Raw genomic sequence first — 143,613 nt, 5'->3', positions numbered from 1 at the left:
GTCCAGTATTTGGTTAATCCGATCTGCACCTTACGAGTCAATCATTTTCTAATGCTTACTTGCCCCGTATATCAGCGAGTACTCGATTATAAAATATCCACCGACTGAGTAAGCTTTTGTTACCAAAGATTCATCCCCTTTCTCAGTGGAATATTCTGCTATTTATAGAGGACAATTTGGAGGAAAGGACAGAGGGCAGCGGGCAATGTGTCAGAGGTCACGTCCACTACTGTTCAGTTGTCAGGTCCTTGGACAGGACCTCGGTTGTAGTTGATCATAACACTGCCCCGAGGTGACAGCAGGATGGCAGAGACACCTCGGTCATCAAGATGCCGGGTAAGGCCGAGGTGGTCACGACGGATGGGACCAATGTTCCGGAGTAGGATGCGGCCTCGGTTCATCCGAGTCGGAATGACCATCCTCATATCCCTTTCCCTATACCTGTCGTGTTGTGTAGTGTCAAGAAAAAAATAAGATACATTTTTTTAGCCGAGATTAGTCCAAATCGATGTCATTAAAAATTTAGAAGGTTTTATTTTTCCTGTACGGACCCACATCATGTTACTTGCTTCAGCAGTCAATGAGAAATGAATATTCGGGACGAAGACGGAATTGAATACTACGAAGACGGGACGAAGACGGAAATGGACAAATACCTGTAAACGTCAAGCTCCTTTACTGATCAAAGAAAAGACGAAGCATTTTCAGTCCATTCCCGCACGATAATCGATGAAATACGACCCATTAGCGAAATAGTTTTTTTCTCCCCTTACAGTAACAATAGACTTTTTTTTTCCTAAATAATCACTGTAAATTTAAGTAATTAAAAATAAAAAAACAGAGGATCATTGCCTGTAGCTGTCATCAGCTTTGTATTGGAGAGAGTTACCCGGAGAAGAGTAAAGCTGCTTCTTTCCGTCTCTCATATATCCAAAAAAGGGTCTAAATTTGTATAGGAATAGGCGCGGGTCGGGTACCCGTTTCGTCCATTATTTGGTTAATCCGATCTGCACCTTACGAGTCAATCATTTTCTAATGCTTACTTGCCACGTATATCAGCGAGTACTCGATTATAAAATATCCACCGAATGAGCAAGCTTTTGTTACCAAAGATTCATCCCCTTTCTCAGTGAAATATTCTGCTATTTATAGAGGACAATTTGTAGGAAATGACAGAGGGCAGCGGACAATGTGTCAGAGGTCACGTCCACTACTGTTCGGTTGTCAGGTCCTTGGACAGGACCTCGGTTGTAGTTGATCATAACACTGCGCCGAGGTGACAGCAGGATGGCAGAGACACCTCGGTCATCAAGATGCCGGGTAAGGCCGAGGTGGTCACGACGGATGGGACCAATGTTCCGGAGTAGGATGCGGCCTCGGTTCATCCGAGTCGGAATGACCATCCTCATATCCCTTTCCCTATACCTGTCGTGTTGTGTAGTGTCAAGAAAAAAAATAAGATACATTTTTTTAGCCGAGATTAGTCCAAATCGATGTCATTAAAAATTTAGAAGGTTTTATTTTTCCTGTACGGACCCACATCATGTTACTTGCTTCAGCAGTCAATGAGAAATGAATATTCGGGACGAAGACGGAATTGAATACTACGAAGACGGGACGAAGACGGAAATGGACAAATACCTGTAAACGTCAAGCTCCTTTACTGATCAAAGAAAAGACGAAGCATTTTCAGTCCATTCCCGCACGATAATCGATGAAATACGACCCATTAGCGAAATAGTTTTTTTCTCCCCTTACAGTAACAATAGACTTTTTTTTTCCTAAATAATCACTGTAAATTTAAGTAATTAAAAATAAAAAACATAGGATCATTGCCTGTAGCTGTCATCAGCTTTGTATTGGAGAGGGTTACCCGGAGAAGAGTAAAGCTGCTTCTTTCCGTCTCTCATATATCCAAAAAAGGGTCTAAATCTGTATAGGAATAGGCGCGGGTTGGGTACCCGTTTCGTCCAGTATTTGGTTAATCCGATCTGCACCTTACGAGTCAATCATTTTCTAATGCTTACTTGCCACGTATATCAGCGAGTACTCGATTATAAAATATCCACCGAATGAGCAAGCTTTTGTTACCAAAGATTCATCCCCTTTCTCAGTGAAATATTCTGCTATTTATAGAGGACAATTTGTAGGGAATGACAGAGGGCAGCGGACAATGTGTCAGAGGTCACGTCCACTACTGTTCGGTTGTCAGGTCCTTGGACAGGACCTCGGTTGTAGTTGATCATAACACTGCCCCGAGGTGACCGCAGGATGGCAGAGACACCTCGGTCATCAAGATTCCGGGTAAGGTCGAGGTGGTCACGACGGATGGGACCAATGTTCCGGAGTAGGATGCAGCTTCGGTTCATCCGAGCCGGAATGACCATCCTCATATCCCTTTCCCTATACCCGTCGTGTTGTGTAGTGTCAAGAAAAAAATAAGATACATTTTTTTAGCCGAAATTAGTCCAAATCGATGTCATTAAAAATTTAGAGGGTTTTATTTTTCCTGTACGGACCCACATCATGTTACTTGCTTCAACAGTCAATGAGAAATGAATATTCGGGACGAAAACGGAATTGAATACTACGAAGACGGGACGAAGACGGAAATGGACAAGTACCTGTAAACGTCAAGCTCCTTTACTGATCAAAGAAAAGACGAAGCATTTTCAGTCCATTCCCGCACGATAATCGATGAAACACGACCCATTAGCGAAATAGTTTTTTTCTCCCCTTACAGTAACAATAGACTTTTTTTTTCCTAAATAATCACTGTAAATTTAAGTAATTAAAAATAAAAAAATAGAGGATCATTGCCTGTAGCTGTCATCAGCTTTGTATTGGAGAGAGTTACCCGAAGAAGAGTAAAGCTGCTTCTTTCCGTCTCTCATATATCCAAAAAAGGGTCTAAATCTGTATAGGAATAGGCGCGGGTCGGGTACCCGTTTCGTCCATTGTTTGGTTTATCCGATCTGCACCTCACGAGTCAATCATTTTCTAATGCTTACTTGCCACGTATATCAGCGAGTACTCGATTATAAAATATCCACCGAATGAGCAAGCTTTTGTTACCAAAGATTCATCCCCTTTCTCAGTGAAATATTCTGCTATTTATAGAGGACAATTTGTAGGGAATGACAGAGGGCAGCGGACAATGTGTCAGAGGTCACGTCCACTACTGTTCGGTTGTCAGGTCCTTGGACAGGACCTCGGTTGTAGTTGATCATAACACTGCCCCGAGGTGACAGCAGGATGGCAGAGACACCTCGGTCATCAAGATGCCGGGTAAGGCCGAGGTGGTCACGACGGATGGGACCAATGTTCCGGAGTAGGATGCGGCCTCGGTTCATCCGAATCGGAATGACCATCCTCATCTCCCTTTCCCTATACCTGTCGTGTTGTGTAGTGTCAAGAAAAAAAATAATATACATTTTTTTAGCCGAAATTAGTCCAAATCGATGTCATTAAAAATTTAGAGGGTTTTATTTTTCCTGTACGGACCCACATCATGTTACTTGCTTCAGCAGTCAATGAGAAATGAATATTCGGGACGAAGACGGAATTGAATACTACGAAGACGGGACGAAGACGGAATTGGACAAATACCTGTAAACGTCAAGCTCCTTTACTGATCAAAGAAAAGACGGAGCATTTTATGTCCATTCCCGCACGATAATCGATGAAATACGACCCATTAGCGAAATAGTTTTTTTCTCCCCTTACAGTAACAATAGACTTTTTTTTTCCTAAATAATCACTGTAAATTTAAGTAATTAAAAATAAAAAAACAGAGGATCATTGCCTGTAGCTGTCATCAGCTTTGTATTGGAGAGGATTACCCGGAGAAGAGTAAAGCTGCTTCTTTCCGTCTCTCATATATCCAAAAAAGGGTCTAAATCTATATAGGAATAGGAGCGGGTCGGGTACCCGTTTCGTCCATTATTTGGTTAATCCGATCTGCACCTTACGAGTCAATCATTTTCTAATGCTTACTTGCCCTGTATATCAGCGAGTACTCGATTATAAAATATCCGCCGAATGAGCAAGCTTTTGTTACCAAAGATTCATCCCCTTTCTCAGTGGAATATTCTGCTATTTATAGAGAAAAATTTGGAGGGAAGGACAGAGGGCAGCGGACAATGTGTCAGAGGTCACGTCCACTACTGTTCAGTTGTCAGGTCCTTGGACAGGACCTCGATTGTAGTTGATCATAACACTGCCCCGAGGTGACCGCAGGATGGCAGAGACACCTCGGTCATCAAGATGCCGGGTAAGGTCGAGGTGGTCACGACGGATGGGACCAATGTTCCGGAGTAGGATGCAGCCTCGGTTCATCCGAGCCGGAATGACCATCCTCATATCCCTTTCCCTATACCCGTCGTGTTGTGTAGTGTCAAGAAAAAAATAAGATACATTTTTTTAGCCGAAATTAGTCCAAATCGATGTCATTAAAAATTTAGAGGGTTTTATTTTTCCTGTACGGACCCACATCATGTTACTTGCTTCAACAGTCAATGAGAAATGAATATTCGGGACGAAAACGGAATTGAATACTACGAAGACGGGACGAAGACGGAAATGGACAAGTACCTGTAAACGTCAAGCTCCTTTACTGATCAAAGAAAAGACGAAACATTTTCAGTCCATTCCCGCACGATAATCGATGAAACACGACCCATTAGCGAAATAGTTTTTTTCTCCCCTTACAGTAACAATAGACTTTTTTTTTCCTAAATAATCACTGTAAATTTAAGTAATTAAAAATAAAAAAATAGAGGATCATTGCCTGTAGCTGTCATCAGCTTTGTATTGGAGAGAGTTACCCGAAGAAGAGTAAAGCTGCTTCTTTCCGTCTCTCATATATCCAAAAAAGGGTCTAAATCTGTATAGGAATAGGCGCGGGTCGGGTACCCGTTTCGTCCATTATTTGGTTTATCCGATCTGCACCTTACGAGTCAATCATTTTCTAATGCTTACTTGCCACGTATATCAGCGAGTACTCGATTATAAAATATCCACCGAATGAGCAAGCTTTTGTTACCAAAGATTCATCCCCTTTCTCAGTGAAATATTCTGCTATTTATAGAGGACAATTTATAGGGAATGACAGAGGGCAGCGGACAATGTGTCAGAGGTCACGTCCACTACTGTTCGGTTGTCAGGTCCTTGGACAGGACCTCGGTTGTAGTTGATCATAACACTGCGCCGAGGTGACAGCAGGATGGCAGAGACACCTCGGTCATCAAGATGCCGGGTAAGGCCGAGGTGGTCACGACGGATGGGACCAATGTTCCGGAGTAGGATGCGGCCTCGGTTCATCCGAGTCGGAATGACCATCCTCATATCCCTTTCCCTATACCTGTCGTGTTGTGTAGTGTCAAGAAAAAAATAAGATACATTTTTTTAGCCGAGATTAGTCCAAATCGATGTCATTAAAAATTTAGAAGGTTTTATTTTTCCTGTACGGACCCACATCATGTTACTTGCTTCAGCAGTCAATGAGAAATGAATATTCGGGACGAAGACGGAATTGAATACTACGAAGACGGGACGAAGACGGAAATGGACAAATACCTGTAAACGTCAAGCTCCTTTACTGATCAAAGAAAAGACGAAGCATTTTCAGTCCATTCCCGCACGATAATCGATGAAATACGACCCATTAGCGAAATAGTTTTTTTCTCCCCTTACAGTAACAATAGACTTTTTTTTTCCTAAATAATCACTGTAAATTTAAGTAATTAAAAATAAAAAAACAGAGGATCATTGCCTGTAGCTGTCATCAGCTTTGTATTGGAGAGAGTTACCCGGAGAAGAGTAAAGCTGCTTCTTTCCGTCTCTCATATATCCAAAAAAGGGTCTAAATCTGTATAGGAATAGGCGCGGGTCGGGTACCCGTTTCGTCCATTATTTGGTTAATCCGATCTGCACCTTACGAGTCAATCATTTTCTAATGCTTACTTGCCACGTATATCAGCGAGTACTCGATTATAAAATATCCACCGAATGAGCAAGCTTTTGTTACCAAAGATTCATCCCCTTTCTCAGTGAAATATTCTGCTATTTATAGAGGACAATTTGTAGGAAATGACAGAGGGCAGCGGACAATGTGTCAGAGGTCACGTCCACTACTGTTCGGTTGTCAGGTCCTTGGACAGGACCTCGGTTGTAGTTGATCATAACACTGCGCCGAGGTGACAGCAGGGTGGCAGAGACACCTCGGTCATCAAGATGCCGGGTAAGGCCGAGGTGGTCACGACGGATGGGACCAATGTTCCGGAGTAGGATGCGGCCTCGGTTCATCCGAGTCGGAATGACCATCCTCATATCCCTTTCCCTATACCTGTCGTGTTGTGTAGTGTCAAGAAAAAAAATAAGATACATTTTTTTAGCCGAGATTAGTCCAAATCGATGTCATTAAAAATTTAGAAGGTTTTATTTTTCCTGTACGGACCCACATCATGTTACTTGCTTCAGCAGTCAATGAGAAATGAATATTCGGGACGAAGACGGAATTGAATACTACGAAGACGGGACGAAGACGGAAATGGACAAATACCTGTAAACGTCAAGCTCCTTTACTGATCAAAGAAAAGACGAAGCATTTTCAGTCCATTCCCGCACGATAATCGATGAAATACGACCCATTAGCGAAATAGTTTTTTTCTCCCCTTACAGTAACAATAGACTTTTTTTTTCCTAAATAATCACTGTAAATTTAAGTAATTAAAAATAAAAAACATAGGATCATTGCCTGTAGCTGTCATCAGCTTTGTATTGGAGAGGGTTACCAGGAGAAGAGTAAAGCTGCTTCTTTCCGTCTCTCATATATCCAAAAAAGGGTCTAAATCTGTATAGGAATAGGCGCGGGTTGGGTACCCGTTTCGTCCAGTATTTGGTTAATCCGATCTGCACCTTACGAGTCAATCATTTTCTAATGCTTACTTGCCACGTATATCAGCGAGTACTCGATTATAAAATATCCACCGAATGAGCAAGCTTTTGTTACCAAAGATTCATCCCCTTTCTCAGTGAAATATTCTGCTATTTATAGAGGACAATTTGTAGGGAATGACAGAGGGCAGCGGACAATGTGTCAGAGGTCACGTCCACTACTGTTCGGTTGTCAGGTCCTTGGACAGGACCTCGGTTGTAGTTGATCATAACACTGCCCCGAGGTGACCGCAGGATGGCAGAGACACCTCGGTCATCAAGATTCCGGGTAAGGTCGAGGTGGTCACGACGGATGGGACCAATGTTCCGGAGTAGGATGCAGCTTCGGTTCATCCGAGCCGGAATGACCATCCTCATATCCCTTTCCCTATACCCGTCGTGTTGTGTAGTGTCAAGAAAAAAATAAGATACATTTTTTTAGCCGAAATTAGTCCAAATCGATGTCATTAAAAATTTAGAGGGTTTTATTTTTCCTGTACGGACCCACATCATGTTACTTGCTTCAACAGTCAATGAGAAATGAATATTCGGGACGAAAACGGAATTGAATACTACGAAGACGGGACGAAGACGGAAATGGACAAGTACCTGTAAACGTCAAGCTCCTTTACTGATCAAAGAAAAGACGAAGCATTTTCAGTCCATTCCCGCACGATAATCGATGAAACACGACCCATTAGCGAAATAGTTTTTTTCTCCCCTTACAGTAACAATAGACTTTTTTTTTCCTAAATAATCACTGTAAATTTAAGTAATTAAAAATAAAAAAATAGAGGATCATTGCCTGTAGCTGTCATCAGCTTTGTATTGGAGAGAGTTACCCGAAGAAGAGTAAAGCTGCTTCTTTCCGTCTCTCATATATCCAAAAAAGGGTCTAAATCTGTATAGGAATAGGCGCGGGTCGGGTACCCGTTTCGTCCATTATTTGGTTTATCCGATCTGCACCTCACGAGTCAATCATTTTCTAATGCTTACTTGCCACGTATATCAGCGAGTACTCGATTATAAAATATCCACCGAATGAGCAAGCTTTTGTTACCAAAGATTCATCCCCTTTCTCAGTGAAAAATTCTGCTATTTATAGAGGACAATTTGTAGGGAATGACAGAGGGCAGCGGACAATGTGTCAGAGGTCACGTCCACTACTGTTCGGTTGTCAGGTCCTTGGACAGGACCTCGGTTGTAGTTGATCATAACACTGCGCCGAGGTGACAGCAGGATGGCAGAGACACCTCGGTCATCAAGATGCCGGGTAAGGCCGAGGTGGTCACGACGGATGGGACCAATGTTCCGGAGTAGGATGCGGCCTCGGTTCATCCGAGTCGGAATGACCATCCTCATATCCCTTTCCCTATACCTGTCGTGTTGTGTAGTGTCAAGAAAAAAAATAAGATACATTTTTTTAGCCGAGATTAGTCCAAATCGATGTCATTAAAAATTTAGAAGGTTTTATTTTTCCTGTACGGACCCACATCATGTTACTTGCTTCAGCAGTCAATGAGAAATGAATATTCGGGACGAAAACGGAATTGAATACTACGAAGACGGGACGAACACGGAAATGGACAAGTACTTGTAAACGTCAAGCTCCTTTACTGATCAAAGAAAAGACGAAGCATTTTCAGTCCATTCCCGCACGATAATCGATTAAATACGACCCATTAGCGAAATAGTTTTTTTCTCCCCTTACAGTAACAATAGACTTTTTTTTTCCTAAATAATCACTGTAAATTTAAGTAATTAAAAATAAAAAAACAGAGGATCATTGCCTGTAGCTGTCATCAGCTTTGTATTGGAGAGGATTACCCGGAGAAGAGTAAAGCTGCTTCTTTCCGTCTCTCATATATCCAAAAAAGGGTCTAAATCTATATAGGAATAGGAGCGGGTCGGGTACCCGTTTCGTCCATTATTTGGTTAATCCGATCTGCACCTTACGAGTCAATCATTTTCTAATGCTTACTTGCCCTGTATATCAGCGAGTACTCGATTATAAAATATCCGCCGAATGAGCAAGCTTTTGTTACCAAAGATTCATCCCCTTTCTCAGTGGAATATTCTGCTATTTATAGAGGACAATTTGTAGGGAATGACAGAGGGCAGCGGACAATGTGTCAGAGGTCACGTCCACTACTGTTCGGTTGTCAGGTCCTTGGACAGGACCTCGGTTGTAGTTGATCATAACACTGCCCCGAGGTGACAGCAGGATGGCAGAGACACCTCGGTCATCAAGATGCCGGGTAAGGCCGAGGTGGTCACGACGGATGGGACCAATGTTCCGGAGTAGGATGCGGCCTCGGTTCATCCGAGTCGGAATGACCATCCTCATATCCCTTTCCCTATACCTGTCGTGTTGTGTAGTGTCAAGAAAAAAAATAAGATACATTTTTTTAGCCGAGATTAGTCCAAATCGATGTCATTAAAAATTTAGAAGGTTTTATTTTTCCTGTACGGACCCACATCATGTTACTTGCTTCAGCAGTCAATGAGAAATGAATATTCGGGACGAAAACGGAATTGAATACTACGAAGACGGGACGAACACGGAAATGGACAAGTACTTGTAAACGTCAAGCTCCTTTACTGATCAAAGAAAAGACGAAGCATTTTCAGTCCATTCCCGCACGATAATCGATTAAATACGACCCATTAGCGAAATAGTTTTTTTCTCCCCTTACAGTAACAATAGACTTTTTTTTCCTAAATAATCACTGTAAATTTAAGTAATTAAAAATAAAAAACATAGGATCATTGCCTGTAGCTGTCTTCAGCTTTGTATTGGAGAGGGTTACCCGGAGAAGAGTAAAGCTGCTTCTTTCCGTCTCTCATATATCCAAAAAAGGGTCTAAATCTGTATAGGAATAGGCGCGGGTTGGGTACCCGTTTCGTCCAGTATTTGGTTAATCCGATCTGCACCTTACGAGTCAATCATTTTCTAATGCTTACTTGCCCCGTATATCAGCGAGTACTCGATTATAAAATATCCACCGAATGAGTAAGCTTTTGTTACCAAAGATTCATCCCCTTTCTCAGTGGAATATTCTGCTATTTATAGAGGACAATTTGGAGGAAAGGACAGAGGGCAGCGGACAATGTGTCAGAGGTCACGTCCACTACTGTTCAGTTGTCAGGTCCTTGGACAGGACCTCGGTTGTAGTTGATCATAACACTGCGCCGAGGTGACAGCAGGATGGCAGAGACACCTCGGTCATCAAGATGCCGGGTAAGGCCGAGGTGGTCACGACGGATGGGACCAATGTTCCGGAGTAGGATGCGGCCTCGGTTCATCCGAGTCGGAATGACCATCCTCATATCCCTTTCCCTATACCTGTCGTGTTGTGTAGTGTCAAGAAAAAAATAAGATACATTTTTTTAGCCGAGATTAGTCCAAATCGATGTCATTAAAAATTTAGAAGGTTTTATTTTTCCTGTACGGACTCACATCATGTTACTTGCTTCAGCAGTCAATGAGAAATGAATATTCGGGACGAAGACGGAATTGAATACTACGAAGACGGGACGAAGACGGAAATGGACAAATACCTGTAAACGTCAAGCTCCTTTACTGATCAAAGAAAAGACGAAACATTTTCAGTCCATTCCCGCACGATAATCGATGAAATACGACCCATTAGCGAAATAGTTTTTTTCTCCCCTTACAGTAACAATAGACTTTTTTTTTCCTAAATAATCACTGTAAATTTAAGTAATTAAAAATAAAAAAACAGAGGATCATTGCCTGTAGCTGTCATCAGCTTTGTATTGGAGAGAGTTACCCGGAGAAGAGTAAAGCTGCTTCTTTCCGTCTCTCATATATCCAAAAAAGGGTCTAAATCTGTATAGGAATAGGCGCGGGTCGGGTACCCGTTTCGTCCATTATTTGGTTAATCCGATCTGCACCTTACGAGTCAATCATTTTCTAATGCTTACTTGCCACGTATATCAGCGAGTACTCGATTATAAAATATCCACCGAATGAGCAAGCTTTTGTTACCAAAGATTCATCCCCTTTCTCAGTGAAATATTCTGCTATTTATAGAGGACAATTTGTAGGGAATGACAGAGGGCAGCGGACAATGTGTCAGAGGTCACGTCCACTACTGTTCGGTTGTCAGGTCCTTGGACAGGACCTCGGTTGTAGTTGATCATAACACTGCCCCGAGGTGACAGCAGGATGGCAGAGACACCTCGGTCATCAAGATGCCGGGTAAGGCCGAGGTGGTCACGACGGATGGGACCAATGTTCCGGAGTAGGATGCGGCCTCGGTTCATCCGAGTCGGAATGACCATCCTCATATCCCTTTCCCTATACCTGTCGTGTTGTGTAGTGTCAAGAAAAAAAATAAGATACATTTTTTTAGCCGAGATTAGTCCAAATCGATGTCATTAAAAATTTAGAAGGTTTTATTTTTCCTGTACGGACCCACATCATGTTACTTGCTTCAGCAGTCAATGAGAAATGAATATTCGGGACGAAGACGGAATTGAATACTACGAAGACGGGACGAAGACGGAAATGGACAAATACCTGTAAACGTCAAGCTCCTTTACTGATCAAAGAAAAGACGAAGCATTTTCAGTCCATTCCCGCACGATAATCGATGAAATACGACCCATTAGCGAAATAGTTTTTTTCTCCCCTTACAGTAACAATAGACTTTTTTTTTCCTAAATAATCACTGTAAATTTAAGTAATTAAAAATAAAAAACATAGAATCATTGCCTGTAGCTGTCATCAGCTTTGTATTGGAGAGGGTTACCCGGAGAAGAGTAAAGCTGCTTCTTTCCGTATCTCATATATCCAAAAAAGGGTCTAAATCTGTATAGGAATAGGCGCGGGTCGGGTACCCGTTTCGTCCATTATTTGGTTAATCTGATCTGCACCTTACGGGTCAATCATTTTCTAATGCTTACTTGCCACGTATATCAGCGAGTACTCGATTATAAAATATCCACCGAATGAGCAAGCTTTTGTTACCAAAGATTCATCCCCTTTTTCAGTGAAATATTCTGCTATTTATAGAGGACAATTTGTAGGGAATGACAGAGGGCAGCGGACAATGTGTCAGAGGTCACGTCCACTACTGTTCGGTTGTCAGGTCCTTGGACAGGACCTCGGTTGTAGTTGATCATAACACTGCGCCGAGGTGACAGCAGGATGGCAGAGACACCTCGGTCATCAAGATGCCGGGTAAGGCCGAGGTGGTCACGACGGATGGGACCAATGTTCCGGAGTAGGATGCGGCCTCGGTTCATCCGAGTCGGAATGACCATCCTCATATCCCTTTCCCTATACCTGTCGTGTTGTGTAGTGTCAAGAAAAAAAATAAGATACATTTTTTTAGCCGAGATTAGTCCAAATCGATGTCATTAAAAATTTAGAAGGTTTTATTTTTCCTGTACGGACCCACATCATGTTACTTGCTTCAGCAGTCAATGAGAAATGAATATTCGGGACGAAGACGGAATTGAATACTACGAAGACGGGACGAAGACGAAAATGGACAAATACCTGTAAACGTCAAGCTCCTTTACTGATCAAAGAAAAGACGAAGCATTTTCAGTCCATTCCCGCACGATAATCGATGAAATACGACCCATTAGCGAAATAGTTTTTTTCTCCCCTTACAGTAACAATAGACTTTTTTTTTCCTAAATAATCACTGTAAATTTAAGTAATTAAAAATAAAAAACATAGGATCATTGCCTGTAGCTGTCATCAGCTTTGTATTGGAGAGGGTTACCCGGAGAAGAGTAAAGCTGCTTCTTTCCGTCTCTCATATATCCAAAAAAGGGTCTAAATCTGTATAGGAATAGGCGCGGCTCGGGTACCCGTTTCGTCCATTATTTGGTTAATCTGATCTGCACCTTACGAGTCAATCATTTTCTAATGCTTACTTGCCACGTATATCAGCGAGTACTCGATTATAAAATATCCACCGAATGAGCAAGCTTTTGTTACCAAAGATTCATCCCCTTTCTCAGTGAAATATTCTGCTATTTATAGAGGACAATTTGTAGGGAATGACAGAGGGCAGCGGACAATGTGTCAGAGGTCACGTCCACTACTGTTCGGTTGTCAGTTCCTTGGACAGGACCTCGGTTGTAGTTGATCATAACACTGCCCCGAGGTGACCGCAGGATGGCAGAGACACCTCGGTCATCAAGATGCCGGGTAAGGTCGAGGTGGTCACGACGGATGGGACCAATGTTCCGGAGTAGGATGCAGCCTCGGTTCATCCGAGCCGGAATGACCATCCTCATATCCCTTTCCCTATACCCGTCGTGTTGTGTAGTGTCAAGAAAAAAATAAGATACATTTTTTTAGCCGAAATTAGTCCAAATCGATGTCATTAAAAATTTAGAGGGTTTTATTTTTCCTGTACGGACCCACATCATGTTACTTGCTTCAACAGTCAATGAGAAATGAATATTCGGGACGAAAACGGAATTGAATACTACGAAGACGGGACGAAGACGGAAATGGACAAGTACCTGTAAACGTCAAGCTCCTTTACTGATCAAAGAAAAGACGAAGCATTTTCAGTCCATTCCCGCACGATAATCGATGAAACACGACCCATTAGCGAAATAGTTTTTTTCTCCCCTTACAGTAACAATAGACTTTTTTTTTCCTAAATAATCACTGTAAATTTAAGTAATTAAAAATAAAAAAATAGAGGATCATTGCCTGTAGCTGTCATCAGCTTTGTATTGGAGAGAGTTACCCGAAGAAGAGTAAAGCTGCTTCTTTCCGTCTCTCATATATCCAAAAAAGGGTCTAAATCTGTATAGGAATAGGCGCGGGTCGGGTACCCGTTTCGTCCATTATTTGGTTTATCCGATCTGCACCTTACGAGTCAATCATTTTCTAATGCTTACTTGCCACGTATATCAGCGAGTACTCGATTATAAAATATCCACCGAATGAGCAAGCTTTTGTTACCAAAGATTCATCCCCTTTCTCAGTGAAATATTCTGCTATTTATAGAGGACAATTTGTAGGGAATGACAGAGGGCAGCGGACAATGTGTCAGAGCTCACGTCCACTACTGTTCGGTTGTCAGGTCCTTGGACAGGACCTCGGTTGTAGTTGATCATAACACTGCGCCGAGGTGACAGCAGGATGGCAGAGACACCTCGGTCATCAAGATGCCGGGTAAGGCCGAGGTGGTCACGACGGATGAGACCAATGTTCCGGAGTAGGATGCGGCCTCGGTTCATCCGAGTCGGAATGACCATCCTCATATCCCTTTCCCTATACCTGTCGTGTTGTGTAGTGTCAAGAAAAAAATAAGATACATTTTTTTAGCCGAGATTAGTCCAAATCGATGTCATTAAAAATTTAGAAGGTTTTATTTTTCCTGTACGGACCCACATCATGTTACTTGCTTCAGCAGTCAATGAGAAATGAATATTCGGGACGAAGACGGAATTGAATACTACGAAGACGGGACGAAGACGGAAATGGACAAATACCTGTAAACGTCAAGCTCCTTTACTGATCAAAGAAAAGACGAAGCATTTTCAGTCCATTCCCGCACGATAATCGATGAAATACGACCCATTAGCGAAATAGTTTTTTTCTCCCCTTACAGTAACAATAGACTTTTTTTTTCCTAAATAATCACTGTAAATTTAAGTAATTAAAAATAAAAAACATAGGATCATTGCCTGTAGCTGTCATCAGCTTTGTATTGGAGAGGGTTACCCGGAGAAGAGTAAAGCTGCTTCTTTCCGTCTCTCATATATCCAAAAAAGGGTCTAAATCTGTATAGGAATAGGCGCGGCTCGGGTACCCGTTTCGTCCATTATTTGGTTAATCTGATCTGCACCTTACGAGTCAATCATTTTCTAATGCTTACTTGCCACGTATATCAGCGAGTACTCGATTATAAAATATCCACCGAATGAGCAAGCTTTTGTTACCAAAGATTCATCCCCTTTCTCAGTGAAATATTCTGCTATTTATAGAGAAAAATTTGGAGGGAAGGACAGAGGGCAGCGGACAATGTGTCAGAGGTCACGTCCACTACTGTTCAGTTGTCCGGTCCTTGGACAGGACCTCGATTGTAGTTGATCATAACACTGCCCCGAGGTGACCGCAGGATGGCAGAGACACCTCGGTCATCAAGATGCCGGGTAAGGTCGAGGTGGTCACGACGGATGGGACCAATGTTCCGGAGTAGGATGCAGCCTCGGTTCATCCGAGCCGGAATGACCATCCTCATATCCCTTTCCCTATACCCGTCGTGTTGTGTAGTGTCAAGAAAAAAATAAGATACATTTTTTTAGCCGAAATTAGTCCAAATCGATGTCATTAAAAATTTAGAGGGTTTTATTTTTCCTGTACGGACCCACATCATGTTACTTGCTTCAACAGTCAATGAGAAATGAATATTCGGGATGAAAACGGAATTGAATACTACGAAGACGGGACGAAGACGGAAATGGACAAGTACCTGTAAACGTCAAGCTCCTTTACTGATCAAAGAAAAGACGAAACATTTTCAGTCCATTCCCGCACGATAATCGATGAAACACGACCCATTAGCGAAATAGTTTTTTTCTCCCCTTACAGTAACAATAGACTTTTTTTTTCCTAAATAATTACTGTAAATTTAAGTAATTAAAAATAAAAAAATAGAGGATCATTGCCTGTAGCTGTCATCAGCTTTGTATTGGAGAGAGTTACCCGAAGAAGAGTAAAGCTGCTTCTTTCCGTCTCTCATATATCCAAAAAAGGGTCTAAATCTGTATAGGAATAGGCGCGGGTCGGGTACCCGTTTCGTCCATTATTTGGTTTATCCGATCTGCACCTTACGAGTCAATCATTTTCTAATGCTTACTTGCCACGTATATCAGCGAGTACTCGATTATAAAATATCCACCGAATGAGCAAGCTTTTGTTACCAAAGATTCATCCCCTTTCTTAGTGAAATATTCTGCTATTTATAGAGGACAATTTATAGGGAATGACAGAGGGCAGCGGACAATGTGTCAGAGGTCACGTCCACTACTGTTCGGTTGTCAGGTCCTTGGACAGGACCTCGGTTGTAGTTGATCATAACACTGCGCCGAGGTGACAGCAGGATGGCAGAGACACCTCGGTCATCAAGATGCCGGGTAAGGCCGAGGTGGTCACGACGGATGGGACCAATGTTCCGGAGTAGGATGCGGCCTCGGTTCATCCGAGTCGGAATGACCATCCTCATATCCCTTTCCCTATACCTGTCGTGTTGTGTAGTGTCAAGAAAAAAATAAGATACATTTTTTTAGCCGAGATTAGTCCAAATCGATGTCATTAAAAATTTAGAAGGTTTTATTTTTCCTGTACGGACCCACATCATGTTACTTGCTTCAGCAGTCAATGAGAAATGAATATTCGGGACGAAGACGGAATTGAATACTACGAAGACGGGACGAAGACGGAAATGGACAAATACCTGTAAACGTCAAGCTCCTTTACTGATCAAAGAAAAGACGAAGCATTTTCAGTCCATTCCCGCACGATAATCGATGAAATACGACCCATTAGCGAAATAGTTTTTTTCTCCCCTTACAGTAACAATAGACTTTTTTTTTCCTAAATAATCACTGTAAATTTAAGTAATTAAAAATAAAAAAACAGAGGATCATTGCCTGTAGCTGTCATCAGCTTTGTATTGGAGAGAGTTACCCGGAGAAGAGTAAAGCTGCTTCTTTCCGTCTCTCATATATCCAAAAAAGGGTCTAAATCTGTATAGGAATAGGCGCGGGTCGGGTACCCGTTTCGTCCATTATTTGGTTAATCCGATCTGCACCTTACGAGTCAATCATTTTCTAATGCTTACTTGCCACGTATATCAGCGAGTACTCGATTATAAAATATCCACCGAATGAGCAAGTTTTTGTTACCAAAGATTCATCCCCTTTCTCAGTGAAATATTCTGCTATTTATAGAGGACAATTTGTAGGGAATGACAGAGGGCAGCGGACAATGTGTCAGAGGTCACGTCCACTACTGTTCGGTTGTCAGGTCCTTGGACAGGACCTCGGTTGTAGTTGATCATAACACTGCCCCGAGGTGACAGCAGGATGGCAGAGACACCTCGGTCATCAAGATGCCGGGTAAGGCCGAGGTGGTCACGACGGATGGGACCAATGTTCCGGAGTAGGATGCGGCCTCGGTTCATCCGAGTCGGAATGACCATCCTCATATCCCTTTCCCTATACCGGTCGTGTTGTGTAGTGTTAAGAAAAAAATAAGATACATTTTTTTAGCCGAGATTAGTCCAAATCGATGTCATTAAAAATTTAGAAGGTTTTATTTTTCCTGTACGGACCCACATCATGTTACTTGCTTCAGCAGTCAATGAGAAATGAATATTCGGGACGAAGACGGAATTGAATACTACGAAGACGGGACGAAGACGGAAATGGACAAGAACCTGTAAACGTCAAGCTCCTTTACTGATCAAAGAAAAGACGAAGCATTTTCAGTCCATTCCCGCACGATAATCGATGAAATACGACCCGTTAGCGAAATAGTTTTTTTCTCCCCTTACAGTAACAATAGACTTTTTTTTCCTAAATAATCACTGTAAATTTAAGTAATTAAAAATAAAAAACATAGGATCATTGCCTGTAGCTGTCATCAGACTTGTATTGGAGAGGGTTACCCGGAGAAGAGTAAAGCTGCTTCTTTCCGTCTCTCATATATCCAAAAAAGGGTCTAAATCTGTATAGGAATAGGCGCGGCTTGGGTACCCGTTTCGTCCAGTATTTGGTTAATCCGATCTGCACCTTACGAGTCAATCATTTTCTAATGCTTACTTGCCCCGTATATCAGCGAGTACTCTGTTATAAAATATCCACCGAATGAGTAAGCTTTTGTTACCAAAGATTCATCCCCTTTCTCAGTGGAATATTCTGCTATTTATAGAGGACAATTTGGAGGAAAGGACAGAGGGCAGCGGACAATGTGTCAGAGGTCACGTCCACTACTGTTCAGTTGTCAGGTCCTTGGACAGGACCTCGGTTGTAGTTGATCATAACACTGCCCCGAGGTGACCGCAGGATGGCAGAGACACATCGGTCATCAAGATGCCGGGTAAGGTCGAGGTGGTCACGACGGATGGGACCAATGTTCCGGAGTAGGATGCAGCCTCGGTTCATCCGAGCCGGAATGACCATCCTCATATCCCTTTCCCTATACCTGTCGTGTTGTGTAGTGTCAAGAAAAAAATAAGATACATTTTTTTAGCCGAGATTAGTCCAAATCGATGTCATTAAAAATTTAGAAGGTTTTATTTTTCCTGTACGGACCCACATCATGTTACTTGCTTCAGCAGTCAATGAGAAATGAATATTCGGGACGAAGACGGAATTGAATACTACGAAGACGGGACGAAGACGGAAAAGGACAAGTACCTGTAAACGTCAAGCTCCTTTACTGATCAAAGAAAAGACGAAGCATTTTCAGTCCATTCCCGCACGATAATCGATGAAACACGACCCATTAGCGAAATAGTTTTTTTCTCCCCTTACAGTAACAATAGACTTTTTTTTTCCTAAATAATCACTGTAAATTTAAGTAATTAAAAATAAAAAAACAGAGGATCATTGCCTGTAGCTGTCATCAGTTTTGTATTGGAGAGAGTTACCCGGAGAAGAGTAAAGCTGCTTCTTTCCGTCTCTCATATATCCAAAAAAGGGTCTAAATCTGTATAGGAATAGGCGCGGGTCGGGTACCCGTTTCGTCCATTATTTGGTTAATCCGATCTGCACCTTACGAGTCAATCATTTTCTAATGCTTACTTGCCACGTATATCAGCGAGTACTCGATTATAAAATATCCACCGAATGAGCAAGCTTTTGTTACCAAAGATTCATCCCCTTTTTCAGTGAAATATTCTGCTATTTATAGAGGACAATTTGTAGGGAATGACAGAGGGCAGCGGACAATGTGTCAGAGGTCACGTCCACTACTGTTCGGTTGTCAGGTCCTTGGACAGGACCTCGGTTGTAGTTGATCATAACACTGCGCCGAGGTGACAGCAGGATGGCAGAGACACCTCGGTCATCAAGATGCCGGGTAAGGCCGAGGTGGTCACGACGGATGGGACCAATGTTTCGGAGTAGGATGCGGCCTCGGTTCATCCGAGTCGGAATGACCATCCTCATATCCCTTTCCCTATACCTGTCGTGTTGTGTAGTGTCAAGAAAAAAATAAGATACATTTTTTTAGCCGAGATTAGTCCAAATCGATGTCATTAAAAATTTAGAAGGTTTTATTTTTCCTGTACGGACCCACATCATGTTACTTGCTTCAGCAGTCAATGAGAAATGAATATTCGGGACGAAGACGGAATTGAATACTACGAAGACGGGACGAAGACGGAAAAGGACAAGTACCTGTAAACGTCAAGCTCCTTTACTGATCAAAGAAAAGACGAAGCATTTTCAGTCCATTCCCGCACGATAATCGATGAAACACGACCCATTAGCGAAATAGTTTTTTTCTCCCCTTACAGTAACAATAGACTTTTTTTTCCTAAATAATCACTGTAAATTTAAGTAATTAAAAATAAAAAAACAGAGGATCATTGCCTGTAGCTGTCATCAGCTTTGTATTGGAGAGAGTTACCCGAAGAAGAGTAAAGCTGCTTCTTTCCGTCTCTCATATATCCAAAAAAGGGTCTAAATCTGTATAGGAATAGGCGCGGGTCGGGTACCCGTTTCGTCCGTTATTTGGTTTATCCGATCTGCACCTTACGAGTCAATCATATTCTAATGCTTACTTGCCACGTATATCAGCGAGCACTCGATTATAAAATATCCACCGAATGAGCAAGCTTTTGTTACCAAAGATTCATCCCCTTTCTCAGTGAAATATTCTGCTATTTATAGAGGACAATTTGTAGGGAATGACAGAGGGCAGCGGACAATGTGTCAGAGGTCACGTCCACTACTGTTCGGTTGTCAGGTCCTTGGACAGGACCTCGGTTGTAGTTGATCATAACACTGCGCCGAGGTGACAGCAGGATGGCAGAGACACCTCGGTCATCAAGATGCCGGGTAAGGCCGAGGTGGTCACGACGGATGAGACCAATGTTCCGGAGTAGGATGCGGCCTCGGTTCATCCGAGTCGGAATGACCATCCTCATATCCCTTTCCCTATACCTGTCGTGTTGTGTAGTGTCAAGAAAAAAATAAGATACATTTTTTTAGCCGAGATTAGTCCAAATCGATGTCATTAAAAATTTAGAAGGTTTTATTTTTCCTGTACGGACCCACATCATGTTACTTGCTTCAGCAGTCAATGAGAAATGAATATTCGGGACGAAGACGGAATTGAATACTACGAAGACGGGACGAAGACGGAAATGGACAAATACCTGTAAACGTCAAGCTCCTTTACTGATCAAAGAAAAGACGAAGCATTTTCAGTCCATTCCCGCACGATAATCGATGAAATACGACCCATTAGCGAAATAGTTTTTTTCTCCCCTTACAGTAACAATAGACTTTTTTTTTCCTAAATAATCACTGTAAATTTAAGTAATTAAAAATAAAAAAACAGAGGATCATTGCCTGTAGCTGTCATCAGCTTTGTATTGGAGAGAGTTACCCGAAGAAGAGTAAAGCTGCTTCTTTCCGTCTCTCATATATCCAAAAAAGGGTCTAAATCTGTATAGGAATAGGCGCGGGTCGGGTACCCGTTTCGTCCATTATTTGGTTTATCCGATCTGCACCTTACGAGTCAATCATTTTCTAATGCTTACTTGCCACGTATATCAGCGAGTACTCGATTATAAAATATCCACCGAATGAGCAAGCTTTTGTTACCAAAGATTCATCCCCTTTCTCAGTGGAATATTCTGCTATTTATAGAGGACAATTTGGAGGAAATGACAGAGGGCAGCGGACAATGTGTCAGAGGTCACGTCCACTACTGTTCGGTTGTCACGTCCTTGGACAGGACCTCGGTTGTAGTTGATCATAACACTGCGCCGAGGTGACCGCAGGATGGCAGAGACACATCGGTCATCAAGATGCCGGGTAAGGCCGAGGTGGTCACGACGGATGGGACCAATGTTCCGGAGTAGGATGCGGCCTCGGTTCATCCGAGTCGGAATGACCATCCTCATATCCCTTTCCCTATACCTGTCGTGTTGTGTAGTGTCAAGAAAAAAATAAGATACATTTTTTTAGCCGAGATTAGTCCAAATCGATGTCATTAAAAATTTAGAAGGTTTTATTTTTCCTGTACGGACCCACATCATGTTACTTGCTTCAGCAGTCAATGAGAAATGAATATTCGGGACGAAGACGGAAATTGACAAATACCTGTAAACGTCAAGCTCCTTTACTGATCAAGGAAAAGACGAAGTATTTTCAGTCCATTCCCGCACGATAATCGATGAAATACGACCCATTAGCGAAATAGTTTTTTTCTCCCCTTACAGTAACAATAGACTTTTTTTTTCCTAAATAATCACTGTAAATTTAAGTAATTAAAAATAAAAAAACAGAGGATCATTGCCTGTAGCTGTCATCAGCTTTGTATTGGAGAGAGTTACCCGAAGAAGAGTAAAGCTGCTTCTTTCCGTCTCTCATATATCCAAAAAAGGGTCTAAATCTGTATAGGAATAGGCGCGGGTCGGGTACCCGTTTCGTCCATTATTTGGTTAATCCGATCTGCACCTTACGAGTCAATCATTTTCTAATGCTTACTTGCCACGTACATCAGCGAGTACTCGATTATAAAATATCCACCGAATGAGCAAGCTTTTGTTACCAAATATTCATCCCCTTTCTCAGTGAAATATTCTGCTATTTATAGAGGACAATTTGTAGGGAATGACAGAGGGCAGCGGACAATGTGTCAGAGGTCACGTCCACTACTGTTCGGTTGTCAGGTCCTTGGACAGGACCTCGGTTGTAGTTGATCATAACACTGCCCCGAGGTGACAGCAGGATGGCAGAGACATCTCGGTCATCAAGATGCCGGGTAAGGCCGAGGTGGTCACGACGGATGGGACCAATGTTCCGGAGTAGGATGCGGCCTCGGTTCATCCGAGTCGGAATGACCATCCTCATATCTCTTTCCCTATGCCTGTCGTATTGTGTAGTGTCAAGAAAAAAAATAAGATACATTTTTTTAGCCGAGATTAGTCCAAATCGATGTCATTAAAAATTTAGAAGGTTTTATTTTACCTGTACGGACCCACATCATGTTACTTGCTTCAGCAGTCAATGAGAAATGAATATTCGGGACGAAGACGGAATTGAATACTACGAAGACGGGACGAAGACGGAAATGGACAAGAACCTGTAAACGTCAAGCTCCTTTACTGATCAAACAAAAGACGAAGCATTTTCAGTCCATTCCCGCACGATAATCGATGAAATACGACCCGTTAGCGAAATAGTTTTTTTCTCCCCTTACAGTAACAATAGACTTTTTTTTCCTAAATAATCACTGTAAATTTAAGTAATTAAAAATAAAAAACATAGGATCATTGCCTGTAGCTGTCATCAGACTTGTATTGGAGAGGGTTACCCGGAGAAGAGTAAAGCTGCTTCTTTCCGTCTCTCATATATCCAAAAAAGGGTCTAAATCTGTATAGGAATAGGCGCGGCTTGGGTACCCGTTTCGTCCAGTATTTGGTTAATCCGATCTGCACCTTACGAGTCAATCATTTTCTAATGCTTACTTGCCCCGTATATCAGCGAGTACTCTGTTATAAAATATCCACCGAATGAGTAAGCTTTTGTTACCAAAGATTCATCCCCTTTCTCAGTGGAATATTCTGCTATTTATAGAGGACAATTTGGAGGAAAGGACAGAGGGCAGCGGACAATGTGTCAGAGGTCACGTCCACTACTGTTCAGTTGTCAGGTCCTTGGACAGGACCTCGGTTGTAGTTGATCATAACACTGCCCCGAGGTGACCGCAGGATGGCAGAGACACATCGGTCATCAAGATGCCGGGTAAGGTCGAGGTGGTCACGACGGATGGGACCAATGTTCCGGAGTAGGATGCAGCCTCGGTTCATCCGAGCCGGAATGACCATCCTCATATCCCTTTCCCTATACCTGTCGTGTTGTGTAGTGTCAAGAAAAAAATAAGATACATTTTTTTAGCCGAGATTAGTCCAAATCGATGTCATTAAAAATTTAGAAGGTTTTATTTTTCCTGTACGGACCCACATCATGTTACTTGCTTCAGCAGTCAATGAGAAATGAATATTCGGGACGAAGACGGAATTGAATACTACGAAGACGGGACGAAGACGGAAAAGGACAAGTACCTGTAAACGTCAAGCTCCTTTACTGATCAAAGAAAAGACGAAGCATTTTCAGTCCATTCCCGCACGATAATCGATGAAACACGACCCATTAGCGAAATAGTTTTTTTCTCCCCTTACAGTAACAATAGACTTTTTTTTTCCTAAATAATCACTGTAAATTTAAGTAATTAAAAATAAAAAAACAGAGGATCATTGCCTGTAGCTGTCATCAGCTTTGTATTGGAGAGAGTTACCCGGAGAAGAGTAAAGCTGCTTCTTTCCGTCTCTCATATATCCAAAAAAGGGTCTAAATCTGTATAGGAATAGGCGCGGGTCGGGTACCCGTTTCGTCCATTATTTGGTTAATCCGATCTGCACCTTACGAGTCAATCATTTTCTAATGCTTACTTGCCACGTATATCAGCGAGTACTCGATTATAAAATATCCACCGAATGAGCAAGCTTTTGTTACCAAAGATTCATCCCCTTTTTCAGTGAAATATTCTGCTATTTATAGAGGACAATTTGTAGGGAATGACAGAGGGCAGCGGACAATGTGTCAGAGGTCACGTCCACTACTGTTCGGTTGTCAGGTCCTTGGACAGGACCTCGGTTGTAGTTGATCATAACACTGCGCCGAGGTGACAGCAGGATGGCAGAGACACCTCGGTCATCAAGATGCCGGGTAAGGCCGAGGTGGTCACGACGGATGGGACCAATGTTTCGGAGTAGGATGCGGCCTCGGTTCATCCGAGTCGGAATGACCATCCTCATATCCCTTTCCCTATACCTGTCGTGTTGTGTAGTGTCAAGAAAAAAATAAGATACATTTTTTTAGCCGAGATTAGTCCAAATCGATGTCATTAAAAATTTAGAAGGTTTTATTTTTCCTGTACGGACCCACATCATGTTACTTGCTTCAGCAGTCAATGAGAAATGAATATTCGGGACGAAGACGGAATTGAATACTACGAAGACGGGACGAAGACGGAAAAGGACAAGTACCTGTAAACGTCAAGCTCCTTTACTGATCAAAGAAAAGACGAAGCATTTTCAGTCCATTCCCGCACGATAATCGATGAAACACGACCCATTAGCGAAATAGTTTTTTTCTCCCCTTACAGTAACAATAGACTTTTTTTTCCTAAATAATCACTGTAAATTTAAGTAATTAAAAATAAAAAAACAGAGGATCATTGCCTGTAGCTGTCATCAGCTTTGTATTGGAGAGAGTTACCCGAAGAAGAGTAAAGCTGCTTCTTTCCGTCTCTCATATATCCAAAAAAGGGTCTAAATCTGTATAGGAATAGGCGCGGGTCGGGTACCCGTTTCGTCCGTTATTTGGTTTATCCGATCTGCACCTTACGAGTCAATCATATTCTAATGCTTACTTGCCACGTATATCAGCGAGCACTCGATTATAAAATATCCACCGAATGAGCAAGCTTTTGTTACCAAAGATTCATCCCCTTTCTCAGTGAAATATTCTGCTATTTATAGAGGACAATTTGTAGGGAATGACAGAGGGCAGCGGACAATGTGTCAGAGGTCACGTCCACTACTGTTCGGTTGTCAGGTCCTTGGACAGGACCTCGGTTGTAGTTGATCATAACACTGCGCCGAGGTGACAGCAGGATGGCAGAGACACCTCGGTCATCAAGATGCCGGGTAAGGCCGAGGTGGTCACGACGGATGAGACCAATGTTCCGGAGTAGGATGCGGCCTCGGTTCATCCGAGTCGGAATGACCATCCTCATATCCCTTTCCCTATACCTGTCGTGTTGTGTAGTGTCAAGAAAAAAATAAGATACATTTTTTTAGCCGAGATTAGTCCAAATCGATGTCATTAAAAATTTAGAAGGTTTTATTTTTCCTGTACGGACCCACATCATGTTACTTGCTTCAGCAGTCAATGAGAAATGAATATTCGGGACGAAGCCGGAATTGAATACTACGAAGACGGGACGAAGACGGAAATGGACAAATACCTGTAAACGTCAAGCTCCTTTACTGATCAAAGAAAAGACGAAGCATTTTCAGTCCATTCCCGCACGATAATCGATGAAATACGACCCATTAGCGAAATAGTTTTTTTCTCCCCTTACAGTAACAATAGACTTTTTTTTTCCTAAATAATCACTGTAAATTTAAGTAATTAAAAATAAAAAAACAGAGGATCATTGCCTGTAGCTGTCATCAGCTTTGTATTGGAGAGAGTTACCCGAAGAAGAGTAAAGCTGCTTCTTTCCGTCTCTCATATATCCAAAAAAGGGTCTAAATCTGTATAGGAATAGGCGCGGGTCGGGTACCCGTTTCGTCCATTATTTGGTTTATCCGATCTGCACCTTACGAGTCAATCATTTTCTAATGCTTACTTGCCACGTATATCAGCGAGTACTCGATTATAAAATATCCACCGAATGAGCAAGCTTTTGTTACCAAAGATTCATCCCCTTTCTCAGTGGAATATTCTGCTATTTATAGAGGACAATTTGGAGGAAATGACAGAGGGCAGCGGACAATGTGTCAGAGGTCACGTCCACTACTGTTCGGTTGTCACGTCCTTGGACAGGACCTCGGTTGTAGTTGATCATAACACTGCGCCGAGGTGACCGCAGGATGGCAGAGACACATCGGTCATCAAGATGCCGGGTAAGGCCGAGGTGGTCACGACGGATGGGACCAATGTTCCGGAGTAGGATGCGGCCTCGGTTCATCCGAGTCGGAATGACCATCCTCATATCCCTTTCCCTATACCTGTCGTGTTGTGTAGTGTCAAGAAAAAAATAAGATACATTTTTTTAGCCGAGATTAGTCCAAATCGATGTCATTAAAAATTTAGAAGGTTTTATTTTTCCTGTACGGACCCACATCATGTTACTTTCTTCAGCAGTCAATGAGAAATGAATATTCGGGACGAAGACGGAAATTGACAAATACCTGTAAACGTCAAGCTCCTTTACTGATCAAGGAAAAGACGAAGTATTTTCAGTCCATTCCCGCACGATAATCGATGAAATACGACCCATTAGCGAAATAGTTTTTTTCTCCCCTTACAGTAACAATAGACTTTTTTTTTCCTAAATAATCACTGTAAATTTAAGTAATTAAAAATAAAAAAACAGAGGATCATTGCCTGTAGCTGTCATCAGCTTTGTATTGGAGAGAGTTACCCGAAGAAGAGTAAAGCTGCTTCTTTCCGTCTCTCATATATCCAAAAAAGGGTCTAAATCTGTATAGGAATAGGCGCGGGTCGGGTACCCGTTTCGTCCATTATTTGGTTAATCCGATCTGCACCTTACGAGTCAATCATTTTCTAATGCTTACTTGCCACGTACATCAGCGAGTACTCGATTATAAAATATCCACCGAATGAGCAAGCTTTTGTTACCAAATATTCATCCCCTTTCTCAGTGAAATATTCTGCTATTTATAGAGGACAATTTGTAGGGAATGACAGAGGGCAGCGGACAATGTGTCAGAGGTCACGTCCACTACTGTTCGGTTGTCAGGTCCTTGGACAGGACCTCGGTTGTAGTTGATCATAACACTGCCCCGAGGTGACAGTAGGATGGCAGAGACATCTCGGTCATCAAGATGCCGGGTAAGGCCGAGGTGGTCACGACGGATGGGACCAATGTTCCGGAGTAGGATGCGGCCTCGGTTCATCCGAGTCGGAATGACCATCCTCATATCTCTTTCCCTATGCCTGTCGTATTGTGTAGTGTCAAGAAAAAAAATAAGATACATTTTTTTAGCCGAGATTAGTCCAAATCGATGTCATTAAAAATTTAGAAGGTTTTATTTTTCCTGTACGGACCCACATCATGTTACTTGCTTCAGCAGTCAATGAGAAATGAATATTCGGGACGAAGACGGAATTGAATACTACGAAGACGGGACGAAGACGGAAATGGACAAATACCTGTAAACGTCAAGCTCCTTTACTGATCAAAGAAAAGACGAAGCATTTTCAGTCCATTCCCGCACGATAATCGATGAAATACGACCCATTAGCGAAATAGTTTTTTTCTCCCCTTACAGTAACAATAGACTTTTTTTTCCTAAATAATCACTGTAAATTTAAGTAATTAAAAATAAAAAACATAGGATCATTGCCTGTAGCTGTCATCAGCTTTGTATTGGAGAGGGTTACCCGGAGAAGAGTAAAGCTGCTTCTTTCCGTCTCTCATATATCCAAAAAAGGGTCTAAATCTGTATAGGAATAGGCGCGGCTTGGGTACCCGTTTCGTCCAGTATTTGGTTAATCCGATCTGCACCTTACGAGTCAATCATTTTCTAATGCTTACTTGCCCCGTATATCAGCGAGTACTCTATTATAAAATATCCACCGAATGAGTAAGCTTTTGTTACCAAAGATTCATCCCCTTTCTCAGTGGAATATTCTGCTATTTATAGAGGACAATTTGGAGGAAAGGACAGAGGGCAGCGGACAATGTGTCAGAGGTCACGTCCACTACTGTTCAGTTGTCAGGTCCTTGGACAGGACCTCGGTTGTAGTTCATCATAACACTGCCCCGAGGTGACCGCAGGATGGCAGAGACACATCGGTCATCAAGATGCCGGGTAAGGCCGAGGTGGTCACGACGGATGGGACCAATGTTCCGGAGTAGGATGCGGCCTCGTTTCATCCGAGTCGGAATTACCATCCTCATATCCCTTTCCCTATACCTGTCGTGTTGTGTAGTGTCAAGAAAAAAATAAGATACATTTTTTTAGCCGAAATTAGTCCAAATCGATGTCATTAAAAATTTAAAGGGTTTTATTTTTCCTGTACGGACCCACATCATGTTACTTGCTTCAGCAGTCAATGAGAAATGAATATTCGGGACGAAAACGGAATTGAATATTATGAAGACGGGACGAAGACGAAAAAGGACAAGTACCTGTAAACGTAAAGCTCCTTTACTGATCAAAGAAAAGACGAAACATTTTCAGTCCATTCCCGCGATAATCGATGAAATTGGACCTATTAGCGAAAGAGTTTTTTTCCCCCCTTAAAGTAACAATAGGATTTTTTTTCCTAAATAATCACTGTAAATTTAAGTAATTAAAAATAAAAAAACAGAGGATCATTGCCTGTAGCTGTCATCAGCTTTGTATTGGAGAGAGTTACCCGGAGAAGAGTAAAGCTGCTTCTTTCCCTCTCTCATATATCCAAAAAAGGGTCTAAATCTGTATAGGAATGGGTGCGGGTCGGATACCCATTTCATCCATTATTTGGTTAATCCGATCTGCACCTTACGAGTCAATCATTTTCTAATGCTTACTTGCCCCGTATATCAGCGAGTACTCTATTATAAAATATCCACCGAATGAGTAAGCATTTGTTACCAAAGATTCATCCCCTTTCTCAGTGGAATATTCTGCTATTTATAGAGGACAATTTGGAGGAAAGGACAGAGGGCAGCGGACAATGTGTCAGAGGTCACGTCCACTACTATTCAGTTGTCAGGTCCTTGGACAGGACCTCGGTTGTAGTTGATCATAACACTGCCCCGAGGTGACCGCAGGATGGCAGAGACACCTCGGTCATCAAGATGCCGGGTAAGGTCGAGGTGGTCACGACGGATGGGACCAATGTTCCGGAGTAGGATGCGGCCTCGGTTCATCCGAGTCGGAATGACCATCCTCATATCCCTTTCCCTATACCTGTCGTGTTGTGTAGTGTCAAGAAAAAAATAAGATACATTTTTTTAGCCGAGATTAGTCCAAATCGATGTTATTAAAAATTTAGAAGGTTTTATTTTTCCTGTACGGACCCACATCATGTTACTTGCTTCAGCAGTCAATGAGAAATGAATATTCGGGACGAAGACGGAATTGAATACTACGAAGACGGGACGAAGACGGAAATGGACAAATACCTGTAAACGTCAAGCTCCTTTACTGATCAAAGAAAAGACGAAGCATTTTCAGTCCATTCCCGCACGATAATCGATGAAATACGACCCATTAGCGAAATAGTTTTTTTCTCCCCTTACAGTAACAATAGACTTTTTTTTTCCTAAATAATCACTGTAAATTTAAGTAATTAAAAATAAAAAAACAGAGGATCATTGCCTGTAGCTGTCATCAGCTTTGTATTGGAGAGAGTTACCCGAAGAAGAGTAAAGCTGCTTCTTTCCGTCTCTCATATATCCAAAAAAGGGTCTAAATCTGTATAGGAATAGGCGCGGGTCGGGTACCCGTTTCGTCCATTATTTGGTTTATCCGATCTGCACCTTACGAGTCAATCATTTTCTAATGCTTACTTGCCACGTATATCAGCGAGTACTCGATTATAAAATATCCACCGAATGAGCAAGCTTTTGTTACCAAAGATTCATCCCCTTTCTCAGTGGAATATTCTGCTATTTATAGAGGACAATTTGGAGGAAATGACAGAGGGCAGCGGACAATGTGTCAGAGGTCACGTCCACTACTGTTCGGTTGTCACGTCCTTGGACAGGACCTCGGTTGTAGTTGATCATAACACTGCGCCGAGGTGACCGCAGGATGGCAGAGACACATCGGTCATCAAGATGCCGGGTAAGGCCGAGGTGGTCACGACGGATGGGACCAATGTTCCGGAGTAGGATGCGGCCTCGGTTCATCCGAGTCGGAATGACCATCCTCATATCCCTTTCCCTATACCTGTCGTGTTGTGTAGTGTCAAGAAAAAAATAAGATACATTTTTTTAGCCGAGATTAGTCCAAATCGATGTCATTAAAAATTTAGAAGGTTTTATTTTTCCTGTACGGACCCACATCATGTTACTTGCTTCAGCAGTCAATGAGAAATGAATATTCGGGACGAAGACGGAAATTGACAAATACCTGTAAACGTCAAGCTCCTTTACTGATCAAGGAAAAGACGAAGTATTTTCAGTCCATTCCCGCACGATAATCGATGAAATACGACCCATTAGCGAAATAGTTTTTTTCTCCCCTTACAGTAACAATAGACTTTTTTTTTCCTAAATAATCACTGTAAATTTAAGTAATTAAAAATAAAAAAACAGAGGATCATTGCCTGTAGCTGTCATCAGCTTTGTATTGGAGAGAGTTACCCGAAGAAGAGTAAAGCTGCTTCTTTCCGTCTCTCATATATCCAAAAAAGGGTCTAAATCTGTATAGGAATAGGCGCGGGTCGGGTACCCGTTTCGTCCATTATTTGGTTAATCCGATCTGCACCTTACGAGTCAATCATTTTCTAATGCTTACTTGCCACGTACATCAGCGAGTACTCGATTATAAAATATCCACCGAATGAGCAAGCTTTTGTTACCAAATATTCATCCCCTTTCTCAGTGAAATATTCTGCTATTTATAGAGGACAATTTGTAGGGAATGACAGAGGGCAGCGGACAATGTGTCAGAGGTCACGTCCACTACTGTTCGGTTGTCAGGTCCTTGGACAGGACCTCGGTTGTAGTTGATCATAACACTGCCCCGAGGTGACAGCAGGATGGCAGAGACATCTCGGTCATCAAGATGCCGGGTAAGGCCGAGGTGGTCACGACGGATGGGACCAATGTTCCGGAGTAGGATGCGGCCTCGGTTCATCCGAGTCGGAATGACCATCCTCATATCTCTTTCCCTATGCCTGTCGTATTGTGTAGTGTCAAGAAAAAAAATAAGATACATTTTTTTAGCCGAGATTAGTCCAAATCGATGTCATTAAAAATTTAGAAGGTTTTATTTTTCCTGTACGGACCCACATCATGTTACTTGCTTCAGCAGTCAATGAGAAATGAATATTCGGGACGAAGACGGAATTGAATACTACGAAGACGGGACGAAGACGGAAATGGACAAATACCTGTAAACGTCAAGCTCCTTTACTGATCAAAGAAAAGACGAAGCATTTTCAGTCCATTCCCGCACGATAATCGATGAAATACGACCCATTAGCGAAATAGTTTTTTTCTCCCCTTACAGTAACAATAGACTTTTTTTTCCTAAATAATCACTGTAAATTTAAGTAATTAAAAATAAAAAACATAGGATCATTGCCTGTAGCTGTCATCAGCTTTGTATTGGAGAGGGTTACCTGGAGAAGAGTAAAGCTGCTTCTTTCCGTCTCTCATATATCCAAAAAAGGGTCTAAATCTGTATAGGAATAGGCGCGGCTTGGGTACCCGTTTCGTCCAGTATTTGGTTAATCCGATCTGCACCTTACGAGTCAATCATTTTCTAATGCTTACTTGCCCCGTATATCAGCGAGTACTCTATTATAAAATATCCACCGAATGAGTAAGCTTTTGTTACCAAAGATTCATCCCCTTTCTCAGTGGAATATTCTGCTATTTATAGAGGACAATTTGGAGGAAAGGACAGAGGGCAGCGGACAATGTGTCAGAGGTCACGTCCACTACTGTTCAGTTGTCAGGTCCTTGGACAGGACCTCGGTTGTAGTTCATCATAACACTGCCCCGAGGTGACCGCAGGATGGCAGAGACACATCGGTCATCAAGATGCCGGGTAAGGCCGAGGTGGTCACGACGGATGGGACCAATGTTCCGGAGTAGGATGCGGCCTCGTTTCATCCGAGTCGGAATTACCATCCTCATATCCCTTTCCCTATACCTGTCGTGTTGTGTAGTGTCAAGAAAAAAATAAGATACATTTTTTTAGCCGAAATTAGTCCAAATCGATGTCATTAAAAATTTAAAGGGTTTTATTTTTCCTGTACGGACCCACATCATGTTACTTGCTTCAGCAGTCAATGAGAAATGAATATTCGGGACGAAAACGGAATTGAATATTATGAAGACGGGACGAAGACGAAAAAGGACAAGTACCTGTAAACGTAAAGCTCCTTTACTGATCAAAGAAAAGACGAAACATTTTCAGTCCATTCCCGCGATAATCGATGAAATTGGACCTATTAGCGAAAGAGTTTTTTTCCCCCCTTAAAGTAACAATAGGATTTTTTTTCCTAAATAATCACTGTAAATTTAAGTAATTAAAAATAAAAAAACAGAGGATCATTGCATGTAGCTGTCATCAGCTTTGTATTGGAGAGAGTTACCCGGAGAAGAGTAAAGCTGCTTCTTTCCCTCTCTCATATATCCAAAAAAGGGTCTAAATCTGTATAGGAATGGGTGCGGGTCGGATACCCATTTCATCCATTATTTGGTTAATCCGATCTGCACCTTACGAGTCAATCATTTTCTAATGCTTACTTGCCCCGTATATCAGCGAGTACTCTATTATAAAATATCCACCGAATGAGTAAGCATTTGTTACCAAAGATTCATCCCCTTTCTCAGTGGAATATTCTGCTATTTATAGAGGACAATTTGGAGGAAAGGACAGAGGGCAGCGGACAATGTGTCAGAGGTCACGTCCACTACTATTCAGTTGTCAGGTCCTTGGACAGGACCTCGGTTGTAGTTGATCATAACACTGCCCCGAGGTGACCGCAGGATGGCAGAGACACCTCGGTCATCAAGATGCCGGGTAAGGTCGAGGTGGTCACGACGGATGGGACCAATGTTCCGGAGTAGGATGCGGCCTCGGTTCATCCGAGTCGGAATGACCATCCTCATATCCCTTTCCCTATACCTGTCGTGTTGTGTAGTGTCAAGAAAAAAATAAGATACATTTTTTTAGCCGAGATTAGTCCAAATCGATGTTATTAAAAATTTAGAAGGTTTTATTTTTCCTGTACGGACCCACATCATGTTACTTGCTTCAGCAGTCAATGAGAAATGAATATTCGGGACGAAGACGGAATTGAATACTACGAAGACGGGACGAAGACGGAAATGGACAAATACCTGTAAACGTCAAGCTCCTTTACTGATCAAAGAAAAGACGAAGCATTTTCAGTCCATTCCCGCACGATAATCGATGAAATACGACCCATTAGCGAAATAGTTTTTTTCTCCCCTTACAGTAACAATAGACTTTTTTTTTCCTAAATAATCACTGTAAATTTAAGTAATTAAAAATAAAAAAACAGAGGATCATTGCCTGTAGCTGTCATCAGCTTTGTATTGGAGAGAGTTACCCGAAGAAGAGTAAAGCTGCTTCTTTCCGTCTCTCATATATCCAAAAAAGGGTCTAAATCTGTATAGGAATAGGCGCGGGTCGGGTACCCGTTTCGTCCATTATTTGGTTTATCCGATCTGCACCTTACGAGTCAATCATTTTCTAATGCTTACTTGCCACGTATATCAGCGAGTACTCGATTATAAAATATCCACCGAATGAGCAAGCTTTTGTTACCAAAGATTCATCCCCTTTCTCAGTGGAATATTCTGCTATTTATAGAGGACAATTTGGAGGAAATGACAGAGGGCAGCGGACAATGTGTCAGAGGTCACGTCCACTACTGTTCGGTTGTCACGTCCTTGGACAGGACCTCGGTTGTAGTTGATCATAACACTGCGCCGAGGTGACCGCAGGATGGCAGAGACACATCGGTCATCAAGATGCCGGGTAAGGCCGAGGTGGTCACGACGGATGGGACCAATGTTCCGGAGTAGGATGCGGCCTCGGTTCATCCGAGTCGGAATGACCATCCTCATATCCCTTTCCCTATACCTGTCGTGTTGTGTAGTGTCAAGAAAAAAATAAGATACATTTTTTTAGCCGAGATTAGTCCAAATCGATGTCATTAAAAATTTAGAAGGTTTTATTTTTCCTGTACGGACCCACATCATGTTACTTGCTTCAGCAGTCAATGAGAAATGAATATTCGGGACGAAGACGGAAATTGACAAATACCTGTAAACGTCAAGCTCCTTTACTGATCAAGGAAAAGACGAAGTATTTTCAGTCCATTCCCGCACGATAATCGATGAAATACGACCCATTAGCGAAATAGTTTTTTTCTCCCCTTACAGTAACAATAGACTTTTTTTTTCCTAAATAATCACTGTAAATTTAAGTAATTAAAAATAAAAAAACAGAGGATCATTGCCTGTAGCTGTCATCAGCTTTGTATTGGAGAGAGTTACCCGAAGAAGAGTAAAGCTGCTTCTTTCCGTCTCTCATATATCCAAAAAAGGGTCTAAATCTGTATAGGAATAGGCGCGGGTCGGGTACCCGTTTCGTCCATTATTTGGTTAATCCGATCTGCACCTTACGAGTCAATCATTTTCTAATGCTTACTTGCCACGTACATCAGCGAGTACTCGATTATAAAATATCCACCGAATGAGCAAGCTTTTGTTACCAAATATTCATCCCCTTTCTCAGTGAAATATTCTGCTATTTATAGAGGACAATTTGTAGGGAATGACAGAGGGCAGCGGACAATGTGTCAGAGGTCACGTCCACTACTGTTCGGTTGTCAGGTCCTTGGACAGGACCTCGGTTGTAGTTGATCATAACACTGCCCCGAGGTGACAGCAGGATGGCAGAGACATCTCGGTCATCAAGATGCCGGGTAAGGCCGAGGTGGTCACGACGGATGGGACCAATGTTCCGGAGTAGGATGCGGCCTCGGTTCATCCGAGTCGGAATGACCATCCTCATATCTCTTTCCCTATGCCTGTCGTATTGTGTAGTGTCAAGAAAAAAAATAAGATACATTTTTTTAGCCGAGATTAGTCCAAATCGATGTCATTAAAAATTTAGAAGGTTTTATTTTTCCTGTACGGACCCACATCATGTTACTTGCTTCAGCAGTCAATGAGAAATGAATATTCGGGACGAAGACGGAATTGAATACTACGAAGACGGGACGAAGACGGAAATGGACAAATACCTGTAAACGTCAAGCTCCTTTACTGATCAAAGAAAAGACGAAGCATTTTCAGTCCATTCCCGCACGATAATCGATGAAATACGACCCATTAGCGAAATAGTTTTTTTCTCCCCTTACAGTAACAATAGACTTTTTTTTCCTAAATAATCACTGTAAATTTAAGTAATTAAAAATAAAAAACATAGGATCATTGCCTGTAGCTGTCATCAGCTTTGTATTGGAGAGGGTTACCTGGAGAAGAGTAAAGCTGCTTCTTTCCGTCTCTCATATATCCAAAAAAGGGTCTAAATCTGTATAGGAATAGGCGCGGCTTGGGTACCCGTTTCGTCCAGTATTTGGTTAATCCGATCTGCACCTTACGAGTCAATCATTTTCTAATGCTTACTTGCCCCGTATATCAGCGAGTACTCTATTATAAAATATCCACCGAATGAGTAAGCTTTTGTTACCAAAGATTCATCCCCTTTCTCAGTGGAATATTCTGCTATTTATAGAGGACAATTTGGAGGAAAGGACAGAGGGCAGCGGACAATGTGTCAGAGGTCACGTCCACTACTGTTCAGTTGTCAGGTCCTTGGACAGGACCTCGGTTGTAGTTCATCATAACACTGCCCCGAGGTGACCGCAGGATGGCAGAGACACATCGGTCATCAAGATGCCGGGTAAGGCCGAGGTGGTCACGACGGATGGGACCAATGTTCCGGAGTAGGATGCGGCCTCGTTTCATCCGAGTCGGAATTACCATCCTCATATCCCTTTCCCTATACCTGTCGTGTTGTGTAGTGTCAAGAAAAAAATAAGATACATTTTTTTAGCCGAAATTAGTCCAAATCGATGTCATTAAAAATTTAAAGGGTTTTATTTTTCCTGTACGGACCCACATCATGTTACTTGCTTCAGCAGTCAATGAGAAATGAATATTCGGGACGAAAACGGAATTGAATATTATGAAGACGGGACGAAGACGAAAAAGGACAAGTACCTGTAAACGTAAAGCTCCTTTACTGATCAAAGAAAAGACGAAACATTTTCAGTCCATTCCCGCGATAATCGATGAAATTGGACCTATTAGCGAAAGAGTTTTTTTCCCCCCTTAAAGTAACAATAGGATTTTTTTTCCTAAATAATCACTGTAAATTTAAGTAATTAAAAATAAAAAAACAGAGGATCATTGCATGTAGCTGTCATCAGCTTTGTATTGGAGAGAGTTACCCGGAGAAGAGTAAAGCTGCTTCTTTCCCTCTCTCATATATCCAAAAAAGGGTCTAAATCTGTATAGGAATGGGTGCGGGTCGGATACCCATTTCATCCATTATTTGGTTAATCCGATCTGCACCTTACGAGTCAATCATTTTCTAATGCTTACTTGCCCCGTATATCAGCGAGTACTCTATTATAAAATATCCACCGAATGAGTAAGCATTTGTTACCAAAGATTCATCCCCTTTCTCAGTGGAATATTCTGCTATTTATAGAGGACAATTTGGAGGAAAGGACAGAGGGCAGCGGACAATGTGTCAGAGGTCACGTCCACTACTATTCAGTTGTCAGGTCCTTGGACAGGACCTCGGTTGTAGTTGATCATAACACTGCCCCGAGGTGACCGCAGGATGGCAGAGACACCTCGGTCATCAAGATGCCGGGTAAGGTCGAGGTGGTCACGACGGATGGGACCAATGTTCCGGAGTAGGATGCAGCCTCGGTTCATCCGAGCCGGAATGACCATCCTCATATCCCTTTCCCTATACCTGTCGTGTTGTGTAGTGTCAAGAAAAAAATTAGATACATTTTTTTAGCCGAAATTAGTCCAAATCGATGTCATTAAAAATTTAGAGGGTTTTATTTTTCCTGTACGGACCCACATCATGTTACTTGCTTCAACAGTCAATGAGAAATGAATATTCGGGACGAAAACGGAATTGAATACTACGAAGACGGGACGAAGACGGAAATGGACAAGTACCTGTAAACGTCAAGCTCCTTTACTGATCAAAGAAAAGACGAAGCATTTTCAGTCCATTCCCGCACGATAATCGATGAAACACGACCCATTAGCGAAATAGTTTTTTTCTCCCCTTACAGTAACAATAGACTTTTTTTTTCCTAAATAATCACTGTAAATTTAAGTAATTAAAAATAAAAAAACAGAGGATCATTGCCTGTAGCTGTCATCAGCTTTGTATTGGAGAGAGTTACCCGAAGAAGAGTAAAGCTGCTTCTTTCCGTCTCTCATATATCCAAAAAAGGGTCTAAATCTGTATAGGAATAGGCGCGGGTCGGGTACCCGTTTCGTCCATTATTTGGTTTATCCGAACTGCATCTTACGAGTCAATCATTTTCTAATGCTTACTTGCCACGTATATCAGCGAGTACTCGATTATAAAATATCCACCGAATGAGCAAGCTTTTGTTACCAAAGATTCATCCCCTTTCTCAGTGAAATATTCTGCTATTTATAGAGGACAATTTGTAGGGAATGACAGAGGGCAGCGGACAATGTGTCAGAGGTCACGTCCACTACTGTTCGGTTGTCAGGTCCTTGGACAGGACCTCGGTTGTAGTTGATCATAACACTGCGCCGAGGTGACAGCAGGATGGCAGAGACACCTCGGTCATCAAGATGCCGGGTAAGGCCGAGGTGGTCACGACGGATGGGACCAATGTTCCAGAGTAGGATGCGGCCTCGGTTCATCCGAGTCGGAATGACCATCCTCATATCCCTTTCCCTATACCTGTCGTGTTGTGTAGTGTCAAGAAAAAAATAAGATACATTTTTTTAGCCGAGATTAGTCCAAATCGATGTCATTAAAAATTTAGAAGGTTTTATTTTTCCTGTACGGACCCACATCATGTTACTTGCTTCAGCAGTCAATGAGAAATGAATATTCGGGACGAAAACGGAAATTGACAAATACCTGTAAACGTCAAGCTCCTTTACTGATCAAGGAAAAGACGAAATATTTTCAGTCCATTCCCGCACGATAATCGATGAAATACGACCCATTAGCGAAATAGTTTTTTTCTCCCTTACAGTAACAATAGACTTTTTTTTTCCTAAATAATCACTGTAAATTTAAGTAATTAAAAATAAAAAAACAGAGGATCATTGCCTGTAGCTGTCATCAGCTTTGTATTGGAGAGAGTTACCCGAAGAAGAGTAAAGCTGCTTCTTTCCGTCTCTCATATATCCAAAAAAGGGTCTAAATCTGTATAGGAATAGGCGCGGGTCGGGTACCCGTTTCGTCCATTATTTGGTTAATCCGATCTGCACCTTACGAGTCAATCATTTTCTAATGCTTACTTGCCACGTATATCAGCGAGTACTCGATTATAAAATATCCACCGAATGAGCAAGCTTTTGTTACCAAAGATTCATCCCCTTTCTCAGTGAAATATTCTGCTATTTATAGAGGACAATTTGTAGGGAATGACAGAGGGCAGCGGACAATGTGTCAGAGGTCACGTCCACTACTGTTCGGTTGTCAGGTCCTTGGACAGGACCTCGGTTGTTGTTGATCATAACACTGCCCCGAGGTGACCGCAGGATGGCAGCGACACCTCGGTCATCAAGATGCCGGGTAAGGCCGAGGTGGTCACGACGGATGGGACCAATGTTCCGGAGTAGGATGCGGCCTCGGTTCATCCGAGCCGGAATGACCATCCTCATATCCCTTTCCCTATACCTGTCGTGTTGTGTAGTGTCAAGAAAAAAAATAAGTTACATTTTTTTAGCCGAGATTAGTCCAAATCGATGTCATTAAAAATTTAGAAGGTTTTATTTTTCCTGTACGGACCCACATCATGTTACTTGCTTCAGCAGTCAATGAGAAATGAATATTCGGGACGAAGACGGAATTGAATACTACGAAGACGGGACGAAGACGGAAATGGACAAATACCTGTAAACGTCAAGCTCCTTTACTGATCAAAGAAAAGACGAAGCATTTTCAGTCCATTCCCGCACGATAATCGATGAAATACGACCCATTAGCGAAATAGTTTTTTTCTCCCCTTACAGTAACAATAGACTTTTTTTTTCCTAAATAATCACTGTAAATTTAAGTAATTAAAAATAAAAAACATAGGATCATTGCCTGTAGCTGTCATCAGCTTTGTATTGGAGAGGGTTACCCGAAGAAGAGTAAAGCTGCTTCTTTCCGTCTCTCATATATCCAAAAAAGGGTCTAAATCTGTATAGGAATAGGCGCGGCTTGGGTACCCGTTTCGTCCAGTATTTGGTTAATCCGATCTGCACCTTACGAGTCAATCATTTTCTAATGCTTACTTGCCCCGTATATCAGCGAGTACTCTATTATAAAATATCCACCGAATGAGTAAGCATTTGTTACCAAAGATTCATCCCCTTTCTCAGTGGAATATTCTGCTATTTATAGAGGACAATTTGGAGGAAAGGACAGCGGGCAGCGGACAATGTGTCAGAGGTCACGTCCACTACTATTCAGTTGTCAGGTCCTTGGACAGGACCTCGGTTGTAGTTGATCATAACACTGCCCCGAGGTGACCGCAGGATGGCAGAGACACCTCGGTCATCAAGATGCCGGGTAAGGTCGAGGTGGTCACGACGGATGGGACCAATGTTCCGGAGTAGGATGCAGCCTCGGTTCATCCGAGCCGGAATGACCATCCTCATATCCCTTTCCCTATACCTGTCGTGTTGTGTAGTGTCAAGAAAAAAATAAGATACATTTTTTTAGCCGAAATTAGTCCAAATCGATGTCATTAAAAATTTAGAGGGTTTTATTTTTCCTGTACGGACCCACATCATGTTACTTGCTTCAACAGTCAATGAGAAATGAATATTCGGGACGAAAACGGAATTGAATACTACGAAGACGGGACGAAGACGGAAATGGACAAGTACCTGTAAACGTCAAGCTCCTTTACTGATCAAAGAAAAGACGAAACATTTTCAGTCCTTTCCCGCACGATAATCGATGAAACACGACCCATTAGCGAAATAGTTTTTTTCTCCCCTTACAGTAACAATAGACTTTTTTTTTCCTAAATAATCACTGTAAATTTAAGTAATTAAAAATAAAAAAACAGAGGATCATTGCCTGTAGCTGTCATCAGCTTTGTATTGGAGAGAGTTACCCGAAGAAGAGTAAAGCTGCTTCTTTCCGTCTCTCATATATCCAAAAAAGGGTCTAAATCTGTATAGGAATAGGCGCGGGTCGGGTACCCGTTTCGTCCATTATTTGGTTTATCCGAACTGCACCATACGAGTCAATCATTTTCTAATGCTTACTTGCCACGTATATCAGCGAGTACTCGATTATAAAATATCCACCGAATGAGCAAGCTTTTGTTACCAAAGATTCATCCCCTTTCTCAGTGAAATATTCTGCTATTTATAGAGGACAATTTGTAGGGAATGACAGAGGGCAGCGGACAATGTGTCAGAGGTCACGTCCACTACTGTTCGGTTGTCAGGTCCTTGGACAGGACCTCGGTTGTAGTTGATCATAACACTGCGCCGAGGAGACAGCAGGATGGCAGAGACACCTCGGTCATCAAGATGCCGGGTAAGGCCGAGGTGGTCACGACGGATGGGACCAATGTTCCGGAGTAGGATGCGGCCTCGGTTCATCCGAGTCGGAATGACCATCCTCATATCCCTTTCCCTATACCTGTCGTGTTGTGTAGTGTCAAGAAAAAAATAAGATACATTTTTTTAGCCGAGATTAGTCCAAATCGATGTCATTAAAAATTTAGAAGGTTTTATTTTTCCTGTACGGACCCACATCATGTTACTTGCTTCAGCAGTCAATGAGAAATGAATATTCGGGACGAAGACGGAAATTGACAAATACCTGTAAACGTCAAGCTCCTTTACTGATCAAGGAAAAGACGAAGTATTTTCAGTCCATTCCCGCACGATAATCGATGAAATACGACCCATTAGCGAAATAGTTTTTTTCTCCCCTTACAGTAACAATAGACTTTTTTTTTCCTAAATAATCACTGTAAATTTAAGTAATTAAAAATAAAAAAACAGAGGATCATTGCCTGTAGCTGTCATCAGCTTTGTATTGGAGAGAGTTACCCGAAGAAGAGTAAAGCTGCTTCTTTCCGTCTCTCATATATCCAAAAAAGGGTCTAAATCTGTATAGGAATAGGCGCGGGTCGGGTACCCGTTTCGTCCATTATTTGGTTAATCCGATCTGCACCTTACGAGTCAATCATTTTCTAATGCTTACTTGCCACGTATATCAGCGAGTACTCGATTATAAAATATCCACCGAATGAGCAAGCTTTTGTTACCAAATATTCATCCCCTTTCTCAGTGAAATATTCTGCTATTTATAGAGGACAATTTGTAGGGAATGACAGAGGGCAGCGGACAATGTGTCAGAGGTCACGTCCACTACTGTTCGGTTGTCAGGTCCTTGGACAGGACCTCGGTTGTAGTTGATCATAACACTGCCCCGAGGTGACAGCAGGATGGCAGAGACACCTCGGTCATCAAGATGCCGGGTAAGGCCGAGGTGGTCACGACGGATGGGACCAATGTTCCGGAGTAGGATGCGGCCTCGGTTCATCCGAGTCGGAATGACCATCCTCATATCCCTTTCCCTATGCCTGTCGTATTGTGTAGTGTCAAGAAAAAAAATAAGATACATTTTTTTAGCCGAGATTAGTCCAAATCGATGTCATTAAAAATTTAGAAGGTTTTATTTTTCCTGTACGGACCCACATCATGTTACTTGCTTCAGCAGTCAATGAGAAATGAATATTCGGGACGAAAACGGAATTGAATACTACGAAGACGGGACGAAGACGGAAATGGACAAATACCTGTAAACGTCAAGCTCCTTTACTGATCAAAGAAAAGACGAAGCATTTTCAGTCCATTCCCGCACGATAATCGATGAAATACGACCCATTAGCGAAATAGTTTTTTTCTCCCCTTACAGTAACAATAGACTTTTTTTTCCTAAATAATCACTGTAAATTTAAGTAATTAAAAATAAAAAACATAGGATCATTGCCTGTAGCTGTCATCAGCTTTGTATTGGAGAGGGTTACCCGGAGAAGAGTAAAGCTGCTTCTTTCCGTCTCTCATATATCCAAAAAAGGGTCTAAATCTGTATAGGAATAGGCGCGGCTTGGGTACCCGTTTCGTCCAGTATTTGGTTAATCCGATCTGCACCTTACGAGTCAATCATTTTCTAATGCTTACTTGCCCCGTATATCAGCGAGTACTCTAATATAAAATATCCACCGAATGAGTAAGCTTTTGTTACCAAAGATTCATCCCCTTTCTCAGTGGAATATTCTGCTATTTATAAAGGACAATTTGGAGGAAAGGACAGAGGGCAGTGGACAATGTGTCATAGGTCACGTCCACTACTATTCAGTTGTCAGGTCCTTGGACAGGACCTCGGTTGTAGTTGATCATAACACTGCCCCGAGGTGACCGCAGGATGGCAGAGACACCTCGGTCATCAAGATGCCGGGTAAGGCCGAGGTGGTCACGACGGATGGGACCAATGTTTCGGAGTAGGATGCGGCCTCGGTTCATCCGAGTCGGAATGACCATCCTCATGTCCCTTTCCCTATACCTGTCGTGTTGTGTAGTGTCAAGAAAAAAATAAGATACATTTTTTTAGCCGAGATTAGTCCAAATCGATGTCATTAAAAATTTAGAAGGTTTTATTTTTCCTGTACGGACCCACATCATGTTACTTGCTTCAGCAGTCAATGAGAAATGAATATTCGGGACGGAGACGGAATTGAATACTACGAAGACGGGACGAAGACGGAAATGGACAAGTACCTGTAAACGTCAAGCTCCTTTACTGATCAAAGAAAAGACGAAGCATTTTCAGTCCATTCCCGCACGATAATCGATGAAATACGACCCATTAGCGAAATAGTTTTTTTCTCCCCTTACAGTAACAATAGACTTTTTTTTCCTAAATAATCACTGTAAATTTAAGTAATTAAAAATAAAAAACATAGGATCATTGCCTGTAGCTGTCATCAGCTTTGTATTGGAGAGGGTTACCTGGAGAAGAGTAAAGCTGCTTCTTTCCGTCTCTCATATATCCAAAAAAGGGTCTAAATCTGTATAGGAATAGGCGCGGCTTGGGTACCCGTTTCGTCCAGTATTTGGTTAATCCGATCTGCACCTTACGAGTCAATCATTTTCTAATGCTTACTTGCCCCGTATATCAGCGAGTACTCTATTATAAAATATCCACCGAATGAGTAAGCTTTTGTTACCAAAGATTCATCCCCTTTCTCAGTGGAATATTCTGCTATTTATAGAGGACAATTTGGAGGAAAGGACAGAGGGCAGCGGACAATGTGTCAGAGGTCACGTCCACTACTGTTCAGTTGTCAGGTCCTTGGACAGGACCTCGGTTGTAGTTCATCATAACACTGCCCCGAGGTGACCGCAGGATGGCAGAGACACATCGGTCATCAAGATGCCGGGTAAGGCCGAGGTGGTCACGACGGATGGGACCAATGTTCCGGAGTAGGATGCGGCCTCGGTTCATCCGAGTCGGAATTACCATCCTCATATCCCTTTCCCTATACCTGTCGTGTTGTGTAGTGTCAAGAAAAAAATAAGATACATTTTTTTAGCCGAAATTAGTCCAAATCGATGTCATTAAAAATTTAGAGGGTTTTATTTTTCCTGTACGGACCCACATCATGTTACTTGCTTCAGCAGTCAATGAGAAATGAATATTCGGGACGAAAACGGAATTGAATATTATGAACACGGGACGAAGACGAAAAAGGACAAGTACCTGTAAACGTAAAGCTCCTTTACTGATCAAAGAAAAGACGAAACATTTTCAGTCCATTCCCGCGATAATCGATGAAATTGGACCTATTAGCGAAAGAGTTTTTTTCCCCCCTTAAAGTAACAATAGGATTTTTTTTCCTAAATAATCACTGTAAATTTAAGTAATTAAAAATAAAAAAACAGAGGATCATTGCCTGTAGCTGTCATCAGCTTTGTATTGGAGAGGGTTACCCGGAGAAGAGTAAAGCTGCTTCTTTCCGTCTCTCATATATCCAAAAAAGGGTCTAAATCTGTATAGGAATAGGCGCGGCATGGGTACCCGTTTCGTCCAGTATTTGGTTAATCCGATCTGCACCTTACGAGTCAATCATTTTCTAATGCTTACTTGCCATGTATATCAGCGAGTACTCGATTATAAAATATCCACCAAATGAGCAAGCTTTTGTTACCAAAGATTCATCCCCTTTCTCAGTGAAATATTCTGCTATTTGTAGAGGACAATTTGGAGGGAAGGACAGAGGGCAGCGGACAATGTGTCAGAGGTCACGTCCACTACTGTTCGGTTGTCAGGTCCTTGGACAGGACCTCGGTTGTAGTTGATCATAACACTGCCCCGAGGTGACCGCAGGATGGCAGCGACACCTCGGTCATCAAGATGCCGGGTAAGGCCGAGGTGGTCACGACGGATGGGACCAATGTTCCGGAGTAGGATGCGGCCTCGGTTCATCCGAGCCGGAATGACCATCCTCATATCCCTTTCCCTATACCTGTCGTGTTGTGTAGTGTCAAGAAAAAAATAAGATATATTTTTTTAGCCGAAATTAGTCCAAATCGATGTCATTAAAAATTTAGAGGGTTTTATTTTTCCTGTACGGACCCACATCATGTTACTTGCTTCAGCAGTCAATGAGAAATGAATATTCGGGACGAAAACGGAATTGAATACTACGAAGACGGGACGAAGACGGAAATGGACAAGTACCTGTAAACGTCAAGCTCCTTTACTGATCAAAGAAAAGACGAAGCATTTTCAGTCCATTCCCGCACGATAATCGATGAAACACGACCCATTAGCGAAATAGTTTTTTTCTCCCCTTACAGTAACAATAGACTTTTTTTTCCTAAATAATCACTGTAAATTTAAGTAATTAAAAATAAAAAACATAGGATCATTGCCTGTAGCTGTCATCAGCTTTGTATTGGAGAGGGTTACCCGAAGAAGAGTAAAGCTGCTTCTTTCCGTCTCTCATATATCCAAAAAAGGGTCTAAATCTGTATAGGAATAGGCGCGGCTTGGGTACCCGTTTCGTCCAGTATTTGGTTAATCCGATCTGCACCTTACGAGTCAATCATTTTCTAATGCTTACTTGCCCCGTATATCAGCGAGTACTCTATTATAAAATATCCACCGAATGAGTAAGCATTTGTTACCAAAGATTCATCCCCTTTCTCAGTGGAATATTCTGCTATTTATAGAGGACAATTTGGAGGAAAGGACAGCGGGCAGCGGACAATGTGTCAGAGGTCACGTCCACTACTATTCAGTTGTCAGGTCCTTGGACAGGACCTCGGTTGTAGTTGATCATAACACTGCCCCGAGGTGACCGCAGGATGGCAGAGACACCTCGGTCATCAAGATGCCGGGTAAGGTCGAGGTGGTCACGACGGATGGGACCAATGTTCCGGAGTAGGATGCAGCCTCGGTTCATCCGAGCCGGAATGACCATCCTCATATCCCTTTCCCTATACCTGTCGTGTTGTGTAGTGTCAAGAAAAAAATAAGATACATTTTTTTAGCCGAAATTAGTCCAAATCGATGTCATTAAAAATTTAGAGGGTTTTATTTTTCCTGTACGGACCCACATCATGTTACTTGCTTCAACAGTCAATGAGAAATGAATATTCGGGACGAAAACGGAATTGAATACTACGAAGACGGGACGAAGACGGAAATGGACAAGTACCTGTAAACGTCAAGCTCCTTTACTGATCAAAGAAAAGACGAAACATTTTCAGTCCTTTCCCGCACGATAATCGATGAAACACGACCCATTAGCGAAATAGTTTTTTTCTCCCCTTACAGTAACAATAGACTTTTTTTTTCCTAAATAATCACTGTAAATTTAAGTAATTAAAAATAAAAAAACAGAGGATCATTGCCTGTAGCTGTCATCAGCTTTGTATTGGAGAGAGTTACCCGAAGAAGAGTAAAGCTGCTTCTTTCCGTCTCTCATATATCCAAAAAAGGGTCTAAATCTGTATAGGAATAGGCGCGGGTCGGGTACCCGTTTCGTCCATTATTTGGTTTATCCGAACTGCACCATACGAGTCAATCATTTTCTAATGCTTACTTGCCACGTATATCAGCGAGTACTCGATTATAAAATATCCACCGAATGAGCAAGCTTTTGTTACCAAAGATTCATCCCCTTTCTCAGTGAAATATTCTGCTATTTATAGAGGACAATTTGTAGGGAATGACAGAGGGCAGCGGACAATGTGTCAGAGGTCACGTCCACTACTGTTCGGTTGTCAGGTCCTTGGACAGGACCTCGGTTGTAGTTGATCATAACACTGCGCCGAGGAGACAGCAGGATGGCAGAGACACCTCGGTCATCAAGATGCCGGGTAAGGCCGAGGTGGTCACGACGGATGGGACCAATGTTCCGGAGTAGGATGCGGCCTCGGTTCATCCGAGTCGGAATGACCATCCTCATATCCCTTTCCCTATACCTGTCGTGTTGTGTAGTGTCAAGAAAAAAATAAGATACATTTTTTTAGCCGAGATTAGTCCAAATCGATGTCATTAAAAATTTAGAAGGTTTTATTTTTCCTGTACGGACCCACATCATGTTACTTGCTTCAGCAGTCAATGAGAAATGAATATTCGGGACGAAGACGGAAATTGACAAATACCTGTAAACGTCAAGCTCCTTTACTGATCAAGGAAAAGACGAAGTATTTTCAGTCCATTCCCGCACGATAATCGATGAAATACGACCCATTAGCGAAATAGTTTTTTTCTCCCCTTACAGTAACAATAGACTTTTTTTTTCCTAAATAATCACTGTAAATTTAAGTAATTAAAAATAAAAAAACAGAGGATCATTGCCTGTAGCTGTCATCAGCTTTGTATTGGAGAGAGTTACCCGAAGAAGAGTAAAGCTGCTTCTTTCCGTCTCTCATATATCCAAAAAAGGGTCTAAATCTGTATAGGAATAGGCGCGGGTCGGGTACCCGTTTCGTCCATTATTTGGTTAATCCGATCTGCACCTTACGAGTCAATCATTTTCTAATGCTTACTTGCCACGTATATCAGCGAGTACTCGATTATAAAATATCCACCGAATGAGCAAGCTTTTGTTACCAAATATTCATCCCCTTTCTCAGTGAAATATTCTGCTATTTATAGAGGACAATTTGTAGGGAATGACAGAGGGCAGCGGACAATGTGTCAGAGGTCACGTCCACTACTGTTCGGTTGTCAGGTCCTTGGACAGGACCTCGGTTGTAGTTCATCATAACACTGCCCCGAGGTGACCGCAGGATGGCAGAGACACCTCGGTCATCAAGATGCCGGGTAAGGTCGAGGTGGTCACGACGGATGGGACCAATGTTCCGGAGTAGGATGCAGCCTCGGTTCATCCGAGCCGGAATGACCATCCTCATATCCCTTTCCCTATACCTGTCGTGTTGTGTAGTGTCAAGAAAAAAATAAGATACATTTTTTTAGCCGAAATTAGTCCAAATCGATGTCATTAAAAATTTAGAGGGTTTTATTTTTCCTGTACGGACCCACATCATGTTACTTGCTTCAACAGTCAATGAGAAATGAATATTCGGGACGAAAACGGAATTGAATACTACGAAGACGGGACGAAGACGGAAATGGACAAGTACCTGTAAACGTCAAGCTCCTTTACTGATCAAAGAAAAGACGAAACATTTTCAGTCCTTTCCCGCACGATAATCGATGAAACACGACCCATTAGCGAAATAGTTTTTTTCTCCCCTTACAGTAACAATAGACTTTTTTTTTCCTAAATAATCACTGTAAATTTAAGTAATTAAAAATAAAAAAACAGAGGATCATTGCCTGTAGCTGTCATCAGCTTTGTATTGGAGAGAGTTACCCGAAGAAGAGTAAAGCTGCTTCTTTCCGTCTCTCATATATCCAAAAAAGGGTCTAAATCTGTATAGGAATAGGCGCGGGTCGGGTACCCGTTTCGTCCATTATTTGGTTTATCCGAACTGCACCATACGAGTCAATCATTTTCTAATGCTTACTTGCCACGTATATCAGCGAGTACTCGATTATAAAATATCCACCGAATGAGCAAGCTTTTGTTACCAAAGATTCATCCCCTTTCTCAGTGAAATATTCTGCTATTTATAGAGGACAATTTGTAGGGAATGACAGAGGGCAGCGGACAATGTGTCAGAGGTCACGTCCACTACTGTTCGGTTGTCAGGTCCTTGGACAGGACCTCGGTTGTAGTTGATCATAACACTGCGCCGAGGAGACAGCAGGATGGCAGAGACACCTCGGTCATCAAGATGCCGGGTAAGGCCGAGGTGGTCACGACGGATGGGACCAATGTTCCGGAGTAGGATGCGGCCTCGGTTCATCCGAGTCGGAATGACCATCCTCATATCCCTTTCCCTATACCTGTCGTGTTGTGTAGTGTCAAGAAAAAAATAAGATACATTTTTTTAGCCGAGATTAGTCCAAATCGATGTCATTAAAAATTTAGAAGGTTTTATTTTTCCTGTACGGACCCACATCATGTTACTTGCTTCAGCAGTCAATGAGAAATGAATATTCGGGACGAAGACGGAAATTGACAAATACCTGTAAACGTCAAGCTCCTTTACTGATCAAGGAAAAGACGAAGTATTTTCAGTCCATTCCCGCACGATAATCGATGAAATACGACCCATTAGCGAAATAGTTTTTTTCTCCCCTTACAGTAACAATAGACTTTTTTTTTCCTAAATAATCACTGTAAATTTAAGTAATTAAAAATAAAAAAACAGAGGATCATTGCCTGTAGCTGTCATCAGCTTTGTATTGGAGAGAGTTACCCGAAGAAGAGTAAAGCTGCTTCTTTCCGTCTCTCATATATCCAAAAAAGGGTCTAAATCTGTATAGGAATAGGCGCGGGTCGGGTACCCGTTTCGTCCATTATTTGGTTAATCCGATCTGCACCTTACGAGTCAATCATTTTCTAATGCTTACTTGCCACGTATATCAGCGAGTACTCGATTATAAAATATCCACCGAATGAGCAAGCTTTTGTTACCAAATATTCATCCCCTTTCTCAGTGAAATATTCTGCTATTTATAGAGGACAATTTGTAGGGAATGACAGAGGGCAGCGGACAATGTGTCAGAGGTCACGTCCACTACTGTTCGGTTGTCAGGTCCTTGGACAGGACCTCGGTTGTAGTTGATCATAACACTGCCCCGAGGTGACAGCAGGATGGCAGAGACACCTCGGTCATCAAGATGCCGGGTAAGGCCGAGGTGGTCACGACGGATGGGACCAATGTTCCGGAGTAGGATGCGGCCTCGGTTCATCCGAGTCGGAATGACCATCCTCATATCCCTTTCCCTATGCCTGTCGTATTGTGTAGTGTCAAGAAAAAAAATAAGATACATTTTTTTAGCCGAGATTAGTCCAAATCGATGTCATTAAAAATTTAGAAGGTTTTATTTTTCCTGTACGGACCCACATCATGTTACTTGCTTCAGCAGTCAATGAGAAATGAATATTCGGGACGAAAACGGAATTGAATACTACGAAGACGGGACGAAGACGGAAATGGACAAATACCTGTAAACGTCAAGCTCCTTTACTGATCAAAGAAAAGACGAAGCATTTTCAGTCCATTCCCGCACGATAATCGATGAAATACGACCCATTAGCGAAATAGTTTTTTTCTCCCCTTACAGTAACAATAGACTTTTTTTTCCTAAATAATCACTGTAAATTTAAGTAATTAAAAATAAAAAACATAGGATCATTGCCTGTAGCTGTCATCAGCTTTGTATTGGAGAGGGTTACCCGGAGAAGAGTAAAGCTGCTTCTTTCCGTCTCTCATATATCCAAAAAAGGGTCTAAATCTGTATAGGAATAGGCGCGGCTTGGGTACCCGTTTCGTCCAGTATTTGGTTAATCCGATCTGCACCTTACGAGTCAATCATTTTCTAATGCTTACTTGCCCCGTATATCAGCGAGTACTCTAATATAAAATATCCACCGAATGAGTAAGCTTTTGTTACCAAAGATTCATCCCCTTTCTCAGTGGAATATTCTGCTATTTATAAAGGACAATTTGGAGGAAAGGACAGAGGGCAGTGGACAATGTGTCAGAGGTCACGTCCACTACTATTCAGTTGTCAGGTCCTTGGACAGGACCTCGGTTGTAGTTGATCATAACACTGCCCCGAGGTGACCGCAGGATGGCAGAGACACCTCGGTCATCAAGATGCCGGGTAAGGCCGAGGTGGTCACGACGGATGGGACCAATGTTTCGGAGTAGGATGCGGCCTCGGTTCATCCGAGTCGGAATGACCATCCTCATGTCCCTTTCCCTATACCTGTCGTGTTGTGTAGTGTCAAGAAAAAAATAAGATACATTTTTTTAGCCGAGATTAGTCCAAATCGATGTCATTAAAAATTTAGAAGGTTTTATTTTTCCTGTACGGACCCACATCATGTTACTTGCTTCAGCAGTCAATGAGAAATGAATATTCGGGACGGAGACGGAATTGAATACTACGAAGACGGGACGAAGACGGAAATGGACAAGTACCTGTAAACGTCAAGCTCCTTTACTGATCAAAGAAAAGACGAAGCATTTTCAGTCCATTCCCGCACGATAATCGATGAAATACGACCCATTAGCGAAATAGTTTTTTTCTCCCCTTACAGTAACAATAGACTTTTTTTTCCTAAATAATCACTGTAAATTTAAGTAATTAAAAATAAAAAACATAGGATCATTGCCTGTAGCTGTCATCAGCTTTGTATTGGAGAGGGTTACCTGGAGAAGAGTAAAGCTGCTTCTTTCCGTCTCTCATATATCCAAAAAAGGGTCTAAATCTGTATAGGAATAGGCGCGGCTTGGGTACCCGTTTCGTCCAGTATTTGGTTAATCCGATCTGCACCTTACGAGTCAATCATTTTCTAATGCTTACTTGCCCCGTATATCAGCGAGTACTCTATTATAAAATATCCACCGAATGAGTAAGCTTTTGTTACCAAAGATTCATCCCCTTTCTCAGTGGAATATTCTGCTATTTATAGAGGACAATTTGGAGGAAAGGACAGAGGGCAGCGGACAATGTGTCAGAGGTCACGTCCACTACTGTTCAGTTGTCAGGTCCTTGGACAGGACCTCGGTTGTAGTTCATCATAACACTGCCCCGAGGTGACCGCAGGATGGCAGAGACACATCGGTCATCAAGATGCCGGGTAAGGCCGAGGTGGTCACGACGGATGGGACCAATGTTCCGGAGTAGGATGCGGCCTCGGTTCATCCGAGTCGGAATTACCATCCTCATATCCCTTTCCCTATACCTGTCGTGTTGTGTAGTGTCAAGAAAAAAATAAGATACATTTTTTTAGCCGAAATTAGTCCAAATCGATGTCATTAAAAATTTAGAGGGTTTTATTTTTCCTGTACGGACCCACATCATGTTACTTGCTTCAGCAGTCAATGAGAAATGAATATTCGGGACGAAAACGGAATTGAATATTATGAACACGGGACGAAGACGAAAAAGGACAAGTACCTGTAAACGTAAAGCTCCTTTACTGATCAAAGAAAAGACGAAACATTTTCAGTCCATTCCCGCGATAATCGATGAAATTGGACCTATTAGCGAAAGAGTTTTTTTCCCCCCTTAAAGTAACAATAGGATTTTTTTTCCTAAATAATCACTGTAAATTTAAGTAATTAAAAATAAAAAAACAGAGGATCATTGCCTGTAGCTGTCATCAGCTTTGTATTGGAGAGGGTTACCCGGAGAAGAGTAAAGCTGCTTCTTTCCGTCTCTCATATATCCAAAAAAGGGTCTAAATCTGTATAGGAATAGGCGCGGCATGGGTACCCGTTTCGTCCAGTATTTGGTTAATCCGATCTGCACCTTACGAGTCAATCATTTTCTAATGCTTACTTGCCATGTATATCAGCGAGTACTCGATTATAAAATATCCACCAAATGAGCAAGCTTTTGTTACCAAAGATTCATCCCCTTTCTCAGTGAAATATTCTGCTATTTGTAGAGGACAATTTGGAGGGAAGGACAGAGGGCAGCGGACAATGTGTCAGAGGTCACGTCCACTACTGTTCGGTTGTCAGGTCCTTGGACAGGACCTCGGTTGTAGTTGATCATAACACTGCCCCGAGGTGACCGCAGGATGGCAGCGACACCTCGGTCATCAAGATGCCGGGTAAGGCCGAGGTGGTCACGACGGATGGGACCAATGTTCCGGAGTAGGATGCGGCCTCGGTTCATCCGAGCCGGAATGACCATCCTCATATCCCTTTCCCTATACCTGTCGTGTTGTGTAGTGTCAAGAAAAAAATAAGATATATTTTTTTAGCCGAAATTAGTCCAAATCGATGTCATTAAAAATTTAGAGGGTTTTATTTTTCCTGTACGGACCCACATCATGTTACTTGCTTCAGCAGTCAATGAGAAATGAATATTCGGGACGAAAACGGAATTGAATACTACGAAGACGGGACGAAGACGGAAATGGACAAGTACCTGTAAACGTCAAGCTCCTTTACTGATCAAAGAAAAGACGAAGCATTTTCAGTCCATTCCCGCACGATAATCGATGGAATACGGCCCATTAGCGAAATAGTTTTTTTCTCCCCTTACAGTAACAATAGACTTTTTTTTTCCTAAATAATCACTGTAAATTTAAGTAATTAAAAATAAAAAACATAGGATCATTGCCTGTAGCTGTCATCAGGTTTGTATTGGAGAGGGTTACCCGGAGAAGAGTAAACCTGCTTCTTTCCGTCTCTCATATATCCAAAAAAGGGTCTAAATCTGTATAGGAATAGGCGCGGGTCGGGTACCCGTTTCGTCCATTATTTGGTTAATCTGATTTGCACCTTACGGGTCAATCATTTTCTAAAGCTTACTTGCCACGTATATCAGCGAGTACTCGATTATAAAATATCCACCGAATGAGCAAGCTTTTGTTACCAAAGATTCATCCCCTTTCTCAGTGAAATATTCTGCTATTTATAGAGGACAATTTGTAGGGAAGGACAGAGGGCAGCGGACAATGTGTCAGAGGTCACGTCCATTACTGTTCGGTTGTCAGGTCCTTGGACAGGACCTCGGTTGTAGTTGATCATAACACTGCCCCGAGGAGACCGCAGGATGGCAGAGACACCTCGGTCATCAAGATGCCGGGTAAGGCCGAGGTGGTCACGTCGGATGGGACCAATGTTCCGGAGTAGGATGCGGCCTCGGTTCATCCGAGTCGGAATGACCATCCTCATATCCCTTTCCCTATACCTGTCGTGTTGTGTAGTGTCAAGAAAAAAAATAAGATACCTTTTTTTAGCCGAGATTAGTCCAAATCGATGTCATTAAAAATTTAGAAGGTTTTATTTTTCCTGTACGGACCCACATCATGTTACTTGCTTCAGCAGTCAATGAGAAATGAATATTCGGGACGAAGACGGAATTGAATACTACGAAGACGGGACGAAGACGGAAATGGACAAATACCTGTAAACGTCAAGCTCCTTTACTGATCAAAGAAAAGGCGAAGCATTTTCAGTCCATTCCCGCACGATAATCGATGAAATACGACCCATTAGCGAAATAGTTTTTTTCTCCCCTTACAGTAACAATAGACTTTTTTTTTCCTAAATAATCACTGTAAATTTAAGTAATTAAAAATAAAAAACATAGGATCATTGCCTGTAGCTGTCATCAGCTTTGTATTGGAGAGGGTTACCCGGAGAAGAGTAAAGCTGCTTCTTTCCGTCTCTCATATATCCAAAAAAGGGTCTAAATCTGTATAGGAATAGGCGCGGGTCGGGTACCCGTTTCGTCCATTATTTGGTTAATCTGATCTGCACCTTACGGGTCAATCATTTTCTAATGCTTACTTGCCACGTATATCAGCGAGTACTCGATTATAAAATATCCACCGAATGAGCAAGCTTTTGTTACCAAAGATTCATCCCCTTTCTCAGTGAAATATTCTGCTATTTATAGAGGACAATTTGTAGGGAAGGACAGAGGGCAGCGGACAATGTGTCAGAGGTCACGTCCATTACTGTTCGGTTGTCAGGTCCTTGGACAGGACCTCGGTTGTAGTTGATCATAACACTGCCCCGAGGTGACCGCAGGATGGCAGAGACACCTCGGTCATCAAGATGCCGGGTAAGGCCGAGGTGGTCACGTCGGATGGGACCAATGTTCCGGAGTAGGATGTGGCCTCGATTCATCCGAGTCGGAATGACCATCCTCATATCCCTTTCCCTATACCTGTCGTGTTGTGTAGTGTCAAGAAAAAAAAAAGATACATTTTCTTTGGCGAGATCAGTTCAACTCGATGTCATTAAAAATTTAGAAGGTTTTATTTTTCCTGTACGGACCCACATCACGTCACTTGCTTCAGCAGTCAATGAGAAATGAATATTCGGGACGAAGACGGAATTGAATATTACGAAGACGGGACGAAGACGGAAATGGACAAGTACCTGTAAACGTCAAGCTCCTTTACTGATCAAAGAAAAGACGAAACATTTTCTGTCCATTCCCGCACGATAATCGATGAAATTGGACCGATTAGCGAAATAGTTTTTTTCTCCCCTTACAGTAACAATAGACTTTTTTTTTCCTAAATAATCACTGTAAATTTAAGTAATTAAAAATAAAAAACAGAGGATCATTGCCTGTAGCTGTCATCAGCTTTGTATTGGAGAGGGTTACCCGGAGAAGAGTAAAGCTGCTTCTTTCCCTTTCTCATATATCCAAAAAAGGGTCTAAATCTATATAGGAATAGGTGCGGGTTGGGTACCCGTTTCGTCTATTATTTGGTTAATCCGATCTGCACCTTACGAGTCAATCATTTTCTAATGCTTACTTGCCCCGTATATCAGCGAGTACTCGATTATAAAATATCCACCGAATGAGCAAGCTTTTGTTACCAAAGATTCATCCCCTTTCTCAGTGGAATATTCTGATATTTATAGAGGACAATTTGGAGGGAAGGACAGAGGGCAGCGGACAATGTGTCAGAGGTCACGTCCACTACTGTTCGATTGTCAGGTCCTTGGACAGGACCTCGGTTGTAGTTGATCATAACACTGCCCCGAGGTGACCGCAGGATGGCAGAGACACCTCGGTCATCAAGATGCCGGGTAAGGCCGAGGTGGTCACGACGGATGGGACCAATGTTCTGGAGTAGGATGCGGCCTCGGTTCATCCGAGTCGGAATGACTATCCTCATATCCCTTTCCCTATACCTGTCGTGTTGTGTAGTGTCAAGAAAAAAATAAGATACATTTTTTTAGCCGAGATTAGTCCAAATCGATGTCATTAAAAATTTAGAAGGTTTTATTTTTCCTGTACGGACCCACATCATGTTACTTGCTTCAGCAGTCAATGAGAAATGAATATTCGGGACGAAAACGGGACGAAAACGGAAATGGACAAGTACCTGTAAACGTCAAGCTCCTTTTTTTTTTTTGTCAAGGTCCTTTACTGATCAAAGAAAAGACAAAGCATTTTCAGTCCATTCCCGCACGATAATCGATGAAATAGGACCCATTAGCGAAAGAGTTCTTTTCTCCCGTTACAGTAACAATTGACTTTTTTTTCCTAAATAATCACTGTAAATTTAAGTAATTAAAAATAAAAAACAGAGGATCGTTGCCTGTAGCTGTCATCAGCTTTGTATTGGAGAGGGTTACCCGGAGAAGAGTAAAGCTGCTTCTTTCCCTCTCTCATATATCCAAAAAAGGGTCTAAATCTGTATAGGAATGCGCGCAGGTCGGGTACCCGTTTCGTCCATTATTTGGTTAATTAAATTGTTACTTGGGAGTAGATTCTTCCATACAAACAGTGTGTTTTGTACATGGTTACTTTATCACCTAATTGATATGGGTATACTCTTAGTCTATGTGTCTAAGCTATTCAGGGCAATGCTTTAGCTAATTAACCGATTTCTTTGCATAGCTTGTGGCTGCATTTTCTGGCGGACGGGAGAATGAGTATTTCTATGCTTCTCTATATGCTGGAATTTATTATGAATCCCAGGTATTACAGTTGCGGTCCTAAAACATTCTTCCAATTTGTGATTTAGGTATCATCAGAGCCTTCTGCAATAAGTTTAGAACAAGAACTTTTGAGTAGTGTAGATGTTGATTCCAAGATATATTGAGGGCTGATGAAATAACTTTACGTCATGTTGACCTTTGCAGCCTTGATATATTTCTGCAATGAAATGTTTCCAAAAGTAGCCCGTTAATGAAACTTTCGTGGTCATATAATGTATAAACATTGAAGGAAAATGACACACATTTAATCAATTGCTTATACAATGTTTGCTGTATCTAATCACTTAATCACTTAGTGGTTTAAGGGAACAGACAAATAAGGTGGTCCACTGATCACAAAGGAGGATGTCGTCCAAGTACTCTTCAACATTGACACTTTGAACCATCATATTCGGTGCACATTCTGTCACTCAGTTGTTGGCTATCCTACTTGGGTGACACTTGGAGCACCCCTTTGTTGAATCATTTTCTAATATTTACTTGCCCCGTATATCAGCGAGTACTCGATTATAAAATATCCACTGAAATAGGATCGGGTCAACGAGTGTCCACCCTGTCTTACTTATTATTTAATTTCTTTTTTAAAAAATAATTTATATTAATTTCATTTTATATTTTATACATTTATCTAACATTTAATAAAGATTTTTTTTCTCAAAAAAAGTCTCCCACCAAGAAATAAGCATGCAAAGAGAATAAAAGATAAAGGAAAAAAATTAAAAGAGTTCAAAATTAATAAAAGTTTGAAAGAAGTAGCATATTTTTTTAAATATATGTTCCGCATTAATTAAAGTTTTTTCTATAAAACATAAGATCATAACCTTTACAAATGAATCTTGTAAATAAACTATAGTTTCTCATATTTGTAATGCAATTTGTTCAATGAAATTACTTATTTAGCTCTAAATTATTATTTTATAGTATATATATATATAAATTAAAAAATAAAAAATATATATATATGGGGCGGGTTGGGTCGTGAACCCTGGGTTTTTAATTATGTGATTTTAATCCGCCTCCCATCTCAGTGGGTATCGGACTCTCTTTTAACCGGATCAAACAATATAAATCGTGTATCCTAATTTTCGGATTGGATATGGCGAGTTTTCGGATTAACGGATAATTTTGCTCACTCCTATCTACACTAGAACCATCCTAAGTATAACACAACACATTGGATGCACTAATGGCTTGTACTATTAGTATTGCAACTTGTACAAAGTGTGGAATTAGCATTTTCTAAAACCAATTGTAACATGAATGAGTAAAATGAAAGTAAAAAGTGAAAGTACACTTCTAACCCTCATATTACTGTATTTAGTTATTGGGGCGCCTTATCTTATGAAAGTAATTCTTTTTCAAAAAATATTTCACGTTTGTAGCAGTAGATAATTATAGGGAATGGTGGAGCCACGTTGATTCCACGGGGTGCAATTGCACCTCTCAATTTTATTTAAAAACAAATTTGTGGAATAGCCTATAAAATTTTAGATATTTTAGAATTGCTCCATAGATACCCCTCCTGAATTTTGATAATATTCAGCTAAAAGTGTTAAAACTTTTTGCAATTGTTCTTACCATTTCTATAATAGAGCCTTGAAACAAAATATATTACAGAATGCTACTTTCTTTTTCTTTCTAATGTATTTTTATCATGTAACATTTAAGCTTTTTAGATGTCCAATAACAGGAATTGCAAGCGAAATAAACATTCCTTTGATAGTGATAGTCCAGTGTTGTACACATTATTAGCCCAATTTATATACAAGTACAAAAATTGAATCAAAATGCTTTAGGGATATGAACCTCTTCGTCAATCCGCCTCCATCTGTATACAAATGCTTATCTTGAAAAAATTTACAGAAAAAAAAAATGGAGATAGGAAAGGATGCATGGATAGCAATAAAAAGCTACAAACAATATATATATATATATATATAAGTGAAATTTGTATGGATCTTAAATTGAAGAAATCGAATCCCATAGAGCAGCTCTGAAAGAGATTCATGTCAAATTGCGGCTTGTTATGGTGAAGGTGACTAAGGCCCGTTTGGGATTGCGGTGCTTTTGTTAAAAGAATACTTTTAGGTGTTAAAAGTACTTTTGAGAAAAGTATATTTTGGTGAACATTATTCTATAAAATTAGGAGTGGAACTTTTGATCCTAAAAGTACTTTTAGCAAAAGCTCAAATTTGATACTTTTAGAGAATGTTTGTGATTTAAAATAAATATTAAATTTAATCATTTTATCCTATATTATCAACTAAATAAAGAGATAAATATATTTAAAAATTTTAAATTACACATTATCCAATACAATAAGTACTTATTGAATTATGCATCCAAACAATATATTTAAAAGCACTTAAACACATACTAAGCACTTTTATTAAAAGCTCTATTAGAAAAGTAACTTTTAATAAGCTACCGTAACCCCAAACAAGTCCTAAATTTTAAAAGGGTAGCAGCCGAGAGGTTTGAAATCTGCTGCTGTTCATTAGAAGTTGATTTATCTAATTAGTTACACATTAAAGTACTAAAGTCACTGACATAGAATTCAAGTCAGTTGGCCATCATAAAAATGGACTATCAAAAGTCACAAGCTCAAGCATGCTACCAATCAGCCACCTTCTCATAAATCACTTGCTATATATTCCCTCTTGCACTTTCCTATATAGTCAAGATAAGATATGGCTGTTTTATCGTTCCTAGATGTGTCTTCTGAAAGCTAAGCTTTGATTTCAAGTGATTCATTCCCATATGTATACACACAAAGGTAATTTTGTTAAGTTAAATCCCCTTATTTTACCCTTATTTCATTAAGATACGAGCCTTAAATCTAATCACCAAACCAAAATCTTAGTAGTATTTGCGTTGTGATAACTGTAATTGGCAAAAACGTTTTGTATCTGACAAAAGACCAAATTGAAGCTCTAAAATAAGAAGCAATATGAGGTGTATAAATTCGAGCCTTTTTCAAAATTTCAACAACAACCCAGTTCTTACGCTTGCTTAAAGGTCTGGAAGGAGCCAATTTGACCTGTAAATGATTAATGCACAATCATCCTTGATCAGCAAAAACGACACTTTACCTAATGCACAACCCCTATAAAACGCAGTTAACAACATAATACTACTACATTGAAAGAACAAATATTCCCGACATCAAAATCCATTCTTAATAACGAAAAAGAAATTGAACCAAAAATAGTCGAAACTTTCACCCGACATCAACTCTTTATCAATCACTCCACAATTTGTTTGATTCCAAGACATTTCCATGAGAAACAAGTTGATATTAAAGAATGTTCCTCCTCTTAATTTTCCATTTTCCCACTAAGCAATCAATAATGCAAATATAAAAAATGCCTCATTCTTTTCTTTCCAAAAAAAGGGAGAAATGAGGAGAAAAGTTCATGCACGGTCGCCGATGTTGCATTCATTGTCTTCTTCTTCTTCTGGCAAATTTCCTTAATGGTCCTTAAACTATCAAGTATTTGTCATTTTTACCCAATAGAGTTTTAAGGTGCAGTAAATTAGTCCTAAATCTTTTATAAACATAACAGTAGAACCACGTGATTTTATGAGAATCTAATAAAAATGCGATCAGTGTTGAATGGTAGGCAATCTTGAGTTGGAAAATTCTTTATTGGTATAATGCACGAGTTCGTGAATTTTACAGATAAAGTGAATGGCCAGAAAGGTCACTAAACTATTAAGTATGACAGGGGTCAATCACTAAACTTTTTATGTGGCCACAAAGGTCACTAAACTGGTGAAGACGGATTAGTAAGGCCATTTTGTTAAATTCTACTGATAAAACAACGGGTTGCCAAAGGTCATTTTGTCAAAAAAAATCGTTAAATTTTAATAATTTATCAATTGTTTTACGAGTGGAGCTTGACAAAATGACCTTGGTGGTTAGGTTTTACCAATTTAGTGACCTTTGAGGCCATAAAAAAAAAGTTTGATAATTAATCCTTGTCATACTTAATAGTTTAGTGACTTTTTGGTCATTCACTTTTACTGATATAACAAAAATGTGTTTATCATTGTGTGTAATTACATTTTTGTTTATTTTTTTAATAGTAATGGTATTAGACGTGATGGTACAAAATTTAGAGGTCTAAGTTTCTTTGTGCATTGGCTTCCATGAGTAGCTACTATGCTTATTTTTAGCAACCTTACGTGAAAGTATTGCATGATTATTATGTAAACTTGAAATTTAAAAAAAAAAATGTAAAATGAGATTTTCGTTTCAAACTCTAAAAACTAAAATGAGATATTCTAGAAAGTTGGGTGATAATTTGTATTGGTTCTTCTTTGCTTCATATACATTTGTCTCATTTAAGGTATTGTTTGATTAACCTCTTTTTAGTCCTTTTTCTCACGGGAGAGCTAGAGTACTAAAACTGTACACAAAGATTTAGCTTCAAAATTTATTGTGATATTTTCACCTATCTTCACAAATATCTTCGTATCCCACCAAGAAAAAGCAAGAAATTAAAAGACAAAAGGAGAGGGAAAGATTGAGAAGATCTGCTGCAAGAACCAGTGATGTGCAATTATTTGAACTTAGGCAACATGCGTGCTGAATCTTAGATAATTTCACAAAGCTCCCCTGAAGTTTCTAACACTTGCACTAACACCCCTGAGGTTTTTAAAATTTCATTGACCTCCCATGGTAGAGATTTGGGGCCCTTTGCTTACATCATGATAGCTGAAATTACCACTTTGTCCTATGAAGTTGGGACCAATAACTAACGTAAATTTTGGGTAACAAAAATTTGGCGTCATTTGGATTAGTTAATTACATTTAACTAGAATAACAAAAATTTAATGTCGGATTAAGTTGATTAAAACTTCGTTACAGAAAGGCGCCAATTGAGGAAGAAATTTGGTGCCATTTTTGTGCCTAGTATGATTTGACAAGGATGATTGAACAAGTTTTTGATATTGTAGCCATATAACTAGAAGGGAAGAAATAGAGATGAAAAAAAAACAAAGAAAAAAGAAGATGAAAATGGAGACAGTGTGAAGATATTGTTCATTTGTTGGGAATGAAGATGATTTAAAGTAGAAACCAAGGTTTGAATTTCCCTTTCATCTTAACCTACAATTAAAAAATGTTCTTGTGAATTAGTTTCAAGAAAACTAGTATGTTATCTACAATACATTATGAACTATTTTGCTTGATCAATAGATTTTTGAGTTAATAATAAAGCTATATTCTTGGACTTCATGTATCTTGTTGTTATGTGTAAATTTATACAGTAAGGGAATAATAGAAAGATATTAAGAGTTGAAGTAAATGTTGGTGTGTTTTTCTGAATCTTAAGTAAAATTTGTATTTTGTTGTTGAAAGATGGGGATGAAATTCATGATTCTCCCTATGGGTTGAAGAGGCCATAATTTCTGCTAAATGTTTTCATTATGAATTCTAAATGCAGCACAAACAATAACTTTATGTGTACCCAAACTCTTGCTGCTCTTGAGGGTGTTAATGCAATTGTGATGTCTATATACACTTGCTGCTGAATAAAAAATTTGGTGGTTTAGAACTTGCACTAGACGTTGCTATGGCTGTTAAAACATTACTTATGTTTCCACGTGGTGCTTGAAAGTTCATGAACTGTTTTTACATCCCTTCAACTTTAGTAATCATTTCAACCTTTTAATAACTTGCAATCTTCTACTAATACAGGGACCAAGGGCATTCATGGAATAAAAATCTCATCTCACTCATGAAAATAATATTTTAATCCTATTTGGACTGAATTGTTATCAAAATCAAGGGTGGTCAGTGAAATTTTTAAACTTTAGGAGGTATTAGTGCAAGTGTTAGAAATGTCGAGGACGTTTGTGAAATTATCCCTAAAATTACTTAGTCGAATGATCCTTTTCATGGTTTTAAGAAAGTGTCATTCCAGACCATCAAGTGAGAATCGATGAATGGGAAAATCGTTTAAATGTCTCCCACATTTTATTAAATGAACATTTTTGTCATTCACTCTTAAAATATTAATTTTATATTTCTTATAAATTCAATTTGACAAAATTTGATCTTAACCTAAACTTATGATCACATTTTAGCTTGAAATCACTGTATGACCCACTATTTATATATAAAAACATCAAACCCTACTCTTTTTTTTTAGTGAAAAAATGAATATGAATTGGGTCAAATCTCACTTTTTTAAGAAAAAACAAATATAGTTCAGGTTACTAAATCTTTACATCTACTAGTCTTATACATATTTTAAAGTTCTATGCAATTTTATAAAATAACATGGCTTGATAATAATTTCAAATGATTAATCACAAGCAGTAAATAATTTTTTAAAAAAATATATGTAATATTAATTAAATTAATTGGTGTACTTGTGACAAATATTTAATTATACTGAAAATTTTCAAACGAATACATTTTAAATTAAAATTAATACTAATATTGCACCCTCTGAACAAACGTCCTGACTCGGCCATTGATTATAGGAGTTAGTTTTACTAAAGGTCACATGATTGTCAAAAAAAGACTACTCTATAAGACTGAGCATTGAAACGTTGTTGAAAGGTGGCGCTTTACTGATCAAACTTATGTGACACCAATTGCCACATTACGAGCCCTACCATCCTTTCACCGGCAGATTAAAATGTAAAAGTTTGTCACATAAATTTTATCTTTCTTTTTTTTTTTCTTCAAAAGTTTGTCACATAAATTTTATCTTTCTTTTTTTTTTTTTCTTCAATCGTCAATTTATCTATAGTATCCTACATTATCCTAATATAAGGGAAAAATCCAATTGGGTCTAAAGGGACCGGTGGAAATTAAACCACCACCGGGCCAGTCGGGCCTCCCATCATTTGCCACGTTAAGTGGCTTCTTAACAAATCTAAATGGGTGCGTGGTGCCCCCGTCTGGTTCAGTGGTGGTTCAATTTCTATCGGTCCCTTTAGATCCAGTTGGGTCTCCCCTTTAGATTAGGATAGTGTAGAATACAATAGATAAAGTGACGATTGACAAAATAAAATAAAATAAAATTTATGTGACAAACTTTTACATTTTAATCTGCTGGTGAAAGGATGGTAGGGCTCGCATTTCAAAAAAAGTGAAAAAATAATGAACAACATCAAAAGGTTGGGTTTTGCTCTCTTATTTTCCATATATACGAGAAGTATTGTAAAATGATATTCGTGCATGGTAGGTCACACAGTCGAAATCGAAAATCGAAAATCCACATATTAGCTGATAAGATATAATCGGTATTGGCAGGGCTAATATGGAAAGCTTTCTATTTAAACAACATTATCGAAATTCAATTAGCTAGTTTCCCTAGTGAAGATCACCTCAACATGATCCACAACACACAAAGGCAATTAATTGTATCTATTGAAACTAAACTTCCCTTTACATGCAAGTACAAATTAAAGATTGAATCAAAATACTTTAGGGGATATGAACTGCTTCGTCACCTCCATCTCTGTACAAAAACTTGTTTTGAAAAATTTTACACAAAAAAAAGGAAAAAAAAAAAAGGAGATAGAAAAGCATGCATGGATTGCAACAAAAACTACAAACAATATATATACGTGAAATTGGTATGATCTCAAATTGAAGTAGCCGAATCCCATAGAATAGCTCTGAAAGAGATTCAATGTCAGATTGCGGCTTGTTGTGATCAAGGTGCCTAAATTTTAATGTTTACAGCATAGTTTGCAAAAAGGGTAGTGGCCTAGAGGGTTTGAAATCTGTCGCTGTTCATTAGAAGTGGATTTATTTAATTAGTTATACATTAATTAAAGTACTAAAATCACTAACTTAGAATTCAAGTTAGTTAGGTGGCCATCATAAGATTTGAAGTGGACTAATACCTACTTAAAAAATGGACTATCAAAAGTCACAAGCATGCTATGATCATATGATTACTTGGTCATAATTGATAAAACCAACAATCATTTCAGCCACCCTTCTGATAATCACCCGCTATATATTCCCTCTTGCACTTTCCTAGCTAGTATATATGAATGTGCGTTTCTCTTGCTGATAGCTGAATCAGAAGACTAGCCATTAATGGAGGTTCCACATTTCGTTGTCTTATTTTACTCTATATATTTCTCATGTTAGTAAAAGTCATCTAAACAACTGAAAACTTTTGGAAAAAAAAAAATAATAATTTTTCAGGTTTTCGAGTTGAAAGTACGCCTGCATTGCAAAGCATGCGAGAAAGCAATTCAAAAAGAATTGTGGAAGATTAAAGGTGGGTTATATTTGATTTTAATTCCTCATAAAACTTTTCCACTTTCTTTTTTTTTTTTTTTGGGATTTTAGTGGATTTGATCAAGCAAATTGTAGAGGGTTATGGTATCTAATGCATGTCTTGTAGGTATTACTTGTGTAGAGACAAATGTGATTTTGAACAAAATCACTGTGATGGGCTATGTTGATCTCAAGATCATAATGAAAGCAATTAGAAAGACAGGGAGGAAGACTGAGGTTTGGTCGAGCAAACAAAAAGAGCAGAGAAGTCGTGGATATGGCTGTTTTATTGTTCCCAGATGTGTCTTCTGAAAGCTAAGCTTTGATTTCAAGTGATTCATTCCCATACGTACGCATTTGTTAAGTTAAATCTCTTAGATGGCCAGATAAGAGTTCCTTCTTTTCCCCTAATTATTTCGTTAAGGTTTGGCTGGAATATTGATAAGTCCCAGGATTTATGAATTTGACGGATTTGAAAGTTGAAAGATGTCAACAAAAAAAAAAAAAACTGGTTAATGCAAGCATTTATTAGATGAGATTTCCCACTCAGTTGCTCAAGAAAATTCAGTTGTAAAATGAGTTTAAAGGGCTTAGTTAATATGAAGCTCCATATGTGAAGCTGAAAGGTGAAATCTATGAGGTTCAAGCCCAAAGTTGAGTTTATGTAAAATTTATGTTGACCATATGTGAACGGGGCTTGAAACTCAAGATGAAAAAACCTAGTCAGTTTAATATGTGAAATATCAATGTGCTTTTTTTCTTTTGAGGCAAAATATCAATATGCTTATGTAGTTATTGCAATAGGGAGATGGTGGCAGTTAGTGCTTATTTGCTCATGTATAACATCACTTGGACCATAGTGTTAACTAGAAGGTGGTTATTGACTCAAAATTTTTAGGCAAATTGAGAAGTTAAGCATAAATTTGCTAGTTTCTTCAAGAAAAATGTAGAATAAAACAAATTACAAAACAAGTCAGAACAGCAATGAAGGACCTGAGGATCATCCTTCAGATTGAATGGAAGAACTGAAGTTGAAAAGGGAAGGTTTAATCTTAGTTTCAGATCTTAAATGCTTAAAATTTTTACTATAATGTGAATTTGTTGTTAAATTGTGGATTGCTGACAGGGAGTTTAACCCTTTTTAAAGAGGAAATTCTGCCGAAATTTATATATAAAAAAAAAAGTCAGAAAACAAAAGTAATGATGGATTTGTCTTTAAATTAAAACATCTTTTATGAACATCTTGTATCAGCTAAATTGTGGTTTGATTTCAAGTGTAAGGATTCTCGATAGTCTTAAAGGGTCGAAATTTTGAAAAAAAAATGATGGTATACCTGTTCATTCAAAATAATTATATTATATTCGCTCCCAAATAAGTCTTTGTCCGAAAATTTATACCGTAAGATCTTCTCAAAATATAAAATACATTATACGAGCCTTAACTCTAATCTTTTTTTTCAAAGATAGACAGTTAATTAGATTAGAAACGCTCAGAGAGTTAACGAAAAGACTGACCTAAACAATCTAAGGGGACCCACCAAACTTCCACGTCCAGCCAATTGATAACTGGTCGAGAAGCCTGGAGATCTTAAACCCAGATAAATACCCCACAATCTTCCGATGTCCGACCTTAACTCTAATCACCAAACCAAAATCTTAGTAGTACTTGCGGTGTGATAACTGCAATTGGCAAAAACGTTTTGTATCTGACAAAAGACCAAATTGAAGCTCTAAAATAAGAAGCAATATGGCACGGATTGTTGAGTCTGGCTTCTAATCGTATAAAATGGCTATGAAATTAGACCCAACAAAATGCACCAAATAATAAGACGTTTCACCTCAGCTTCAGCTTCAGCTTCAGCGTCAGGTCCCATAACATCATCAATTGCTGATGCTCACGCCCAAATCAAGGACTTCTTGGCTAAAGGGCTCTATGACAAGGCCATCAACCTTTTCAAAGACCATGTCCACCCCTTCTTTCCAAACCATGAAAGCAGCGTCTTTATACTGCCGTCGATCGTCAAAGCCACTGCAAGTTCCCAAACCCACAATCCCTTGGGCCTTCAGCTTCACTGCTATGCCTTTAAAAATGGGTTTGATTCAGAATCTACAGTTTCGAATTCTCTCATCTCTATGTATGCAAAATTCTCGGACATAAAGAGTGCATACAAAATGTTCGACACAATGCCTCAGAGAGACACCATTTCTTGGAATTCGATGATAAATTGTTATATGCAAAATGGGTTTTTGTTGGAATCAATGAAGATGTTTAAGGATATGTATATTTGTGGATTTGAGCCCAAGCCCGAGTTGATTGCTAGCGTTTTATCAGCTTGTAGTCAGACAGAAAATTTTCGATTAGGAAGATTGATTCATGCTATTGTTATAGTGGATGAAAGATTTGACAAGTCGGTTTTCATGTCAACCGCATTGGTAGATTTTTACTGGAGATGTCATGATCAGGAGACTGCTTTTCGTGTATTTGATAGAATGGAAGTTAGAAATGAAGTCTCATGGACTGCTATGATCACAGGATGTGTGGCAGATCATGACTATGCCAAGGCACTGGATTGTTTTCGTGCAATGCAGGTTGAAAAAGTTAAACCAAATAGGGTGACAGTAATTAGTATTTTACCAGCATGTACTGAGTATGGTTCAGTTAATTGTGGAACAGAGATCCACGGATATGCTTTTCGTCACGAGTTTGATAGGGATTTTAGATTCTGCTCAGCTCTCATACATATGTATTGTGAATGTGGAGAAATTTGGGCTGCAAAGCTTATTTTTGAAAGATCAACTACAAAGGATGTTGTGATGTGGAGTTGTATAATTGCAGGCTATTCACGGAAGAAAGATACTGCTGAAGAAGCTCTAGAGCTCTTTAATGAAATGCAGAAAAAGGGATTTCAACCCAATAGTGTTACATTATTGTCTGTGATTTCTGCCTGTACCAATCTCTTGTTAACATGCCATGCAGGTGGAGTCCATGGCTATGTCTTGAAATCTTGCTTGATATCTGAATTGAATGTCCAAAACTCGCTCATTAGTATGTATGCCAAGTGTGGTTGTCTTCAGGATTCGGTTAAGATTTTCAAGGAGATGACACTTACGGATTCTGTTTCATGGACTGCAATTATTAGTGCTTATGGTCTGTATGGTTGCGGGGAGGATGCCTTGCAACTCTTTGGTGAGATGCAAGAGAGTGGGATGAAAGCTGATGCAATTGCACTTCTTGAAGTCATGACAGCTTGCAACCATGCTGGCCTTGTGGAAGAGGGATACAAGCTCTTTAATGAAACGATGAAAGATGAGAAAATATCACTTACTATAGAGCATTATGCTTGTTATATTGATCTTCTTGGAAGGGCAGGGAAACTGGAAGATGCTTGTGATCTTGTGTCTAGACTGCCTATGAAACCAAGTCCCAGAATATGGAGTTCCTTGGTTTCTTCTTGTAAGCTTCATGGAAAGCTGGAAGTTGCAGAACTGTTGGTGCATAAGCTTATTGAGTCGGAGCCTGAGAATGCTGCCAATTATACTTTGTTGAGTATGATTTATGCTGAATCTGGTAACTGGCATGGTGTAGAAGAAATGAGGAAGAATGTCAAAATAAGGAAATTGGTAAAAACTTGTGCATTTAGCAAGATTTAGCTGGATGAGAAAACATTGTTCTCAATTTGACATGCCACCATTCTTTTGGTAAATGCACAAAAGGTTGTTTGCTAGGTCTTTGCCTGTAGGCAAGGAAAAAATTGAAGACGCATATGATGTCAAGTGCAAAAATCCAAACCTCATGCTAGAACTCACTGTTTATCGGTACCTATTTTAAGGTTTTAACCTTCGTCGTGTCATCTAATACAGGTATCACAGGTTTATTGAATTGGGATGCAAGAATGATACAAACCGGTGATTGTTCCATAAAGCGAGTCTGGTAATTTTCTGGATGAGAAAACAGAGAGCTGAAAGAAAGGAGGCTCGAAGATTTATATGTTATCACTCGCAAAATGTCTGAGTAGCATACCAGCTTCTGAAGTTCATCTCCAATCTATTATATGACCTTCATTGTGTCATCTAAAACAAGAACCAGGTTGCCTGAATCAGAACAGAAGACGAGAGTCCACGAGCTGGATAATTTTGTGTGAACTAAACTGAGAAATTTGAATGGAACGGTGAAACAAAGGCATTAAAAGCTAAAGGATCAACAGCATCAGGATGTTTTATGTCAATCTCGTAATTATTTGGTCATTAGGAAAGATGAAAAAAGGGAAATGTTTAGCAGAAATGAGATGGATCTACACGGTACCAATACCCAGATGCCCTTTTCCGCATCAACTATTGTCTTTGACATGAAGTCCAAGTTTTCAGTTCATTACAGCAAACAAACTTTTGGTTGATTTCTCTTTTACCAGTGGCACTTTTAGCTCAAGAAGCCCCCCTCCCGGACTCCTTCCCCAGGTTTATCCTGCAATATGCCATGGTTTGCTTACGGAAATCTTTACTTTGTCTGTCTGCCCAATTACAAGTAGAAGCTTGTTCATCCTTCATGATTGCCAAGTGGTTCAAATCAACGATCCGGATTGCTCTTGGAGTAGTAATTATACTTCAATATGTTTTGTACAAAGTTCAGTTACATCACCTGTAGTGACTTCGTTTTCAGATTTCAAGTAAAGAATCAGCCAACCATTTACCTTGTATGAAGCTTTACTCAGGGAAAGTGGATCTACTGCCATTACTTCCATAATCAATTCCACTTGTGTTTAAGATTAGGTACTATTTAAATAATTCACTGAGAACCTTGAATTTTGAGACCAGTAATTACCATATTATTAAGCATCATTGAGATAATGAAATTCACAAAGCCTGACTGACAAATTCATCACTGTCCTTTTGAATCACTTGTAAATGAAACCGCTAGCAGAGCAGCAAAGAAAAAAGTTATATGGAACTCCAGTATTAGCCATTCCAGTCAACAAAAGAACAAAAAGCCAAAAAATTAGCTATTTCAGTCGACAATTATGAGTAGATAATCTCAGGTTTCACCTTTTTGGCCTTTTTCCTCCAGGGGAAAAGAAGAAGGAAGAGGAAAGACCGATGGGGGATGGGATGGAAGGGTTTGAAGATCATGGAATTACTACAAGAAGTCACGAATCCTAATGCAAACTATTTTGGCCCAGTAGTTTATTTATAATTCTGATCAGCATACAGATAGAGAAAAATCCTCGGCAAACCACCATCAAATCAGCATGGTCCTCTTCTACAGTAGGGATGGTAACAAAAACTAAATCAAGATGCAATCCAATATCAATCTTTGTGATCCCCTCTATGACGATAGGGTCATAGCACAAGCTGCAGTACCAGTACTCCCCAATGCTTCACCTGGCAGAAAGCAAATCCTATTCAAGTTTTACAATACTCTGAAAGTTACCATCAAATCATACAATCACAAACATATCAGTGATCATCATCAAACATCAAATATAGGGTGTCCTTTCTGCAAAACCACCCCATGGACCAAATCACTATTAAATTATGGTTTCATGCAGATAAAAAATTGCTCCATGGGTCCTCACATTCTATACTAATGCATGGACCTGATTAAATCACTGTTGCTTCCAATATGTACACCCAATGCACTTAACTACATGGTATAAGCAAATTAAAAGAGCCTGTTCCAGAGCAAAACGCTAATTAGTTTTTACTTCATCACTATGATAGTTAAGAAAAACTAAATAGTATTAAATGCTAAGAAAATATTTACCATCCAGAGATAGAATTATTTTGAGTGTAAATGTTCATAACTGAGATGATGAATGAGAAGTGTTTAGAGAATAGTTCTCTTTAATAAGTCCAATGAAGTTCAGAACATATTTCAATATAAAGTGAGCTTAAGTGCTTTGGCCACCAAGCTATTTGTTCTCATTCTGCATGTGTCCCGCATTCAAACATGAAAGATACGTATGACCAGTAATGAAGGAAAAAAAAAACACCTAGACAAAAGAAGCCTTGCCAGAAATGAAATCTCATGCCGCAGAATCTTGCCAAAGCATGTGTCAAAAATTGAAGAAAACTTTACAACCTTTGTTGGTTAAAAAAACTTCCTGCAACCTAGGGTAGTTCTAGAGTTCACTAAGGTGCATTTGCAACTTGGCAGAGGTTTGGTGAAAGTCCCAGAAAAGCAGCAAGGAGAAGGGCGTATATACGTCAATTCTAACTATTGCTTCTCCAGCTGCAGACTTAGTGCTTTTTCAACTATAAACAGCATGAGCTGGTTCCGGGAGCTTAATGAAAACATTTTGAATCAAATTCACTGACAGTGAAAAGGCTTACTGGCATAAAATTAAGTTGAAATCTCCGAATCATACTTCTAGATATTTATCAGACCATACCCAAGGGAAGTGGTCGACCGCTGGTTTTGTTCAGAGGGCAGGAGACTATATGAGAAAATCATATGACATTTGATCTGAATTACACATCATTCAAATGAATAACTAAATGCAAATTTCTTCTTTCATGTCGTAGGGCTAATGTCTAACCACAAAGGGAAAAGATAGAGCTAGAGAGACCTCAACATCCTAAAAGATGAAAACATTTCATCAGATGTAAATTAATGATTTTGCTGGAATACTCTAGACATACTTAACTGATCTTAAATGCAACACCTGACTCTGCTTGGATAAGCCAATAAGGAAAAACAAGGAAGTCCAAAACTAGCAAAAACAAGAAAGTTCAATAACTAGAACTCAAAACGTTGGATGAACTGCTAGGCATTGGGAAGAGAAATACATCACATCACACATAGCGAGCAGTAATATTTATCTGTGCCAATTCTGCATGAGCCAGTATTGTTGTGCATGCATTTCCATAAGTATCACTCAAACCTTAGGCGGACGATGACGAGTTTTGAGCTGGCTTAGTGCTGCCCGAGCTCATAGAAGACGATAAATCTGCCATGTTGGTTGAATCTGCAGCGGATTGAGGTGTATAAATTCGAGCCTTTTTCAAAATTTCAGCAACAACCCAGTTCTTACGCTTGCTTAAAGGCCTGGAAGGATCCAATTTGACCTGTAAATGATTAATGCACAATCATCCTTGATCAGCAAAAACGACACTTTACCTAATACACAACCCCTATAAAACGCAGTTAACAACATAATACATTGAAAGAACAAATATTCCCGACATCAAAATCCATTCTTAATAACGAAAAAGAAATTGAACAAAAAATAGTCGAAACTTTCACCCGATATCAACTCTTTATCAATCACTCCACAATTTGTTTGATTCCAAGACATTTCCATGACAAACAAGTTGATATTAAAGAATATTCCTCCTCTTAATTTTCCATTTTCCCACGAAGCAATCAATAATGCAAATATAAAAAATGCCTCATTCTTTTCTTTCCAAAAAAAAAGGAGAAATGAGGAGAAAAGTTCATACGCGGTCGCCGATGTTGCATTGGTTGTGTTCGTCGTGAGCCATGAATTTGGAGGTGCGCTTGACGTAGCGATTGTAGAGCTTGTGGTGGAATAGTCTGTCGACGGCCACCACCACCGACTTCTGCATCTTGTTCGACACCACCATTCCGACCACCGGCTTCATCCTTCCCTTCTTCTTCTTCTTCTCAGCCTCGCTAAACCCTAGTAATCAATTTCCCTCAATTCCAAAACCCTACACTGAAACAGCAAAAGCAGAGAAGATGCTGCTCCGCTTCGCGAGGGACGAGACGACGACGGCGTTCTGAATATTGCGGGAAAATTTCCTTAATGCTCCTTAAACTATCAAGTATTTGTCATTTTTACCCAGTAGAGTTTTAAGGTGCAGTACATTAGTCCTAAATCTTTCATAAACATAACAGTAGAACCACGTGATTTTATGAGAATCAAATAAAAATGCGATCAGTGTTGAATGGTAGGCAATCTTGAGTTGGAAAATTCTCTATTGGTATATGTAGACAATGGAATTTTAATTAAATTCCAAAAACTACCATTGGTCTATAAAATATTTTTGTCCAATCGGATATTGCCATATGGCATGTACACTTGGAAAAATTGGTTATTAAATGACCAATTATATTTTGCCACGTGTCAAGGTGAGGTGTTCCAGATCAATTTAAATTGCAGAGATATCTCCACCAACCAAATCATATCATATCACATGCCTATTGGATAAATATCTAAGTATTTATTTCTTATTAAAGGGATAATATTTAGAGTTGTTCAATCCAAGTATATTTCTTATATACTGCAATAGCCTGACCAGTCAAACGGCGCCACGTCACGTGTCCCCACGAGTTTGGCCAATCGAGGAATTACTTATCTCTTTATTAATAAATATAAAATAAAGAGATAATATTTGGCTAGCGCAGTCCTAATATGACTGCACGTCTTGCAAGACAAGTAAAGTGGTACACAGGTCTTCAACCTCTACCCCTTGCTACAGCTATAAATAGAGGTCTCTCAACCAAATCAAGAACACACAAAAAAATACACAGAGGGACTTCAAAGAGCATCATATACGCTCAAAGCATTGAAGCTCCAACCTACAAAGGTTCGGCTCTTCAAGCTCTCCAAGTCTCCCAGATATCAAGACTTGAGTCTTCAAATATCTTCTAAAGTTCTTCAAATCTTCTATATCAAGATTTGAAGGAATCGGTGGTGGATCCAAGAACAAGCTGCGAAACCCTTGGATTGGCGTTCGAGGAGAAGAATCGAAGGAAACTCTCCATAAGTTTGAGAAACTTCCAGAGATTGTACCCCATATTTCTCTTAAATTTATATATCACATATTTGTCGTGTATTCCTTTTTCTTGTCGTTTTGCAGACTTGAAATTTTTATCGCGTACAAATTTTTGGCACGCCCGGTGGGACCATCTCTGCCTTCCATCTCTTCTCCTCGAATATTCAACTACGTCTATCACCAATGGCACCAAAGAGCAACAAAATCGTGATTGCACGTTCCAAGGCTACTGATGCTAAGCCTGTTCAGGAAGCTGCACACGTTGCCACCAATACCCGCGTTATTGGCCCCGTGACAAGGAGTATGACGAGGGCCTCCACCCAAAGTAGCATGGAACTCTCGGCGCCAACTCCCGTCTTCGGGTCAACATCACAAATGAGCTATTCCTCCACGATGGGGGTCCAAGACGTTTTCACCTCGATTGAGAAGGCTCTTGCCATGCTCGAACTTGGATCCGAATCCAAGTTCTCTAAGGATGACGATGATTCATCAAGCACTGGATCAGCCTCTTCACATGAAACTCTTCATTCAAGATTTTCTATTGAAGATTCTGCTGCTTCTTCTACTGCAATGCCTGCTATGATGACAAATGCTTTAAGCCTTGAAGAACAAGTTTCGAACATGTCCAAGATGATGGAGACTATGATGAAACACATCAAGGACCAAGATGCTATTATCGCTCAACTGCTCACCCAAAAAGATCGCGCTCCTGAAGGAAGCCATGCGAATCAAGAGCGTGAAATTCCCTCGTCTAAAGGCAAAGACAAGGTGAAGGAAGTATATGTGACCGCCGATGGAACTATCCCCGTGGAACAACTGAAGGAGCTTGTTGAAGGCGTGATCAAAGATAAAAAGGAGGGTGGTTCAAAGTCAAGCTTTACCTACTGCAAGCCTTACACTGCTAGAATTGACAACCTAGCAATGCCCGCTGGATATCAACCGCCTAAATTTCAACAGTTCGATGGGAAAGGCAGTCCAAAGCAACATGTGGCCCATTTTGTCGAAACCTGCAATAACGCTGGAACCTATGGTGACCTGCTAGTCAAACAGTTCGTCCGATCCTTGAAGGGCAACGCATTTGACTAGTACACTGATCTCACTCCGGGGTCCATCGACAGTTGGGAACAACTGGAACAAAAATTCTTGAATCGCTTCTACAGCACTAGAAGAACCGTTAGTATGCTGGAATTGACTAACACTCGTCAATGGAAGGATGAACCTGTGGTCAACTATATTGATAGATGGAGAAGTCTGAGTCTCAACTGCAAGGACAGACTGTCTGAACCCTCTGCCATAGAAATGTGCATCCGAGGAATACATTGGAGCCTAAGCTACATTCTACAGGGTATACGTCCAAACACGTTTGAAGAATTAGCCACTCGTGCTCATGACATGGAGTTAAGCATCACGGCCAATGCAACCGATGGGTTTCCTATTCAAGCTCCACGAGTGCAGCCGTCTCGTCAAAGCAATGACAGGCAAGAAAATAAAAAAGGGGGCAAGCCTCCTTCAAAATTCAGTAATAAGGAGTCCATGGCAATAAATACAGCTCCCATGAAAATTGCTACCAAAGTGAGTCGAAAGGTCACTGAGAAGTTGGATCCATCTCAAAATAGATCAATAAGAAAACCCACGTTAAAAGAGATGCAAGAAAAAGAATACCCATTTCTTGAATCTGATTTACAAGGGATGTTTGATGACCTTTTTAAGGAGAAACTCCTTGAACTTCCCGAAATGAAGCGCCCAGAGGAAGCCGGTCAAGTCAATGATCCAAACTATTGCTGTTATCATCGCCTGATTGGCCACCCTCTCACTAAATGCTTTGTCTTTAAAGACAAAATTATGGAATTGGCCCGTCAAGGAAAGATCCTTCTCGAGGAAGATAAAGTATCGGCAAACCAAACGACAATAATGTTTGGGTCTGTGTGTTGTCCGATAGAAGTTCTAGCCTCAACAAGCAGTGCTTCGTCCAAGGAGGTTGAAAAATCCTCAATTGAAGACGTTATTGAAGATGACAACGAAGGATGGACTTTAGTCACTCGAAAGAGGACTTGCAAACCAAAAATAAAGTACATCTTTTCGAAAAGCATTCATTCGACAAAGCCGAAAGTGCTTTGTCGAATGATCCAAACTATTGCTGTTATCATCGCCTGATTGGCCACCCTCTCACTAAATGCTTTGTCTTTAAAAACAAAATTATGGAATTGGCCCGTCAAGGAAAGATCCTTCTCGAGGAAGATAAAGTATCGGCAAACCAAACGACAATAATGTTTGGGTCTGTGTGTTGTCCGATAGAAGTTCTAGCCTCAACAAGCAGTGCTTCGTCCAAGGAGGTTGAAAAATCCTCAATTGAAGACGTTATTGAAGATGACAACGAAGGATGGACTTTAGTCACTCGAAAGAGGACTTGCAAACCAAAAATAAAGTACATCTTTTCGAAAAGCATTCATTCGACAAAGCCGAAAGTGACGATGAAACGACGAAATGCAACAAAGAAACAAAAGGGAGTGGCCACAACACCAATTTCGTCAGATTTTCAGCTTTTTCAAGAGGTTCGACAGCCCGTGACATTGAGGGAATTTATACCCAAGGGGTATTTAAGTGACGATACTGATAATTTCAGTTCTTGTAATGTCGTCAAAGCTGAAAATTCTCAAGTCACACAAATTGGCACTGAATTTGAGAAAAAACTCAAAGTCGATGATAAACCACCGGTGGATTGTGCGACGACCATCATTTTTGATGATGACGATTTAACTGTTGAGTTCAAAACCCACAATCGACCTTTGTTTGTTAGTGCATATGTTCGAGAACAAAAGATGAATCGGATACTCATTGATGGGGGATCTGCCGTCAATATTATGTCCGTACGTGCTATGAAGGAGTTAGGAATCTCAAGTGATGAACTCTCCCAGAGCCGCCTCATGATCCAAGGATTTAACCAAGGGGGGCAAAGAGCAATTGGCCTCATAAGGCTTGAATTGCTCGTTGGTGAGCTGTCTTCAAATGCGTTATTTCATATCATTGAAGCCAAAACCTCTTATAACATGCTCTTGGGAAGGCCCTGGATTCACGAGAATGAAATTATACCATCTACTCTGCATCAATGTTTCAAGTATTGTCGAGACGGTATTGTTAAGAAAGTCACTGCGGACGACAAACCGTTCACGGAAGTCGAAACTCACTTTGCCGACGCCAAATTTTATCTTCACAAAGAAGCAAAAAGAAAGGAATCGGTAAGGGAAGAAAGTCAAGATTCCAAAGTACCCATTTTGCGGTATACTCCAAAATCAAAGAGAGAAGAAGGTCAGTCTTCTTTTATCAGAAATGACACATTAAATGTTCCGCTCACCAAGATAGAGCCTGTTAAAATTGAGAAGGTGAGCTTGCAAGGATTTGTTCGTCCCAAAGAAGAACCGGCAGTAGAACATTACTCACTGCCAACTAATCGGACTCAAGAAGGTTTTGATCCAAACGCATACAGACTTCTTGCTAAGGCCGGTTATAACCCAAATGAGAAGCATGTATTGGGAAAACTCCCTCCTGAGGTGACTGGCGAGAAGACTCATGGATTAACACCTACGCAGAAAATGTTGAAAGAAAGGGCTATAATGTTGAAAGTTCATCAATGGGTCTTGGTTATCAATCGCCCTCTCCTGTTCGTATAATGATCAAAAGAGCGAGTTGTAACTATGTGAACGAAGAAATGGAGGTCACAAGCCGAAAGAGATCTGCGTTCAACCGATTGGGAAATAAGTCAAAACACGCACTTCTGTGTTTGACAGACTTGGCCCGCAACCGAAAAATCTGAAGTCGCCCGTCTATGAGAGATTAGGCAGTAAAAAACAAGAGTACCAAGTTGCCAGGGAAGAAAGTCTTACTCCAATAAAGAAGAACGGACCAAGAAAGCGAGTCTCCAATTTCTTCATACACTATGGAGACTTAGTCAATGTAAGAATTGAAACCATTTTTGAAGAACAGGGTCAAGAAAGTATGGCTTCCTGTCACCATATTACGATCAGTGATCCCGAAGAAGAAGAAGAAGATGCAGATGACGCTCCCCCTGAACTTGAGCAAGGGGCAAAAAATACAGTCGATGAGCTAAAAGAGATTAACCTTGGCACAAGCGACGATCCTCGCCCAATTTACATAAGCTCTTGTATGACTCCTGAAGAAGAAAAAGAGTATGTTGATTTGCTGCTCGAGTTCAGGGACGTCTTTGCCTGGAATTACTCAGAAATGTCTGGTTTGGATCCAAGGGTCGCCGTTCATAATTTGTCTGTCAAGCGAGGAACAAAACCTGTCAAGCAAACGCAAAGGCGCTTTCGGCCCGAATTGATCCCTCTGATAGAAAATGAGATAAATCGATTGATTGAAGCCGGATTCATACGAGAAGTAAAATATCCAACATGGATTTCAAGCATCGTCCCTGTAAGGAAAAAGAATGGGCAAATTCGAGTTTGTGTTGACTTTCGAGACTTAAACGAGGCTTGCCCCAAAGATGATTTTCCTCTCCCCATCACAGAATTGACGGTAGATGCTACAACCGGGCATGAAGCACTATCTTTTCTCGATGGATCGTCTGGCTACAATCAAATACGTATGGCGCCCGAGGATGAGGAGCTAACTGCCTTCCGCACCCCCAAGGGAATTTATTGCTATAAAGTAATGCCGTTTGGCTTGAAAAATGCCGGAGCAACATATCAAAGGGCAATGCAAAGAATATTTGATGATATGCTCCATAGAAATGTGGAGTGCTATGTTGATGACCTTGTGGTGAAATCAAAGAAGCGAGAGGATCATATTCAAGACCTTCGAAGAGTTTTCCAACGCCTTCGGAGATACCAATTAAAGATGAATCCTTTGAAGTGCGCATTCGGAGTCGCTTCTGGCAAATTTCTTGGTTTCATCGTTCATCAACGGGGAATAGAAGTCGATCGATCTAAAATTGATGCCATTGTGAACATGCCTGAACCGCGAAATATTCATGAATTGAAGAGCCTTCAAGGGAAATTGGCATATATCCGGAGGTTTATCTCTAATTTGGCCGGACGATGTCAACCCTTTAGTCGACTGATGAAGAAAGGGGTACCCTTCGGGTGGGATGAATCGTGTAGGAATGCTTTTACAAGTATCAAAGCGTACCTCATGAATCCCCCAGTGCTGGCTGCGCCCATTCCAGGAAAACCATTGATTCTCTACATTTCCGCTCAAGAACGGTCGGTTGGGGCCTTACTTGCTCAAGAAAACGATGAAGGTAAGGAGAATGCACTGTATTACTTGAGTCGGATGATGACATCTAATGAGTTGAACTACTCGCCCATCGAGAAGTTGTGTTTGGCACTTATATTTGTCATTCAGAAGTTGAAACATTATTTTCATGCACATACTATTCGACTCATATCTAAGTCTAATCCCATTAAATATGTCATGGCAAAACCTGTACTGTCTGATCGGCTCGCGAGATGGTACCTCCAGTTTCAACAATTCGAAATCATTTATGTACCTGCGAAAGCTGTCAAAGGACAAATATTGGCAGACTTTTTAGCCGATCATCCCCTACCTGTCGAGTGGGAGTTGACTGATGAACTTCCCGATGAAGAAGTGTTTATGGTCGAATCGTCGTGGTCAATGTATTTCGATGGAGCTGCTCACCGTGATGGAGCTGGTGCGGGAGTTATCTTTTATACTCCTGAAGCAGATATATTGCCATACTCTTTCACTTTAACACGCCGGTGTTCCAACAATGTGGCTGAATATCAGGCGTTGATTCTCGGTCTTGAAACGGCTGTAGACATGAAGCAATTGCAGCTTAGAGTTTATGGCGATTCAAAATTGGTGGTAAATCAACTTCTTGGTATTTATGATGTCAAGAAACCCGAATTAATCCCATATTATAAGTATGCAAGACAGCTCATGGGATATCTGGGTGATGTCACTATAGAACATATCCCCAGAAACTTCAACCAACAAGCTGATTCTTTGGCAAGGGTGGCGTCCATGATCACTCTACCTTCTCATCGAAATCAGATTTCAATATGTCAAAATTGGGTCATACCCCCGATGTTTGATGAAGATGATGATGGTGAGGAAGAAAATACTTATCATATTTTTGTCCATGAGATCGAAAAGGAGGATTGGCGTCATCTCATAGTAGATTACCTTAATCATGGGAAGTTACCAGAAGATTCCAAGAAAAGGGTTGATATACGTCGTCGAGCGCCACGTTTCATTTACTACAAAGGGACGCTTTACCGAAGATCATTCGATGGGGTATTTCTACGATGTCTTGGGGAAGATGAGGCCATGCAAGCAATGGAAGATGCTCACTCTGGGATATGTGGTGCTCACCAATCTGGCCCGAAATTACACTTCCGCATTAAAAGAATGGGATACTACTGGCCAACAATGGTGAAGGACTGTATCGATTTTGCTAGAAAATGTCAAGCTTGTCAATTCCATGGCAATTTCATCCGTCAACCTCCTGAACCATTGCATCCATTCGCTAAGAATTGCAATTCAAGAAGGGCTCAGTGGAGAAGATAATGTTCGTCTTCGCCTTGAGGAATTAGAAGCACTCGACGAAAAGAGATTGGAAGCTCAGCAACGGATTGAGTGTTATCAGGCTCGCCTTTCAAAGGCATTCAATAAGCACGTTCGACCCCGCTCTTTTCAAATTGGAGAGTTAGTGCTCGCCGTTCGGAGACCAATCATTCTCACTCATGGGGGACAAAGAAAGTTTACTCCTAAGTGGGATGGTCCATATGTCGTTCGAGAAATATATACAAATGGCTCATACAAGTTGGTTGCTGATGATGGATTAATGGTTGGCCCCATCAATGGCAAGTACCTAAAAAGGTACTATGCATAATCGGAACCGCGCAATGCTCCTGGCCCGCATGAGCTAAAACTGTGGATGGCAACCACCAATGGTATAGTATGTGGTAAAACTGCTGAAACACTCCATCAAATCTAAGGTGGTAAACAAATAGATACTCCTGGCCCGCATGAGGTTAAAATGTGAACGGCAGGAACTACGTGTGACTTGATTCCCTTGTTGGGATACGTAGGCAGCTTAGAGGGCAACTTCTAAGTTCAGTTACACCACTCCAAATCAAATCCTTGTTCCTTGCAAAAAAAAAAAAAAAAGAACCTCTTTTTTTTTTCTTTGAGATAAAATGCTAAATTTAAAAGTTCTTTTAGATAAGAAATAAAAAGCATTTTATTATTCAAAAGAAAAACTCATTACATGGAAGAAATGAGTGATAAAATAATTCAAGGAAAAGAAGAACGTGGTGGAAAGTCTAAATATCAAATTTGTATTCCACTACAGCTACTTTATATGATTCAAGTGCAGATTTCATGTCTTCAAATTCCTTCATTGCGTCATCAGTCATGATGCTAGTATTTTCAATGGAAGATAACTCATCATGCGCTTGGGTTATTTCAGCCTGGATCTCCTTGAAGGTCTCATGCTTTTGATCGATAGTCGAACTGATTTTCAGGCCTTGTTTCTCCAAACTGATGAGTTCCTGTTGCAGAACCTTCTTCCTGTCTTCAATGGACTGCAACTTTTCTTCAAGACTTTGCAAGTGACAAGTGAGTCCTTCTTCCTTTGCCTTAACTTTCTCGAGTTGGACGGTCGCGTTGGAAAGGAGTTCTGCATGTGTTTCTTTGCTCATCCTTTCCCACGATGAGGATGCCAGAACATCATATGCCTCCGCCTTGGCAAACAATTCCATCAAGTGATCTTTTAAAGGGAGACCATTGGTAGGATCCGTTCTTGTGATTTCCGCAATGATTTCCTCTGCACACTCTTTTAAAGAAGAGATCTGCTCAGTTGGAGTGTCAAGGATCTGTCCGCGAAAATCCATCCACAAACTCTGCAAGTACTTCCTTCGATGCGCCTGGATCAATTTTTGACCATGAAATTCTGAAACCAATGCTACCTTTGATTTTTTCCGGATTTCGTGCAAATTAGTCAGATCTTTCTTTGACAAAGCGTCTCTACTGGGGGCAAGTTGCTTTGGGATGCTGATAACGACTCCGTCACCTTTCTTGTTTGGAATTATAGCATCGGTCTCAAGTTCAATTAGTGAGTTGGTACCAACATCTTCTTGGTGGAATTCAAGAAGTGGGGGCTGAAAAAAAAAAGTGTTATGAAGGTTTAAAAAAGAAAAAAAAAAAAGAGAGGAAGATATGATTACCTTAAGCGGCGACACTCCAACCGACGGTGGTGAAAAGGAAATTTCCTCCAAATCAGAAGATATCCTCTTCTTCGATCGGTTCCAATGACGGTCTTGGCTACTACTGCCACTCGCCAACGAATGAGCTTCTCTTTGGGTGGATTCGATGCCCCGAGCTTGAGTCCCTTCTTGTTCTATAGCCTCGAGAGAATCACGATCGTCCATCGTTTCAATTTCGACATCTTCTTCTATGTGAGTCGCTGATAAAGATTTTGAAACCTTGGGCGGCATCTTCTCTGAGGGAATCACTGGTTGCGCCTCTTTGATGACCTGTCGAGAGTCCTTGGAAGACTTATTTCTTGTAACAACGTTTTCCAAGGGGCCGCTAATGGTTTTGTTCTTCCGCAAGGTGGATGAGGTAAGACCCGTTACAATCTCTATAACTCCATCATGGTGCACTGGCTCATTGGCGGAGGTAACCTTACCCTTCTTCACTGATTGCTGAGGGATCTTAACGGTGAATTTTAAGGGAGTTGAAGAGATACTATTTGACCGAGTCGACCATCAGGCATCATAGTCTTTTGTGATCAATGGATGCTTCCTGTGCATGGGTATAGTCATCCGAGACCGCGTCTGAGTGCGAACTGAGGAATCCCATAGTTGAATAGCTTCACCTAAGGTATAAGTGTGAGTGATCTCTTTCAAGTTGTTGGGGATGTCCTGACAAAAACCGAATTGCCTGCTGAACCTGCAAGGATTATATTTTTCAGTAATGAAAGTATTGTCCTTACGTAGAGTTAAATGGCAAGAGCGTTGACTAATGAAGTAGCTCGTGAGTCTTGATGATAAGGATCCGTCATCGATCAACGCCTTTTCTTCATTCTCAGTCCAGCACGATTTAGGAAGCATCAAAGGATTCGTTTATTTGAAAATTTCCTCAGCTTCCAATTGGCCATAAAATATTGTCATTTTCTCACCACTAAATCTTGTCATGCGCGCGTGGTGGCTACTCACTTGATGGTTTTCGTAGTATACATCGAAGTATTGGCCAATCCAAGCATAGACGTAATGGATTGAAAAAGTTACCCCACATTCTCCAAGGTTAGGGGCGTGGACGATCTCCCTCAACCCATGATATATGCTCGCAAGGACGGGAATTGCAAGACAAAATCTTTTCCCTGTAGCCATTAAGCATGCAACCTTGAAAACACTTGGGCGAATACGGTCGACCTTTTTGCTTGGCAAAAGGAACTTGCAGATCCAACACGCTATGAATGCCGCAATATAGGTCTCCTTTCTTAGAGACCCTGGGATACCCAGGGTGTCAAAAGGGACATTGAAGTCATTCGTATCGGCGAGGTCATAAGGTTCCACGCTTCCAGAAGGGTTGTAAGTCATTTTTGGTTTAGATGTAGTCTTTCTTCTATTTGCTCTACTCGGAGGAGCCCTATACCTAGCCTTTCCTTTGAACCAGAAGCGAATCCAGTCCTTCATCCATACCCCTTGGTCATTCGTCCAGAGGTGGTAGTAAGCCGAAAAAAGATGCCTGCAACTCTCAGGGAGAAGTGGTTTCCCTTCTTTGTCACGAGTGAGGAGCTCCCGCGCCGAAGGAACGACTTCATCGAAAAACATGCCATCGATTGAAAGGCCACCAAGTCGATAAAGGTCCCAAAGTGTGATGGACAACTCCCCAACGGGCGTATGAAGTGTGTTCGTCGAGGGACACCAATATTTGAAGAAGGCTCGCAAGATATTTTCACAGCGGTCGTAGGAGTATCTCGACGCGTAGACGGCTTCAAATATGCCAGCGCGTGTGAGTATGTCTTTATACCTTCCGAGCATGTCCTCAACCCACTCCCAATAATAGGAGGTGAAGCACGCCTCACCGAAGAACGACGAAGGGGTTTTCCATGTAGCTTTGTCAACATTGAATCCCACGAACGGAAAAGTGAATTTAGCTATTTCTGGATCTCCATTGTGAAGTGACGAGTTTAATACGACCACTTCTTCTTCCCTCGATGTAGTGGAGAAAGTCGACGGTGCCACCACTTCCTTGGTCCACTTGCTAGTCCAATCTTCGAGATGAAAGCATCCTTCAAGGGGAATGAAGGATTCAGCAAGCGGGCCGATTGCTGGTTTGTAAACATGTAGTGACAAGCTCTTTGATTGAGTTCCTCCTCGTTCATCCGTCAGTGAAATATGCGGCACTGGCACGGCGTAGTCCTTAATTTGCATGATTGCTGGAATTTTGTAAAAGAAAATATTAGAGGATGCAGGAGTTTCGTGCAAGAAGTTTGGTAATTAAATTACCTAATTGGTTGCCTCTTCGCAAATCCCCGGAATTGTTTCAAACCCCTCTTCAAGCGCAGCTTGAGTTGTCTACAAAAAGGCAAGTTGACAAAGTTTAGATCAAAACCATGTATAGTAGGAATATTTGGGGGGCAAAACAAAAAAAAAAAAAAAACAAACAACAAAGCAAAGCAAAAAAAAAAAAAAAAAAAAAACTCTTTTGCTCAAATATCATATTTAGTGTTAAGAAAAAAAGGGGGTTCAAATATTATATTTGGTATTATCCTAGTAAATGAGCAAAAAAAAAAAACAAAACAAAACAAAAAAAAAACACAAAACAAAAAGAAGCAAAAACAAAACAAAAAAAAAATGGTACGAAAATTGAACTTTCAGCTCTGAGGAATAGCTCAAAAAATATATATATTTTGACCTGAGCTTCATTCTCAAATAATATTTTGAGAAATTGTTTAGTAAAATCGTGTGGCTCTAAGCGTCTCAATTGACTAAAGTTTCTTGTAATAATTAAATATTGCAAGTGAAAAATGGTGAAGCCGCAAGTACCTGAGAAGCAAGGTATCTTTCTTTTGTAACCAACAGATAACTACTAGCTCTGGCGGTGGCGGCAATTTGTGGGCGCGGCTGAAGAGAAATAAAACTCAAAAGAAAATGTTCAAGCGCTACCAATGGATGGCAGTTGATGCTTGCGGCTCAGTGAAGATCTTAAGCGTTAGACGCTGTCAAGACAAATTAAAGCAAGTATGAGTACCGTTGATACAAGAAGGTATGAATGTGTGTGAACGAGAATTAGAGTGACTACCTTCAAAGCTATAGTAGAAGAAGCAACCAGATCCTTCAAACGGCTTGCAGCATTGACAACGAAAATGTTGTCTCCGAATCTATTGTTGCACAGACTACAAAGGTAAGCCGCGGTTCCATGCAAAGTAGTAAAACAAGAAACACAAGCAGGGTGGTACCATAGCTTGGAGGAGTAGTGCATACCTTAAAAATAATCCTAGCGTAGCTCGGCACGTTCTGACTGACTCCAAATTGATTCTATTAGTCTAAGAGGCGGCAAGGCCAAGTAAACTAGCAAATTGTGGATGACGGCAACAGCAAAAATAGGGGACGTAGCAGCGGCACCTCTTGACAACAATATTCGGGAATCAAAAGGAAAAAAGGAATTTTTTTTTTCTCTCTTGAGCAAGTTCACGGCTTTGGACTTGGGGGATTTATAGGAAAAGCCTATACTACAAATCCGGGAGAAAGTTGAGTTCAAATACAACTAGCTTCCTGGTCCGCTTCAATCGTTTGAGGGATATCTTCAGGGGTTCCTAGCAATTAAGTCGGCTATCTATTGGGAAGTGGATTCTAAACTGGTTTCGGGGGGCTTGCTTCTAAAAAGGACCAGTTTATTATCCCATGCGATATAGCTTCCATTCATGTTGGCCTTGGAAGGAATTCTTGTCGCAACCAACTCCTATAAGCTGAGCAAGTCATGTCGGCATGGAAACTTGCGAAGCGGTGGAGTTCCGTGGTTCCTATGATTTCTATGATCAATTGGACTCCTTTGATCGAAGAGAATTTTTCTCGCGAAGTCTTTATAAGTTTTGGGAGATTAGCTGATAGTGGTCTCCATTGCAATTGGGTTTCGAACTTCTAAATTGCTTGGACTTTGAGACTAACAAGGAATGGAGGCTGTCAGCTCAAGAGTCCTGGTCATATTAGAGGAGTTCTTAGCGGTTTGCAGCTTGAGTTCCCAAGGCTAACAAGAAGAAATGGTCTCGAATTTCGGAGCGGTGGAGTTCCGTGTAGGATTAATCAACAAGAGGCATATGAGTTCACTTGGATTCTTAGGATTTCATCTTTGAAATGGCTTGCACGTGAATGATCAGGCATGTAATATGCAATGTCCCACAAATCAGTACATTGGGCTTTCTTGAGGACAAATGGTTATAATTAAAATTGGTGGCTACTTTATCACCAATTCAGAGGTCACGGCATTGCTCCTGGAGTTGATGGTCCGACAAAGCCTTGGCATGATCCTGAAATTGATATAACTAATGTTGCATGAATTGGTGGATCCCACATGGCCATCTCATGAGCAAAGCTCACGAATTGATATACCAAGTGCAAAATTTTGAGTAAAGCTACGGGATTGCATTGGGAAATTGAAAGCTAGCAATTGAAAGCTAGCCATGCATGACACTGGACTACGGGATTGCATTGGGAAATTGATATAAGGTGGTCCGGCTTCGGGAAATTGAAAGCTAGCAATCTTGGAAATTGAGCTCAATAGGGGATGCATTGTTGGTATTCCACGTAACTATCATATGTGATACAAGTAATTGATATAAAGTTTGCAAAGCTTGAAGTTTAGCCCATTTATGGGTTTCACTTGAAAACTAATATGTCAGTGGTGTTCAAATTGAAGCAAAAAAAAAAATATGTGTCAAAACTTGTCCGTTCAAAATTTGCTCCGATATCCAGCATTCACGCTCAAGTTTCGAGGGGGCATTTGTAGACAATGGAATTTTAATTAAATTCCAAAAACTACCATTGGTCTATAAAATATTTTTGTCCAATCGGATATTGCCATATGGCATGTACACTTGGAAAAATTGGTTATTAAATGACCAATTATATTTTGCCACGTGTCAAGGTGAGGTGTTCCAGATCAATTTAAATTGCAGAGATATCTCCACCAACCAAATCATATCATATCACATGCCTATTGGATAAATATCTAAGTATTTATTTCTTATTAAAGGGATAATATTTAGAGTTGTTCAATCCAAGTATATTTCTTATATACTGCAATAGCCTGACCAGTCAAACGGCGCCACGTCACGTGTCCCCACGAGTTTGGCCAATCGAGGAATTACTTATCTCTTTATTAATAAATATAAAATAAAGAGATAATATTTGGCTAGCGCAGTCCTAATATGACTGCACGTCTTGCAAGACAAGTAAAGTGGTACACAGGTCTTCAACCTCTACCCCTTGCTACAGCTATAAATAGAGGTCTCTCAACCAAATCAAGAACACACAAAAAAATACACAGAGGGACTTCAAAGAGCATCATATACGCTCAAAGCATTGAAGCTCCAACCTACAAAGGTTCGGCTCTTCAAGCTCTCCAAGTCTCCCAGATATCAAGACTTGAGTCTTCAAATATCTTCTAAAGTTCTTCAAATCTTCTATATCAAGATTTGAAGGAATCGGTGGTGGATCCAAGAACAAGCTGCGAAACCCTTGGATTGGCGTTCGAGGAGAAGAATCGAAGGAAACTCTCCATAAGTTTGAGAAACTTCCAGAGATTGTACCCCATATTTCTCTTAAATTTATATATCACATATTTGTCGTGTATTCCTTTTTCTTGTCGTTTTGCAGACTTGAAATTTTTATCGCGTACAAATTTTTGGCACGCCCGGTGGGACCATCTCTGCCTTCCATCTCTTCTCCTCGAATATTCAACTACGTCTATCACCAATGGCACCAAAGAGCAACAAAATCGTGATTGCACGTTCCAAGGCTACTGATGCTAAGCCTGTTCAGGAAGCTGCACACGTTGCCACCAATACCCGCGTTATTGGCCCCGTGACAAGGAGTATGACGAGGGCCTCCACCCAAAGTAGCATGGAACTCTCGGCGCCAACTCCCGTCTTCGGGTCAACATCACAAATGAGCTATTCCTCCACGATGGGGGTCTAAGACGTTTTCACCTCGATTGAGAAGGCTCTTGCCATGCTCGAACTTGGATCCGAATCCAAGTTCTCTAAGGATGACGATGATTCATCAAGCACTGGATCAGCCTCTTCACATGAAACTCTTCATTCAAGATTTTCTATTGAAGATTCTGCTGCTTCTTCTACTGCAATGCCTGCTATGATGACAAATGCTTTAAGCCTTGAAGAACAAGTTTCGAACATGTCCAAGATGATGGAGACTATGATGAAACACATCAAGGACCAAGATGCTATTATCGCTCAACTGCTCACCCAAAAAGATCGCGCTCCTGAAGGAAGCCATGCGAATCAAGAGCGTGAAATTCCCTCGTCTAAAGGCAAAGACAAGGTGAAGGAAGTATATGTGACCGCCGATGGAACTATCCCCGTGGAACAACTGAAGGAGCTTGTTGAAGGCGTGATCAAAGATAAAAAGGAGGGTGGTTCAAAGTCAAGCTTTACCTACTGCAAGCCTTACACTGCTAGAATTGACAACCTAGCAATGCCCGCTGGATATCAACCGCCTAAATTTCAACAGTTCGATGGGAAAGGCAGTCCAAAGCAACATGTGGCCCATTTTGTCGAAACCTGCAATAACGCTGGAACCTATGGTGACCTGCTAGTCAAACAGTTCGTCCGATCCTTGAAGGGCAACGCATTTGACTAGTACACTGATCTCACTCCGGGGTCCATCGACAGTTGGGAACAACTGGAACAAAAATTCTTGAATCGCTTCTACAGCACTAGAAGAACCGTTAGTATGCTGGAATTGACTAACACTCGTCAATGGAAGGATGAACCTGTGGTCAACTATATTGATAGATGGAGAAGTCTGAGTCTCAACTGCAAGGACAGACTGTCTGAACCCTCTGCCATAGAAATGTGCATCCGAGGAATACATTGGAGCCTAAGCTACATTCTACAGGGTATACGTCCAAACACGTTTGAAGAATTAGCCACTCGTGCTCATGACATGGAGTTAAGCATCACGGCCAATGCAACCGATGGGTTTCCTATTCAAGCTCCACGAGTGCAGCCGTCTCGTCAAAGCAATGACAGGCAAGAAAATAAAAAAGGGGGCAAGCCTCCTTCAAAATTCAGTAATAAGGAGTCCATGGCAATAAATACATCTCCCATGAAAATTGCTACCAAAGTGAGTCGAAAGGTCACTGAGAAGTTGGATCCATCTCAAAATAGATCAATAAGAAGACCCACGTTAAAAGAGATGCAAGAAAAAGAATACTCATTTCTTGAATCTGATTTACAAGGGATGTTTGATGACCTTTTTAAGGAGAAACTCCTTGAACTTCCCGAAATGAAGCGCCCAGAGGAAGCCGGTCAAGTCAATGATCCAAACTATTGCTGTTATCATCGCCTGATTGGCCACCCTCTCACTAAATGCTTTGTCTTTAAAGACAAAATTATGGAATTGGCCCGTCAAGGAAAGATCCTTCTCGAGGAAGATAAAGTATCGGCAAACCAAACGACAATAATGTTTGGGTCTGTGTGTTGTCCGATAGAAGTTCTAGCCTCAACAAGCAGTGCTTCGTCCAAGGAGGTTGAAAAATCCTCAATTGAAGACGTTATTGAAGATGACAACGAAGGATGGACTTTAGTCACTCGAAAGAGGACTTGCAAACCAAAAATAAAGTACATCTTTTCGAAAAGCATTCATTCGACAAAGCCGAAAGTGCTTTGTCGAATGATCCAAACTATTGCTGTTATCATCGCCTGATTGGCCACCCTCTCACTAAATGCTTTGTCTTTAAAGACAAAATTATGGAATTGGCCCGTCAAGGAAAGATCCTTCTCGAGGAAGATAAAGTATCGGCAAACCAAACGACAATAATGTTTGGGTCTGTGTGTTGTCCGATAGAAGTTCTAGCCTCAACAAGCAGTGCTTCGTCCAAGGAGGTTGAAAAATCCTCAATTGAAGACGTTATTGAAGATGACAACGAAGGATGGACTTTAGTCACTCGAAAGAGGACTTGCAAACCAAAAATAAAGTACATCTTTTCGAAAAGCATTCATTCGACAAAGCCGAAAGTGACGATGAAACGACGAAATGCAACAAAGAAACAAAAGGGAGTGGCCACAACACCAATTTCGTCAGATTTTCAGCTTTTTCAAGAGGTTCGACAGCCCGTGACATTGAGGGAATTTATACCCAAGGGGTATTTAAGTGACGATACTGATAATTTCACTTCTTGTAATGTCGTCAAAGCTGAAAATTCTCAAGTCACACAAATTGGCACTGAATTTGAGAAAAAACTCAAAGTCGATGATAAACCACCGGTGGATTGTGCGACGACCATCATTTTTGATGATGACGATTTAACTGTTGAGTTCAAAACCCACAATCGACCTTTGTTTGTTAGTGCATATGTTCGAGAACAAAAGATGAATCGGATACTCATTGATGGGGGATCTGCCGTCAATATTATGTCCGTACGTGCTATGAAGGAGTTAGGAATCTCAAGTGATGAACTCTCCCAGAGCCGCCTCATGATCCAAGGATTTAACCAAGGGGGGCAAAGAGCAATTGGCCTCATAAGGCTTGAATTGCTCGTTGGTGAGCTGTCTTCAAGTGCGTTATTTCATATCATTGAAGCCAAAACCTCTTATAACATGCTCTTGGGAAGGCCCTGGATTCACGAGAATGAAATTATACCATCTACTCTGCATCAATGTTTCAAGTATTGTCGAGACGGTATTGTTAAGAAAGTCACTGCGGACGACAAACCGTTCACGGAAGTCGAAACTCACTTTGCCGACGCCAAATTTTATCTTCACAAAGAAGCAAAAAGAAAGGAATCGGTAAGGGAAGAAAGTCAAGATTCCAAAGTACCCATTTTGCGGTATACTCCAAAATCAAAGAGAGAAGAAGGTCAGTCTTCTTTTATCAGAAATGACACATTAAATGTTCCGCTCACCAAGATAGAGCCTGTTAAAATTGAGAAGGTGAGCTTGCAAGGATTTGTTCGTCCCAAAGAAGAACCGGCAGTAGAACATTACTCACTGCCAACTAATCGGACTCAAGAAGGTTTTGATCCAAACGCATACAGACTTCTTGCTAAGGCCGGTTATAACCCAAATGAGAAGCATGTATTGGGAAAACTCCCTCCTGAGGTGACTGGCGAGAAGACTCATGGATTAACACCTACGCAGAAAATGTTGAAAGAAAGGGCTATAATGTTGAAAGTTCATCAATGGGTCTTGGTTATCAATCGCCCTCTCCTGTTCGTATAATGATCAAAAGAGCGAGTTGTAACTATGTGAACGAAGAAATGGAGGTCACAAGCCGAAAGAGATCTGCGTTCAACCGATTGGGAAATAAGTCAAAACACGCACTTCTATGTTTGACAGACTTGGCCCGCAACCGAAAAATCTGAAGTCGCCCGTCTATGAGAGATTAGGCAGTAAAAAACAAGAGTACCAAGTTGTCAGGGAAGAAAGTCTTACTCCAATAAAGAAGAACGGACCAAGAAAGCGAGTCTCCAATTTCTTCATACACTATGGAGACTTAGTCAATGTAAGAATTGAAACCATTTTTGAAGAACAGGGTCAAGAAAGTATGGCTTCCTGTCACCATATTACGATCAGTGATCCCGAAGAAGAAGAAGAAGATGCAGATGACGCTCCCCCTGAACTTGAGCAAGGGGCAAAAAATACAGTCGATGAGCTAAAAGAGATTAACCTTGGCACAAGCGACGATCCTCGCCCAATTTACATAAGCTCTTGTATGACTCCTGAAGAAGAAAAAGAGTATGTTGATTTGCTGCTCGAGTTCAGGGACGTCTTTGCCTGGAATTACTCAGAAATGTCTGGTTTGGATCCAAGGGTCGCCGTTCATAATTTGTCTGTCAAGCGAGGAACAAAACCTGTCAAGCAAACGCAAAGGCGCTTTCGGCCCGAATTGATCCCTCTGATAGAAAATGAGATAAATCGATTGATTGAAGCCGGATTCATACGAGAAGTAAAATATCCAACATGGATTTCAAGCATCGTCCCTGTAAGGAAAAAGAATGGGCAAATTCGAGTTTGTGTTGACTTTCGAGACTTAAACGAGGCTTGCCCCAAAGATGATTTTCCTCTCCCCATCACAGAATTGACGGTAGATGCTACAACCGGGCATGAAGCACTATCTTTTCTCGATGGATCGTCTGGCTACAATCAAATACGTATGGCGCCCGAGGATGAGGAGCTAACTGCCTTCCGCACCCCCAAGGGAATTTATTGCTATAAAGTAATGCCGTTTGGCTTGAAAAATGCCGGAGCAACATATCAAAGGGCAATGCAAAGAATATTTGATGATATGCTCCATAGAAATGTGGAGTGCTATGTTGATGACCTTGTGGTGAAATCAAAGAAGCGAGAGGATCATATTCAAGACCTTCGAAGAGTTTTCCAACGCCTTCGGAGATACCAATTAAAGATGAATCCTTTGAAGTGCGCATTCGGAGTCGCTTCTGGCAAATTTCTTGGTTTCATCGTTCATCAACGGGGAATAGAAGTCGATCGATCTAAAATTGATGCCATTGTGAACATGCCTGAACCGCGAAATATTCATGAATTGAAGAGCCTTCAAGGGAAATTGGCATATATCCGGAGGTTTATCTCTAATTTGGCCGGACGATGTCAACCCTTTAGTCGACTGATGAAGAAAGGGGTACCCTTCGGGTGGGATGAATCGTGTAGGAATGCTTTTACAAGTATCAAAGCGTACCTCATGAATCCCCCAGTGCTGGCTGCGCCCATTCCAGGAAAACCATTGATTCTCTACATTTCCGCTCAAGAACGGTCGGTTGGGGCCTTACTTGCTCAAGAAAACGATGAAGGTAAGGAGAATGCACTGTATTACTTGAGTCGGATGATGACATCTAATGAGTTGAACTACTCGCCCATCGAGAAGTTGTGTTTGGCACTTATATTTGTCATTCAGAAGTTGAAACATTATTTTCATGCACATACTATTCGACTCATATCTAAGTCTAATCCCATTAAATATGTCATGGCAAAACCTGTACTGTCTGATCGGCTCGCGAGATGGTACCTCCAGTTTCAACAATTCGAAATCATTTATGTACCTGCGAAAGCTGTCAAAGGACAAATATTGGCAGACTTTTTAGCCGATCATCCCCTACCTGTCGAGTGGGAGTTGACTGATGAACTTCCCGATGAAGAAGTGTTTATGGTCGAATCGTCGTGGTCAATGTATTTCGATGGAGCTGCTCACCGTGATGGAGCTGGTGCGGGAGTTATCTTTTATACTCCTGAAGCAGATATATTGCCATACTCTTTCACTTTAACACGCCGGTGTTCCAACAATGTGGCTGAATATCAGGCGTTGATTCTCGGTCTTGAAACGGCTGTAGACATGAAGCAATTGCAGCTTAGAGTTTATGGCGATTCAAAATTGGTGGTAAATCAACTTCTTGGTATTTATGATGTCAAGAAACCCGAATTAATCCCATATTATAAGTATGCAAGACAGCTCATGGGATATCTGGGTGATGTCACTATAGAACATATCCCCAGAAACTTCAACCAACAAGCTGATTCTTTGGCAAGGGTGGCGTCCATGATCACTCTACCTTCTCATCGAAATCAGATTTCAATATGTCAAAATTGGGTCATACCCCCGATGTTTGATGAAGATGATGATGGTGAGGAAGAAAATACTTATCATATTTTTGTCCATGAGATCGAAAAGGAGGATTGGCGTCATCTCATAGTAGATTACCTTAATCATGGGAAGTTACCAGAAGATTCCAAGAAAAGGGTTGATATACGTCGTCGAGCGCCACGTTTCATTTACTACAAAGGGACGCTTTACCGAAGATCATTCGATGGGGTATTTCTACGATGTCTTGGGGAAGATGAGGCCATGCAAGCAATGGAAGATGCTCACTCTGGGATATGTGGTGCTCACCAATCTGGCCCGAAATTACACTTCCGCATTAAAAGAATGGGATACTACTGGCCAACAATGGTGAAGGACTGTATCGATTTTGCTAGAAAATGTCAAGCTTGTCAATTCCATGGCAATTTCATCCGTCAACCTCCTGAACCATTGCATCCATTCGCTAAGAATTGCAATTCAAGAAGGGCTCAGTGGAGAAGATAATGTTCGTCTTCGCCTTGAGGAATTAGAAGCACTCGACGAAAAGAGATTGGAAGCTCAGCAACGGATTGAGTGTTATCAGGCTCGCCTTTCAAAGGCATTCAATAAGCACGTTCGACCCCGCTCTTTTCAAATTGGAGAGTTAGTGCTCGCCGTTCGGAGACCAATCATTCTCACTCATGGGGGACAAAGAAAGTTTACTCCTAAGTGGGATGGTCCATATGTCGTTCGAGAAATATATACAAATGGCTCATACAAGTTGGTTGCTGAAGATGGATTAATGGTTGGCCCCATCAATGGCAAGTACCTAAAAAGGTACTATGCATAATCGGAACCGCGCAATGCTCCTGGCCCGCATGAGCTAAAACTGTGGATGGCAACCACCAATGGTATAGTATGTGGTAAAACTGCTGAAACACTCCATCAAATCTAAGGTGGTAAACAAATAGATACTCCTGGCCCGCATGAGGTTAAAATGTGAACGGCAGGAACTACGTGTGACTTGATTCCCTTGTTGGGATACGTAGGCAGCTTAGAGGGCAACTTCTAAGTTCAGTTACACCACTCCAAATCAAATCCTTGTTCCTTGCAAAAAAAGAACCTCTTTTTTTTTTCTTTGAGATAAAATGCTAAATTTAAAAGTTCTTTTAGATAAGAAATAAAAAGCATTTTATTATTCAAAAGAAAAACTCATTACATGGAAGAAATGAGTGATAAAATAATTCAAGGAAAAGAAGAACGTGGTGGAAAGTCTAAATATCAAATTTGTATTCCACTACAGCTACTTTATATGATTCAAGTGCAGATTTCATGTCTTCAAATTCCTTCATTGCGTCATCAGTCATGATGCTAGTATTTTCAATGGAAGATAACTCATCATGCGCTTGGGTTATTTCAGCCTGGATCTCCTTGAAGGTCTCATGCTTTTGATCGATAGTCGAACTGATTTTCAGGCCTTGTTTCTCCAAACTGATGAGTTCCTGTTGCAGAACCTTCTTCCTGTCTTCAATGGACTGCAACTTTTCTTCAAGACTTTGCAAGTGACAAGTGAGTCCTTCTTCCTTTGCCTTAACTTTCTCGAGTTGGACGGTCGCGTTGGAAAGGAGTTCTGCATGTGTTTCTTTGCTCATCCTTTCCCACGATGAGGATGCCAGAACATCATATGCCTCCGCCTTGGCAAACAATTCCATCAAGTGATCTTTTAAAGGGAGACCATTGGTAGGATCCGTTCTTGTGATTTCCGCAATGATTTCCTCTGCACACTCTTTTAAAGAAGAGATCTGCTCAGTTGGAGTGTCAAGGATCTGTCCGCGAAAATCCATCCACAAACTCTGCAAGTACTTCCTTCGATGCGCCTGGATCAATTTTTGACCATGAAATTCTGAAACCAATGCTACCTTTGATTTTTTCCGGATTTCGTGCAAATTAGTCAGATCTTTCTTTGACAAAGCGTCTCTACTGGGGGCAAGTTGCTTTGGGATGCTGATAACGACTCCGTCACCTTTCTTGTTTGGAATTATAGCATCGGTCTCAAGTTCAATTGGTGAGTTGGTACCAACATCTTCTTGGTGGAATTCAAGAAGTGGGGGCTGAAAAAAAAAAGTGTTATGAAGGTTTAAAAAAGAAAAAAAAAAAAGAGAGGAAGATATGATTACCTTAAGCGGCGACACTCCAACCGACGGTGGTGAAAAGGAAATTTCCTCCAAATCAGAAGATATCCTCTTCTTCGATCGGTTCCAATGACGGTCTTGGCTACTACTGCCACTCGCCAACGAATGAGCTTCTCTTTGGGTGGATTCGATGCCCCGAGCTTGAGTCCCTTCTTGTTCTATAGCCTCGAGAGAATCACGATCGTCCATCGTTTCAATTTCGACATCTTCTTCTATGTGAGTCGCTGATAAAGATTTTGAAACCTTGGGCGGCATCTTCTCTGAGGGAATCACTGGTTGCGCCTCTTTGATGACCTGTCGAGAGTCCTTGGAAGACTTATTTCTTGTAACAACGTTTTCCAAGGGGCCGCTAATGGTTTTGTTCTTCCGCAAGGTGGATGAGGTAAGACCCGTTACAATCTCTATAACTCCATCATGGTGCACTGGCTCATTGGCGGAGGTAACCTTACCCTTCTTCACTGATTGCTGAGGGATCTTAACGGTGAATTTTAAGGGAGTTGAAGAGATACTATTTGACCGAGTCGACCATCAGGCATCATAGTCTTTTGTGATCAATGGATGCTTCCTGTGCATGGGTATAGTCATCCGAGACCGCGTCTGAGTGCGAACTGAGGAATCCCATAGTTGAATAGCTTCACCTAAGGTATAAGTGTGAGTGATCTCTTTCAAGTTGTTGGGGATGTCCTGACAAAAACCGAATTGCCTGCTGAACCTGCAAGGATTATATTTTTCAGTAATGAAAGTATTGTCCTTACGTAGAGTTAAATGGCAAGAGCGTTGACTAATGAAGTAGCTCGTGAGTCTTGATGATAAGGATCCGTCATCGATCAACGCCTTTTCTTCATTCTCAGTCCAGCACGATTTAGGAAGCATCAAAGGATTCGTTTATTTGAAAATTTCCTCAGCTTCCAATTGGCCATAAAATATTGTCATTTTCTCACCACTAAATCTTGTCATGCGCGCGTGGTGGCTACTCACTTGATGGTTTTCGTAGTATACATCGAAGTATTGGCCAATCCAAGCATAGACGTAATGGATTGAAAAAGTTACCCCACATTCTCCAAGGTTAGGGGCGTGGACGATCTCCCTCAACCCATGATATATGCTCGCAAGGACGGGAATTGCAAGACAAAATCTTTTCCCTGTAGCCATTAAGCATGCAACCTTGAAAACACTTGGGCGAATACGGTCGACCTTTTTGCTTGGCAAAAGGAACTTGCAGATCCAACACGCTATGAATGCCGCAATATAGGTCTCCTTTCTTAGAGACCCTGGGATACCCAGGGTGTCAAAAGGGACATTGAAGTCATTCGTATCGGCGAGGTCATAAGGTTCCACGCTTCCAGAAGGGTTGTAAGTCATTTTTGGTTTAGATGTAGTCTTTCTTCTATTTGCTCTACTCGGAGGAGCCCTATACCTAGCCTTTCCTTTGAACCAGAAGCGAATCCAGTCCTTCATCCATACCCCTTGGTCATTCGTCCAGAGGTGGTAGTAAGCCGAAAAAAGATGCCTGCAACTCTCAGGGAGAAGTGGTTTCCCTTCTTTGTCACGAGTGAGGAGCTCCCGCGCCGAAGGAACGACTTCATCGAAAAACATGCCATCGATTGAAAGGCCACCAAGTCGATAAAGGTCCCAAAGTGTGATGGACAACTCCCCAACGGGCGTATGAAGTGTGTTCGTCGAGGGACACCAATATTTGAAGAAGGCTCGCAAGATATTTTCACAGCGGTCGTAGGAGTATCTCGACGCGTAGACGGCTTCAAATATGCCAGCGCGTGTGAGTATGTCTTTATACCTTCCGAGCATGTCCTCAACCCACTCCCAATAATAGGAGGTGAAGCACGCCTCACCGAAGAACGACGAAGGGGTTTTCCATGTAGCTTTGTCAACATTGAATCCCACGAACGGAAAAGTGAATTTAGCTATTTCTGGATCTCCATTGTGAAGTGACGAGTTTAATACGACCACTTCTTCTTCCCTCGATGTAGTGGAGAAAGTCGACGGTGCCACCACTTCCTTGGTCCACTTGCTAGTCCAATCTTCGAGATGAAAGCATCCTTCAAGGGGAATGAAGGATTCAGCAAGCGGGCCGATTGCTGGTTTGTAAACATGTAGTGACAAGCTCTTTGATTGAGTTCCTCCTCGTTCATCCGTCAGTGAAATATGCGGCACTGGCACGGCGTAGTCCTTAATTTGCATGATTGCTGGAATTTTGTAAAAGAAAATATTAGAGGATGCAGGAGTTTCGTGCAAGAAGTTTGGTAATTAAATTACCTAATTGGTTGCCTCTTCGCAAATCCCCGGAATTGTTTCAAACCCCTCTTCAAGCGCAGCTTGAGTTGTCTACAAAAAGGCAAGTTGACAAAGTTTAGATCAAAACCATGTATAGTAGGAATATTTGGGGGGCAAAACAAAAAAAAAAAAAAAACAAACAACAAAGCAAAGCAAAAAAAAAAAAAAAAAAAAAACTCTTTTGCTCAAATATCATATTTAGTGTTAAGAAAAAAAGGGGGTTCAAATATTATATTTGGTATTATCCTAGTAAATGAGCAAAAAAAAAAACAAAACAAAACAAAAAAAAAACACAAAACAAAAAGAAGCAAAAACAAAACAAAAAAAAAATGGTACGAAAATTGAACTTTCAGCTCTGAGGAATAGCTCAAAAAAAATATATATTTTGACCTGAGCTTCATTCTCAAATAATATTTTGAGAAATTGTTTAGTAAAATCGTGTGGCTCTAAGCGTCTCAATTGACTAAAGTTTCTTGTAATAATTAAATATTGCAAGTGAAAAATGGTGAAGCCGCAAGTACCTGAGAAGCAAGGTATCTTTCTTTTGTAACCAACAGATAACTACTAGCTCTGGCGGTGGCGGCAATTTGTGGGCGCGGCTGAAGAGAAATAAAACTCAAAAGAAAATGTTCAAGCGCTACCAATGGATGGCAGTTGATGCTTGCGGCTCAGTGAAGATCTTAAGCGTTAGACGCTGTCAAGACAAATTAAAGCAAGTATGAGTACCGTTGATACAAGAAGGTATGAATGTGTGTGAACGAGAATTAGAGTGACTACCTTCAAAGCTATAGTAGAAGAAGCAACCAGATCCTTCAAACGGCTTGCAGCATTGACAACGAAAATGTTGTCTCCGAATCTATTGTTGCACAGACTACAAAGGTAAGCCGCGGTTCCATGCAAAGTAGTAAAACAAGAAACACAAGCAGGGTGGTACCATAGCTTGGAGGAGTAGTGCATACCTTAAAAATAATCCTAGCGTAGCTCGGCACGTTCTGACTGACTCCAAATTGATTCTATTAGTCTAAGAGGCGGCAAGGCCAAGTAAACTAGCAAATTGTGGATGACGGCAACAGCAAAAATAGGGGACGTAGCAGCGGCACCTCTTGACAACAATATTCGGGAATCAAAAGGAAAAAAGGAATTTTTTTTTTCTCTCTTGAGCAAGTTCACGGCTTTGGACTTGGGGGATTTATAGGAAAAGCCTATACTACAAATCCGGGAGAAAGTTGAGTTCAAATACAACTAGCTTCCTGGTCCGCTTCAATCGTTTGAGGGATATCTTCAGGGGTTCCTAGCAATTAAGTCGGCTGTCTATTGGGAAGTGGATTCTAAACTGGTTTCGGGGGGCTTGCTTCTAAAAAGGACCAGTTTATTATCCCATGCGATATAGCTTCCATTCATGTTGGCCTTGGAAGGAATTCTTGTCGCAACCAACTCCTATAAGCTGAGCAAGTCATGTCGGCATGGAAACTTGCGAAGCGGTGGAGTTCCGTGGTTCCTATGATTTCTATGATCAATTGGACTCCTTTGATCGAAGAGAATTTTTCTCGCGAAGTCTTTATAAGTTTTGGGAGATTAGCTGATAGTGGTCTCCATTGCAATTGGGTTTCGAACTTCTAAATTGCTTGGACTTTGAGACTAACAAGGAATGGAGGCTGTCAGCTCAAGTGTCCTGGTCATATTAGAGGAGTTCTTAGCGGTTTGCAGCTTGAGTTCCCAAGGCTAACAAGAAGAAATGGTCTCGAATTTCGGAGCGGTGGAGTTCCGTGTAGGATTAATCAACAAGAGGCATATGAGTTCACTTGGATTCTTAGGATTTCATCTTTGAAATGGCTTGCACGTGAATGATCAGGCATGTAATATGCAATGTCCCACAAATCAGTACATTGGGCTTTCTTGAGGACAAATGGTTATAATTAAAATTGGTGGCTACTTTATCACCAATTCAGAGGTCACGGCATTGCTCCTGGAGTTGATGGTCCGACAAAGCCTTGGCATGATCCTGAAATTGATATAACTAATGTTGCATGAATTGGTGGATCCCACATGGCCATCTCATGAGCAAAGCTCACGAATTGATATACCAAGTGCAAAATTTTGAGTAAAGCTACGGGATTGCATTGGGAAATTGAAAGCTAGCAATTGAAAGCTAGCCATGCATGACACTGGACTACGGGATTGCATTGGGAAATTGATATAAGGTGGTCCGGCTTCGGGAAATTGAAAGCTAGCAATCTTGGAAATTGAGCTCAATAGGGGATGCATTGTTGGTATTCCACGTAACTATCATATGTGATACAAGTAATTGATATAAAGTTTGCAAAGCTTGAAGTTTAGCCCATTTATGGGTTTCACTTGAAAACTAATATGTCAGTGGTGTTCAAATTGAAGCAAAAAAAAATTATGTGTCAAAACTTGTCCGTTCAAAATTTGCTCCGATATCCAGCATTCACGCTCAAGTTTCGAGGGGGCATTTGTAGACAATGGAATTTTAATTAAATTCCAAAAACTACCATTGGTCTATAAAATATTTTTGTCCAATCGGATATTGCCATATGGCATGTACACTTGGAAAAATTGGTTATTAAATGACCAATTATATTTTGCCACGTGTCAAGGTGAGGTGTTCCAGATCAATTTAAATTGCAGAGATATCTCCACCAACCAAATCATATCATATCACATGCCTATTGGATAAATATCTAAGTATTTATTTCTTATTAAAGGGATAATATTTAGAGTTGTTCAATCCAAGTATATTTCTTATATACTGCAATAGCCTGACCAGTCAAACGGCGCCACGTCACGTGTCCCCACGAGTTTGGCCAATCGAGGAATTACTTATCTCTTTATTAATAAATATAAAATAAAGAGATAATATTTGGCTAGCGCAGTCCTAATATGACTGCACGTCTTGCAAGACAAGTAAAGTGGTACACAGGTCTTCAACCTCTACCCCTTGCTACAGCTATAAATAGAGGTCTCTCAACCAAATCAAGGACACACAAAAAAATACACAGAGGGACTTCAAAGAGCATCATATACGCTCAAAGCATTGAAGCTCCAACCTACAAAGGTTCGGCTCTTCAAGCTCTCCAAGTCTCCCAGATATCAAGACTTGAGTCTTCAAATATCTTCTAAAGTTCTTCAAATCTTCTATATCAAGATTTGAAGGAATCGGTGGTGGATCCAAGAACAAGCTGCGAAACCCTTGGATTGGCGTTCGAGGAGAAGAATCGAAGGAAACTCTCCATAAGTTTGAGAAACTTCCAGAGATTGTACCCCATATTTCTCTTAAATTTATATATCACATATTTGTCGTGTATTCCTTTTTCTTGTCGTTTTGCAGACTTGAAATTTTTATCGCGTACAGTATAATGCAAGAGTTGGTGAATTTTACAGATAAAGTGAATGGCCAGAAAGGTCATTAAACTATTAAGTATGACACGGGTAGATCACTAAATTTTTTATGTGGTCATAAAGGTCACTAAACTGGTGAAAACAGATTAGTAAAGTCATGTTGTCAATTTCTACTGACAAAACAACGGGTTGCCAAATGTCATTTTGTAAAAAAAAATCGTTAAATTTTAATAATTTATCAATTGTTTTACGAGTGGAGCTTGACAAAATGACCTTGGTGGTTAGGTTTTACCAATTTAGTGACCTTTGTGGCCACAAAAAAAAAGTTTGATAATTAATCCTTGTCATACTTAATAGTTTAGTGACTTTTTGGTCATTCACTTTTACTGATATAACAAAAATGTGTTTATCATTGTGTGTAATTATATTTTTGTTTATTTTTTTAATACTAGTGGTATTAGACGTGATGGTACAGAATTTAGAGGTCTAAGTTTCTTTCTGCATTGGCTTCCATGAGCAGCTACTATGCTTATTTTTAGCAAGCTTACGTGAAAGTATTGCATGATTATTATGTGAACTTGAAATGTAAAAAAATGTAAAATGAGATTTTCGTTTCAAACTCTAAAAACTAAAATGAGATATTCTAGAAAGTTGGGTGAAAATTTGTATTGGTTCTTCTTTGCTTCGTATACATTTGTCTCATTTAAGGTATGGGATAATTGCAGAACCTCCCCTGAGGTTTCTAACACTTGCACTAACCTCCCCTATAATTTAAAAAATTGCACTGACCTCCCCTGAACTTACTAATCCTTTGCAAATTCAGTCCAAACGATTAAAATATTATTTTAGGGAGTGAAATTAGAATTTTGTACCAGATTTGTCCTTTGTGCTATATGTCCAATGAATGACAAAGTATTACAAATCAATTAACAATTAATAAACTTTAAAGGGTGTAGTTTATGGGCAAATACACATTATCTATTTAAAGTACCGGCTCTTTATGAGTATTTTACTTTCAAACATTTAATTTATGATAAATATATCAATGTTTGTAAGTAAAATTTAAAAAGTGTTACAGTAATATTCTTACAAAAAGAAATCGGTAGGTTATCTATTTAATATAAATTAAATATTTAAAATAAAAAAAAAGAAATGGCCCATAAAGTATTAATTCTTTATGGTTTTCATCCATTAGATGAGTAAAGTATTGGCTCTTTATGGGTATTTTATTCTGAATAATTAATTTATGTTAAATACATAAATGTTTGTAACTAAAATTGAAAAAGTGTTACATTAATATTTTTACGGAAGGGAAACTGGTAGATTTTGTATTTAACAAAAATTAAATATTTGAGAGTACAAAGATTTGTATTTACTCTAAAAAATTTAATTTTTGTTAAATACAAAATCTACCAGTTTCCCTTCCGTAAAAATATTAATGTAACATTTCTTTAATTTTAGTTACAAATATTTATGTATTTAACATAAATTAAATGATTCAGAATAAAATGGTCATAAATAACCAATACTTTACTCATCTAATGGATGAAAGTCATAAAAAATTAATACTTTATGGGCCATTTCTTTTTTTTATTTTAAATATTTAATTTATATTAAATAGATAACCTACCGATTTCTTTTTGTAAGAATATTACTGTAACACTTTTTAAATTTTACTTACAAACATTGATATATTTATCATAAATTAAATGTTTGAAAGTAAAATACTCATAAAGAGCCGGTACTTTAAATAGGTAATGTGTATTTGCCCATAAACTACACTCTTTAAAGTTTATTAATTGTTAATTGATTTGTAATACTTTGTCATTCATTGGACATATAGCACAAAGGACAAATCTGGTACAAAATTCTAATTTCACTCCCTAAAATAATATTTTAATCGTTTGGACTGAATTTGCAAAGGATTAGTAAGTTCAGGGGAGGTCAGTATAATTTTTCAAACCACAGGAGAGATCAGTGCAAGTGTCAGAAATCTCAGGAGAGGTTTCTGCAATTATCCCTTAAGGTATTGTTTGATTAACCTCTTTTTAGTCCTTTTTCTCGCGGGAGAGCTAGAGTACTAAAACTGTACACAAAGATTTAGCTTCAAAATTTATTGTGATATTTTCACCTATCTTCACAAATATCTTCCTATCCCACCAAGAAAAAGCAAGAAATTAAAAGAGAAAAGGAGAGGGAAAGATCGAGAAGATCAGGTGCAAGAACTAGTGATGTGCAATTATTTGAACTTAGGCAACATGCGTGCTGAATCTTAGATAATTTGACAAAGCTCCCCTGAAGTTTCTAATACTTGCACTAACATCCCCTGAGGTTTTAAAATTTTCATTGACCTCCCATGACAGAGATTTGGGGCCCTTTGCTTACATCATGGTAGATGAAATTACCACTTTGTCCTATGAAGTTGGGACTAATAACTAACGTAAATTTGGGTAACAAAAATTTGGTGTCATTTGGATTAGTTAATTATATTTAACTAGAATACAAAAATTTAATGTCTAATTAAACTGATTAAAACTTCGTTACAGAAAGGTGCCAAGAAATTTGGTGCCATTTTTGTGCCTAGTATGATTTGACAAGGATGATTGAACAAGTTTTTGATATTGTAGCCATATAACTAGAAGGGAAGAAATAGAGATGAAAAAAAAAAGAAAAAAGAAGAAGAAAATGGAGACAAAGTGAAGACATTGTTCATTTGTTGGGAGTGAAGATGATTTAAAGTAGAAACCAAGGTTTGAATTTCCTTTTCATCTTAGCCTACAATTAAAAAAGGTTCTTGTGAATTTGTTTCAAGAAAACTAGTATATTATCTACAATACATTATAAACTATTTTGCTTGATCAGTAGATTTTTGAGTTAGTAATAAAGCTAAATTATTGTACTTCATGTATCTTGTTGTTATGTGTAAATTTATACGGTAAGAGATAATAGAAATAATTAATCTTTCCTACACTAACAGTATATATAATGTCAGTTTTGGATGACTGACAACTATGCAAAATTTGGATTTGAAATTCAACTTTTGCACAGTATCATGAATATAACGGTGATAGTATATACACTTTCAATGTATATAAAATTTACCCTAATAGGAATATATTAAGAGTTGAAGTAAATGTTGGTGTGTTTTTTCTGAATCTTAAGTAAAATTTGTATTTTGTTGTTGAAAGATGTGGGTGAATTTCATGATTCTCCCCCTATGGCTTGAAGAGGCCATAATTTCTGCTAAATGTTTTCATTATGAACTCTAAATGTAGCACAAAACAACAACTTTTTATGTACCCAAACTCTTGCTACTCTTGAGGGTGTAAATGCAATTGTGATGTTTATATACACTTGCGGTTGAATAAAAAATTTGGTGGTTTAGAACTTGTAGGTAGATGTTGCTATGGCTATTAAAACATTACTTATGTTTCTATGTGGTGCTTGAAAGTTCCTGAATTGCATTTACATTCCCTCAGCTTTACTAATCATTTCAACCTTTTAATAACTTGCAATCTTCTATTAATACAGGGACCAAAGGCATTCATGGAATAAAAATCTCATCTCACTCATGAAAATAATATTTTAATCCTATTTGGACTGAATTGTTACCAAATCTCAAAAGCAAGGGTGATCAGTGAAATTTTTAAAACCTTAGGAGGGTCAGTGCAAGTGTCAGAAACCTCGGGGGAGGTTTGTGAAATTATCCCTTGTAAGAAAGCGTCATTCTAGACCATCAAGTGAGATTTGATGAATGGGAAAATTATTTAAATGTTTCTCACATTTTATTAAATGAACATTTTTGTCATTCACTCTTAAAATGTTAATTTTACATTTCTTATAAATTCAATTTGACAAAATTTAATCTTAACCTAAATTTCTGATCATATTTAAGCTTGAAATTACTATATGACCCACGTGTCAGTCATTGTTTATATACAAAAACATTAAACCTTACTTTTTTTTTTAGTAAAAAATGGATATGAATTGGGTCAAACCTCACTTTTTTAAGAAAAACAAATATGCTTTAGGTCAGATTTTCCTTATTCTAGAAGCAAAAATGAATATGAATCGAATTATTTGGTTAACGGAAAAAAAAAATCTAACCTCTTTGCTATTAAAAAAATGATCATGTGTGGATAACGTCATGAATTCAGGATAAAAAGTAGTCCAAAATCTAGTTTGGGATGAAATCTTATTGATTTGATTTTATTAAAAACATAAAATTATTATTTCAAGAGTGAAAGGCGAAAAAATTTATTTAATAAAATGCGAGAACACTTTGAACGCTTCAAAAATAATAAAAAGAAGAAAATACAAATGGGCACGCACTAATATCAATGAACTTTCTTTTTCACATACTTTCTCATCTACTAGAATTCTCTTCCGTTATCTGTTGGTTAAAATTACTGGTATACCCACTAATCCATTCTATAGATTTAATCAGATTTCAAAAGGAAAAAAGATAACTTGTGACTACATCAAAATTTTAACAAAAAGTTTTGAATATCTGTCAAATAAAACAAGAAAACAAAGGAAAGTACACTGTCCACAAATGTGAATCACACCAATCACTGCATTATCAAAGATGGACCCTTCAAGAATTAGAGGGGAGAAAAATAGACTGCTCCATCGAATTACCTACATTCCCCTATAAGATTTCCCTACAATTAATAATGGTTGAATACTCTTGTACTGGAGGGTAAAACTGTCAAACGGCCAAACACAGGTTTATCTAAACCAAAAAAATTAGACACAAAAACCGTTATCCTCTTTGTCTGCCTAAAGATGGTTGGACCATCAACCCCCTGGAACCAGCAGTCCACTTCAGTGATCCAGTCTCTTCACTTTTGTGGGTTTGGTCCAATTTAGATAAATATTTTGGATAACTGTGTCACAGTTTTCATTAGCTAGTCTGTTTCTTAGGGAGTATGCTTGTTCAATTCATAGTAGTCTCGAAGATAAGATAGATTTCAAGTTTGTTAAAGATATGATAATGCATTTGTGGGTTCTAAATTTCTGATTGATTCCATGGTTTCCTTTGTCTTCTTGGTGAATTTCTTTGAGCAAGATTGCAACTTTGTTGCTGTATGAGGTTGAAAAATGTGGGCTTATTTCATACATGTTATTGATGAGCACTTCAATGGTGTTATGTGATAACTTGGTCTTTTTCGAGGGAAATGCCAATAAAAGTTCCTTGAATTATTCACGTTGTCTGAAAAGTGGTTTGGTTCAGTTGAGCTTTGGGAGGAAAAGATTTTGTGGGTTGGTGCCAAAAGCCAAGAAAAAGCATTTTAAAAGGAGGAGTTGGTGGCAGAGGTTCTTTTTGGACGATGATGGGAATTGGCTTGGTCTAAAGGATGATGATATGCTTGAAGATTCGTTGGAATCAGAAGATTCAGGGGATGAGGCGTTATCTGGGGATGAGGAGTTATCAGATAATGAGAAGTTTGAGGCTTGGAAAAGGAGAGCTGAGGCGATTATTGAGTTGAGGGAAGCACAGGAGGATAGTAGGAATGAGGAGAATAGGAGGTGGGAGGACTGGCTTGCAGATGAAACAAATGATAATGGCAATGACTCGTCGTGGATTCATAGCTCGAATGGTGCAGTTGGAAAATCTGTAGAGGAGGCTAGGGAAGATCCTGTTCAGATGATACCTAGGGGAGGTTTGGTGAAGTCAGTGAGGGATGCGATCTTTGGCAGGGAAGATGATGAAATACTATATGAGGATCGTGTTTTTCGTTATGCATCATTCAATTCAGTGAGTGCATTTTCAAACCTTTGACTCGTTTGATTCCAATAAGAATTTGATAAAAGTTGATTCCTCTACTTGTGCTAAGCTTAATTAAGGGGTTTATTTAGAATATATTCTGAGTAGGTCTTCTGCCTTAGCTTTTTTAGATTCATGGTTGAAGACTCAGATCTATTTTACCCCGGCATCTTTTGTTTTCATATGTTGTAATCACCTTTGCAATTTCTTGAATATATTGACCTTGTTAGATCTGCTTGTGGTATCGATATTTGCCTCTTAATTATGTTACTTGCTGAGTTCCCTTTACTTCCTTATTTTTTTCAGGCTAAATTTTTGGCAGTATTGATAATAATTCCATGCGCTTTAGACTTTTTGGTTCACGACTTTGTCCTTATGCCGTTTCTGGACAGGTTAGCATTAATACGAAATGCATTATTGAGTTGTTTGTGTATTATTTACATAGGCACATTGACCAAGAGAAATCATTTTTTCCTTTTTTTGAGATTTTTATGATTTTATCACAAATTAGCGCCTTTATGATTTAATCTGCAAATGCTAATTGCAATCACAAATACTCTTCATCAATTCAGCTCAAAAGTGACTGTTGCAGAAATCAGGACTTCTTAAAAGTTAATTCTAGTTTCTTGTAACTGAACAATAGTTTCTTCTCTTAGCTCATTTTGAGGGAGAAGTAGATACGCATATGAAGTAGCTGGACATTAACCATGCTATTATTTTGATGTCAACCTGGGTCTTGTCCATTCTAGGTCTTGTACATTTTCTGATATGGGTGGTTCAGGGACACACTTTCAGGTAGGATATGCGGCTTGGATGAGTACTGCACAACACTGATGAAAATTTTGAAGCTTTATGTCATTTCTTATCATATCCAGTCTGGTGAGTAGGCTGTTAATGATCAGGCTTGACCTGATAATTTTCTGAATAGGTTAATTAAGTTGGCTTTCACCACTCTTACCAAATTAGATGAGCGAGTTTGGTTTTAGGGATTTAAGGAACAAAGTTGCAACTATTTTGTTAATGTTCCAGAAGTTTTTTATCAGTGTTGATGATTGCCTTGGTTTGCATGAAATTGCATTAGTTGGTCATAGTGAGCATCTTAAAGAAATGGCTGGGAATATAGCCACTTAAGAGAAAATGGAAGATACAGTAATGAGAATTTTTGGCAGAGGTTCCAACTAGATGCTAGAATAAGTTGCTTTGACTTTTGATCTTAAGCGTGAAGAACAGAATTGTGTTAGAAATTCAGTATCATCCTTTTTGGTTCTTCCAGATTTGGATATTTATTGTTTTTCCAGAATCATTGCTGGAATGGTATGACTTTTCTGTCAGAAATCAATTATTCCCATTGGCTAGTAATCTTTTAGCAGAAAAGTAGTCCAACTCCCTATAGAAACTCTTAATCAGTTACCAGATTGAAAGCGTACTCTAAGGGTCTTAGTTATTTGTAGCTTGCAAGCCATATTTTTTTTACCTCTACTCAGCTACTAGAATTCTATGAAGAAGTGAAAATGGAAGAACGTCATTCATTAGCTGAACATCCTAGCAGGAGCACCTTTGGCTTTCTTTTCTTTTCCTCTCAAAAGCAAAACTCACCTTGTAGTCACGAGAAGTTGAGCACAATTCACCTGTATTTTATAACTTACTAGAGACAGAATGGTAACTAGAGATTTTCTAACAGGAAATCACTACCTAATCAAAAGAAGATAAAACTTTACAGGTTCTAATTAAGGAGTATATTTAGATTTGAGAATGAAAATTTATCAACAAGTGATTTCTAAAACTGTTCCATGAGCTACAAGAAGTAAGGCACGTTAGACAATGTGTCTTACCTTGAAAATTCTCATAATTTCCAAGAAAACATTTGCACGTTAGAATTACTTGGAAGCTTATATCTCGACATGCCTACATGTTAGAAGTGCCTTTAGTTTTGAATTTTCTGATTAAGAAAACATTTGCACATCTTTAGTTTGGAATTTTCTGATTAAGATGTTGGTTGTCCTTCAAAGAGATAAACTTTAGCTATTCATTTCTGAATGTATCTTGTATTTCATAATTTTCATTTAATCTTGTCTCCTACAAAACATGATAAACCTGTCCTCAGAGTTTTTCATTAATTCCTCTTTGTTTCCTGCATCAAACTATCAGCAACATCATTAATGGCTTCGTCATCATGTGATACCATGAACTTAGGATGCAAGTGTGTTTCAAATTGTGCCTTGAAAGATGTACTTGTTTTTGTAATTTATGCAGCAAATGTGAATGCAAATAAGAAATTCTGATTAATTGACTTTCATGTCTTCAATAGATATGTCAAGACAGTACCATTAGCAGCACAGATGCTTGATGTGAGAAGAAGTCAGAAGCTTGAAATGGTCCAGGAGATAAAGCTGGAGAAAGCCCGGTATAGGCTTGAGGTAGAGATTGGTAAATCGCCACCTCTCTCTGAAGAGGAGCTGTGGATGGAATTACACCATAAGGCGTAAGACTGATTTGTGGTGTTAATTTTGTTGCTTTAGCATCTTATTCAGTCATTCTGATATTAAGTTGACAAATTAATTTAGGTAGCTGGACGGAAAACATTTGGATCTTAAGAGTGGAAGTTTGGTTGTATAGAGAAGATTGAATTGAAAAGCTTAGATGGTCTCAACTTTACAAAAACTCTATTGGAGATAATATGTGGCTTTCTCCAAATTGTTACGGGAGATGTTTTAACAACGACGAAAAGTGCTTCCTGCTGTATTCATGATATAGTTACTCCTCACAATGCCAGTGTCTAGCTTTGGTTGATTTTTCAGAATATTTACTTGAGATTACCTAAATACATAGACCTAGGGAACTAAAAAGGAAAAAGTAGGAAACTATGCTTATATAATCCAGCTTCTCACAATTTCTCAAAAATGCCTTGCAGCATTTGCATAAAAAATGGTAGGATTCCATTTAATTCCCTCTCTAGATGAGACTCCTACAAGGCATTGGAGCGATTATGATTTCCCTCTGATTTTCTCCTCCCAACTTTCTACCTTTATCCACCTTGAAAAGGTCTTTGGATGAGTTAGAATTTGGATTTAATGGCTGTCCTGCACATTACTTTAGATTAACGGGCCTTGAATCATGCTGCAAGAGTAGAAAGTCAAACTGTTAATATAACACTGATTTAGGAATGATCTGATTAATTTCATGTAATTAAATGGAGCCAGTTAACGTTGGATGTCCACGGAGATGAGTGTGCGTGATGCAGTTTCTTGACAGTAATTACCTTGTTATTGGCTACTATACTATACAAATCCCATTTACTCTTTGTCTCTTAATATACATAGAAATGATGTGGAGATAGTTTCTGTAGATTTTCTTTAATCATGAAGTAATTCATTGATTGCAAGGCTCATTTATAGAGTTATCTACATTGTAGTTAGCAATTTCATGGAAACCAAATTGTCTAGTTACTTCAAAAAAAAAGTTTATCAATCTCACAACATGGACTTCAATTGTTGAGAATCTGATCGAAATTTGTTCACCAATAAAAGTTACAGTTGTACAATTTTCTTGTTTTTTAATGGTTGAGTTAACAATTTCATGCTTTTATTGGTTTAAAGGGTTCTCATACTCTAATCAAGGCTGTAGCTGTCAGTTAGAACTATACTTAAAACTTGAACTAGTCTGCCACATTTGCTGTTGGTCATCTCATGTTGCTGTTCACTGTTCAAAAAACTGCATCATAGTTGTTGGACTAGTACTCATTGTTGCACTACAGAAAGCTGCAAATAGTTTTAATTTGTTCACTCAAATTATACGTACCTCTACCTTGAACTCACACGTAACAGTAATTAAATGTTAATAGATAGTAGTTAGGACATCATATTAAGAGATTTAATGTCTTTTCATGTTTTGTGTGATGTAACAGGTTAGAGTTACGAGATCAGCAGAGGCTAGAGAATCGTAGAGCATTTGCCAATATATGGTCTGATATTGTTTTTGGAGTATCATTGTTCATTCTTTTGTACTTCAATCAGAGTCAAGTGAGTACTCATCGTTTTCTTTGAGTTTTATACTCAAATACCTATTTTAATAATTCCATTTCACAGCTTAGTGTGATTTTGCACTTAAAGCTTCCCTTCCTTTCAATCTCTTTTATTTCTTAGGAACTTCATTCTGAAAATAAAAGTCAACATACTTGCACTTTTTTGTTTAATAAGTAAGCTTCCCACTTACCATGACTGCATGGCCCAAAAGAAAACAAAAAATCTGAGGACATTCTTGCTTCACAATTTTCAAGTGATTATGCGCCTAAGATTTTGATGTTTAAACGTTTCTTGCCCTTAGAGCCACTAAGAATTTCTGTTTTCTCTTTCAGGCCTTTTTCCTAGCAACTCTAGTTTCACTATATAAGGCTTCTATTCTTTTCAGAGGCCTTAGTTTGTTTATTTATAGAACTATATTTATACAACTATAAGAGCAACTATATAATGTAATTCCAGTTTTCTGCTTCTGGTACTTTATTTTCAATAGAACATTCATATAGTTTCATGGAGAAACATGTTTTGATGGACATATGATGTGTAAAGTCGTGTTTTATTAATGGAATGCTAACATAAAATGGATGGAATTGGATGATGTGACCTTGTTTGGGTAGTTAATGTCAGGAAGGCCGTAGGATAATTTGTTTTTGTGCTTTTTCTGCTTGCAGCATCCATATATGAAGATTAGCATATTATACTGAACTCTTTCGATCATCTTGCCATATTATACTGAACGCTTTCAATCATCTTGCCAACTTATGCCTGCTTCTGCAGGTAGCTCTGCTGAAATTTACTGGCTACAAGATGCTAAACAATGTTACAGACACGGGGAAGGCTTTTCTAATTATACTTGTCACTGATATATTTCTAGGGTAACATTTTTATTCTCTGTTTTCTAATGTATTAGTTATTCACTTTTGATGTGGTGATTTCTCATTGAAGTTGGTCCCGCCATAGTTGGATCACATGCTGAATTTAGGCTAGTTATCTCAGATAGGATAATAACCCCATCTTAGAATGCTCCAAAAAAAAAAAAAAAAAAAAGAAACCATCTTGGATGTTTAGTGCACTTTTGATATGATTTGACTTGTTTATTGAGCAACAAAAATTCTATTAACTACTAATGCTCTTGCTTCGCTCTTCTGACTCTGCAGGTATCATTCAGAGTCTGGTTGGCAGACTGTATGTGAGATAATAGTTGACCATTATGGTCTTGAGGTTGATGAGGCTGCCATTACCATTTTTGTCTGTTTAGTTCCAGTTATTATTGATGCTTGCGTGAAGCTCTGGGTACGTTTTTTATCTAAAAAATATGATATGTGGAATTTTTTTTATGTTGGGAAAACATTTTACCATGTGTGTTTGTGATTTCTGCCTGATCATGCTTTTCTTTTCCTTTTTTTCTGCATTTTAATTTCCTTGACAATATGATTACATATTTTACAGTTCAAGCTATGTACCTACAGAGAGTTTTTTTTTTTTTTCCCTAACAATTCTGTTCTCAACAAATGATCTCACTAATTGGATCATGTTCTTCATCTTGTACTGAAGTGTGCATTGCCTTTCCTGTTTCCTTTTGGGTGGGGGTAACATGGTAGCTGGAAAAGCATAACTTTTATACGTATAATATCATTTTAGCTGGAAAAGGAAAGTTACTATAATGATCCAATCTCCAAAACTGTTAAAACCAAACACAAAGTCCAGGTATACAGATTTTGGCAACCTTCTTTATGCTGGAAGAGAGGGGAGGGGAGGGGGAACGGGGCGAACAATTTGTTTGTTGTCTTTGTCCTTTTTGACTTCTTAGCCTAGGCGTTTCTCATGCTTTGATTTTTTCCCCCCTTTTGACTCCTTAGCCAAGGTGTTTCTGATGCTTTGATCCTTTTTTTTTTTTTTTTCCAGTTATTCAAGTTTTTGCCAAGGTTATCCCCAAGGGTAGCAAATATTTTCAGAGAAATGGAGAGGCATTAGAGATGATTCTTTCTTTTCTACGTCTCTCTGTCAGAAGTAGCCACAAGTTACAGCACTTAGGACTATTATTTTTTCCGATGCTTGGTGGATACATGTTGTATTTGTTTCAATATAGAGGCTTTTCAGCATTGTAAGTTGTACCACAACAGAGCAACCAATTTTTTGTCTGGTTTAGGTGTAAAGTAACATTCTTTTCATTGGGGGGCTACAAACCAGATACCAGACATATAATTCCATACCATGGTCAAGAGTTGTTGTAAATTGTGATGAGTGATGGAGTGCATCCTGTTATGATGAAAGAATCATCATTATCATTTTTAATTGCATGCTTATATGGTACTTAGATTTTCACAAGCTTTAAATAGAGAAAGGAAAACATAATACATCAAGGACTTGAAAAGTGGAAGGGAAAAATCCACTTTTCGTCCTTAAACTTTGAGTTTAGGGACACATTTCGTCCCCAAACTTTTAGACGCATCACATTTAGTACATGAATTAATTATTTTGGACCACATTTAGTCCAAAAACGGTAAAATATTCAATTTGGATGGAGAAGGCTGACGTGGCCGTTGATTTTGACTGAGAAATTGTTTTTACTCAACGGTCACGTGCCAAACACGTGACTTTCTCCATCCAAATTAAGCAATTTACCGTTTTTGAATTAAATATGGCAAAAAATAATTAATTCATGTACTAAATGTGGTGCATCTAAAAATTTGGGGACAAAATGTGTTCCTAACTCAAAATTTAGAGACGAAAAGTAGATTTTCCCAAAAGTGGAATTTCACTCTGGGCATGGCCACAGGCCACAGTGTCTGGTTTCGGTGATCAAACAAGATGCCGGCATGGCGTGCGTTGGAGGAGAGGGATCTAAAGTACAGTAATGGTGAGTTTAATGTCAATGGTACCATCTCTGATCTGTGTTCTGATTGGCAAGAAAAATGAGCTTCTCTGAGGGTTGCATGTAGAATGGAAAGAAAGAGGTTGATTGAGGCTGTGTGGTCTTTTGAGGCTGGATTTGGTTCAAGGATGATGTTGAATCTTGGTGCTGAGGATGTCTGAGGTCCCTGATGTTTGGTAAATTGCAGTCAGTATCCGTTTCCAGTTAAAAAGTGTTCAAGAATAGTGAACCAAACCTAAAAGGGTGTCTCTCTACCTGGCTCAGGGATGCAGGATTTACCAACATCTAAAAAACACCACCTTTGTATTCTCACATGTTTTTATGAATGTTTTTCGTTCACTTGATACTGAAATTTTTAAGACCCATATTTTTATGAGTTAATTTTATATACACTGACAGTGCATACACTATTACTGTTGGATTCATGACACGTGTGCAAAAATTAAATTTTAAATTTCAATTTTACATAGTTGTCGTTCATTCAACGCTGATAGTGTATACACTGTAAGTGTAGGAAATATTAATCCTATTTGCTATGTCCTAATATTTATAACCACAATAACTTTCGCAGTAAAAACGACAAACATGCAATCTGAAAAGTTAAAGATAGAAAGTGATAACCCGAAATACGCATAGGTTAACAGCAATTAACTGAAAATCAGACATGAACACAGAAAACTACAAATAGTTTTGCTGTCAGCCTGTTATCCAGATGACCTTTCTCATTCTCTTTGTTGGATGACTTCTCTTCTGACACATTCTCTTTGCTACAGGAACTCTCCCCTTCAAACCCTTCTTCACAAGAAATAAGATTTTCCTGAATGATTTTCTCTATGCAAATTTTCACCATCATCATCACTTAACAACTGCGATGATGGCGGTTTTTCTTTCTTCGATTCAGCAACATCTTTAGCGTCCAGAAAACTTGGTTGGTTGGTTGAAGATAGGAGCCTTGCCCACATCCGGTCTGTTATTCCCACCTTATTCTGTCTCTCTATTATGCGCTGCAAAATGGTCAGTCGAAACCATTAACACCATACAGTGACACAAATCTGTTACATATAACGAATTATTGCCAACAGAAGAATTAGCTTATTTTTGTACATTTAGGATCAAGAAACTAGCAGAAAGACTACAAGAAAATTAAGACTCTAAACACCAAACTCACATAAAAGGGTATGTAAGCATGTCTTGCATTAACAGGCCCTACTGTAAACCCTGTGAAACCTGCCATTGCGCCATGAATCGCGCTGTGAGCTAGAAGTGTGCAGTAGACATTGTCTGATGCATTGCCTGGAATGGCACGGATCATATATGTAGGGTCTGCCATGAACGATCAATCATACTTAGATTATTGCTTCGTAAGTTAACATGACAAGATCCTGAATAGAAACTTCTCGACGTACCTATGTATTTGAGATTTACAGGCATTTTCTTCTCTTTCGAAAAGTGATCCTGGAAACCATCAAGCATGGGAGATATTTTACATACCAGTTTGAGATCACAGAGCAGAATAAACTCAATATACATTTAACTGTAATAGAAAATTCAATTATCTATACTTGCAACAAAAATTGCATGAGGCACTTGCCTGGTAGTAATACAATCAATCAAGTGCATATGCTGAAGCATTTGTGTTATTGTGAAGAGTGTGACTATATCCTCCTAGAAGCAGTAAACTTTCTGAGAAGGATGACTATATCCTCCTATTGTTAAAATAGCCCACAAACAAAGAGCACATTATAGTAGGATGATTATAGCAAAGACTTGAACAACAATAACCTTGATCTTCTGAGATATCCAGAAGCCGACGTCTTGGAGCTGCTTGTTTCCAGAAGCATCCTTCATGCTTTCTCTGAGAAGATCCTGCCCAGCTCCTTCGGCAATCACAAGAACCATGTGCCCATTTTCTTTGAGTCTGTTTTTTATATGTTCAAAGAGTCCACCAGGTCCTTCCAGAAAAAAGGGTGACTCTGGAATCAAACAGCAGTCCACATCTCGGCTCGCAAGAGTTGCATACATTGCAATAAAACCTATAGGGGTGAAACAACCATTGCCTCAAAAGTTCAGTGATATTGTTGTCACTTTTGACAGCCACATAAAGAGCAATGGTTCAATTGAAGGGATGGTTCCTATGGAGTTGGAAGACACTATAAGCTGTAATTACCGAGTTGAAGACTTACCACTATCACGTCCCATTAGTTTGACAACACCGATACCATTCTCAATGCTTTCAGCTTCAACATGAGCTGCATTGATGGCTCGTTGAGCTTCCTCAACAGCAGTGTCAAAACCGAAGGATTTGTCTATAACCTGAATTAGGTAAAGCTTAAGATCTAAGAACTTCGTTTGTAAACCTTTTAGTTCAAAAGCGCTATTGTATCAGAAGAGGGGACGAGAATGTATTGCAGTACCGGTATGTCATTGTCAATGGTCTTGGGTATTCCAACAACAGCAACTTTGAGGCCACGCCTTCTGATTTCCTGCAAATAATCCAGGTTAACAAACAACTCTTCCAGCCCGAGAGTATCTGAAGCATTTTATCACACAGCCAAAGCCAATAAAAGCGAGAAACTGGATCACCTCAAAGATCATTGCAGCTCCTTTATGAGTACCATCTCCTCCAATAATGTAAACCTGATACACTCGGTGTCATACATCTTGAACACAAATATAAACAGGAAAATCTTCACCGCAAAGTTAGAAGTTCTAAAATCAAGTATTGAGTTCTAAACATGCTTTCTGCTTCTCAGAAGCCATAATTCAAAAGGAACCACATAAATCAAAAAAGAGAATTGAAAGGCAAGTCTCCATACCTGATTAATTCCTCGATCCTGAATACTGTCTACTATTTTTGATGTATTATGGCCCCCTCTTGATGTCCCAAGAATGGTACCGCCCCGTCTGTGAATATCATTCACAACTTTTGGTCTTAAAGGGATAGTATTCCGAGAATAGAATCCCTTGTATCCATCCTGTGATCACAAAAGAACATTCATACTAAGTCACATTCCAGGCATTCAACATCCTCCAGTGGGATTGAACCAAAACGAAGTAGGAAAAAACAAAAGAAGCCTAGTCCTTCCCCTCCAACATGAACTGCTACAAAGGAAAAATCAGTTGCAGAAATATCTGTCCTGTCAACATTGATTGAACACTTATTTACCTCTATTCCAAGAATGCTATTGACGCCATACATGTCATGTAAACCGCAGACTAACTCCCTGATCACTGTGTTTAAACCGGGGCAGAGACCTCCACAAGTCACGATGCATGCAAGAACTTCATCAGATTCAAAACAAACCTGAGGAAAATTCAAGCCAATTTAGCTTTCATAATATAATTGGTTCAACATTGTTAGCAAAATGATGAATCTTATTCTTGAAAGAAAATTGAAGAAGGAACCAAAAAAAGAAACCTTCTGACGAGGTCCAGCACGCCGAAAATGAGTCCCTCTTGGGCTACTTCTGCCTACAACAATCTACAATCGCAAGCACAAGTAGATGAATTAGGAAAAAACATAAGAACAAAATGATCAGGAAAATAATTTTCCGCTTTCATCAGGAAAATAATCTCAATCAAAATGAGTACCATTACCTTTTCTGTAACGCTGTCATCCACATTAACAAAATATTGCCTGCCACAGAACAAAATGTTTTGCAACATCAATTCCACACACCAATGAAAAACCAAGAAAAATAGCATGGTCGCGGGCAGTTAAAACACTTACTTAACAACTGAATAAGCATGATGGTTTTGCAATGGATTAGGATAAGTCTGCAACCAACACGAAGAACACGAAAAAAGAAAGTTTCACTTGGTATAGAATTCTTGAAAAATAATTGTACAAATATGGTTTTCCATTTGCAGAATCATGAAGTTTTACGTACCAGAAGGTCAGGAATGTAGTCGGACAAGTGGGGCACGTCTTCAAGGACGTAACCGGCATCTCCAGTGACCAGTTTTGGCTCAGCACATCCATTTTCAGTCGACATATTCTCCACCTCTCTTCTTCTTCTTCAGCAAATTAGCTACTTGGCTGTTGAGTTTTATTGCATAGGCTCTCATGTAACAGACAAAAATACTAGCAAGAAAGATGCCTGCTAGCGAAGTCTTGAAGCTACGAGAAGAAGCCCTTTCCAAATATGTAAATTCACACATATGTAAAGAGTCTTTGATACTAAAATGTTCACTTAGTAAATATGCACTGAAATTTGAAAAAGGTTACTTTTTCAAAAGGAAAAATTTCGGAAAACAACTAAAAATTTGTTTTTGTATATTGAGTAATCAATTAACTCAACCAAGCCTAACCAAGAATTAACTCTTATTATTTGATTCTTTGAGCATTTTTTGATAAAGCATAAGACTTGGAACCTACGTGAAAGATAAATCAAATTAGTTTAATGAAAATTGTTTGAACTCAATCAACCAATAAACGTACCGAATTGCAAGAGTTTTAGGAAAAATTAATTCGAATTTAAACACTATAACATTCAACTTGGGGCTCTTTAGGAGTGTTTAGAGTTTAAAACCAAACAAAACTATTTGATACTCGAACCAAATTTCATGAGGTTCTAAAATGTTTCATTCCAAACTTGAGGGATTAAAAGCTATGAATAAATATATGAAATTTCTCCCCCCCCCCCCCCCTTAACGGTAAATTTGATTATTTGATGAATAAGAAAAAGGATGTATGATCAGGCATATCAATAGATCAGTTCTTATTCAAATCCAACCTAGACCTAATGTAGTAAGATGGGTTTTGGATTTAATTTCTTAAATCCAAACCCTGTAAAAGAGTTATGAGTTTGGATAGGATCTAATATGGGTTTAAATTTGGATATAGATTATAAAAATCAGACCCTACCCAAATCCATGTATATATAATTATATATCTTTACAATAATAAAGCCTTTGTAAGCAGTTAACAACTTTGTGTATTTTCAAATTTACTATTATTTCTATTATATATTAACACTTATCTCTATTATTCATTATCTCTATTATCAACAAATATACAATTTTTACTCAACTAAAACTACCTCCTTCCAATTCTCACATTCTTCTTTACCAACGTTTTTTTTTATTTTCACTTATACTATTTATGTGATTCTTTCATTTAAAAATATTTTTTGATAAATTGCACACACGTTGATAGCACCTCGATTGCTAGTGTATAATATAGTTGAAGTTTCAAAAATAAAACGAAACAATCGATAATAGTTAGTTTTTAATAATATTGTATTCAACTTCTTGAATATTAATTTTATTATTTGAAAATAAAAATTAGATAGTGTTTATATTTTTTGAAATTTATATATTTTTACTTTATTGTATTTATAAAAATACGGGCGTTACTCATTGGGTACCCATATCCAGGAGGAATGATTTTGGATTTATTTATTCAGACCCGTAAGGTTTTTGAAAGATTAAAGAGCAGTCCAAAACATTCTTCAAAAAAGAAAGAGAAGAAAAATGACTCCAAACAATAAGCATTATTAAGCAACAGAGGTTAGGGTTTCACTAGGAATTAAACCGAAAAATGGACTCCAATTACCGAAGCAACACCGGCACCGGCAAGTCATCGGCGGCTGCTGCTCCCCAGCTGACAGGGGAGGCGGCGGCTGAGTTCCAACAAGGCATCAATTTACTGCTTTCTCGATGGACAGCACTTCAAATGGCGGTTCAGAACGAGTGGGGTGGCCCCCAGTCTCGTCTTAAGTCCCAGCAACTCGCCCTCGACCTCTTTTCACTTCTTGCTGGATCCAAAGGTTTTCAATTTCAGTTGAATTTTGGAAATTTCTTATTTGAAAATGAATTCAGCAAATTCTTGCGTTTTTTCTGTTGTTTATTTGTTTATTTCTGTCTGCTTGAGTTTTCTCTGATTTTTTTAGGTTTTTTTCTCTGTCTTTATCTTTTTTGGGAAATTCGGGTGTTCAGAGAAAGTATATATGGATGACGTGGAGGATCTTCTTGATGATTCAATGCTATCTCTTGGTACTGAGATTGCCGATGGCAGTATAGAGGAGGTACTTAGTTCAGCTAAACTGTTTGATGCCTGTCGCTTTGAGCTTTTGTTTATTGCACTGCAATGATTTTAGTTCGCTTAAACGGTTGAGAAGTTACTGCTTCTCAAATCAAGATAATTGCCCTTGGCATGTCAGATTTTTTTAAACAAGTCTACGGCTCAAGGCTTGAAGGGCTCTTAAGAATTTTTTGCGAGGTTGAAAGAGAGTATTCTTTATCCTAGTACCTTCCTCCTCTCTGAAGGGAAAAAAAATAGTGCACTTGTTCAATTATATTATCAATTGAATAGGTTATAAGAATTGGCATCCTCCTTATTGTTTCCTCTAAAGGATTTGATCCTTTAGATTCAAGCTGAAGTCAAGGGTTGAAGTGACGTGGTCTTATTGTTTCCTTACGCTTATTAGTCATCATTCGATGTAATTCTGTTTTCCTATATAAGCTTGAAGTTGCATGAATAAGTGTTGCTGCCACTATTCGATGACTGATCATACAGGTGGTTTGGGCTTGAGATACTTATAAATGACGCTTTTTAAGAAAAACTAAAATATTCCCAGTCTGAATGCTGGAGGCTCTGTACTAAAACATATCTAGAGATGTTCTTGAAGCAGGAGGACAGGAGGGAAAAGCTGATTAATGGAGTTGGGATTTGTAATTTATTTTGCATTTTACTGGAGGTTGAGGTTTGAAGGGAATGGTGAGAGATAAAGATAAAAGGATAATTTTCTAACTCACAGCTTGCTAGTAAATAAGGGGAAGGAAGCTGGGTGTGCATGCTATTCAATATTCATTTAACATGCAGAGATGTAGATTGTAGTATACTTCTTTTAGACAATTGCAACCTTTATGCTTTGAGTTTAGTAGTTAAACAGTAAAGCTGGAATTTTGGGATCTTGAAAAGCAAGCATTTTGTAACTTGTGGTCTTTCCTTTTTGCATGTGACTGTCTTATGAAACATGATATATGGCCACAGAGAATGTATGTTTCAAGATATATGCACAGAAATAGACAAGAACAAGGGGAAAGAGATTACTATTATTTAGATCACCATCAAGATTTCCTTCAATCCCTGCCATATTGTTCTGGTTATAATAACGCATGGCCTTAATATTGCAGCAAGGCCAAGGATAGATGTTAAACTATTTTTTTAGGTATTCAGAATACTATCTGTTTGGTCATTTGACTTGATTTTGGGGATTCTAAGTTTTTTGTCTGAAATGTGCTTGATGACAATCAGCATCTGCAATTCCTCTCAGAACTATTGTGGCTCTGGATTCTGAAATTTAGAAAGCCTATCTTGTCTAACCCTTGATTACCTAGGGTTTTCTCAAAATGGTAAACTTGCTATGCAGTGTTAGGGCTTGTGATGATTGTGGATTTTTTGGCTTTATATTCTTCTCAAGTTTCAATTTCTCTTTGCAATAAAGAGGATCTGAAGGTTAAGTATGGTTTGAACATCCCTTTTGCTTTAACAGGCTTGAAAAAAATAATTGCTTAAAAGTTTCATTTCCATTATGCATCTATTCCATATCATGTCCAAATACATGATAGACTTTTTTTCTACTATAAAGGGACAGAAAGAATTGCTAGAGCCAGCAATGTCTATCTCAATGTTGAACTTGTGGGTAAATGATACTTTTGGTGATTGGCTGAATTGCACACCTACGTTAGATTTCTTCTCCTTTTGGAATTTTGGGACTTTGTTCTGTATTACTTTGCATTCTTAAGAATTTTTTGACATCAGCAGAAGCACTAACTCTAATGAACAAATACTCTCTAGTTCATATAAGGAGGTTACTAGAACCAAAATATAGTGGTTAAATTAGAATTAGCTATCTTTTAATTGGAAAAACTAATGCGAGTAGCGAAATCACAATAGTTATGACCAATCTCATAAAAGGCCGATACAATTTTCCTTTGGGGATGGATATTTGGAAACCATGCTTCTTTTTCTGGATGACAGCTATGATTAATGATATCAATTGCATATTTGCCGATGTAACATGGTTTGGTCTATCTTGATCGTTTTCCACTTTTTTGGGCACTTTTTAACATTATTTTTTTATTTTTTGTCACTGAATTGCTTTAAGCAGATAGCTGAAAAATTGATGTTTATGCATGAAGAATGTTTGAAAGGTGATTTTAGTTCCATACAAAGGCTTAGGGCAACTAATCCTCCACCAGGAGTGGCCACCCATGTTACACAGGTAACGATGTTGTAGCTGGTTGACAAATGTTTTGTCAATGACAATTATCCAGGGTATTTAACAGAGTTGAGACTTCTTCTTATACTAAGAGTTTTGAATGTGAGTCCTTGAGATCCAATTGAGAATCTACAGTGGAAAGTCCTTAACATGCTATTGAGAATCTGCAGTTGAGACTCTTCTTATACTAAGAATTTCAAATCTCAGTCCTTAAGAAGCTATTGAGAATCTGCAGTACACTTTCCATTTGGATTCATTCCCATCTGTTCTTTCACTTAGATACAGGCCAGCAGCGACAGCGATAGTGATGATAATGAAGATGGTGATAATGGTAATTTGCCAAATGATGGCTCATCAAAGATGGTGGTTGATGTTCCACAATCCCATTCTGTCATGAATAGGGAAGAAATGATGGTGGATGAGTCTATACCCCAGCAGCGAGCTGAAACAGAAGATGGATGGACTGTGGTTGCATCTAAGCGGAACAGAGGTAGAAGACATTAAGGCATAATACTGCCAGATACATGGTGTTGGTATTCATATTTGAGTGCTTTTTTCCTGTTTTCTCTCTACTTCAGATTTCAGATTGTTCTATGTAATTTCAAGGCTGATTTTAGCTACAAAATTTTGACTTATATAGTTGTGTGGACTAAGTGGAGGGTGGAAAAAATATAAGATAAAGTTTTCAGTGCTTTCACCAGTGTTGTAAATTGTTGTCCCTTTCAGGCTGACCAAATTCTTGATTATGAAGTTCAAATGTTATGATTACGGTTTCGAGATGCCTCATCAGATCCGGATTGCTGATTTTAAACAAATCTAAGTACTTTTATACATAGTTTCATGGAAATTTAAGGCCTGTCAAATTGTGTGTCTATTTTTGAATCTCTCGACTCTGTGTTTTCCTGATATGATTCTGTTTATCATTTCTAGTGAATATGATGGATAGATATATCCGTGTGTGATGAGACCGCTTCCATATTCAGCTTAATTGTACTCAGCCATGACTGGTCTAGCTAACTATTGAGCATAAGAATTCACACCAAGAAGAGCTCAACTCTTGGTGGGAAGAGTTCAAAGCTGCAGTAGGAACTCTGAGAGGATTGCTATGAGTTTTGTTCTCTCTCAATTCTGTTGTCCCGACACACTTCCAACCATCACTGGTCAGTAGGGTGTTTCCTGCAACTGAATTGTCGATGTCATCCTTTACATTTCGTCGATGAACTTAACAATTGGACGGATGATTTTTAGATAATGGGACATAGTAAATGCAAATTCGGGTTCAAATTTCTTCCATTTCTGTGTCTGTCGAGATTCAACTCCAACCCTCTCCTTTTGGGAGTACAGTAAAAACGTAGAGGGAGAAACGGCCACGCAGAATACTAGTACATCATAGGGTTGGGGTGAGACAAGGCCGTGCACCTACAAGCATTGCCCCAAAGTAAAGCCTAAATTTAGTGGTCCGAGCTGGGGTGAAGCCAAAAACTAGGTAGGCTAGGAATTGGCTGTATCTTTGTTCAATTAAAAAGTTTTTTCTTTCTAAGGAAAGAAAATATATGGTTTAATTAACACAATAAAGGGATTGCTCTTGTTATCTATGCCATCAAGTTATCTTCTCAGTTATGTGTTTGTTAACTCTAAAATTAGGATCACAAGGTGGTTAATATGATTTGTTTCTAGTATTTTTCAAAACTGAACCAAGTATAGTTGATTTTAATTGAAAGGTTGATGAATTTTTCTGAGTTATTTTTTTTTTTAACCCCCTACAGAAGGTATACTTTCATTGAGAGGCGCCTAGAGGTGCAACAGGAGAAACAAAGGAATAGGGGCAGGAACGGTTGCACCTATGTGCATTTTGCACACGGCGTAACTCTGTTTATACATGGTGTAACTTACTTTCAACAACGTGTAATTTTAGAACAAAATTTTGTGGGTCCTATACATGTTGTTAAAAATGAGATATAAGATGAAATTTGGATCGTAAAATTTTTTTTTTTGCCAAATTTTGGCCGTGAACTGCTCAGACGGACCGTCCCTGCCCCAAATCCAGAAGCAAAGCAGTTATCTTCTTACACAATTGTACAAGGATGAGCCCTATAAATAAAATCAGTAAAAGATGTAGAAAGACCGGTCACTGGTGGGCACTTCCTTCCTGATTCATTCTTTAGTTGGGCGGAATTGTTGCCTTTGGGTTCGAGGAAAAGTGACCAACAACCCTTGGTCGGACTTTCCAGTTTCGTTCCTATCAATTCAATAACAATGAAGCCTTTTTTTTTTCCAATGTTTTTGGAGCAAACATTTCTCCAAGAACGTGGGGAATTTTTTTATTTGCTATGAAGATTCAGTTGAAAAAGCAGTTGTACGACAAGAAGCATCTACGTACTTGGCGGGGTGTTAGAAGTTAGAACTATTAGAAGTTTGAGTGCTCGATAATGAAACAGAAAAAGGGCATCTCTTTTGCTGCCAATTTGCTTTGCTCTGGTTGCCGCAGCCGACTTGGTTAAAGCCCATCCTCCTGCCATTTAGTTTATTCTGGAAATGCTTTTTCTGTAAATCTTCCAAAGCAACATCTTCCAATGAAGAGTGCACAATCTAAAATCCACACATTTTCCGAAGTTTCTTAACTCACCTTTTATTCCAGTTGGAAAAAAGCAAGAAATCCGTTTATGAAATTTTTACCGAATTCGCCACCTTAATAGTAATATGATTAGTGATGAAGGCACATTCAATGGATGTGCTTACAAGTAAGAGAGTACGTGTGAGTTCAATCATAAATCAGCTTGTCGGCTTTTATATACATAAATAAATACATACACATACATACATACATATATATATATATATATGAATTAATTTTCCTTACACTGACAATGTATGCATTGTCAGCGTTAGATAAATAATAATTATGTAAAATTTAAATTTAAAATTTAATTATTACATATATATCATGGATTCAACGGTAATAATGTATATGCTATCGATGTATATAAGATTTATTCAATATAATATATATATATATATATATATATATAAACTTGGTGATGTGACTTTGACATGCTCTATTTTTAATCGAATAATTCTGGCATGTAGTCTCCAGTGAAAAGAGCGGCCTCCGCTTTTGTTGAATACGCGCATCGATTGGTGTGGCGGAGAGAGTGGTCCTTCAAACTGCAACAGTTTTGGCTCTGCATACTTTGTGAGGAAAAGTGTGGTTGGAATTTGTCCAACAGAATTCTAGGGAGTAATTCTTGACATCAAACCCAACTATTGCCGCTGGGGACCTATTTGGGTGTTTCAATTCCAAGAGTCTGTCCAAGCTGTGGCTCCTTTGTACATCTTTAAATTCAGCAGAGGATGAGAACGACGTAGATATTACTTGTGGTGACAAAGGTACTTGTCGGTCTCTGTGCTGTAGACAAGACAATCAAATTCTGATGCAGCTATATATTTTGATTTTCCCACGAGGAAAATGCATGGGATTCGGATTACAATAATGTTGTACCAAAATCATGCCCACAAATTACATGATATTGCACCATCCTTCAAGTTGGCTCGATTATAGCCATAGGTGGTATGATAGAATCAATCTATATGGTCTCTTAGCCTGGGAAAGATTATAAGAATTTCAAGATTTTAGTAAAAACGACGACAAATCGCAGTCTAGTTGATAAAACGATATACTGATAACCGATACGTCAGAGATTTGAATCATTAAGAGGAAGAAGTAGGAAACTGCCATTGATTCTTTTCAATAGGAAAAAGGGCCCGTGTAAAAGTGAGATTACATTTTGTGTGAGGACATCAAATATCTGTGTTATGGGGCTAGATCATCAGCCTTGAACATCAATGATCCTTTTTCCCTTCTTAACATTTTCATAAACGGTGTTGCAAGCTAGATGTTATAACATTTGACAATTTTCTAATCATGGATAACTCAGAGTACTAATCATCATTCGCCAGTTTGAGCGCTCACAATTAGGGAATACCGATTTCGCGCTTACTTTTGATTACTCATTTGGGTACAACTTGGCAGTGCTGAAAAATACCCTTCTTTTGTCAATTGAGAATTCGTTGAATTATATTGATGTGCACAATTTAGAGCTGTTTCTTAAGTGACTGTGTCCTAGTTACTAGTTAGTTACTGCTGTTCTTGGCTATTTACTTCGGCAACTACAATCTGCTGCTATTGAATTATTGCTTCCAAATAAGTAAAGACAAGAGGATCTACAGCTTTTGTCCGGTCCAGTTATTTACTTTTATTGCAACTACTTCCAAGAAGCAATTTGTTCATCATAATCCATATGATATGACAGTTTGACACACAATGAAGTGATAAAACACGAAACATTATAGTTTGCATTCTTCACATTCTATCTTAGGTTGCAAGAAAAAATAATAATTGTTAGCGCGGATATTTACATAATAGTAACAGGTTATATGTGATTTAGACGACGAGGAGGAGGAGGAGGAGGAGGAGCGTTCACAATCTGGATTAGTTCTGAGCATGTTTTTGTACGAAAAATGCTAAACCCTTTTCAGAGCATTTACTGCGAGGGCCAAGAGCTTCTTTCACAAGTGGTGAATGATTGAATTGGCATCCGAAAAAACGCACAACACAACAGTTCAAAATGACTTGTGCTTGCTGAATGCCACACGTAGCTTTTGTGGCTGTACTGGTTCCTGCATCAACTGTGTAGAATTCATTTTGGATTTCCTCAAAAAAGCGTGAGTCTTGGAACATTGGTGAGGTCACCCATCAACATTGAAGAAAGAGAGTTTTGATTGATTGCACACTATAGTAGTTGACAATGAAATTGCAGGGATTAATGCTCCTGCACCAACCTTATTGAGAGCTTATTAATGGGTGTAGCAGAGTTTCCTATTTGACAGAAAGATGAAAGAGTAAGATTTCTCTGAAATTATTGGAGAGAGATTGGACAGCTAGACTTTGTAAGAATGTTCATTGGCCAAGGAATACTTCTAGGCCAACTTTCCTGCTACAACTACCAGCAACTAGGATATTTTCTTGCCTGTCTCGGCTCATGGAAGAAAAGTCAGGAACTCCAATTGATGCCATGGAGGCTAAATTTCAGATAACATTTTAGATTGCATATATGCAAATCATAAGCCTTGAATTAAGTTGAAATTCTTGACTTGCAGCTACTCCAAGAGTTGAAGCAAGTCAGAATTTTAGGCTAGTTCTAGACTTTGCGCAAAACAAAGAGTTGTATTCACATTCTAAAGTGTTACATACAGTATGGAGAAAATCAATTAAGCTGCACAAGAAAGAAAGAACAACTCTTTTATTTTACACGATGATGAAATCACAGAGTGAAGTCAATTTTTACACACGACTGTTCCTTCATTACAGTAAAAAACTAGGGATGCATGGTGAATCTTTTTTGTGAATTAATTTGTCTTCCAATGCATGTGCTAAGCATTTGTTGTCTTCACCAAAACGGAAAAAGGGAAGAACCCACATGGGAACCTGACGAATTCAATTCCAAACTTGGTGATTGATTCTGCTAGCTACAAGAGAAAATTTTTGGACTGCCAAAAGGCTAATGGACCGAAAGTGACGATTTATAAAGGTGGTATGGTACCCCTCTCGCTGTTGTTCAGCCAGATTCTTTAACCTGTCTCTGTTGCCTTAGTTGGAGTTTAAGGTGTGTGGGTCTCCGCTAGGCCCTGGGAGCAATCTATCTACTAACATGTTTTCCTGAAGGGAGCACCAACGCAACTACCTAAGCCTTAGCCACCCTACATTTTGTTGCTAGGACGACTTAAAATTGCCCCTTAACCAGGGAATTTCTTGTGTTGAATCAGTTCTCTTTTTTGTCAGTTCTTTCTCTAGCTCTAATTGATCCAGTTATTATAACTACCTTATAGCCCCATGACACTCTTTTCCCTATAGGCAAGCCCATGTTCTATGGTTGCATCCGTTCAAGCGCTGTGTCACTGCCAAAAAGGAACTGAAATCATCACATCACACCCTGATATCAAGAGCTGAATCTGTTCTAATCTTTCTTGAATTGATGAAGATCGGGTAATCGAGGACAGCAACTTTTTTTTTTGGGATATTCTGCTAAGATGAAGATGGACTACTTATATGGTAATCATGCTCTGTGATGGAGTTTGAACTGACAAAGTACCCTGCATCAATGCATTCGCAGGATTCTGCCATGGACGGTGGAAAGGCAGCTGAACTAGACAGAGACTATTTTGGGACAGTTAACTCTTGGCCTAATGAAAATAGAAAGGAAGAAGATTTCATCGGGGTGGAGAAAGGTGAAAGTTATTCAGCACCTGCAGCTTCTGTTGGCTTTGATCAACCAGTAGTTGGCCTGAAACTTGGAATGCCAAAGGACTCCAAGCATCTGAGCTCTATAACTAATTCCAGTTTGTCTTCCAATAGTGGAAAGAGATCTAGAGCGTCCCATCAAGGCATGCAAACTAGTCGCTGCCAAGTGGAGGGATGCAACCTTGACCTTACAGCAGCTAAAGATTATCATCGCCGCCACAGAATCTGCGAAAGCCATTCCAAAAGCCCCAAGGTCATTGTGGCTGGGGTCGAGCGAAGGTTTTGCCAACAGTGCAGCAGGTTAGTTACTGGCATTCATATTATCTACCAATGTTTTTGTGTTGTTCATGCAGTTTTTTTTTTTTTTTAACTTTTAGATACTGTTAGGTCAAATTTTAAGGATGTAAACAGCATAATTTGGCTTCTAATTTTAAAGGTTCCATAATTTGTCGGAATTTGATGATAAAAAGAGAAGCTGTCGTAGGCGACTCTCTGATCACAATGCCAGGCGGCGCAGGCCACAACCAGATGCAATGCATCTAAGCTCAATGGGACTTCCATCTTCTTTATATGGTGACTTCTCAAACTCTTGAGGATTTTTCATGCTGGCTTTCTGCTGCTCTGATTATTGTAATTTGCTTATCTAACATTTCATCCACTGAAACTGAAACATGAAATTTTGAAATGCCTTGTATTCTCTTTACTGTGGACCTGCACAGGAAGGAGAGCACCGAGTTTTCTGTTGAGCAGGATGCCATCCTCATCATCAAATAGAACATGGGAGTGTTCTAGCGGCTTGAAGATGGCAAATGCAGGAAATTCCCTGATCAGGGCTTCAGGTAATGTTGATAGGAAGCAATATTTTCTTATGGGGGTTCCAAATGCCATTTCTCACCAGGACCTGGACGAGGATTGGCCCGCCCCTGTTCTTTTCAAAGCTCAGCTCCTTTAATACCTGATGAAAAAAATGTCTCCTCCTATTTCCAACTAGAGATGCATAAGAACTCTGATTAATACACTCACTTAAGCAAAATTAAGGTGAGTTCCACCGCCTTTGCGAAACCAATTGAAGTCATAGTTTTTAGACAGTAACATCATATCTACCTTTCTATGCATCTGATTGAAGAGCTCATATTGAAAACTTTTTTCTGTTGCAAGCATTGCCAAATTTATTGAGTATCACAGTTAAAGAAGCAACATCAGAAATATTGCAGCATTGGAAACATACAAGTTAGCTCATACTTTGAACTCAGCTTAGCCAATCCCAGACACCTAGGTCCAAGAACGCTTTGTTACACAGATGGGATTGAATCCAAAGGTCCAGTTTACTCTTGTTTTCTCCAAGTTTTTCAGTACATCTAGCCCGGTTATCTACATGGAGTCTATTGCTGCTTCTGTTGAATCTTTCCCCTTTCTTTGAATGATCCATCTTTTACCGTGAGGGAGTTTCTTGTAACCCTTCCAGGCTGATATTTTACAACCTTTCAAGTTTACACTTCATTGAAGCTCGCAAGTTTCATCAATTTACTAGAATTTGCTATTCATGTGGCATAAAAGCAAAACAAACAAAAATCATGAGAGACTTGAATAAAGAAGTATGCTCAGTGGCTTGTCTTTTTCATCAGAGAATAATCCTATCACTGAGATTATTTAGAAAAACAAAACAAACAAACTACAGTAACTTCTTGTACTGAGCATATTTTACCTGTTGCTGTTTGTTTCTTCTAATACATGATTGGACTCCTCTTTGCCTGTTGAATGCTTGTAGGAGTAGACGTGTCTCCTGGACATGCTCAATCTCACTTGAATGAATCGCAAAATTTGCCGTGTGCTCTCTCTCTTCTGTCAACTCCAAGTTGGGCATTGCATGAGCCTGAATCTGCCTCTCTGGAGCAGCTTATGCAAGGAAGTGTCAGCATACCACAGCCAGCATCGCAACTGGAATCGCAAAACTGGCAACTGATTTCAGAAGCACGGGTTTCAGCAGAACAAGCACCTTCTGTAACCCCCTTCCATTCAATGGCTTTGCAAAGTACTGATAATTCCCACTTGCCAGGATATCGATCCTTTAAGCCACCTTATGACTCTGGCTTCCATTTCACCAGTCGAATTAACTGATAAGCTTATTGTCAATTCAAGGAAGAGAGGCTTTTCAAGTTTTAGTTGATTTAACATTATTCTGATCCAATTGTGATGCCAGTGTTGTCTTGCATCAAATTTGAAGTTAGACCATCATCCTTCGAGACAGAAAGCATTTTTCTTATACCCAAAAAAGGGAAAAATAACAATCCTTGATGCCATCCACAGAGTTTGTTAAATGCAAGCTTGGAGTATTTAGACCATAAAGCTTCTAAATGCCTATCCTGCTATAGAACATACGTTAATTTTTTTTTTTTATGACGGATATAAGACTTCCATTGGGTGCATTTTGAACTTGATGTTGGCAATGGTAAAGTTCAAGTTGCAGAAGAAATTGATGGGCTATGTTTTATTTCAAGATGATGTTCAACAGCCACTAAGTTGGATAGATTTATACTTCAAGGATTAAATTAGTCTCACTTTAAAGATTAAAGATCAAAGTGGGAACTCGAGTATAATCGAAGGGTACAAGTGAAGTTAACCCCTTACTTCAGGCAAAATTTTAGTCAAAATATTTGGTAGAGAGACAATAGTGTGTTAAATTTGAAAAATTGTTGGTCCAAACAATTGACTTCGGAAAATTGAAATGGTACTTCGTAAATGGATATGTGTTGCTTTATGTGCTTCATCTAACTTCATTGAGATCCACCTTTTAGATGGCAATCCTTTAAATCTATGACTCCGTATGGATTAATTCTTTTTTAAAAATTAGATTGTAGCAATACAGGTGAAAAACTTGTCATCATAGTTATTTGTTGGGATATTTTAAAATTTTATTAGAATGTTTTCAAAAAAATTTTAACTATCCTTGCCGCCGCCGCCGCCACACGTCACTACCTTCACACATCACCATCCCTCTTCCCTCCTCTCTATCCTCCCTCTTCCCGATCGCCTTCCTCCTTCCTTTGCTAGTCTTTCCCCCTCCCCTTCCTAACGAAGGAATTAGGAAGGTGAAGAGGAAGAGGGAGGAGAGGGGAGAGGGTGCGATGATGGCAATGGTGGGTGATGAGTGAAAGAGAAAAGAGAGGGTACGATTTGGTATTTTTAATTCTTTTTTGTATTTTTATTAGGTGTATTTAAAATATTTTGAGTATATTATAGAGTGTTTTTAGAATGTATTACTGTAAATTTCACAATAAAAAATGTGCATGTCAAAAGTAGTCCAATCCATACATACCCTATATTCAATCTCTTTGAATTTCAATTGAATATAGATACTTTTTTTAAAATAGAACAGAAGTCAATATTATTAATAAACTAGTGAAAAATTGTCCAATATGATTTGATTGACAAAGAACTGTACACTAATGGCAGAAAATATATAAAATATGTCACACATATATTTGATTTGAAAAATCATTAGATTTAACAGAGTTACAAAATATAAACTATTACATTGTTGATCACAAATTATAACATCTAATGAATTGCACGAGCTACTTCATAACTATCTGTGCATGTTTATTTTCTTAGATCTGTTATCCAACTGATTTTAATTCAAAATTGATGCTTAAACTGAGGAAAAGATTCAAAAAATTTCGGATCTAACACATAGATCTGAAAAACTATTAAATTTGAGGAAAAAATAACAAAACTTAAACAAAACTCCCACTATGAAAGACAAATGGGAAGGACACGCTTTTAATGGAAATGGACAGTTCAAACTGGAACACGTGTTCCGCCTTACTTCGGATCGTTTACGGCTCTCCATTTGACCAATAAATTGACGGTGGAAAATTGACTCCTTGACCAATAATTGAACCAAGTGAATTGGCAATTGACAATTGACCGAGTAAATTGCTTCTAAACGGAGACAATTTACTCGGTCTAATTTATGATTTGTTTTAGGGGGATTTTATCCGTTTGGTTCGTCCAAATACCCTTTTTTTTTTTGATAAAATATTTGCACTCGTAGCGGTAAGTACATTAAATATGGTTGGTATAGATCGATCTGAAATCAACTTGACACAAATAAAATCAAGTGAAACAACAAATCTATCTGCATGCATGTCTTCTAATAGTAAAAATTCCTTCAAATTCAAAGAAAAATTTGTATTTGACTTCTGAGATTAGTAAAAATAAATAAAACTAGGGAATTGACCCTTTCTCCCGGGGAAAGACCGGATTATCTGGTCTCTCTCATGGAGAATTAAACAAGAATTTGGTTAGAGGAATTTTAAAGAGAAGAAAAAGAGAATGAATCATTAGAGTTGATCTAATGATTAGGAGAGTGTTCTCAAAGTTCTCACCCCCCAGTGGTTGGTTAGGGAAGGGTTTTCAAAATTCTAGCCGCTGTTAGGGTTAAAATTCAAATTTTATATCTGACAAGAAAGAGTGTGGAGGGAGGGGGTGAGAGGGTAAAAAAAAATAAAAGAAAAGAAAAAAAAGAAAAAGTTTTTTTTTTAAAAAAAAAAAAAGAGAAGAAAGAGAAAAGGGTGTGGGGAGGAGTGAGAAATTTAAAAATACAAAAATAAAAGAAAGAATACAAAAATTTAAAACAAAAAAAAAAGAAGAAAGAGAGAATGAATTTTAGAGATAGGAGTAGAGCTGTTAAACGAACCGATCTGTTTGGTAGTTCGATTCGTTTCGTCACATTCGTGTTCGTGAAAGACTCGTTCGAAACTTTAAATGAACCGAGTTCGAACGAATTTTGGAGAGTGTTCTCAAAGTTCTCACCCCCCCCCCCCATTGGTTGGTTAGGGAAGGGTTTTTAAAATTCTAGCCACTGTTAGGGTTAAAATTCAAATCTTATATCTGACAAGAAAGAGTGTGGAGGGAGGGGGTGAGAGGGTAAAAATAAATAAAAGAAAAGAAAAAAAAGAAAAAGTTTTTTTTTTAAAAAAAAAGAGAAGAAATAGAGAAGGGTGTGGGAAAGGATGAGAAATTAAAAAATAAAAAATAAAGGAAAGAATAAAAAAATTTAGGAAAAAAAAAAAGAAGAATGAGAGAATGAATTTTAGAGACCAAGGAAGATATAGAATTATTACTTACCCAATTACCCATTTCAAAACAAGAACGTAGGAGATTAACTATTGTCATGTCCGATATATTTTAGATTGTACCGAGCACAGTGCTCCGTGAACCCATAGCATGCATGTCACAATAATATCATCTTGCGTACTTTGTCGGTTGTTTTATTGGACCTATAACGTGAACATCAATTGTACACCTTTTTGCCCTTTAAAAAAAATAACAAATAATTTATATATAGGCATATTGTATCATCTCCGATTCAAAAATAAATGAATTAGATTAAACATTGGATTCTCCTAGCTCAATAAATGAAAAAGTTCCATAATCAATATCAGTACTTAGACTAAAAAAAAAAGATCGCGTTCAAGTAAAAATACAACTTTATCCTAATACATGTTAAATCGAGTTGCCCACGAACCAAACTTGGCTTTTTGTATAAGTTTCAATTTGGGGTCACTTCGAGTTAAACTCATTTATTGGATCAAATTGAAACAAGGTTAGAGTTTTTGCATGATGAGTTAAAACGGTGCGCAACCTTATTTGCTTCTCTTGCAATCCGAAGTACATTGACAATAATGTATTGATCTAATAAAGCCAAATGAGCCACTAGGCTGTGGGAGGTCAATAATTCAACCCTTGTCTCCCGTCAATTTGACACTATATGTGGCGGCCTTAATTGGTCTTTTTCGATGGAGTTTATACTCACATCAAATTTCCACTCTCATCCCCTAGATTAGGTTAAATTAGGTTATAGGAATCCTGTTGTTGCGTTAAAAAAAAAAATAAAGCCAAATGAAAATCTTCAATTATTGGGCCTAAAATGAATAGAAAGTCTTCCTTTTCATTAATAAGCTTGATAATTGAAGATGCGTCGGAATGAAGCTTGGAAACTCAGTAGTGTCTTGTCAAAGATAAAGAGCTTCTCGAGCATCAAAGGCTTCAGCTAGTTTAACGACAAAAAAATTTATGGTACTACGATTGACATTAATTTGACAATTGAAAACTGACCCAAGTTAATTGTCACCCTCTCGATTGTGACTTGAAAATTGACAATGGAATTCAAGCAAATTTTCAAGTTAGCTTCTAAATTGGGTCAATTGTTAATTGTCAAGTCCAAGTGCTCATATGTACATTAAGTATTTGTCAAGTCCAAGTGATCACGTTTTCAAAACACTACTATAAATCTATACATTAGGCAGTAATACCGCTAATGAAAATTAATTATATGAAAACTCATCAAACAATTTTTCTATGCTGTTTTTCACCAATTAATAATTAATTTTCTACATCTTTCGACTAGCTTCTTAAATCGTGCTTGGCTCATCGTTGCATCAGGGAGATTCTCAAAGGATCAATACGCTACCTTACCACAGCCACCTTAGCATGTGCTTTTTATTAGAGAACTTCACCCATGGCAATTTCAGCAATGTGCGACCTTTGTACTGTGTTTGAGTGAGTTATAGATATCTATTTTTAAATTTTAAATTGTATATCAATTAGAGATCTGATAATGATAAAATGGATTATTTATCATTGATAGAAATAGAATAGGTTAGTTATCATTTTATTTTTTGTTATCTTATCATGTTGTAAGCCTATATATGGATTATATACCATTGTAACTAGTGTGAAATACATAAACTTGAATCTAAACTAGGGCAAAATCATTCGAGATTGAGCTTGAAATACTCTGGCCTTGTTTGGCAGACAAGTTTTTTGCCAAGTTTGTTTGCTACAAGTTTTTAAAAAACTTTAGCTACAGTAACTTCAAAAAACTTCTCAAAATTTTTAAATTATACACTTCAAAATATTCAAAAATTTACACACTTCAAAAATCTTTTTAAAAACTTCTACAGTAAACTATAGTAAAGTTTTAGACAAACACCCAAAAAACTCACTTGCCAATAGGCAGACTGACTCTATCCTTGAAAACTTGGCTGCAAGGATGACGGAAGTCTTGATCAAATGTCAGAGCTCTATATTAAGCAATGATTTTTTCATGGTTCATTGGTTTAACTGGTTCAACCAACTAAGGGTCTGTTTGATAACATAAAAAAGTGGTGAATCTGAATTTTTTCAGACATTCAGATGTTTTGAGTGTTTGATAAATGAAAATCTATTTGCTGAACTTGTTAAGCAGTGCTGAACCTGTGTGTATTTTTTTCAGCACAAGAATCCTAACTGAATGCTTAATTCTGATAAGAATCAATAGAATTACCCTTGTTTGTTAATTATGTTCAAAATTCTTATCTAATTAAACAACATAATATTCTCTATCTAACGATTTTTAGTTTCTCTTTTCTCCCTTTTTAATGACTTTCACATCTTCTCCATACTCCTAATATAATATATTTCATCTTTTATAGTAATTTGATTTAAAAATAAATATTGTCATTTTCATACCTAACAATTTTAAACTAATTAAATCATAGATTCTATTTCTTTTTTGAATGAAAGGATATAAGGGCAAAATTGTCAAATTAAACTTATTAAGCATTCAGCTATAAATATTTATCAAACAGCATAAATAGGTTTAGCATTAAAATTCAGACATTCATATATTTTTTTCAGTGCTTAAAATTCAGCAAATTAATTGTTTCAGTATTCAGATTTCAGAATTCAGAATTCAGATTCAGTTTTATCAAACAGAACCTAAGTCGTATTGTTATACCATTTTTTTTATATTTTTACGAAAACTATAAAAAAAAAAAAGTACATAAGTAAGTGGTTCTAACATAAATTAAATTGCATTCACATGTTTATAACATTTGTTGACTCATGTCAAGCAGAATCAAGTGTTAGAAAACGGTAAAGGTAAAAACAACTCTATCCCAAATAATCTAATAAGCGGCAAAATGAGAAAGCAATACAACTTTATTCGTTTTCACTAGATTGAACCAAATTATGATCAAGTTTGACTCACTCAATAATTAAGCCGAACAAACTAATAGATTCTTGGTTCAACCAGTCGAACTAAGTAATCTGGTCCACTTGTCAGAACATATTGGTTATTTGATGCAGTAATGTCATGAAAAAAGTGGGAACATTACCACTTCTTAGAAAAATTTCCCCTATCCTAACAGGAGCTACGTAATTTCTCTTCAACCGATTGTTTAATTATCTGTATCTCTACACTTTGAACTGGTTCTTGTATTCTGCTTGGCTTAGTACCTCAGGAAATTCCTCAAGACTTCGTTCGAAATGAGAAATTTGATGAAGGATTTGATGAGAAAATGCTGTGTTATCTAACCACAATCACGTTAACTTTGAGCTCTCTATTGGAGAACTTCTCCGGTGGCTATTGCCGCGGTCTGCAACCTTTGACAAATGACTAACCGGATGCATTTTATCCTTTCTTGATATCTTAAGTTATTTTACTCAATCAAATCATTGTTATTGCTCCACGCATTCTTTTTTGACAGGAGAAACAAGAACTGTCTGTTGCTCAACTCTCATAATTTATGTTTCAAACTTTTTACACAAAATTGGCAAGTTTTAAGGATTTGTATTCTTGTCTTGCTCCAGGTACAGCTGCTATTGTGGGCATGCGGTTTGGGAGCTGGAAATTATCATACAATAAAAACAAATCCGTGGCTGGAACTATTGCAATGGTAGCAGCTAGTTTCTTAGCATCCATCTGGCAATTTGTGCTTTGCCTGAGGAAAAGGTTACTATAATAGGTACATGCACTATTTCTTGAGGTTTGTGTACACTGAGGGAAGTTGGGAAATATCATACAAGTTCTCTGTAGTGTCAGTTGTTGCTGGATTGGTGGAATCTCACCCTCTCACCCTATCAGCACAAAACTTGATGACGATTTGACAGTTCCCCTTTCATCTGCTGTGGTGGGAAGTTGTAAATTTTGATGAAAGAGGGTAAACAAGGGGGTTCAGCAATTGCAGTTGAGGAAGTCACAAAAAAAATTTCCAATTTGCATCCATTTATTACGACACTTGTTAACTATACCAAGTACAAAATGGTGTTCCAAAACTTGAAGATGTGTATAAATTAGTTTAACTGAACATACATTTGTAGGACGATTAAATGCTAAATTGATTAGCTCAAAGATATCTTGACAACTTTTTGTTTCTTAAGCAAACCCCTCAAATAGAGAGAGAGAGAGAGAGAGAGAGATTATAGCTAATATTGCAATGGATTCTAGTAGCATAATAGACACTATAATTTCATAAGTTACATGTACTTATAAAACTCTCTCAATCATTACTTTATATCGTATGAGTCATTTCATAAAAATTTGCATGCGTGTCTAGAAAAAAAGAGGCGAAAATACCCAAATTTCAAAGTTAAAGAAATAGAATAGTGATAGATTTAGAGATATTAGTGATTTTTTTTTTTTTTGTTGTTGATAGAAAAAGCATGAAGTTTTATTAAAATGGAAAAAGATATGGTTCGAGTGCGGATAATACGAAAAATGGAGGTGAATGTTTCCGCAAATAGTAATCCATAACAGTACAAGCATTCCTAGCAAAACTATCAGCTGCACCGTTCAAAGATTGCGGTATCCATATAGCTTCCCACTTGTTGAAATTTTGCATAAATTGCAAGACATCATCAATCACCTCTACATGCTGAATCATCAGAATCACATTGCTGAAGAATTTTTATAATCTTTTGACCGTCACCTTCGAGAACAACGTAACGCAAGCCTAATTCAATCAGCAATTTAGCTGCAAATTTTGCTGCATAAGTTTTGATCACCTCTGGAGCTAAAATACCTGGGATCTTCTTAAACAATCCAACTATGAAATTGTGTGCATCATCATGCACCATTACCCCAGTACCAGGGAAGCCTTCTGCAGGAAATGTGGCCCCATCAGAATTTTCTTTGACAAAGTCCATTTGAGGTTTTTTCCAATGAGTTTGTGTGGCTTGTTGCTGAAAAGAAGTTGTTGGCCCCTTGTTGGACTTGAAATAGGTTCATGATATTGGTGCAAATAGTTTATGGAAAACGAAACTGAACCAAGGGGGTCTCTATACGAACCTTCAAAGGTAGCTCCGTGGCGATTGTACCAAAGATTCCATAGTATTACAGCTACCAATTCCATGTCTTTTCTTGGCAAATGCTGTAGAAGATTAGGAAGCCGGATTGTGACTTGCTGAGCGGTATCCAAATGAATTTTTGTAGACAAATGGCTGAGTGCTCATGACTGAATAACTACTGGACAAGAAAAGAAGGTGTGATTCATGTCATCAAATGGAGCTTGACAAACAACTCAAGATGAATCCAGCGATACCCCACATGTTAGAAGCTTGACCTTTGTTGGCAAAGTGTCCGTACAAACTCTCCACAGAAAAATTCTGATTTTTGTTGGCAAACTCAGCTTCCATAATCTACTCCATGTATTTGTCACCATACTATTGCTGCACGAAGCTACATTTTGCCAATCTGTGGACTGTTGTTTGATTAGATAGTAGGCCGATTTTACAGTAAAAAACTCATTTTTAGCATAATGCTAGATGAGTTTTCTTGATTATGAGAATCTCCTATTGGAAAACTCTTAATCAGATCAACCTCATCAGGCCAAAAAAGGTTTTGCAATAGGTCCAACTTCCAAGCTCTTTTAGTACTGTCTATTAGGGAATCCACAGTAGAATCATCAGGCAATGATTCAGAATGAGATATCACTTTAAAAGTTGAAGGTTGAGGTAGCCACCTGTCATGCCAAATTTTGATATTGATTCCATTCCTGACTCGCCATCTGCTGCCTGCTACTATATATTTGCAAACTTCGCAGATCCCTCTCCAAGTCCAAGAGGGGAGAGAACCTTCTGTTGCTTGAAGAAAAAAATCAAAGTTAGGGAAGTATTTAGCTTTGTAAATTTGATGTAAAAGTGTGGAGGTTTGTGTGCCAATGTGCCAAGCCTGCTTTGGTAGCACCGCAAGATTAAACAACTTCAACTGCCTCAAAGGCTGAAACCCATCCTTATTTGTGCAGAATAGGTTTCCCTTTTATTCCATCACCCCACCAAAAATTACTTATCATTAACTGAATGTCATTGAGCAATGAATCAAGGTATTTTGAAACAAGACATAGAATATGTAGGGACAGCCTGAACCCCAGCCTTGATCATTACTTTCTTCCCTGCCTTTGACAATCGCTGTTCATTCCAACCATGTCTCTTTTGCCATATTCTATCTTTTATTGATGAGAAAACTGTACTTTTTGAGCGCCCAATAACTATTGGAAGGCCAAGATATCTGTCATGTGCCATAACCTCTTCAATACCAAGATAACTGGTTATCCTATGCCGCACCTCTGGACTAGTATTGCTGCTAAAAACTATAGCAGATTTGTCCAAATTTATTTCCTGTCCCGAAGCAGATTTGTAGAGTTGCAAAATGGACTAGATATGCTGAGCCTCACGGAGTGTTGAAAGAATAGCTTTCAAACTCATAGTGACTGCAACATAACTATTTTACCATTGCAACACAGAAGCTCCAAAACAAAATTGGAGTTGAAAGGATAGATTATAGCTTGACATACATCATTGTGGATGGCTACCTAAGAACCTGAAGAAGGCAAGTGATGAAGTTCCCTTGGAGTATCCTACTTAATTCCTGCTTTGGATTGTCATTTTTTTTCAAAAAATTTTTATGTTTGCCGTGAATGTATTTTTTAATCACATTTTTACCTTATATATATATCAAATTGCTACAATATATATTTCTACAAAAAATTCTAGAAAATAGCAATCCAGACGGGCTCTGATTTTTTTGTTCTTCCTTCATCTCCATCTATGCTTTTGATAAACCCTCAGTGGTCCAGAAGGCCTGAGCTAAGAGTCATGAATTTTCTCTTTTGGGCATATTATCTTTTCTTTAATCCTTTCACAAAAAGCTAGAAAACGAATTGGGCTTTTGTACAAAACCAAAATGAGGCAGCTTTTCATTTTCACTTGTACTAAAACAACAAATTGGCACAAAAAGAAACCTGTTTTTTATTTCGTTTTAGGATGATAAAAATACTTAAAATAGGACAATATCTAAATAAGGAATAGATGTAAAATTAGAACAATTGGTTAAAAAAAAAAACATTTTGTTTTCTTTTTCCCATTAAATCCCAAAGGTTTAGCTGTACAAAGTGGTCCTAGGAGAAGAGGCAATTTGTTTTTTTTTTTTGAAAGTTGGCAAATTAATTCACTCACTCCAAAAATAGCTAATAATTCTTAACTCAGTTTCTAATTTTCGTATTTTCAGAATGAATTGGCAAATTTGTTTTGAGATTTTTAAACTATATCTTTGTTTTATTATAGTTTTGCAATTATCAATAATAATACATTCGGCCTAAAGATACTCAATGTCATAATTGTTGTAAGAATTTAATTTAAGCTAATCCTACTTGTAAGACTATATACATTGTTTCACAAGACAGTAGAAAATTGGGCATGGGTGAAGTTATTCAAAGAAAACAAAAAATCATTTATCCAGTTGTCTACTGTGATTGTTGAATAATTCTTGAATGCTATGTGCTTTTATGTCCATCGTCTTGTTTATAGAGTATCTTTTGGATTAGATTTAGTAATAGTTCTATTTATTTTTAAAATTAATTTTCTATACACTGATAATATATATATTCTCAGGTTTGGATGCTTAACAATTAATGTAAATTTAAAATTTGAAATCCAAGTCTTATATATGTCATGCATCCAGCCATATACACTATCAGTATATGTAAGACCTGTTTGATAATTCAATTCAGCACTTAAATTTAATAGATTCAGATCTTAACGTATTCAGACCATTTGACAACCAAAAATTGAATATCTGAATTAATTAAGTGGCACTGAATTTTCTAGGCAAAATTTGCTCCCAAAATTAAGTGATAAACTATTCACTTATCATTGAATGTGATATGCACTCAAATGTATTAGATTTAATACTTAACAATTCAATAACTTGATGGATTCAGATTTCAGATTTCAAATTTCAAACTTTAGTTTTATCAAACGCACCCTTATTATTTTTCCCTTCAAACCCAATCATTACGATGCCTTCATGCCTATGCCTATTCAAGGGTCTATATTACTTGTCACCCTAGGACCATTTGGTTATTATTTTTTTTCAAATTTCCCAATTCCTATTGGTTATTATTTTTTCTAGATTTACCAATTTCTTTGTCTTGGTAATAGGCATTCATCCAGCGATGGAAATAATATATATTTGAAATTCCTAAAATTAAAAGTCCAAATTTTGATGTGAATTTAGTCTAACTATATGTTAGCATTCTTATTATAAATTAGTTGTAAAATTCTATTTGAGTTAATCTCCTTATTATTATGCAATTGTGTTCTTAAAGAAAAAATTTCAATCCCCCCCCCCCCCTTTATAGTACATATCAATAATGAAAAGTAACTAAAATCTTCAATCTCTTTCCATCTTTGACTTTGACATAATATGGAAATGACTTGAGTGCAGGAGGGAAGGGGACGGGAGCCTAAAGAACCTATAAGATATACAAATTTGATTAGATCAAAAGAGCGTTCTGACACTTCTTTTGAATTTTTTCACTGTAAAGTGCTCTGACACCTTTTCTGAAATTTTTTTTTTTTACTGTAAATGGGGTTCGTCCCCAACCTACAGAGTGGTTTTTTATGTTATGATTAGTGTGCAAAAAGAAATTGACCACGAAGGTCAGTATGGTATAAGTATTCTGTCTGTCTCATTTGTATTTACACCATGGAGTACAACATCTTCATTTATGTTATGGTCTATGGTTTATGATTATGATTTCATTTATATCATGACAGCTAATTATGATGTATCTATCTGTTAGATTTTATGCTTGACTTAAGTTTGGATCAATTAATATAAATTTTGAAATACACAGGGTAAAAAGTTCATTTAAAATTTTGTAGCAAGGAGAAGGGGTAGTTCCTTTAACCAAAAAAAAAAAAAAATCTAATGAGGAGAAGGGGTGAGATTTAAAAAATAAGGGAAGTGATTACAACCATGTAAAAAACTCAAACGTATTCGAGCTAGACTTGAATTTGATTCGATAAAACTTATTTAGATTTGCCTCAATAAACAAATTAGCCAAATTTAAATATAATTTCAAACTCATTAACACAAATAAATAAGTTTGAACACTAAAATGTGATGTAACCAATAAAAAGTTACTCCTATCTCAATTGGATTGCTATTTTTTACATTTTTTTGTAGAAAAATATAATGTAACGATTTAATATATACGAAGTACAAAGGTATTTGAAAAATATAGTAACAGAAAATATAAAAATATTCTGTAAAAACTCATTAATAAAATTTTGACTGCGCATCCCAAAGTTTGAATTGAGTTCTCGTAATTACAAAAAATGGTTACAAAGGGGCTTAGGTTTATCGAATCCCAAGTTTTCTCCATCTGGGGAAGCTCACAATCATTATAGTCCTATGGTCCGAAGCCTTTCCCGAGTTCAAATTCCATAAGAATTAGAAAATGGTAGACAAAGGGCCTACTGGTATAAAAATAAATAAATGATTGAATAAAAAAGGGGATAATTTCAGAAACCTCCCCTAAAGTTTCTAACAATTACACATAAATATCTTTCAATATCAAAAATTACACTACCCTCCCCATTTACTTTGATGTGACCAGATGTCATATTCAACAGTAATAAATTGACTAAAATATCCTCACAAAATCAGTCCCTAAAATATTAGAAATATGGGAAAAAGGCCTTGCTTGGATTGAAGGTTTTCGTCGGAAAATATTATCGTTTTCCGTGATCACATTTCCCTATCACCTTTTTCCCTCACATATATCAAATCGCTACAGTAATTTTTCCATGAAAAATGACGGAAAATGCAATCCAAACACAACCTAAGTCTTCCAAGTATAATATTTTTATATGCAATTTGGCGCCATTAAGTGGATGACCTTGTTGAGATTTTTTGTTTTTTGTCTTGGATTGCTTATTATGGGTATTCAGTCAACTTGAAAGTGTATGACCTTCTTATTTATTATATTTAAGACTTGTTTTAGTTTATACTTTATAGTGCTTTGTACATTTAGAATCTTTGATTTTGAAGCATGGAAGATATACTCCTACTAAATATTGTAGATGGATTTAAATCCACTATTTTGTGGCCTTCTAGTTCTACCACTATCTAATTACCAAGGGTCAACTTTTGCTGGTACATTCTTACAATTTTATGCATATTTCAAATATACTTTACAATCTCAATTTCTGTTTTTGATCCTCAATGATGTGCCGCATGAAATGGGCTCTGATGATTGTTTGATAAGGACATGTTTCTCTGGTTGCCTTTGCATTTAGTTGAAATTGGCCTTGGTTTTTCGCTCATTTACCAGCATTTTATGTTATATATTGTCCACAAAGCACCGTTGCACTTCCAACAGATCTTGTAGGACTTTACTGTCCAAAATGCTTATTTGTTTAATGTTTTTTTCATGTCCTAAGTGGATCAAATTTGTGCCAATTTTTCTTCCTTTTTTTATTGCCATTTTTCTTGCCCAAAATTTTAACTCATTTTCTCACGGGTTCAATGAGGGCAAACTTGAAATATAATTGTTTGATAAGACTAATTCATTACTTTTAAGATTACCTTTTCTCACATGAACTTAGTT

At 39.0% G+C, this 143,613-nt stretch overlaps 9 protein-coding genes across 14 annotated transcripts; 6 read left to right on the top strand and 3 right to left on the bottom strand.

Annotated features, from left to right (window-relative positions):
• The first annotated feature begins 64,054 nt into the window (after positions 1-64,054).
• LOC113694495 (pentatricopeptide repeat-containing protein At4g31070, mitochondrial-like) lies at positions 64,055-69,088 on the top strand. Its single transcript, XM_027213312.2, has 3 exons — positions 64,055-64,145; positions 64,251-64,326; positions 64,453-69,088. Exon 3 carries the CDS (start codon positions 66,138-66,140, stop codon positions 67,974-67,976), a length of 1,839 nt encoding a protein of 612 aa, XP_027069113.2. The 5' UTR covers positions 64,055-64,145; positions 64,251-64,326; positions 64,453-66,137; the 3' UTR covers positions 67,977-69,088.
• A 172-nt stretch (positions 69,089-69,260) lies between these two features.
• LOC113694547 (uncharacterized) lies at positions 69,261-72,044 on the bottom strand. The gene is made up of 3 exons (XM_027213380.2): positions 71,763-72,044; positions 71,204-71,387; positions 69,261-69,701 (listed from the first exon to the last, which is right to left on the bottom strand). The coding sequence occupies exons 1-2, from the start codon at positions 71,922-71,924 to the stop codon at positions 71,205-71,207; spliced, it is 345 nt and encodes a 114-aa protein (XP_027069181.1). The 5' UTR covers positions 71,925-72,044; the 3' UTR covers positions 69,261-69,701; position 71,204.
• Positions 72,045-75,880: 3,836 nt separating this feature from the next.
• Positions 75,881-79,932, top strand: LOC140009996 (uncharacterized). The gene is made up of 4 exons (XM_072056357.1): positions 75,881-76,048; positions 76,178-76,719; positions 76,847-79,404; positions 79,499-79,932. The coding sequence occupies exons 1-4, from the start codon at positions 75,881-75,883 to the stop codon at positions 79,930-79,932; spliced, it is 3,702 nt and encodes a 1,233-aa protein (XP_071912458.1).
• A 9,729-nt stretch (positions 79,933-89,661) lies between these two features.
• Positions 89,662-93,713, top strand: LOC140009995 (uncharacterized). The gene is made up of 4 exons (XM_072056356.1): positions 89,662-89,829; positions 89,959-90,500; positions 90,628-93,185; positions 93,280-93,713. Exons 1-4 carry the CDS (start codon positions 89,662-89,664, stop codon positions 93,711-93,713), a joined length of 3,702 nt encoding a protein of 1,233 aa, XP_071912457.1.
• A 424-nt stretch (positions 93,714-94,137) lies between these two features.
• Positions 94,138-97,254, bottom strand: LOC140009994 (uncharacterized). Its single transcript, XM_072056355.1, has 4 exons — positions 96,034-97,254; positions 95,759-95,767; positions 95,041-95,529; positions 94,138-94,974 (listed from the first exon to the last, which is right to left on the bottom strand). Exons 1-4 carry the CDS (start codon positions 97,252-97,254, stop codon positions 94,138-94,140), a joined length of 2,556 nt encoding a protein of 851 aa, XP_071912456.1.
• Positions 97,255-105,465: 8,211 nt separating this feature from the next.
• On the top strand, positions 105,466-112,788 carry LOC113694530 (protein DAY-LENGTH-DEPENDENT DELAYED-GREENING 1, chloroplastic). The gene is made up of 7 exons (XM_027213359.2): positions 105,466-106,468; positions 106,784-106,869; positions 108,786-108,959; positions 110,382-110,496; positions 111,271-111,368; positions 111,651-111,786; positions 112,399-112,788. The coding sequence occupies exons 1-7, from the start codon at positions 105,830-105,832 to the stop codon at positions 112,465-112,467; spliced, it is 1,317 nt and encodes a 438-aa protein (XP_027069160.1). The 5' UTR covers positions 105,466-105,829; the 3' UTR covers positions 112,468-112,788.
• Positions 112,789-113,954: 1,166 nt separating this feature from the next.
• LOC113697188 (ATP-dependent 6-phosphofructokinase 6) lies at positions 113,955-117,514 on the bottom strand. Of its 3 annotated transcripts, XM_027216682.2 has the most exons (13): positions 117,259-117,514; positions 117,099-117,145; positions 116,966-117,005; positions 116,787-116,849; positions 116,535-116,672; positions 116,185-116,343; positions 115,952-116,005; positions 115,783-115,851; positions 115,552-115,681; positions 115,151-115,401; positions 114,775-114,823; positions 114,537-114,691; positions 113,955-114,372 (listed from the first exon to the last, which is right to left on the bottom strand). In XM_027216682.2, the coding sequence occupies exons 1-13, from the start codon at positions 117,361-117,363 to the stop codon at positions 114,166-114,168; spliced, it is 1,467 nt and encodes a 488-aa protein (XP_027072483.1). In that variant the 5' UTR covers positions 117,364-117,514; the 3' UTR covers positions 113,955-114,165. The 3 variants fall into 3 exon arrangements, with proteins under 3 accessions (XP_027072483.1, XP_071912037.1, XP_071912038.1); XM_072055936.1 differs by lacking the exon at positions 117,099-117,145; XM_072055937.1 differs by lacking the exons at positions 116,966-117,005; positions 117,099-117,145.
• Positions 117,515-118,734: 1,220 nt separating this feature from the next.
• Positions 118,735-122,385, top strand: LOC113697189 (uncharacterized). Of its 3 annotated transcripts, none has more exons than XM_027216685.2 (4): positions 118,737-119,139; positions 119,309-119,397; positions 121,486-121,599; positions 121,882-122,385. In XM_027216685.2, exons 1-4 carry the CDS (start codon positions 118,911-118,913, stop codon positions 122,098-122,100), a joined length of 651 nt encoding a protein of 216 aa, XP_027072486.1. In that variant the 5' UTR covers positions 118,737-118,910; the 3' UTR covers positions 122,101-122,385. The 3 variants fall into 3 exon arrangements, with proteins under 3 accessions (XP_071912039.1, XP_027072486.1, XP_027072484.1); XM_027216683.2 differs by having other exon boundaries at positions 118,739-119,139; positions 121,876-122,385; XM_072055938.1 differs by lacking the exon at positions 121,486-121,599 and having other exon boundaries at positions 118,735-119,139; positions 121,876-122,385.
• A 4,679-nt stretch (positions 122,386-127,064) lies between these two features.
• LOC113695057 (squamosa promoter-binding-like protein 11) lies at positions 127,065-130,198 on the top strand. 2 transcript variants are annotated; one of them, XM_027214015.2, is made up of 5 exons: positions 127,065-127,639; positions 127,767-128,194; positions 128,331-128,467; positions 128,614-128,733; positions 129,663-130,198. In XM_027214015.2, the coding sequence occupies exons 2-5, from the start codon at positions 127,776-127,778 to the stop codon at positions 130,010-130,012; spliced, it is 1,026 nt and encodes a 341-aa protein (XP_027069816.1). In that variant the 5' UTR covers positions 127,065-127,639; positions 127,767-127,775; the 3' UTR covers positions 130,013-130,198. The 2 variants fall into 2 exon arrangements, with proteins under 2 accessions (XP_027069816.1, XP_027069815.1); XM_027214014.2 differs by having other exon boundaries at positions 127,067-128,194.
• The last annotated feature ends 13,415 nt before the right edge of the window (positions 130,199-143,613 follow it).

This window comes from Coffea arabica, chromosome 6e, assembly GCF_036785885.1.
Source record: "Coffea arabica cultivar ET-39 chromosome 6e, Coffea Arabica ET-39 HiFi, whole genome shotgun sequence".
In the NCBI taxonomy this organism is placed as follows: Eukaryota; Viridiplantae; Streptophyta; class Magnoliopsida; order Gentianales; family Rubiaceae; genus Coffea; species Coffea arabica.
This window is presented reverse-complemented; position numbering and strand designations above follow the sequence as displayed.

Excerpts from the sequence above, each read along its gene's own strand:
- LOC113697188 (XM_027216682.2), bottom strand. The coding sequence starts at position 117,363 with ATGTCGACTGAAAATGGATGTGCTGAGCCAAAACTGGTCACTGGAGAT. Across the intron at positions 117,146-117,258 it reads ACTACATTCCTGACCTTCTG|ACTTATCCTAATCCATTGCA; the intron begins GTACGTAAAACT and ends TGTTGGTTGCAG. Across the intron at positions 114,824-115,150 it reads GGATATCTCAGAAGATCAAG|GATCACTTTTCGAAAGAGAA; the intron begins GTTATTGTTGTT and ends GATGGTTTCCAG.
- LOC140009995 (XM_072056356.1), top strand. The coding sequence starts at position 89,662 with ATGAATCGGATACTCATTGATGGGGGATCTGCCGTCAATATTATGTCC. Across the intron at positions 89,830-89,958 it reads TCATAAGGCTTGAATTGCTC|TATTGTCGAGACGGTATTGT; the intron begins GTTGGTGAGCTG and ends CAATGTTTCAAG. Across the intron at positions 90,501-90,627 it reads GTTATCAATCGCCCTCTCCT|ACTTGGCCCGCAACCGAAAA; the intron begins GTTCGTATAATG and ends TATGTTTGACAG.
- LOC113695057 (XM_027214014.2), top strand. The coding sequence starts at position 127,722 with ATGGAGTTTGAACTGACAAAGTACCCTGCATCAATGCATTCGCAGGAT. Across the intron at positions 128,195-128,330 it reads TTTTGCCAACAGTGCAGCAG|GTTCCATAATTTGTCGGAAT; the intron begins GTTAGTTACTGG and ends CTAATTTTAAAG. Across the intron at positions 128,734-129,662 it reads TTCCCTGATCAGGGCTTCAG|GAGTAGACGTGTCTCCTGGA; the intron begins GTAATGTTGATA and ends GAATGCTTGTAG.
- LOC113697189 (XM_027216683.2), top strand. The coding sequence starts at position 118,911 with ATGGACTCCAATTACCGAAGCAACACCGGCACCGGCAAGTCATCGGCG. Across the intron at positions 119,398-121,485 it reads CCGATGGCAGTATAGAGGAG|ATAGCTGAAAAATTGATGTT; the intron begins GTACTTAGTTCA and ends TGCTTTAAGCAG. Across the intron at positions 121,600-121,875 it reads TGGCCACCCATGTTACACAG|ATACAGGCCAGCAGCGACAG; the intron begins GTAACGATGTTG and ends TCTTTCACTTAG.
- LOC113694495 (XM_027213312.2), top strand. The coding sequence starts at position 66,138 with ATGCACCAAATAATAAGACGTTTCACCTCAGCTTCAGCTTCAGCTTCA.
- LOC140009994 (XM_072056355.1), bottom strand. The coding sequence starts at position 97,254 with ATGCAAATTAAGGACTACGCCGTGCCAGTGCCGCATATTTCACTGACG. Across the intron at positions 94,975-95,040 it reads TTGGAGTGTCGCCGCTTAAG|CCCCCACTTCTTGAATTCCA; the intron begins GTAATCATATCT and ends TTTTTTTTTCAG.
- LOC140009996 (XM_072056357.1), top strand. The coding sequence starts at position 75,881 with ATGAATCGGATACTCATTGATGGGGGATCTGCCGTCAATATTATGTCC. Across the intron at positions 76,049-76,177 it reads TCATAAGGCTTGAATTGCTC|TATTGTCGAGACGGTATTGT; the intron begins GTTGGTGAGCTG and ends CAATGTTTCAAG. Across the intron at positions 79,405-79,498 it reads TGCTCACTCTGGGATATGTG|AAAATGTCAAGCTTGTCAAT; the intron begins GTGCTCACCAAT and ends CGATTTTGCTAG.
- LOC113694530 (XM_027213359.2), top strand. The coding sequence starts at position 105,830 with ATGTTATTGATGAGCACTTCAATGGTGTTATGTGATAACTTGGTCTTT. Across the intron at positions 106,469-106,783 it reads GTTATGCATCATTCAATTCA|GCTAAATTTTTGGCAGTATT; the intron begins GTGAGTGCATTT and ends TATTTTTTTCAG. Across the intron at positions 111,787-112,398 it reads ATGCTTGCGTGAAGCTCTGG|TTATTCAAGTTTTTGCCAAG; the intron begins GTACGTTTTTTA and ends TTTTTTTTCCAG.
- LOC113694547 (XM_027213380.2), bottom strand. The coding sequence starts at position 71,924 with ATGAAGCCGGTGGTCGGAATGGTGGTGTCGAACAAGATGCAGAAGTCG. Across the intron at positions 71,388-71,762 it reads AATGCAACATCGGCGACCGC|GTCAAATTGGATCCTTCCAG; the intron begins GTATGAACTTTT and ends AATCATTTACAG.